The sequence below is a fragment of the Schistocerca nitens genome, chromosome 3, assembly GCF_023898315.1.
Source record: "Schistocerca nitens isolate TAMUIC-IGC-003100 chromosome 3, iqSchNite1.1, whole genome shotgun sequence".
NCBI classification, from domain to species: Eukaryota; Metazoa; Arthropoda; class Insecta; order Orthoptera; family Acrididae; genus Schistocerca; species Schistocerca nitens.
This window is the reverse complement of record NC_064616.1, coordinates 778,314,059-778,458,237: the sequence shown is the minus strand read 5'-3', so window position 1 is coordinate 778,458,237 and position 144,179 is coordinate 778,314,059. Positions and strand designations below refer to the sequence as shown.

The 144,179-nt window shown below is 41.0% G+C and overlaps 1 protein-coding gene across 3 annotated transcripts; it reads right to left on the bottom strand.

The window, feature by feature from the left end:
- Positions 1 to 68,876: 68,876 nt before the first annotated feature.
- On the bottom strand, positions 68,877 to 124,557 carry LOC126248785 (DAZ-associated protein 2-like). 3 transcript variants are annotated; one of them, XM_049950164.1, is made up of 6 exons: positions 124,399 to 124,557; positions 103,311 to 103,376; positions 100,889 to 101,016; positions 99,878 to 100,042; positions 75,438 to 75,639; positions 68,877 to 74,116 (listed from the first exon to the last, which is right to left on the bottom strand). In XM_049950164.1, exons 1-5 carry the CDS (start codon positions 124,412 to 124,414, stop codon positions 75,457 to 75,459), a joined length of 558 nt encoding a protein of 185 aa, XP_049806121.1. In that variant the 5' UTR covers positions 124,415 to 124,557; the 3' UTR covers positions 68,877 to 74,116; positions 75,438 to 75,456. The 3 variants fall into 3 exon arrangements, with proteins under 3 accessions (XP_049806121.1, XP_049806120.1, XP_049806119.1); XM_049950163.1 differs by having other exon boundaries at positions 68,877 to 70,013; XM_049950162.1 differs by having other exon boundaries at positions 68,877 to 75,639.
- Between the last annotated feature and the right edge of the window lie 19,622 nt (positions 124,558 to 144,179).

Here is a 144,179-nt window from a genome sequence, read left to right as displayed (position 1 = left end):
TACTTCGTGTAGCATTTCTACAGCTGATGTAATGCCCTTTGAAGGCAGTTTCTGATTCCCGACAGACTGTAGATTATCAGGCGTCGCACCTTTCGGTGGTTTCGCTGCCTTACTGTCGACCCCGTTAGATAAGGCTGCGTTTGAGCTTCTAAAAGAGGAGCGCCATCTCTTTTTCTATGTCTTCCATCCTTTTTAATTGACTAGGTACTGATTCCATCATCTTGTACGTGGTTTTCAAATGGTTCAAATGGCTCTGAGCACTATGCGACTTAACTTCTGAGGTCATCAGTCGCCTAGAACTTAGAACTAATTAAACCTAACTAACCTAAGGACATCACATACATCCATGCCCGAGGCAGGATTCGAACCTGCGACCGTAGCGGTCGCTCGGTTCCGGACTGTAGCGCCTAGAACCGCACGGCCACTCCGGCCGGCGGTGGTTTTCGCAGAAAAGAGTTTTTCCCTTAACAAGTTGTATCCCACACCTATAAATTACGCCTCGAGCTACCGGATCGTTAGAACTCTGCCTGAATTATCTATTTGCGGAATTGTCTCTTTTATATATCGGGGTTTTTGGTTTGCGTGGCATGTGGCTTCCACAACATATGTTCTGTTCATGATTGTTCGAGTTGAATAGTACAAGGGCAGTCCAACTGCACACGCATTAAAAATTCTATTGCTCGTTAACATAAATTTTTTTCCATCGAACGTCCATGCCTTCTTTAGTTCTCGTACAGGTATTCTTATTTTGATTTTCCTGACACAGTAATGCTAGCCGGCAATTTCGAAGGTGCGTTGAAGGAGATTTCTTCTTTTTGTGCCTGAATTATCTCTTCTTTGTTTCTGTGTAGTTTCTAGGATTGAACTTTGATATCCAAAACTATCTGCAAGAGTGTTACTGGCCATAGTCGGTGTTCGCGATTTCTCTTTGCAACAGCGTCTTGTACGTGGCACATTGACTTCCAGACCTCGAACACTTCTTACCTTTAATCGCGCAGGTTATGCACTTTGGTGGCACTGTAGTGATGGGTCAGTCTTTCTTTAAATGGTCAGCTTCACCACAACAAGCACAAACTTGCTTCTCTGCTTTGCAAAATTTGGTTAATTTTTCATAATCAAAGCATTTTTGACATTTTCGTATGGCTAAGTGGTCCTTGACTGACAGTGCTCTGTAACCAATGTACAACCTATTGATGGTTAACAAAGAGCTTCTCAAGTCGTGGGGTGACCTCCACTACTTGATGAAAATATACTACTGACCATTAAAGTTGCTACGCCAAGAAGATGACGTGCTACAGACGCGAAATTTAACAGACAGGAAGAAGATGCTGTGATATGCAAATGATTAGCTTTTCAGAGCATTCACACAAGGTTGGCGACACATACAACGTGCCGAAATGAGGAAAAACTTGGCTAACGAGTAGGTGGGCGAACCAATGGCACTTAGTATCGGTCTTAACGGAACATTTTCTTTATGAATTTCGGGCAATCCATAAAGCCTCGGTGGTAGCGCCCACCTACTCGTTAGCCAAGTTTTTGACTACGCTGTTAAAACCACATGTGGGCCGTTCGGACTCTTATATAAAGAATTCGACACATTTCATCAGCAAATTGAATGGCATAGTGGTCCAGCCGGAGGACATATTGGTCAGCTTCGATGTGGTATCGCTGTTTACCATGGTTCCACTTAATGATGTATTGGAACAGCTGGATAGAATTTTTCCTGCCGATATTTTAGAGCTGTTTAAGTGTTGTTTGACGACCACATACTTCAAGTGGAATGAACAGTTTTATGAGCAAACGGATGGCGTGGCTATGGGAAGCCCCCTAAGTCCCGTAATTGCAAACTTCTTTATGGAGAAATTCGAAGAACAGGCCTTAGGTACTGCCAGCAAGAAACCAAATGTATGGTTCCGATACGTGGATGACACGTTTGTGTTGTGGAGACATGGTAGGGAGGAACTAAGCCGGTTCCACGAACATCTGAACAGTATAAACTCAAGAATTCAGTTTACAATGGAGGAGGAGGTAGACGGCAAACTACATTTCCTCGATGTGCTTGTGTTTAGAAACGAAAATGGTAGTTTGGGCCACTCAGTGCACCGCAAACCCACGCACACGGACCGTTATTTGCACCGGGATTCGAACCACCACCCACAACAGAAGCGGGGTGTTATCAAGACGTTAGCGGACAGAGCTAGAAATATTTGTGAACCTGACTTGCTCGACGCTGAGATGGAACATCTCCACAATGCACTAACGAAGAACGGATATTCGTCCGCCGTAATAAAACGTGCGTTGAGGCAGCCACGCAGAAATCATACTGACGTACAGGCTACTGCAAAATCTAAGGTTTTCCTGCCGTTCGTTAAAAATGTAACGGAAAGAATAGGGAGGATCTTGACGAAGCGGAATATTACCGTAATTTACAAGCCCACCAGGAAGATACAGGAATACCTTAGGCCTGCCAAGGACGCTCGCAAACCATTGGAAAAATCTGGAGTGTATAGGATCCATGCAGCTGTGGTGATGTTTATGTGGGTACCACCAAAAGAACTGTTTCTAAACGTTTGGAAGAGCACAAGGGAAATTGTAGAAGAGGAGAAACGGAACGATCAGCTGTTGCGGAGCATGCTTTCCAGCCAGGGAACCACAATATTCGTTTCGAGGAGACGCAAGTACTAGCGGCCACGAGCGGATACTACGAAAGGCTCTACAGGGAGGCAATCGAAATCGCTAAACACCCAAATAATTTCAACCGAAAGGAGGAGGGCGTCAAATTAAACGGTATATGGATGCCGGTGTTAAAGAAGATGTGTACCACTCGTCCACTACTGGGTGATGGCAACGGCGATCGACGGCGACGGACAGCGGCCAATTGCACTGACGTTTTCAAAACACGTGACGTCACGCCGCGGCGCGGGGGCGCGCGGACACGGAATTTAGCGGCAGTCAGTAGCGAGCCAGTGTGTGTGTTGGACCTTCCATCAAGCTACGGACCCCCTTGAAGATGTCTCCCGCAGTCGGAGACGAAACGTTGGGAAACAATACGGAATTCATCAACCGACCACGGCATAACAGCCCGGATAATTATAATGGACCTGATATTTCCGGCCGTGAAAGTTTACATTTTAGTAATGTAATCACATGTCAGTTCTAGTATAATTTATTTGTCCAAAGAATACCCGTTTATCATCTGCATTTCTTCTTGGTATAGCAATTTTAATGACCAGTAGTGTACGTATTCCCCTTGGGGCCAGTCTTGCATTCTAACTTATTTTTACAAACTCCTGTCTTTGCATATGTACCTCAAGATTTTTCTCTTATTTTGACTCCAAAAGTTCTTTTCCCCATGCGTTGGGGAGTACTTCATATAATTATGGTCAGAATTGGGCCTCTCCTTTTCTGTGGTTCGAATGCTAGTAAAGAATTGTGGGCTTACGCCTACTCTTCCTGCAACCCACATTACATACGAGTTACACAGGCAGCCGCATTTCTTACGCCGACACTCGAGGGCTGCCACGCTACACAAGGCCATCAGATGACGACTGAAGCTCCAGCAGAGGTAGCTTGTCCCGCGGACCTTTTTCCTACGCCGGCCACGTGACAGGAAACAAGACTCACTCTATCCTAGCGCCGTACGTAGGCCGACGCATGGGCCCTGAACAGGAGTTCAGTCCTAGTGGACTTCCTAGGCCAGGAGCAGAATGCTTACGCAGTTCTTCAATAAGGAGCTCACTCTGGAGCCGTCGTTTTGTTGTCATCGCCAGCCGAGCCAGCCTTTTCACCAGAGATCCTGTAACATGGCCATCCAGCAGAAGACATGGCCACGACGTAGCGACGGACCAGCAGACTTGTAATAGTTCAAAGATTGTCTTTAGTTCGGTTTTGCCAGACTTAAACTTTTTTTCATTGTGAACTTTGACTCTTACTGGTCCCTTCCATACATTTGTTTCCACACTAAGTACGCCAAGAAGTTTTCATCGGAGTTTGTTACTACACGAGGTGTGCAAAGAATTTTCATTTTTGAACTTTGCTTAATCCATTACCAGGTCTTCTGTCTGAAGTACTGCTTTGTGTTTAAACCAGAAGCGTTGCTTCTTACCAGGCCTTGTAACTGAAGTACTATTTTGTATTCATACCAGAAGAGTTTATTTTGTTCATGACTGTTTCAAGACTCGTTTCTAGGAAGGAAATTTGTGTTCTCTTAATTCAAATAACCTTGGTGTCATCTTATACCTGTGACCTTACTTTTTGACTGCCTACGGCGTATACTTCTGTTAGCACCTTGACGTTTTTGGTTTTCTCAATTATTTCCCGACAGTCTGCACTACAATCTGCTTCTAATATTGTCATGTTGTTTGCAGTGTGAATGATTTTAGATTTCATGTGGTCTACACAGGGATTTAATATATCTGTGAGGTGTTTTTTCTTACACTGACACCAAGCTCATCTTCTGATTTGATAAAAAGTGTACTTGCAGACTTTGTGGTAGCAACTTCCATTTTAGTGGTAATTGTCACTCTTAGTTTGTCTGAGGGAGCTGCCAGAACCGCTGAAAATATGGGACTGGCAGCCTTTTTTCTTCCACGATTGTTTCCTGTCAGAGACGCCTGTTTTCTTTTTCCAGTTCGGCTGTCTTGTTCATTAGCTGTGACTGGAACAAAGGCGAGAGCGACAATTTCTGCTTGAGTTCATTAGAATTTGGAGTTTCAAGTTTTCTGTTGATACTTATTTTTTCATCTTTGTACTGCACTATATAATCATAGATGATACTAGTGCTCCTTTGCATTTGTCCCTCGGAGGCACTGCTTTTTCCTAAAATTTGGGAAGAAAAAGAAAACAACACAAGCACTTACAATTTTTGTCGTTGCAGTTCTGGATTGTGTCCTAGGTGATGTAGCTTCACGCAGAGTGTGCCTGCTTTCATCTGAAAATCTGAAAGCGTAGTACTTCATTACAATGCCAGCCGGGGAGTGGGAGTCTATGCACGCTGCTCTCGGGCGTCAAACAGCCTACAGCTCCACAGTGTGCTGTCCAGGTGTTGCTACGCTCATGCCGGATGACGTAGGCAGACAACTCGTGCACGTTTCAGCATGCCTCACACCCATATGGCCACTGAGTAGAGATGGGCAAACTGAAACATGTAACTGTTTCGAAACAAATGAAACAGTACAATGTAATGTTTCGACACACTGTTTCGAAACAGAGAAACAGTTTGTGTTTTGTAATCGAATAGACCTACACATTTTGTCATCTTGAATGTCTACTGTATAAGTATGTCCACATAAACACAAATGAGGTGCGAGAGCGCTAAACATATCGCAGTAAAGTATGAAACTTTCACTTAGGTATCTTGGCAGTTTCGTATTTCCTGCAGCAAATGCACTGCTTTCGTGTCGTGTGACTTCCACACTTTTCAATTGGCTGAGGATAGAGTTTGTATGTTTGACATATTAGATTTTGCCAGACTCGTTTCCCTGTATTCTAGCTCTTAATTTTGATAGGTTTCATGAGTGAAAATCCGTATGTGCTCTTGAAAAGGCATATCATGAGATGTAATTTATTGAGATAGCATTCTGGTAAGAGAGGCACTGAATTAACATTCATGAGTGTGCCACTCACACTTTTCTTAGTCAAATTTTCCGTTTTTTGTCACACAGAGCAGGCCCGCAAAGTGACTGATGCACGCAGATAAAAAAATTATCATAACAGACTGGAGCATATAACGCAATGGTCAAGTATGACAGTTTTTCATCAAATATTCACAAGTCAGCTGAATACAGCTCTTAATATGTACACTTGATAGAACCAGAAAAAATGTTAAAATATTTCAAGGTAACTGAAATGCAGAGAGCGGTATGTTTCCTTGAAGTATAAAATCCAGACTAAAATTTAAGTGCAATGCCCTTGTGATACTTAGATCATGGAAAATCTGGCTCTACACCACTTACAATTCTTGCTAAAGAAGTATGTCTGATGTACAGTCATTTGGAGATCACTCAAGTACTCACAGCAAGCAGATATATTTTCATTTTATTGTAAACTTCGCCAGGAAATCAGAGATGAAGTTAAGTTGCTGTTGGAATGCACTTTTTATCACAGTATCCGAAAGACTAAAACAAAAGTATCAAAGTACCATTGTTGAACTGCCTGAGAATTATTTATGATACACAAGTATTAAGACGCCTATATTGCGTAATAACCAAACATAGTGCATTTACAAAAATAAACACACAAACATATACAGACATAAATCAGATGATTATTCTCAAACACACAAATAAACGTACTGGTGAACAAAAACGTGTCTTCTGTGTACAACAAATTTGAGAAATATGTTCTTGTAAGGTAGGTTCAAATGGCTCTGAACACTATGGGATTTAACTTCTGAGGTCATCAGTCCCCTAGAACTTAGAACTACTTAAACCTAACTAACCTAAGGACATCACACACATCAATGCCTGAGGCAGGATTCGAACCTGCGACCGTAGTGGTCGCGCGGTTCCAGACTGTAGCGCCTAGAACCGCTCGGCCACCCTGACCGGCTTGTAAGGTAGGATTTAGTGGATTAGACAAAATGCCGTCGGATACAAATTCAGTGCACATTCTCAAATGAAGAACAAAATCAATTGAAATTTTACTGTTTCATTTCTGAGTAGATCTACTGTACCTATTCTAAGTTTTAGTTTAGTTTATTTTTGATACTTTTCCACTTGAAGGACGGGATCGTCTGTCATTGTTTGCTCTTGCTTTGAAAATATGCGCTCACATAGAACAGAGGTGACCATAATACAAAGACGTCGTTTCATTATTTCAAACAGCAGAGGAAACAACACATGGTTTTCTTTCCGCCACAGCAATGGATACTGTGATCTGGTATCTTCATATATTTATCAAGCTCGACTATACTTTCAGCACGTGGATTGTATACATTTTGGATCAACTGTCCTAAATTGGTCAAAATCTTGCCAAATGTTGCCAGTGCTAGAGTTGAATGTCCTCACCTCAAATGGTTTTGCTGGTGGTGGATTGTCTGTAGAACACCTTGTGAGTTTCTGTCGTATTAAACAGCACTTGTTAATTATGACATCTTTTGTTACTTTTAATTGATGCCAAGTTTTTATGAACCCATGCTCCGTGAAGCGAGGATCCAGTAATGTTGCTCCGCAAGCAATTGCTTTATCTGCAAACTTTTGAACGAGACAGGTACAGATTCCATCGTCAAGTTTAGCAGTTACTGTATTAATGCATTCATTGCTGTAATCTGAGTTTTTCAGTCTAAGACATTGACTTTGTAAATCTGTGCTTAGTAACACTTCTTTTGACACGGTTGCATTTATTTTGCTGCTAATTTGTGTTGTGACTTGCTCAAAGGGAGATCGTATTACACAAGATTTTTCAATAACTGATCAGTCTTCATTGGACAGTTATGTCTGTGAATCCAAACTGAGGATGGTGAGGGTGCAAAGGCTATATGATTTTCAAAAGACTGTCAACCATTTCATACATGGAATTCCATCTCGTAGGGCAATCTTGTTTCGCCGTTAAAATACGGAAGCCCATTTGCTTCTGAATATTGTGTAATTTCTCAAATACTTGAGGACTTCTTTTGAAAAATTCCACTATTGACTTCACTTTTGTCCTTGTCTGTGTAATTGGTTCAAGGCTTACTTTCACAATAAATTCAGTGCATATGCAAAGCAAGGTATATGCCACCATTTGCATCATCAGTGCCTTCACCATATTAGGTGTATTATCTGTAGTGCAAGCTATAATTTTATTGGTAATACCCCAAGAGGAAGTCACATTTTGTAATTCAATGGAAATGTTTTCAGCTGTATGCTTGTTATGGAATTTAAAACTAGATAACAAATATGACTTCAGATTGCAGTTTTCATCAATGAAGTGAGCAGCAACTGCAATATAATTCTCATTTTTCACAGATGTCTCTCAAGCAGTCGTAATGCAGATGGAGGATGCAGCTTGCACTGCATATCTTTCTCATATTAGTGTGTTGTCGAATACTTGAGAGATTAAGCTTTTGGAGACGGTTTTTCTACAGGGATGTACACAGTTTTCATTTAATAAATAAGTCATTTTTCTAAACTCTACGCTCCCAGTTACATTAAACGGAAGATATTCTTCAACAACAAGTCTTAAAATCTGTTCGTCTATGATGGCTCACTTGGATGAAGGCACTGATCTTGGTGCAAATCCAGTAATCTTTGTTTGTCTACCACACCTACCTAGAAGTGAACCGGCACATTCCTGAACAGTTGCTGTGGAAGTTGAACTGACTTTGTCACTGCCCAGATTCATAAAAACTGGTTTCGAACGAGTTTCACTTAAATTAACTGTTGGATGCTTATGTCGAAAATGTCTGTTTAAGCAAGACGTTGAACTACTTTTAAACGACAACACTGCCCAGCACAAGTTACACTTAATTTCCTCAGGATTCATCTTCATAAAATAATCCCACACCGTGCTTCGTAACGCCATAGCTGAAGAGAGAAGAACCACCACGAATGGAGGTGGGAGCAAACTGCAGAGACAACGGATACGCCACTGGGATTCCCACATTTCATTAGTATGGGTAAGATACCCATCCCGCTAATTTCCATGCACACAAAAGGAATCATTTTGGATAACAGGCACAGTAACTATAGACTCACAAATAACGCCAAGTAACTCGGATAAATAACAAAATATAACAGAAAATTTTTTGTCTTTCAACGTGTTTCGAACCATTACTATAAATTCACCATGCTTCCCAGACCTTCCCGTTCACCATTACACTATCAGTAATGCGTCAAACAGATTGCTTGCAGTCATACTGTAGGGAAGCAGCCTACTCACGCCGTAGTAAATTCACATCAGTCTTTCCATTGTGTGCCAGCCAGTCCGCTGTAACTAGCTCTGACGTCATAAATGTTGCGCAATACTTTGAAAATCAAGTGAATAACCTGAAACGGTTCTAGCATGTCAGGAGTAATACTAAATTAATATGTGTTGAATATCAGTTCGATAACTTAAACCATTTTCGAAATTTGGACGGTTTTCTGTAAAAATCATTGGCGCAACAGAAAAGAGCTAGAGAATTAAACATTTATATTTAGATTCCTTTTTCACAATAATTTGATAGAAACAGTACTTTGGATTTCACAAATTAAAATTTTAGTGGAAATTCATGATTTTCTGGTTTTTGTCTTAAAAATTAAGGAAGCAAGATAGATTAAGTAGGCTAATAAATAAGGCTAGGATGTTTATATTTAAGTAGAGTGGAGATCCGCTATAACCATAAAGATGTGAGAAGTTTCAATTGAATAACTATAAAACTATAGCGATAGCGTATCTCCAAAGGGCAAGTTCAGAGCTCGTCTACTGCATGTAGTGTAATTAAATTAATTCTCTCGCCCAAAATATTTAACTTAGCCACGTCAAACTTTTATTATGATTACTTACATGGGTGCTGAATGCACATTTAAATTGAGAGCTTCATCGGCCATCAGCAAAGGAAGCAGTGATTTATTCAATAACTTAATGTGGTGCATTACTAGCCCAGCGGCTAGTCGGGAGAGCCGATTTGATCAGGCGTTCCCTTAGCCGTCCGCACCGCGGCTTTATACACTCCTGGAAATGGAAAAAAGAACACATTGACACCGGTGTGTCAGACCCACCATACTTGCTCCGGACACTGCGAGAGGGCTGTACAAGCAATGATCACACGCACGACACAGCGGACACACCAGGAACCGCGGTGTTGGCCGTCGAATGGCGCTAGCTGCGCAGCATTTGTGCACCGCCGCCGTCAGTGTCAGCCAGTTTGCCGTGGCATACAGAGCTCCATCGCAGTCTTTAACACTGGTAGCATGCCGCGACAGCGTGGACGTGAACCGTATGTGCAGTTGACGGACTTTGAGCGAGGGCGTATAGTGGGCATGCGGGAGGCCGGGTGGACGTACCGCCGAATTGCTCAACACGTGGGCCCGTGAGGTCTCCACAGTACATCGATGTTGTCGCCAGTGGTCGGCGGAAGGTGCACGTGCCCGTCGACCTGGGACCGGACCGCAGCGACGCACGGATGCACGCCAAGACCGTAGGATCCTACGCAGTGCCGTAGGGGACCGCACCGCCACTTCCCAGCAAATTAGGGACACTGTTGCTCCTGGGGTATCGGCGAGGACCATTCGCAACCGTCTCCATGAAGCTGGGCTACGGTCCCGCACACCGTTAGGCCGTCTTCCGCTCACGCCCCAACATCGTGCAGCCCGCCTCCAGTGGTGTCGCGACAGGCGTGAATGGAGGGACGAATGGAGACGTGTCGTCTTCAGCGATGAGAGTCGCTTCTGCCTTGGTGCCAATGATGGTCGTATGCGTGTTTGGCGCCGTGCAGGTGAGCGCCACAATCAGGACTGCATACGACCGAGGCACACAGGGCCAACACCCGGCATCATAGTGTGGGGAGCGATCTCCTACACTGGCCGTACACCACTGGTGATCGTCGAGGGGACACTGAATAGTGCACGGTACATCCAAACCGTCATCGAACCCATCGTTCTACCATTCCTAGACCGGCAAGGGAACTTGCTGTTCCAACAGGACAATGCACGTCCGCATGTATCCCGTGCCACCCAACGTGCTCTAGAAGGTGTAAGTCAACTACCCTGGCCAGCAAGATCTCCGGATCTGTCCCCCATTGAGCATGTTTGGGACTGGATGAAGCGTCGTCTCACGCGGTCTGCACGTCCAGCACGAACGCTGGTCCAACTGAGGCGCCAGGTGGAAATGGCATGGCAAGCCGTTCCACAGGACTACATCCAGCATCTCTACGATCGTCTCCATGGGAGAATAGCAGCCTGCATTGCTGCGAAAGGTGGATATACACTGTACTAGTGCCGACATTGTGCATGCTCTGTTGCCTGTGTCTATGTGCCTGTGGTTCTGTCAGTGTGATCATGTGATGTATCTGACCCCAGGAATGTGTCAATAAAGTTTCCCCTTCCTGGGACAATGAATTCACGGTGTTCTTATTTCAATTTCCAGGAGTGTATATAAGAACGCTGCGAGGAAGCAAGGCCCCAGTTCTCTCCAGACGCTCAATAGCACACCATCTGTGTCGGGAGTCGCGTCGCGTCGGTATCATTGGTATAAACAGCCTCGGATGCCGTATTAAGTTATTCGGGATACGCGTAACCATGAAATCATTTTCGAGTGAAGTGTTAATTCTGGGATGACTTTAATAATCTATCTTCAGTTTGCGTATGTCGTATTTTCACGTGCCGCCGCGGGACAGACATTCTACCATTATTTAGCGTGGCGTTTGATGAGCATTATCATCAAATTATGACGAGCATTCATTTAAACATTTAATTTGGACAGTTATAGTTGCATCAGCGCATTAGACTCTGAACTGCTCTGTTAGTCAGATTGTGTGGATTCTTCTTTTTTTTCATCTGTGACTTTCAGAAAATAGAGAACCTTTTCTTTTCACGATCGTTTTTGATTATGAATCCCAGACAATTTCCTAATTCCTCAGAGCTATGAGCTGTAGCTATAAGTGTGTTTCTCAGATGAAGTGGGCACTAGGAATTCTAAATACAGGCTTCACGTTTTGCTAATCACTTTCTGGTTGTCAATATTGTAATTAGAGAGCCAGTGTTGAGAATGGCAAACAACAAAATAAATAATAGGAACATTTTAACAACAACATAATTTCCACTCGCCGCCCCACATATGGTAAAACGGCAGGGAATTGCATCTTTTCTACATTACATTCAACATTACAATAAATATCAACATTTAATTTCCACCGCCGCCCCACATATGGTGCATTGGCCGGGAAGTGTTTCTACATTCTACAAAATTTTATACCACCATAAAATTCCACCAGCCGCCCCACATATGGTGCATTGGCCGGGAAATGTTTCTACAAACCAAACATTATATAATAACAACGATAAAATTCCACCAGCCGCCCCACAAATGGTGCATTGGCCGGGAAAGAAACTGAGTAAAAGTGAAAGTGATTTTTAAATATTCGGATTCGCGAGTGAAATGCGACACGCAACTGAGTTATAGAACAGTGAAAGTGTTACGTGTGCATGTGGACGACGCAATTAGATTAACAACGCATCTGGATTGACGGAGCTGGCACTGAGTCTAGCGGCGCTGCCGGCATCGCGAGAAGCTAGTTTCGCCACATTACAGTCGTCCACCGGAGCAGCCGGAGCCGCGCCTGCAGTTGCGGGCCACGCAAACACACAACAGCCGTCGGAGTGCCGTCTGCAGTTCAAAGCACTGCATCGCATCAGTAATCCTGGTACGCCGCGCAGGCAACGCCATACGTCGTGCAGAAGGAACTAAGTTAAGTGAAAAGCTGTTAAAAATTTTACTAACCTGCACTAAAAGACTGTCGGAAATGGAACTGCCAGAAGAAACCGAGGTTAAACTTAAATCAGAACCTATGTCTGTTGAAGGAACTGTAAATCCAGACAACGGTTCAAGTGTAAATATGCATGAAAATAGTAATGTTAAAGTGAAATATGAAGTATTGTCTTCTGACAGTAGTGTGGGAAGGGGCAATGATTCAACAATAGAGACACGTGTAGTAAAGCAGAAATTGTTAATTTATTTGATGATAGTTTATCTAATGAGTTAAAAACGAAACAGTCATCAGAGGTGGTAGAGTTTAAACAGGAGAAGTTAGGTATGGCTGATCAATCAGAAGTTTCATTTAGTTTTGATGATTCTGGTGTTGGAGCTAGTTTTTCGTCACCTGAGTGTGATAAAAAGCCAGCTAGTGAGCAACCCAAAGATACTGGGGCTATTGATTTAAATGTTATATTACAAGCAATAGCTACTAGCAATGCTGAATTAAAATCTAATATAATTGAGGTAAATAACAGGACTGTGGCCTGTCAAACCAATTTCAATAAACGGTTTGAGGTAATGGACAATAAATTAGAAACCAATAATGCTGAATTAAAATCTGAGATTGTGGCCAGCCAAACTAATTTTAATAAACGATTGGAGGTAATGGACGATACCTTCAAGGCTGGTTGCAATAAGTTGAAAGAGGATCTGGACAGTTTAAATTATAAAATTGATTACAACCATGAGGATATTAAGAAAAAAGTTGCTCAACAATTTTCTGAAATGTATAAAACAGTAAAATCCGAAGTTGCTGAGGTTCGCAAAGACTTCCAAATGGAAGATGCGAAGCTGGAGCACAAGTTAACAGAAAAGATCGAGGCGGAATCTGAACTGTGCTCAGATAGGTTTAAAGACGTTAATATAAAAGTAAATATATGTCAAGCAGAAGTAGATGCAATCAAAACTGATACTACTCATATTGTGCAAAGAGTAGATAATGTTGAAATGAAAGTAGAAAATATTAGTACTAACATTGCTAACATTGAGAGTAAAGTAGCTTCGGTAACTTCTGGTAATGGTAGTATGCAACAAATTGTAGCTGCAAACGCCGCTTTTATCGGGTGTCGGCAGTTCTTGCGGTTCGATCCAGATAAAAATATCCACCCGCTAGATTTCTGGAACGATTTTGAAGATGTGATTCCACCAACTTGGTCTGAACGAGAGAAAATCTTATTTATTAGAAGCCATTTAGCAGGTGACGCCATGCGTTGGTCAGCTGATGTTATGTTGAAGTGTAAAACATTAGCGGAATTTAAAACAGCTTTCATTAATGAGTGTTGGTCTAGTAATAAGCAAAATGAAGTGTTGAGAGAATTTTGGAGTGGAAAACGCTTCAATGTAGGCATGAAATCTATTAAAGAATTTGCTAGGTCATGGATCTCACGTTTGTCACATTTGGCGGAAAAGGTGAAACCTGAAATGATAATACTAGGTCTTGAAGCCAAACTGCCATGGTATTGGCAAACTAGAATTATATCTGCCCCTAGAGACAATCTTGACCGTTTCATTGAATATTTGGAACGTGTAGAGCGTGTGGCTGCCAATGAGGAGCAAGCACGTAATAACAGAAATGCTAATAACACTAGTAGTAATTTTAAGAACGAGCAGAATGGCAATGTAAACATCAGAACACTAGGTGTTCGCCATCCTAAGAGAGGTAGGAATTGGAGAAATAATTATCAGAACCAACAATTGCATCCAAATGACACTAATTTTGTTCCAAACAAAATTATGCAGGTAAACAACAGTACGGAAAGCAATGCTGTGCCAGTTAACTATAATGGAAATAAAGGAAACAATAGTAGGCAGAGGCAGGAAAACTAGTTCCCGTCTATGAGGATACTGGCGCTCACCAGGCGGTTACTTTTCCTAAGCCAGTAGTTACGGTAATTGGTAAGACAGATCAGAATACTCAGACTGAACATGTGGATGAAGGGTCGGTAGCATCTAAGGATACAACAGAAATATTAGATCCTCACAGTATTTGATAGATACCGTGTTAAGGACGCTTTCTAAGTGGGAAGAGAAAGAGAAGGCGCAGCAGTGTAACGATAGGGAGGAGCTACAAAATACTGAATTGTCAGGTGAAGAAGCAGAAGAAATTCATGCTTATATTTACGATGAGGATGATGTGCTCTTATCTAAAGTGCCTGTGCAGGATGTTGATACTGTACTAATAGAATTAGGGCAGGAGGTAAGTGAGAATGTAGAGGGTAGCCTGTGGGGGGTCGATGAACCCAGTAGCTGTGACCAGTTGTCACTGAAGAAGGAACCCGACGAAAATAGTAAAAGTGGTTTAGCTGTAACTAGTGTTATGCCCGGTCTGGAGGCGCAGAATCGCTCAGACTACAGTAATTTGGGTCATGTTCCGCAAACTAAATGTAACGAAGTCGTGCGGTGTTTCGATTTGAAATTAATAGACCGACTGGAAAAGGCAGCTGAAAATGTAATTCAGGAAACCCCTACACACTTTGACCTAAATGTAATGAAAACATATGTCGATCACTTTAGTTGGAGACATATCAAAAAGGAACTATTGGACGAGTTTGAGGAACCACCTGTACAAACTAGAATAAGCCAATGAATGCTGTAGGGAGGAGGTAGTTCTGTAACCTCTACACAGTGTGGCAGCTGTGCAGTCCCAGCTGTATGAGATCTTCTTTCCTTTTCAGGTCTCACTCATTCTTCATCTTTCCTATCTACAAAAAATTTCTACCCTTCTTTCCAATATGAAAATTTTCTGAAACCAATGAATTCTGTAGGGAGGAGGTTGTTCTGTAACCTCTACACAGTGTGGCAGCTACGCAGTCCCAGCTGTGTGAGATCTTCTTTCACATTTCAGATCTCACTCAATCTTCATCTTTCCTATCTACCAAAGTTTCGACTCCTCCTTTGCAATACAAAAATTTTCCGTCATGGCTATCAAGCCATGAGTTCTGTAACCATTCTATCCACCGATTAGTGAAGAAAATACCTAATGTGACAAACCTAACACTGACGTAAACAACAGAGAAGTATGATGTTGAAAGGGTCCTGTAGCCACCTTTCATTGCCAACTCTCGTAGTGGTCAAGTCGGCAAAGAGGTTTCCGCTACTTGTGAGAAATCCACCTGCGGTAGGTTGGTGGCGGAGATGGCATCCTGGGGTTTTCCGGTCCACGCGGAGCGTGGAAGAGGCTGGAGAAGCGGGAGGCAGTCTGCCGCCGGTACGGGAAGCGTACACAGCTGTGCTCCAGTCGAAGAATGGTGAGTTGGACTGACCGCGTGGCGCGTTGTCACATAGAGAGGGGAGCTTTTAGCTTTTGGTCTCGAATTTCGTCTTATAAAGATTTATTTGCTGGGTTGCAGCAGGGAATGCAAGGCTTTTGTAGACTTTCAGTTTGATTCCCAATGCAGTCTTGACTTTGATCCGTGAGAGGAACGCAGCACAAAGAAGTTGCATATGTTGAAGTGCCCTCGGTTCAGTGTGAATGTTTATGTGCCTACAACTGTGTGTGTTTGCTTCTAATCTTTTCCGGATCTTGGTAATTTTTGTGTATTTGTGAATTTTCTTTGTCTCATGTGATTAAAATTTGACCACGGTCCATAGAAATTGTCTCCGCGGACCGAGTGGGCACGCGAGTCTGTCATGAAACGTGTAGTATTTCACAAGCAATTGTACATAGTTAGCATGCAACAGCAGTCTATAGATGCACTACATCAATGTTTTAAGGAATAAATAATTTTGCCTTCAATCTTATCTTGTGTACCGATGTTACGTCGCCGTTACCTTCGCCATTTACCTTGTAGTTTTCCTTGTTGGCCCACCTATAGCGTTTCCATGTGCACAGGTGTAGTGATTAGTGTCCCTTTTTTTATCTGAGACAAATGCTCTGGAATAGATCGTGTTTTCACGAATCTTGCTGCAGGCTGCACTTACGCATGGTGTTCACGCCCTCTTTACTTTACTCAATATTTGATTCACAGGAAGAATGCCTGGATCATATTAATAACTACATCCCATTCTTTATCAATGACTTTACAATGAATGTTCTTTTTTGAGTTTTTCTTATTAATAAATTAAGTAATTTTCCGACTCAGTGCTACCTCTTCTTTGTCGTGTGGCTAGAGTTGGTGGCGACCCAACTTTTATATTGATTTCAGTGTCAAATAGCATTTTCTTATTCAAAGTGCGCGTGGCTCTTTTAGCTATCAGGATACATTCAAAGGGCGCTTCATGCTTCTTGCATATAGCGTCCTTTTATTCACGCCACTTACACATGGCTTACCCTGCTCACGGATTTCGGTAAACCAGAGATCTTCTGATGCGCAGTGAGGATTAGTTATTTTCGGTTGGATGTGCTAATTGGTATATTGTCTTTCTGTGATACAGAATTTACGTGAATTTATGATATAGGTGTGCATTTTCTTACATGTTTTATCTTGTATATGTATTACTGTATAGATATTGTGATTTAGTATTCAATTGTGTTACAAGTGTGGGTTGACTCTTGTCCTGTGGCGTGTATCGGTGTCATATAGTAAATCTTGGGTGCTTTGTGGAGACTGTGAGTCCATTAGGAGACTTTGGCATTATTCTTGTTGTATTTTGGGAGCACGGAGTAACTATCCTTATGATGGAGACGCGTAGCTGTTCAGGGACCGCGATCGGAAAAACCTGCCAGACAATAACCCTGAACAAGGACGAGGTCAAAACGTCGAGTCCGACCAGGAACGAAACGCGGAAAACGCAAGTACAAGTGTTGTCCATCCTGAGCCCGCCGTAGTGATTTCGAATCATTCGATAGATGCAAATTCACTACAGGCTATGCTACGACAATTACTAGACAGTAATAGGAGACATATCGAGGAAGTGAATAAAAAACAAGCAGAAGAAAATAAGAGGCATATCGAGGAAGCAAATAAAAGATCGACTAGTGAAATAGTACAGGGTGTTGGGGAGAAACTGGCGATCATTGACCAACGCATCTCCGCCTTAGAAGAGGGGCACCAAGTCATTAGCAAGCAGGTGATGGAGCAAGAAGAAAGGTTCGCTGGGAATATACGTATACTAGCAGAACAATGCCAGAGTGAACAAGCGGCTCTTGAGTCCTGAGTAGGACGAAATTCCGCCAGGGATCTCCGCGCGTTAGCAGAACAATGCCAGAGTGACCACGCGGCTCTTGTGTCCCGAATAGAGGACACTGCGGCTAAGTGCCCGGTCCACCTTAGCGCGCAGGTAGAAACCCTCAGCCAGGCGATAATAGCTCTCGAGCGAGAGCAAGGGCTTATGCAAACAAAACAAGACACGGCCCACCGAGAGATGCGAGAAGAAATAGCCAGGATCTCAGACGCAGTGGCGCGTAAGTCTGACAATAATAGGGAAACGATTACCTCGTCATCAGCGGATGCAGACGAAATACGGTCGATAACGAAATGTCCGCGTGGACAGTGTGAAATAAAAATACAACAAAGAGGGGTTACCGAGGGAATATGTGAGCGCATGGCCCGTTTAGAACTTCACATAAAAGGGTTAAAGGCCCATGAAGTTGAAAGAAATGAACGAAAGGGCCATTATTCCGACGATGATTCCGGGAACGATGGCGAATTTGATCATCGTCATGATCACGGACCAGGTGGGAACGGCGCGGATCCCCTCAGGAACGTTCGCCAAGGGAAACTCACGAATTTGACTTTAAACATTTTCTGACCGTGAGGAAGTTTGAAGTCTTCCGTAACTCGGCTACGGGGATTCACCCGCGGGCCTGGTTACAGCAGTTCGAGTTCTCCCTCCCTCCTACGTGGCCCAGTGCGCACAAAATAGAGTATATGTGCGGCTACCTCGAAGGTGAGCCAGCGGCGCGGATGAGGTCAATTGCACGCAATTGCTTCACTGTTGGGGAGTTTCGTCAACACTTCCTGTCGATATATTGGTCAGTGGCAGCGCAAAGTCGTGTAAAACACGGACTCATTATGCTACCAGAGTTAAACAGGTCAAAATTCTCCAGCCCTGTGCAGATGTTCGAGCACATGCTACAGGCGAATGAACATCTTGACGATCCTTATGGACCTGCAGAAATTATTCGTATTTGCCTGGGAAAGTTTCCAATGCAGTTGCGGCACGTTATCCTTGCAGGACGATGTAAGGATGACGTAGAGGGGTTTCGCAATTTCCTTTTAGAGCTTGAGTGCGATGCGAATGGCACCACGCAGAATTACGGTCAGAGCGCCTACGAGCAGCGGCTGCGCGAGCGAAGCCGCAGCCGTAGAGACAGGTGGCACTCCAGACGTCACGGGTCGCCTCAGAGTTACAGGGCGCGCGAGCGTTGGCAGCGTCGCGATTCCTCACGGAACGCGGGCAGAACGAACGATGCCAATCGTCATCATTCGCCGAGAGTAAATCAAAGACACCCCCGGGAGTTTAGAAGATATGGTAATGAGCAGAGATGTTGGAGTAATTATAGCGGACCTAGGAACGGTAGTCGTGACCGACCACAGAATAATTATCGAACAAGCAACAACAGGGGTGCTGTAAACAGTACGGGTGGTCCGCCATTGGGTGTTGAAATTCGTCCCGCAAACCCGCGTCACAATCCGCCACATGACCCTAATCGAAGGGATCAATGACTAGCGGCTGACTCGGTTGGCGACAACTTAATGAGGACCAGTGATATTGATGTGCATTTGATAGAGGAAGACGATATTAGGGAAGATTTGTTGAGGGAGGACCACAGTATTGGTGTGCCCGCGGTAAACCCAGTCGTGTCTGTTTACATTCGGGGAGTCAGTCTTAGATGTGTACTCGATACAGGCAGCCCCTTTTCGCTGATTAGTGAGGCGGCGTTTCGGAAGTCTGAGGAAACGGGGAGTTGGCCAACTTTCCAGGTGAGAGGAACTACAGTCAGGGGCGCGATATATGGAAAAAGTGTTAAAATTAAAGTTCAGACTCGAGTAAACTTCGTCTGTCAAGGACATGAGTTTGAATTCAATTTTTTTGTGATGCCGCTGATGAGCGTGGCGATGATATTGGGGACTGACTTCATGAATGCCCACCGCGCCGTAATTGACGTGGCTGGCGGTGTTATGACTATCATTGCCGGGAGCAACCCTGTCAGTCTAATTTTCGAGGAATGTGTTTTGCGCAAGGAGTCTGAGGTGAGCTGTCTGAAATTTCACGTTAGGACTGAGTCGCGACCTGGGCAGGAGGTTTTGGTCAATCTGATTAGTGACCTAGATTCACAACCTAATGAGTATGGTAGGAACGATGTTTTCACGAGCGCGGTGAAAAGGTGTATTGCTGGTGCGGGAGCCTCGGAAGCGAATCGTATGGAACTGTGTCGCGTTCTGAGAAGCCATTCCCGAGTATTTTCGGATTCACCGGGGGCAATTGATGGATTTCTGTACCGCTTTACAGTGCGCGAGCATCTTCCTTTCTTTGTTAAGCCCTACCCCATCCCACTGGTGCACAAGAGCAGTGTGGAAGCCGAAATAAGTAGGATGCTGGAGCAGGGTATAATAGAGCGAGCTAGGAGTTCATACAACTCGCCATTACTCGTTGTGCCAAAGCGGGACAAGTCCGTGCGTTTGGTGTTGGACTCGCGGCAAATAAATACGGTAATCATGTCTGAGACAGATAGGCCAGAAGGATTGGAGGAACTGCTGCAAAGGTTTCATGGCGTGAAAGTTTTGTCATTCGTTGACCTCCGAAACAGCTATTGGCAAATTATGCTCGATTCGTCTTGCAGGCAATACACTGCCTTCCTCTGCTATGGGAGCTGCTACCAGTTTAAACGTCTCCCTTTCGGGTTGAATGTTTCTTCAGCCGCCTTCATAAGAGGCCTGAATAGCATACTACCTGACGACCTAAGAGCGCGCGTAACTGTGTATGTGGACGACATTCTAATTGCAGAGAAGTCATGGGAGGAACACAACCGGGTTCTAAATCGATTGCTCGAAGTATTCGAGAAAGCGGGGGTGACCGTGAATCTGGACAAATCCCAGTTCGGGCGTGAAAGCATAAAGTTTCTGGGTCATATTGTGTCGGCGGATGGAATTCATCCGGATCCCGAAAAAATTTCAGCAATTGCGGAGTGCGCAACGCCCACGTCAAAGCGTCAGCTCAGGGGTTATTTGGGACTTTGCAATTTCTACAAGAGATTTATAAATCTCAATGTTTTGTCCACCCCTCGTTTATGTGCACTGACGGGTAAGAACACCGTTTGGATGTGGGACGAACAAGCACAGAGCGAATTTGACGAATTAAAGAATGCACTCGTTAACGCTCCATTGCTCGCCCATCCGGATTTGAATCAGGAGTTTTGCCTGATGACAGATAGTTCACTGACGGGGCTGGGAGCGGTGTTGTTCCAGACGGATGGTAGAAAGGACCCGTCCACCTGGAAAACTATCTCGTTCGCCAGCCGTGTGCTCTCGCGGAGTGAACGGAACTACTCTGTCACGGAGCTTGAAGCCCTGGCGATTGTCTGGGCATTCAAGAAATTCCGTTACTATTTGTTCGGGCGCACGACCAGGGTGTACAGTGACCACCGAGCACTACAATTCCTAATGAGCGCCAAAATCAATCACGGTAGACTCGGACGGTGGACGGTGTTCCTCCAGGAATACCACTTCACGATAGAGTACATTCCGGGGCACAAGAACATCATTGCTGATGCTCTATCTCGGATGCCTATCGGGCTCACCCATGCTGAGGATAACGCTATTGATGAAAACAATTTCAGTGTGTTATACCTTCAAAATGTGGCATTCGAGAATTTTGTCACTACGTCACTAGGCAATATCGGGGCGGAACAAGACAAGGACGAAGTCTTGCGTGACATCAAAGAGAAATGGCATGATAAATCCCACGCGGCCATCAGGCAGTATTATATTATCCGGAATGGCATCCTATTTAAGAGGCGAGCTCTGGATGACTCCAGGTGGCTGTTAGCGATTCCGGAGGAACTGATGAACAAGCTCGTGTGGTACGTGCATTTGAGCTACGGTCACTTTGGTGCGAGGAAATGCTTGGAGAAGCTGCGGGAAACCTGTTACTTTAATAATATGCTTCGGCGTATACGTAAAGTAATTAGGGTATGCAAGCCCTGTCAGCAGGCCAAGCCGCCTACTGTGTCGTTTGCCGCACCAATACACCCGATCGTTCCCAATAAACTCAGGGATCTCGCAGCTGTAGATCTATTCGGTCCGCTAGTGCGTTCTAGGAACAGATTTGCGTACATTTTTGTGGCAGTAGAGCTGACGTCAAAATTCGTCTGCCTCACCCCGCTGCGTAGGGCCACCGGGAAGGCAGTAGCTGTCGCGTTCGCAAATCACTTCTTACGGGAGGTTGGCACTGTGAAGCGTGTGATTTCGGACAACGGGCCACAATTCAGGTCACGTCACTGGGAGCATATGCTTCGGAGAAAGCGAGTGAAACCGATCTTTATCTCCCTTTTCTGCCCTTCAGCAAATCCTTATGAAAGGTGGATGAAGGAGATTGGAAAATTGTGTAGGTTATACTGCCACCGTGACCACCGGACGTGGGACACGAAACTAGCCGATTTCCAGAACATACTAAATGAGTTGCCAAATTCCTCGACGACGTTGCCACCGCTTTCTGGTCCTGAAAAACTAGGAGCCTCCGAGTAAAATAAAAGAGGTGGTTCCCTGGCCAGTAGAACCCAGGTTACGAAGATCTGCAATTGTGGAGCATGCCCTGAAAAATATAAAGAGTGCCACCGAGGCTCGGATAAGAACCTACAAAAAGAAGGTGCGGAATATAACTTTTCACGTGGGCCCGAAAGTACTTGTACGCTCGCACAAGCTCTCTAATAAACGGGCTGGGTTGTCAAAGAAGTTCTTCTTCTTATTCAACGGGCCGTACAGAATCAAGCGGATTCCACATCCGAATGCGCTTGAAGTAGAAACACTCCGCTCTCGAAAGTCGAAGGGCCTGCACCACATCTCCAACGTAAAACCTTACATTGAATAAGAAGCAGAAGATCTTGCCCCTCGGAGGTCGGAATGACGTATTGCCCATATGCTTTTTCGCACTCATTCTTTTGTGAGTAAAATTACAGTGCATATTTTCCAATGTTTTGATTCACACTGGTGTGATTAAAATTAAAGTGTATATTTTCTGTGTATTGTAAAGGGTCCCCCAATATGTGTGTAGTTATTTCTTCTTGTCAGCAGAAAGGAGTAGTGTTGTGCAATTTCAAAACATCTGAATGTGAATGATTATGAGGCTTATATGAAGCGTTTCCTATTACAGTAAGATGGCTTTCGTTCTTTGATGACTAAAAAGGTATCGGGTGTGTTGGCGTGGCGAGTCAATGGTCGTAAGGTAATTCCTGATGATAAATTACAGTTTTAGTGTTCTTATTCCCCTCAGGTGAGCATGATTCAGTGAGAGTTTTCAAATGTACTGCGATGTTAATGAAGCAGCTTGGTGACTTGTAGGTGAAGGACTTGTGTATGAAGGGAGATTAATAGTGTTTGATTTTCAGAGTTGCCATCTTATAAGATATTTGGAAAGTGTAACTTGCCGTCACATACTACTAGGTACGGTTGAGGACACCAGGGTGTGAAACCCCAGAAGATGTATATGGAAACAACTTATAAACTCAAGCAGCTCGATATTTAATAGAGAATCAATGCGACTACCTCCAAGCTAAAATAACATGACGGTAGGTGAGGACCCCTGGGGACATGTGGTGAGTAAGTGTGTAATCATTATGAGTATCTTATGATAGCAGTAAGTTGGGTACTCATGGCCCCGGACAATGGATTTCTTTTGACAGTATTTTTTTATGTACTTATAGGACGAAGTGTTTATGTGTTTGCTAATAGGATAGGATGATTTTTATTTTCATTTTTACACCCACTGACCTTTTGCATTAGTCTGATGAATAGATGTTGAAACATTTACCATTCCAGATGTGACTTGAATAAACCTTCTGTGTCTCATTAATCATAACTTTTATTATGCAATGTCCATAGAAAAGAAGTCTCGGAAATTTTTCACAGATCAGCAAACATGTTCTGCAAACCTTGGAGGAGCAGTCAATGAACAACGATATGGGTATTGGTGTTGAAAGGAATATTTTGTTTATATGTGGGAATTGTAGTCGGGCTATATGGTGATGGTGACTAGTACGAGCTGTGTAGATTGTGTGTGAGAGCGTAGTTAGGAGCAGGTAGAGTTTTGTGTCTGTAGCTATCAGCGGCGCCAAATCCTATCCAAATCCTGACCAAACCTTGTACAAGATCTACCCTGAATGATTGACAGCAGATGTAATGCTGGAACTATATTTTATAAAAAGAATTTTTTGTTTGTTTGAATATTGGTTATTTAATTTTCTTCATTGTTTTTTTTATTAGTAATGTTAAGACGGCCCTTTTTGTCAAGTTAATTTTGGGCACTATTCCATGTATTGATCAGGAGTGAGAAACTCCGAAGATTTTGTGGTAATCTGTACACATGATATTTTGTAACGATCCCTGTGAGCGCAGTTCTTAAGTGGGTGCAAGGCCGCCTAGGGAGCCTCCGCATCAGAAAGCACAGGGCTTGGTCCACCGGCAGGCGTTGCCGAACCCTGGTATCAACGGCGAAGCAGTGATGCGGCGAGCGGTCACAGCTGTTTCCCCGTCAGAGGGGAGGGGATGCTGGTCTTCCCCCAGGCGCAGGCTCACACCGGAGCCCGCAGGCGTGTCACCACGGCAGCGCCAGCTGATGGCCAGCGTTCCACCCCATGCGCTAGTCATCTGACAAGCGAAAGGGAAAGTATGACGCACACCAGGCGAGGCCGCCGATCCCTGAGCGCCGCTAGTCCAGACGGCTGCTGCGGTGAGGTAACGCCCACTGCCCAGAGGGACGCGGGTCCCACCATTGACGCATCAGCTGAGACGGTGCAAAGAGGTGATAAGCGGGTCTCAAGCCCGACACCCGCACGAGTTTACGTCGACCTCGATGCGACGCAGAAGAGCGCGTGTCTCCCCATTGACACGACAGGAGACGGGGGCGTGTGTCGGTAAAACACATTCCTCCACAACACACGGACGACGACCGCCAAGTCGCCTTCTCGATGATGAGGCAGGGCCCACAAGTGGCGATGTCCTGCAAATCTGCAACGCCGAACCATCCCACAGTATGGACGCAGAGGGTGGAAACGGGCACGAGGCAACGTCGCGGGGTGCTGTCTAGGATGAACAACCTGGGTTACAACGGACGTTACAATCAACGCCGCTGCGAACTCCCCAGTTCAGTGTTGTGGTCCCCTAGTAGCTTATCCTCCAAGTCGCCTTTAGAAGAGACGCCCACCCCAGCACCTAAAGAGAATACCCAGTGAAACAACCATGTGGCGAAACTGAAAAATGACAGCGTGTCAACGAGTTGATTTCTGGATGTGTTTTTGTGCTCATGTCTTATTTTCCATAGGTGATTATTTACCAGCTGTCATACCATTGGGTTCATTAATGATTTTGTATCACTGTATTTGTTGTGAATATTGTATTTTGCACTTTCACTTGCATGTTTTTATATATGTCAGCACCAGATGATACTGCTTTGGTTCGTGATAATGATTTTGCATCATTGTATTTGTTTATATATTTATATATATATTATGTACCTGTTCACCTATGTCTCTATGTTAACTTTTGATAGTTGGTTACAGCAATTTTAAAATAATATCTCATGGTTGTGGTCGTAGTAGGTCAGATGACATGATGTTAGCGTAGTATATCACGCTTAATTTAATTTGTTCTGTTTGCTTTGCGGACCGCATGAGGTCACAATTATTGACTAAGGTCAGATAAAGCTAACTTGGATATAAGAGATTAATCAACTCCTTTGTGCTGCTGTTTACTGTTGCAATTGTTACTCGTTAGGGTATGTTTGTTTCGAAGACTGTTGGCGAATCTCCTAGCATGGCGAGAAAATTCGCGGCACAGTCTTCTCCGGGACGTTTGGGGTGATGAAAGGGTCCTGTAGCCACCTTTCATTGCCAACTCTCGTAGTGGTCAAGTCGGCAAAGAGGTTTCCGCTACTTGTGAGAAATCCACCTGCGGTAGGTTGGTGGCGGAGATGGCATCCTGGGGTTTTCCGGTCCACGCGGAGCGTGGAAGAGGCTGGAGAAGCGGGAGGCAGTCTGCCGCCGGTACGGGAAGCGTACACAGCTGTGCTCCAGTCGAAGAATGGTGAGTTGGACTGACCGCGTGGCGCGTTGTCACATAGAGAGGGGAGCTTTTAGCTTTTGGTCTCGAATTTCGTCTTATAAAGATTTATTTGCTGGGTTGCAGCAGGGAATGCAAGGCTTTTGTAGACTTTCAGTTTGATTCCCAATGCAGTCTTGACTTTGATCCCTGAGAGGAACGCAGCACAAAGGAGTTGCATATGTTGAAGTGCCCTCGGTTCAGTGTGAATGTTTATGTGCCTACAACTGTGTGTGTATGCTTCTAATCTTTTCCGGATCTTGGTAATTTTTGTGTATTTGTGAATTTTCTTTGTCTCATGTGATTAAAATTTGACCACGGTCCATAGAAATTGTCTCCGCGGACCGAGTGGGCACGCGAGTCTGTCATGAAACGTGTAGTATTTCACAAGCAATTGTACATAGTTAGCATGCAACAGCAGTCTATAGATGCACTACATCAATGTTTTAAGGAAGAAATAATTTTGCCTTCAATCTCATCTTGTGTACCGATGTTACGTCGCCGTTACCTTCGCCATTTACCTTGTAGTTTTCCTTGTTGGCCCACCTATAGCGTTTCCATGTGCACAGGTGTAGTGATTAGTGTCCCTTTTTTTATCTGAGACAAATGCTCTGGAATAGATCGTGTTTTCACGAATCTTGCTGCAGGCTGCACTTACGCATGGTGTTCACGCCCTCTTTACTTTACTCAATATTTGATTCACAGGAAGAATGCCTGGATCATATTAATAACTACATCCCATTCTTTATCAATGACTTTACAATGAATGTTCTTTTTTGAGTTTTTCTTATTAATAAATTAAGTAATTTTCCGACTCAGTGCTACCTCTTCTTTGTCGTGTGGCTAGAGTTGGTGGCGACCCAACTTTTATATTGATTTCAGTGTCAAATAGCATTTTCTTATTCAAAGTGCGCGTGGCTCTTTTAGCTATCAGGATACATTCAAAGGGCGCTTCATGCTTCTTGCATATAGCGTCCTTTTATTCACGCCACTTACAATGTAATTAAGATAAAATGTATTTGAGTAACAAATATGTATAGAACCCTGGTAATATTGTAAGTACAAAGATGTTGTTTTATTGGAAATGGTCCACCAACAGTAATTTAAAAAGATATACTAATTCGTGTACAAGCCGGATGTGAAGTGGCAATTACACCTAGTGTACGCATTAGAGCTAACTACTAAATAGTAAGAGAGAGTGCTTAGTGTTATGAAAAATATGCAGACAAGTTGTAAGAATAAACACACCTGGTGTAGCAAGGAATGGCAGTGTAATAGAATTGAACAGTGTTTGTGGTTGAGACGTGAAGGGCACGTCCCTTAAGTATTTATAAGGTTGGAGCTGGCCGTTATTTGGTGTAGTGTGTGACAGGACACACCTACATGTATTGAGGTTATGAGTTGGAGGCGTGAATGCAACCATAGGTACCCTTATGTGAAATGAAACAGAGCAGCTCATGGTGTCCTATAGGTTTAAGGAATTTAGCATTACGCTCGGCCATAATTACTTGATGCATTTTAGTGGTAGGTCAAGAGAGACTACCTGTGGTTTCAGCGTCCGATCGAGTGGAAATGGATTGCCACGTGAGCAAACTGATCAGCTGCAATACACTATAGATATGAAATAAATGTGCTATCCTATGCTTTAAATGTTAATAGAGTGAGTGTTAAATAAGTACATACACTAGCAACATAATTGAATAACATAATGACAGACGTGAAACATTATTTTTAGCTCAGCATAAATACACTTCGATGAAGTAAGTACACAATTGCAGATGTGGAACTGACACAGCAGCAGAGGAACAATAAGTGGATTTAGTAGTCAGCTAAACGTAGTGTGTTTGGAACACTCAGAACTGTACTATTACCAAAAGTTACTCACATGTACAAAGAAGCTGAGAAAACAACTACTAATCAAATATACTCATACTATCTCTAAGAATAAGGTAATCAAAGATGAGTCAGCTAAGTGAATAAAATACAAATGTATCAGGAATGTACCGAGCATTGGTTCAGTGTTCCGGCCCAGAAATAATAAATTGAAATTAAATAGGATTCATGATTGTATGCCTTGAGCATTAATTTTCTCTACTACGTGACTAACGGCGTTTTGAGCCATTTGTTTACCGATTTTATGACAATTAAGTAACCACGAGAGTAAAATTGAAAAAGTTCTGTTAACTTTGTTCCAGCAAAATATTGAAGGATAAAATGTATATATCCCCATTTCATTGTGACCCACCCTTAGATATTAAGTGAACAGAATCTGAGGCACTCTTTTTGTTTGTTCTACAGGACAAACCAGATAATGGCAGCCTGGTAGCTGCGTGAAAGCGTGGAGTGACTTGGACACAACTCACAGTGACCCCTCCCCTTTCCCCATGCAATTTAGAGTGAACGTGAAGGACGCACACCATAGCAACTTCCCCTCCTCTACCCTTGTGAATGGAAGTGTAGAACGTCAGCCAAAGCGGCTACAACCACGTGTGTAAAAATGAAATTGTCATGATTATAAAATTTTCTTTCAGGTTTAGAAAAGACTGCTAAGATATAATCATCTGTTTATGTATCTTGAATAACTGTGTTATTTTCTTTGAATTTGTGTATGTAAAAATTTATTTAATGGATTTAATATTTTCATAATTTTACATATTTTTATGTGTTTGTTTGTCTAAGGCAATATGTATGCCAAAGTGTTTCATTGATTTTGCTTAAATTTTGAGGGATAATATTGCTTAAGAGGCAGTGAACATGCCCACAATTTAATAATTAAAGTAGGTAATCAGTTTTCTTTTAATATTTCTATATGTTTACATTTCAATTTTAATTTTTCATAGGAAGTTAAGCTGTACTCTTGCTTCCCTTTTTTGTAATTAATTTTTTTTCGTTCATTAACATTCAAAAACAAAAAATTTAAGTCGAGGGTGATGTAGGGAAGCAGCCTACTCACACTGTAGTAAATTCACATCAGTCTTTCCATTGTGTGCCAGCCAGTCCACTGTAACTAGCTCTGACGTCATAAATGTTGCGCAATACTTTGAAAATCAAGTGAATAACCTGAAATGGTTCTAGCATGTCAGGAGTAATACTAAATTAATATGTGTTGAATATCAGTTCGATAACTTAAACCATTTTCGAAATTTGGACGGTTTTCTGTAAAAATCATTGGCGCAACAGAAAAGAGCTAGAGAATTAAACATTTATATTTAGATTCCTTTTTCACAATAATTTGATAGAAACAGTACTTTGGATTTCACAAATTAAAATTTTAGTGGAAATTCATGATTTTCTGGTTTTTGTCTTAAAAATTAAGGAAGCAAGATAGATTAAGTAGGCTAGTAAATAAGGCTAGGATGTTTATATTTAAGTAGAGTGGAGATCCGCTATAACCATAAAGATGTGAGAAGTTTCAATTGAATAACTATAAAACTATAGCGATAGCGTATCTCCAAAGGGCAAGTTCAGAGCTCGTCTACTGCGTGTAGTGTAATTAAATTAATTCTCTCGCCCAAAATATTTAACTTAGCCACGTCAAACTTTTATTATGATTACTTACCTGGGTGCTGAATGCACATTTAAACTGAGAGCTTCATCGGCCATCAGCAAAGGAAGCAATGATTTATTCAATAACTTAATGTGGTGCATTACTAGCCCAGCGGCTAGTCGGGAGAGCCGATTTGATCAGGCGTTCCCTTAGCCGTCCGCACCGCGGCTTTATATATAAGAACGCTGCGAGGAAGCAAGGCCCCAGTTCTCTCCAGACGCTCAATAGCACACCATCTGTGTCGGGAGTCGCGTCGCGTCGGTATCATTGGTATAAACAGCCTCGGATGCCGTATTAAGTTATTCGGGATACGCGTAACCATGAAATCATTTTCGAGTGAAGTGTTAATTCTGGGATGACTTTAATAATCTATCTTCAGTTTGCGTATGTCGTATTTTCACGTGCCGCCGCGGGACAGACATTCTACCATTATTTAGCGTGGCGTTTGATGAGCATTATCATCAAATTATGACGAGCATTCATTTAAACATTTAATTTGGACAGTTATAGTTGCATCAGCGCATTAGACTCTGAACTGCTATGTTAGTCAGATTGTGTGGATTCTTCTGTTTTTTCATCTGTGACTTTCAGAAAATAGAGAACCTTTTTTTTCACGATCGTTTTTGATTATGAATCCCAGACAATTTCCTAATTCCTCAGAGCTATAAGCTGCAGCTGTAAGTGTGTTTCTCAGATGAAGTGGGCACTAGGAATTCTAAATACAGGCTTCACGTTTTGCTAATCACTTTCTGGTTGTCAATATTGTAATTAGAGAGCCAGTGTTGAGAATGGCAAACAACAAAATAAATAATAGGAACATTTTAACAACAACATAATTTCCACTCGCCGCCCCACATATGGTAAAACGGCAGGGAATTGCATCTTTTCTACATTACATTCAACATTACAATAAATATCAACATTTAATTTCCACCGCCGCCCCACATATGGTGCATCGGCCGGGAAGTGTTTCTGCATTCTACAAAATTTTATACCACCATAAAATTCCACCAGCCGCCCCACAATACCTACATCAAATTTATGTATATGTCTAATAACTGTCACTCTACGCCTTTTTTATTCAAAATGAGGAAGGCTTACTTGCGTTTCTTAATATGATTACTGTACATGAACAAAGAAGCGTATGTTATAAAAAATTGTAATTTAACTGAATGATTTTTACACATTTATTATTTTGAGCCGGCCGAAGTGGCCGTGCGGTTAAAGGCGCTACAGTCTGGAACCGCAAGACCGCTACGGTCGCAGGTTCAAATCCTGCCTGGGGCATGGATGTTTGTGATGTCCTTAGGTTAGTTAGGTTTAACTGGTTCTAAGTTCTAGGGGACTAATGACCTCAGCAGTTGAGTCCCATAGTGCTCAGAGCCATTTGAACCATTTTTTTTATTATTTTGAATGTGTATAGTGTGCGTTATTTTATTGTTTGGTTAATGTTTATAAAGCAGATGTTACGCCATTTCGGAATAGCGCAATCAGCTAGAAATGAAGCTGTATTTTCGAAAATCTTAAGCTTCATGCTATTGCTTGTCAAAAAGATTTCGACAGTCTTGAAAGTGTTTCATGTAGTGGTATGTTAAATATGTTTCAGTACCTGTGCCGAGCCCGAATCTCGTCCGACACAGAGCGGTATGAAACATCACTGTTTCGATACAGTTAGCCCGTTCCAAGCACAGGTGGACTGAAACAGTCTTATTTGAAACAACGATACAGTTTCTGTGTCTGTCTCGAGATCGAATCTGGTTCGGTTATCTGAGACAGGGGCGGAATGAAACACCACTGTTTCGAAACAGTGAACCATAGCCGTTCCGAAACACTGGAGCAGTTCCACGTATCAATACACTGTATCGAAACATAGAAACAGTGGCCAAGTCTACCACTGAGTATATTACCACCAATGGTGTCACTTCTGTTGTTTCACCGTGCTGATCGACCAGAGATCACGTGGGAGCGTCAGTGTCAAACAGATGTCTTCTACCGTAGTGATATGGAGTATTTGCGGAACCAATATTGGTCAATGACCCACATCAGGAAGTGGCGCACCACACAACACACATTGTACAGGCTAAGAGGAACAGTGAACAGTTAATAGTCTTGTACTTAGATCCAGCGCAAATTCGTCACATCTAAGTATACCGGCACATTGCCTACACCTGTTGCTAAGATAATCACGTAATCTTTGCTCCCACCTTATTTCATGCACCAACATACACACATCAAAAAAGTTTTGCGTCACCTCGGTTCCGAGAGTTATGGAACCTGTGCAGGAAATTGGAATAGAGATCAGCATAAACATCATTTCTGTCCTTTTTATTGCTCATGAAAACCACACATTGCATGTTGTACCACCATACAGCGAGACCTTCAGAGGTGGTGGTCCAGATTGCTGTACACACCGGTACCTCTAATGCCCAGTAGCACGTCCCCTTTCATTGATCCACGCCTGTATTCGTGGTGGCATACTATCCACAAGTTCATCAAGACACTGTTGGCCTAGATTGTCCCACTCCTCAACGGCGATTCGGCATAGATCCCTCAGAGTGGTTGGTGGATCATGTCGTCCATAAATAGCCCTTTTCAATCTATCCCAGGCTTGTTCGATAGGGTCCATGTCTGGATAACATGCTGGCCACTCTAGGCGAACGATGTCGTTATCCTGAAGGAAGCCATTCACAAGATGTGCACGATGGGGGAGCGAATTGTCGTCCATGAAGACGAATGCCTCCCCAATATGCTGCCGATATGGTTGCACTATCGGTCGCAGGATGGCATTCATGTATCGTACAGCTGTTATGGCGCCTTCCATGACCACCAGCGGCGTACGTCGGTCCCAAATAATGCCACCCCAAAACAGCAGGGAACCTCCACCTTGCTGCACTCGCTGCACAGTGTGTCTAAGGCATTCAGCCTGACCAGGTTGCCTCCAAACACGTCTGGTTGAAGGCATATGCGACATTCATCGTTGAAGAAAACGTGATGCCAATCCTGAGTCGTCCATTCGGCATGTTGTTGGACCCATCTCTACCGCGGTGCATGGTGTCGTGGTTGCAAAGACGGACCTCGCCATGGACGTCAGGAATGAAGTTGCGCATCATGCAACCTATTGCGCACAGTTGGAGTCGTAACACGACGTCCTGTGGTTGCACGAAGAGCATTATTCAACATGGCGGCATTGCTGTCAGGGTTCCTCTGAGCCATAATCCGTAGGTAGCGGTCATGGAGTGCAGTAGTAGGCCTTGGGCGGCCTGAGCGACGCATGTAATCGACAGTTTCTGTCTTTATGTATCTCCTTCATGTCCGAAAAACATCGCTTTGGTTCACTCTGAGACGCCTGGACACTTCCCTTGTTGAGAGCTCTTCCTGGCACAAAGTAGCAATGCGGCTACGATAGACCCCTGGTATTGACCGTCTAGGCTTGGTCGAACTACAGACAACACGAGCCGTGTACCTCCTTCCTGATGGAATGACTGGAACTAATCGGCTCTCGGACCCCCTCCACCTAATAGGCGCTGCTCATGCATGGTTGTTTATATCTTTGGGCGAAGATAGTGACATCTCTGAACAGACAAAAGGGCTGTGCCTGTGATACAATATCCACAGTCAACGTGTCTTCAGGAGTTCTGGGACCGGGGTGACGCAAAACGTTTTTTGCTGTTTGTATGTTATCAGCTCTTGGCTGATACACGTCTACAGAGTGGCAAGTTAAGTTTTTGTCTGTTAATGTGTTTTCCCTGTCGTATATTTATTAAATTTCGTGTGAGTTTTTCTGTTTGAGGGGCTTAATCTCGCGTTTTTGTAAGTGTAAATTCATTCAGTCTGTAGCGCAGTAGTTGCTCATTTGTTTTGTTTTGAAAACAAGCATCCATTCGCTTAGTAAGTCAGTCAGCGAGGCTCCAACTCTCGGCTGATTCATATCTACAGAGCGGAAAGTTAAGTGTTTACCTTTTCCAGTCTTTTCCTCTTAGTATATTTAGAAATTTTCCGTTTATGAACGATAAGTTCGCATTTTGTAATTGTAAATTCGAGTAGTCTGTAGTGCAGTTTTCGTTTCTGTTGACCAGCCAGCTACATAGCTCACTGATGCATCAGCGCCCGTTGGTGACACATCAGGAGGGTAGCAACTTGCATATCTAGGATTCTGTCTGCTTTCATAGTTTACTTCTTCAGTTAGTCTTGCTAGGTTGGGTAGGATGTGTAAATGCTGTGTGCGGACGCAGGATGAACTGGCCGCAGATCGCAAAATGTGCTTTTGGCTATGGTCAGTCACCTTCAGGCTGCTGCCTCGGGGTGTAGCGTGGCGGAGAATCTGGCGCGTCGTATGGGACGCCTCAGGTGTTGCTTGTTTCTCCCATGGGCTGTGGTACTGGAGCACCTCCTAGTGTACCTACCATGGAGGATTTGCCCTATGCTAGAGTTAGTTTGCATCGCTCGAGGCGGTGTGCCAATGTGGAGACTGGTTGCCCTTAGGCAGATAGCGTTCAGGGCTGGAAAGAAAGCCAATGTGCACTCGGTATGTCTGCTGGGCAGCCTCATCCAAGATGTGAAGGCAGCCTTGCCTTCAGCTATCGAGCGTGCAGGGCGCAGTCGTCTGCAAGTTGTGGCTCATGCTGGCACCAACGATGTCCGTCGCGTGGGTTCTGAGGCCAGCCTCAGTTCACACAGGAGGCTGGCGGAAGTGATGAGGGGTGCTGGCCCTATGTGTGGGGTGCAAGCAGATCTTGCAATTTGTAGCACTGTTCCCAGAGTTCATTGGGTTCCTGTAGTTTGGAGCCGAGTAGAGGGTCTCAATCATAGGATTCATGGACTCTGTGACAGTCTTGGCTGCAGATTTCTAGACCTGTGTTATCGGTTGGGGAATTGTACGACTCCCCTTGATTGGGCAGGGAGCAATACACAAAGGAAGCGGCTACTCGGGTAGCAGATTCAAATGGTTCAAATGGCTCTGAGCACTATGGGACGTAACTGCTGTGGTCATCAGTCCCCTAGAACGTAGAACTACTTAAACCTAACTAACCTAAGGACATCACACACATCCATGCCCAAGGCAGGATTCGAACTTGCGACCGTAGCGGTCACGCGGTTCCAGACTGTAGCGCCTAGAACCGCACGGCCACTCCGGCCGGCTCGGGTAGCAGAGTGCCTGCTGAGTGCACATGAGGTTTTCTTAGGCTAGGCGGCAGTTTGAGGTAGTCTGATGAACAATCGCCAGTCGGTACACAGTAAGGGAAGTCAGACTGCATTCAGAGTAAAGACACATTGATTGACAAAATTTTATCAGTAAATTATCGAAGTATTTGTAACAAAGTTCCTGAATTTACTGTCTCCAGGGAAGTTCGGACTCAAATTATTAGCCGGCCGCTGTGGCCGAACGGTTCTAGGTGCTTCAGTCCGGAACCGCGCTGCTGCTACGGTCGCAAGTTCGAATCCTGCCTCGGGCATGGATGTGTGTGATGTCCTTAGGTTAGTTAGGTGTAAGTAGCTCTAGGTCTAGGGGCTGATGATCTCAGCAGTTAAGTCCCATAGTGCTTAGTGCCATTTGAACCATTTTTTTTTAACTCAAATTATTCTTGGGGCTGAGGGATGGCTGAAAACCGAAGTGAAAAGTCCTGAGATACTTAGCGAGTCATGGAACATAAATCGGAAAGACAAAGGAGAGGCCACAGGAAGGGGAGTGTTTATTGGAGTTGACAAAAATATTGTCTCCAGTGAGATCGAAGTTGAGTGTGACAATGAAGTTACCTGGTCACGTATAACAGATCTAGGTGAAACCAAGTTCATTATTGGATGTCTTTACCGTCCACGCGATTCTGTTGGAACAGTTCTAGAGTCATTCAAAGAATGTCTATGGCCAGCAGCGCGGAAATACCAAGATCATGTAATATCAGTTGGAGGGGACTTTAACCTATCGAGTAGAGACTGGGGTGTGTATGGATTCATTGACGGAGGTACAGACAGAAAGTCATGTGAAGTACTTTTGAACATCTTCGCTGAAAACTGTCTTGAACAATTAGTTTTGCAGCCCACACGCAATGGAAATATCTTAGACCTTATAGCTAAAGATAGGCTGGACTTTATCGATAACGTCAGTATAGAAATGGAGATTACCGATCACGATGTCATTATAGCAAGTACGGTTACGAAAGTTAATAAATTACTCAAGAAGGCTAGGAGAGTGTTTCTGCTAGAAACAGCAGATAAGAAATTGTTAGCATCTCACTTAGACAGAGAACTGACATCACTTAGTTCCAGTCAGATGGACGTAGAGGTATTACGGGCAATGTTAAAGCAGACTGTAAATAGTGGTCTGGGGAATTATGTGCTTAGTAAGTGGATTATGGACGGAGAAGACCCACCATGGTTTAATAACGAGATTCGGAAAATGCTGAGGAAGCAGAGGCTGTTGCACTCTCGATTCAAAAGAGATCGCGTAAATAATGACAAGGAAAGGTTAGTAGAGATTCTTGCGTCTGTGGAAAGGTCTATGCACGAAGTATACAATTACTACCACTATCATTCCTCAGCAAAACACCTGGCCAGGGACTCGAGAAAATTTTGTTCCTATGTAAAATCGCTACGTGGGTCCACAGATTCCATCCAGTCACTTGTTTAGCTTCTGGTGTGGCAGTTGAAGACAGCAAAACGAAAGCCGAAGTTTTAAATTTCACATTCAAGAAATCGTTCACGCAGGAGAGTTATACAAACATACCGTCGTTTGACCATTGAACAGACTCCAGTATGGACAACATAGTAATAAGCATCCCTGGCGTAGAGAAACAACTGAAGGAGTTGAAAACAAATCAGTCACCAGGTCCAGATGGAATCCCAATTCGGTTTTTCAGTGCGTACTCTACGGCATTGGTCCCTTACTTAGTTGGCATTTATTGTGAATCTCTCGCCCAGCACAAAGCTCCAAACCAACTGAAAAAAGTGCAAATGACTCCTGTGTGTAAGAAGGGCAAAAGAACGAACCCACAAAACTACAAACCAATATCCCTAACATCGGTTTGCTGTAGAATCCCGGAACATATTCTCAGTTCGAGCACAATACTTTTCTTGAGACTGAGAAGCTTTGTCCACGAATCAGCAAGGTTTTAGAAAGCATCACTAGTGCGAAACTCTGCTTGCCCTTTTCTGCAAGCTATGGAAGAAGGACAACAGACAGATTCCATATTTCTAGATTTCCAGAAAGCATTTTGCACGGTGCCCCACTGAGGGCTGTTAAGAAGGTACGAGCATGAGATGAAGTACTGTTCCGAGTGTTTGAGATACGTACCAGGTCGAATTAAAGGAAGACATCGAAGCAATTCAGAGGCGGGCTGCTAGATGTATTGCTGGTAGGTTGGAAGAACACGCAAATGTTACGGAGATGCTTCAGGAACTCAAATGGGAATCCCTGGAGGGAAGGCGACGGATGTTCTTTTTGAGGAACAGTACTGAGAAAATTTAGAGAACTTGCATTTGAAGTAGAATGCAGAACGATTCTGTTGCCTCCAACATACATTGCGCGTAAGGACCACGAAGATAAGAGAAATTACGGCTCATACGTAGGCATACAAACAGTCGTTTTTCCCTTGTTCTTTTTTGGAATGGAACAGGAAACGAAATGACTAGTAGGATGAGTTACCCTCCGCCACGCGCCGTGAGGTGGATTGCGGATTATTGATTTAGATGTAGAAGTAGATTCCATATTGTGGATCACACTGTATATATGGCGATCTTTCTTCAAGTTTCATACACTATTCACCACAAGTTTGCAGATTCATCAGAGCCTCTATTACTACTACTCTGTTCTGTCTACCATATTTCAAATGGAGTTCCGCTTCCACAACTGAGCTGCAAAAAACACTGCATTTCGTTCTCGGCAGGTTTCAGCCGCTGCGTATGTCATGGAGTCTAGAAACGCAGTGAGGAGCTAACACTCACACTAACAACCGATTATTTTATGAACTAAACTGATACATTTACATAAACAAGACACGCCATTTTCCAACTAATCTAAAGCAGAAACCTGAGGACAGCCAGTGGCATGCATACCATGCATGGAGCACGACATAAGTTTGTCTAAGGGATTATTGATTACCAGTTTAGATGTTCTAGACGAAGATGATCTAGGCAGGGCACATTCAGATTCTAGCCACGAGTAAGCTGCCACTATAATTTCATTACATGTGCAAGTGGAACGTTTGGAAGGAGAGTCACTATTTGAATTCAAGGATCTATTTAATCCTCTTGGCACACTGCCAACAACCTCGGTGACGCAACACAAGTTTCCAGCTGGGGATCAATCATCTGTGTATCCTAGGCCATATAGGGTGGTGCTCGATCACCTACAACTGGTAAGATGAAGCCATTAATTAGCAGTTACACGAATGCATCATGGAGGAAAGTAACATCCCATGGGGTGCACCTGCCATCACAATGCTGAAACAAATCTTCAGGTGGTATGAATACATATTCATTGTGATGCAGCTACAATCTAAGTTGTCGAACAATTCCATATCTAATACCGAATATCATAAAAACCATGGATAACCTGGGGCAATGTAGATATTTCTTCATGATAGATCTACGAAGTGCATATCAGAAACTGGAAGTAGAGAACAGACAAAAAACTGCATTTACAGTTCCTTGGCGCTATTACCAGTATTGGAGAAAGCAGTTTGGTTTGAAAAATGCAACAGTCATGTTACAGTGGTTGTTGGAAGTAGTTTTGAGGGGGTTAAAACCAAAACAGTGTAACGTACATCTTGATGTTATTGTGTTTGCGAAGGATATGATGGAACATATACAATGTTAGAGGAAAATTTTTAAAAGGTCTCTTTGAGCACACCTAATCCTTAGCATAAAGAAGTGTTATATTGCACAGAAGGATATGAATTATTTGGACACATAATTAGCCAGGTTAGGTACGAACAGGTCCAATATTAGTGAATGTTGTATGGAGCTTTCTAGCGTCTCAAATAAGTAAGGAATTACAATCGTTTTTAGGAAAGGCGAATTACTGTAAGAAATCTATAATGAGATTTGGAGATATAGCATGACCATTCACACACTTCTTAAAGAAAGCTATGAATTTCCAGTAGATGCCAGAGTGCGGAATAGCGTTTGAAAAATTAATCGAATTATTAGCAATTTATCCAGTATTGATATTTCCAGATTACAAAGAAGACTTTATTTTATCATGCTAGTAGCCATGTGGTAGGTTATATCTTAAGTCAGAAGTGCAGGGGAAGGAACATCCAATAGCTTACACACCATGACAGTTTAATAAAGCAGAAAAGAATTATTCTCCTGCTGAAAAAGAGATGTTAAGCTTATATATGATACGACAAACTTCCGCTGCTCTTTGTAAGGGGAAAAATTTAAGATCATGCAGTGTTGAATTGATTGTTGGGATTAAAAAATCCATAAAAGTAACTTCAAAAATAGGCATTAAAATTCAGTAAGTTTGATTTCAAAGTAGATCTCAAACCCAGTAAGAAACACAGTAATGCAGATGGACTTAGCAGAAAAACTGGTGTAGTGCAGACAGTAGGTTGTAGCATTGAGGAGTGGTAGAAAGCAGAAGCTGCTGACACAGACTGCAAACTGTTTACAATGCAACCACATTTCACCACTCACAATGGATTACTGTATAATACTTTGCATAGTGCTCCCTGTTATGCTGAAAGAATAAGTTCTGAAGGAAGCACATGATCATGTATTATCCAGTCATGGAAGATGTACAACCGCAGACAAAAGAGTAGCTGAGTGTTACTGGTGGAGGACGAGTATACAAGGCATAGAGCAATATGTTAAGAACTGTATACCAAACGCACAACATGCAAATTTAGGGTATCAACCCGTGCCTCTACAGAGCTTGCCAAAGGCCACTAAGCCTCTTGAGTTGAATGTAAAGAATATTTCAGGACTGTTGAGCTGGACACAAGCAGGAAACTACTAACAAGGGAACCTCCCCATCGCACCCCCCCTCAGATTTAGTTATAAGTTGGCACAGTGAATAGGCCTTGAAAAACTGAACACATATCAATCGAGAAAACAGGAAGAAGTTGTATGGAACTATGAAAAAAATAAGCAAAACATACAAACCGAGTAGTCCATGAGAAGATAGGCAACATCAAGGGCAATCTGAGCTCAGGAGCGCCGTGGTCCCGTGGTTAGCGTGAGCAGCTGCGCAATGAGAGGTCCTTGGTTCAAGTCTTCCCTCGAGTAAAAAGTTTAATTTTTTATTTGTGGACAATTATTATCTGTCCGTCCGTCCGTCCGATGCGATCACTTTTTTGGGAGTGATTATCACATCGACAAGAAAACCTAAATCGGGCAAGGTAGAAGAATCTTTTTACCCATTCGCCAAGTGTACAAGTTAGGTGGGTCGACAACATATTCCTGTCATGTGACGCACATGCCGTCACCAGTGTCGTATGGAATATATCAGACGTGTTTTCCTCTGAAGGAATCGGTTGACCTATGACCTTGCGATCAAATGTTTTCGGTTCCCATTGGAGAGGCACGTCCTTTCGTCTACTAATCGCACGGTTTTGCGGTGCGGTCGCAAAACAAAGACACTAAACTTATCACAGTGAACAGAGACGTCAATGAACGAACGGACAGATCATAACTTTGCGAAAATAAAGAAAGTAAAGTTTTCACTCCAGGGAAGACTTGAACCAAGGACCCCTCGTTCCGCAGTTGTTCACGCTAACCACGGTGCCACGGCACTCCAGAGCTAACAGACTCCTTTTATTGCTTATGTTGCACATGGACTACTCAGTTTGTGTATTTTGCTTTTTTTCATAGTTCCACACTACTTCTTCCTGTTTTCTCGATTGATTTGTGTTCAGTTTTTCAAGGCCTATCCACTGTGCCAACTTATAACTAAATCTGAGGGGGGTGCGATGGGGGGTTCCCTTGTTAAGTTCTGACCATTAGAGATCGTTTCCTTTGCTATACTGGAATAACTGATATTCCAAACCAGCAGATAGACATGGTAACACAAATTACGGTAAATAATTGTTACTAAAATTTGGCATTCTGAAGGTCATAATCACAGATCAGTGCACAAAGATTGCATTGGAACTGACGAGGCAGTGATGTCATTTTTTATGTATTCACAAGCTAAGAACAAAAGCATTACATCCACGGGCTAACAGAAGAATGGAGCACGTACATCAAACAATGGGTAAGATGATAACCTACTGTCAATAGACATCATAATGATTTGCGTACTTTCTTGCTACATATGATAGTAACGTATAATTCAAAAACCCCTGCGAGCACAGGCCTTTCGGCATATGAGGTGGTGTATGGTCAAAAAATGCTTTCGCCATTTGAGGTAATCAAACCGAAGGTAGCGAACAAAGTACGAAATTTCGTGAGAACATTGAAAGAAGTGTGGAAACCTGTACAAGAAACTAATACCAAGCCTTTGACCAACAAGAAAGAAAGGGACAACGCAATATTAGATTACCAGAGTATTATGTAGATCTGTGGGTAATGCTGACAAGCCCATACACCAGAAAGGGTAAAAACGAAAAAATTCATCACCTTGTACCAAGGTCAATATCAGGTTAGTGAGATGACCTCACCACTGAATGTCACATTGTATTTACTAAAGACCGTTGCTTATGATCATTGTACATGTTGTGGATATTTGTCCTTTTAGAGGTGCACCAATAGTAACAAGAAATGCCAGATATGGTTACAAGCGTTAATCGTAGATGATAGACTTAAATCGAGGGAAGGAGACTGATGAGGAGAATTCTTTGCTAAGGGTTTTGTTTACTTATCTTTTTATTTTTCGTATTTATGAATTTTGCTTGAAATGTTAATACATGGCATTCATTTTTTATGGTTGTGTTATAGGAGAGGCTGCATTATGTAAATCATTGCGGACAGTTATATTTTGTTTTGTGTATTTTTGCTTACAGTTCGCTAATTGGTCTTATTAGTGTAGGCAGTGGGAGACTTTGCTTAGTTTCATCTGGGAGAGTCCTTGAAATAATGTTTGCTTAGTTTTAAGTAACTGTGTGTAGGATTAGCATGGTCATATCACGATATGGAAGTAACAGCTAATGCCATCTCAAGTGATACACACTGCCACAAGAGCATGCAACCTACAATTATTCACAGGGGGAGCAGAAGCAAAAGGGCGCCCGCAGGTCTTGCTGGCACGGTAATCCTATTTTTAGAGACCAAGAATACACTGAAAATATTCAGTGTACAAAGCAGTAGTGGTTATTGTGCACTGCTATAGCCAGGGATGAGTTAAAGGTATGGAATTGTTGGAGCTGGAAAGTAGCGAAATATTAACATATGGTGCCCGCATCTCGTGGTCGTGCGGTAGCGTTCTCGCTTCCCACGCCCGGGTTCCCGGGTTCTATTCCCGGCGGGGTCAGGGATTTTCTCTGCCTCGTGATGGCTGGGTGTTGTGTGCTGTCCTTAGGTTAGTTAAGTCCCATAGTGCTCAGAGCCATTTGAACCATTAACATATGGTATGGCTTGTAATATCTTGGGTCCAACTTTTCATCTTCCAGCTACCATATCCTTTGTTGTACTGGCCTGACAAATCTCAACATATGCTACCAGTCCAAAAGCTGCCCTATCTAAACAATACATTGGAACCTGACCTCCTCGATTCCCTGGATAAGCTAATGGCAACACAGAAAGGACATATTCGTGAGGAGCAAATGCTTCAGCATGTGCGGTAATATCATAGCAATCACAACCGGTCATTGCAATAAGTGTTTCAACTTCTGGTACAATCTTGGTTTTGACTCTTGCCTGTGCGGCCTATATCCATTTCATGTGGAGAACTTCCTGCCCATCTCAACTCCCTGTACACCAAGTGCTGACTGAGTGAGGAACCTTAGCAAGTAGTTAGTTATTAAGCATACCAGTCACAGGGCACTGTAATTCAAGCTGGATTAGCATAAGGTAAACCTAAATGGAATTTACATAACTGTAAAAACGTAAGCTATGTTGTTAAGTAACTTTCAAAAATAATAGCAGTCTGCAATACAGTGGACCAGATTTTTCAAAGAGGGGAGGCATGTTGTACCACTGACCTTTTACTTGGCATTTGAAACCTGTGGCTGAGCTAACAGCAAGTTGTCACCATAGTCTAAGGTAAGAAACTACAGAGAGATCAAACTGACATGATCGAAGGCTATGTCGGCCCTGACACTAGAACAGTTTCAATATTCAGCCTCATTGCTTTCGCAAGGGATGGAATACTGCCAGCACAGCACAGTACATTAGCCACACCCTAGTAGCGGCAATCTGGATTGCCACACTGCCAAGCCTAGAACCATGGTGCTTTCATGGCCTGTATGGTGAAGAATGATGTCCTGTCTAAACAGGGATGCATCAGGCCACAATAAGTACGGCACATTTCAGCTATTCAGTCGTTACACACCTGCTGCCTCACTAACCAACTTGCAAAATCATCGCAACCTGCAGTGGGGGGAGTAATTACACCTGCCATTCTGATCCCTATTACAGTTTAAAAATCGACCCCTGAAGGCAGCCTTTAGGTGCTTTTTCATCACTTTTCAGTTCTGTGTGTGTCATTCCCACATGCACCCTTTCAACCGTAACAAAAACTGTAGTAGTGTATTATGGGAACCTAAGGTTTTTCAAAAGTGCCAGCTATGTCCATCATGTCATCAACTGCTTAAATCTGAGTGGGTTGTAAAAAATTCGGACTCATTACAGAAGATAAATGAAAGTATTACCTCCCCTGTACTGTGAGGTTGTGCTAACCTTCAACCACCTGGCAGCTGTCCTGTCCTAACTGTAACACAGGCATCAGCTTTCATGTCCTACAGACAGGCTTGATTAACTCCAGACTTTTTCTGAATTACAATGAACACAACTAAATCTGACAGAAAATAAGAATGACTGGGGACCCTACAACACATTTATACTCAATTAGAGAGATATACTGAAGTCTCCAATTACAAACACAAAGAAGCTCATTGTTTTAAAAATGTAATCCTGCTTAAATATATTCTAAATGAACAAAGAGTAAATCCAGTAATCATTGCTCTGTTAAGTGGATTGTACAAAGCACAAGATATAAAGAAAGACACTATACACTAAGGCAAACTAGAGAGAGCATTTGGCATTACCTGAATGGAGGCACAGATGACCTCGTGCCTTGATAGCAATCATACTTTGAGTAATCATTGTTAACTTACTGTAATAAATTAAGGGGTTCAAATGCAAATGGTCCCACATGGGCAACAAAAATGTAATAAAAATTCAGATTAATCGCAAAGCAAGAAAAGTTTACATTTTATTATTGTCATTCACAAATCAACAATACAATTACAAACTCCAGGCCAATCTGACTGGGCACAGACGTGACACATGTGAACATTCCCACGTGCAATCAAATGATTTTGTTGATGAGTAGAGGGGCAAAGTAATGAAATATGTATTTTTTGTTTTTGCCTGGTTTCACTTTTAAGAGGTAAAGCACATCCCAAAAGGTAATTTGGGATATAAGGTTTACAGGGAATATATCTGAAATATACAGAACTTGAGATGTAAGAATGTTCTTGAAAAGTATGTAATCAACTTTTGTAATACTTTGAAATTTTGCAAGGTAGCGCACCACCATTACTTAATTCTGAAAAATGAAAACTTTTGCACAACATAAATTAAAGAAGCTTTGAAGCCACATATATCCACGTGTAATAAAGCTGGTTGCAGAAACATAGTTTTTGGAGAATAAGCTGTACAGCGTGCTGTCAGACTATTTTCAGAATACCACCAAATATCTAGTTATTCATTACTGTTCTAACTACTTATTTTACTTATATTCCTTTTATGCTTTAAATTCTTATTTTATACACTCCTGGAAATTGAAATAAGAACACCGTGAATTCATTGTCCCAGGAAGGGGAAACTTTATTGACACATTCCTGGGGTCAGATACATCACATGATCACACTGACAGAACCACAGGCACATAGACACAGGGAACAGAGCATGCACAATGTCGGCACTAGTACAGTGTATATCCACCTTTCGCAGCAATGCAGGCTGCTATTCTCCCATGGAGACGATCGTAGAGATGCTGGATGTAGTCCTGTGGAACGGCTTGCCATGCCATTTCCACCTGGCGCCTCAGTTGGACCAGCGTTCGTGCTGGACGTGCAGATCGCGTGAGACGACGCTTCATCCAGTCCCAAACATGCTCAATGGGGGACAGATCCGGAGATCTTGCTGGCCAGGGTAGTTGACTTACACCTTCTAGAGCACGTTGGGTGGCACGGGATACATGCGGACGTGCATTGTCCTGTTGGAACAGCAAGTTCCCTTGCCGGTCTAGGAATGGTAGAACGATGGGTTCGATGACGGTTTGGATGTACCGTGCACTATTCAGTGTCCCCTCGACGACCACCAGTGGTGTACGGCCAGTGTAGGAGATCGCTCCCCACACCATGATGCCGGTTCAAAAAATGGTTCAAATGGCTCTGAGCACTATGGGACTCAACTGCTGAGGTCATTAGTCCCCTAGAACTTAGAACTAGTTAAACCTAACTAACCTAAGGACATCACAAACACCCATTCCCGAGGCAGGATTCGAACCTGCGACCGTAGCGGTCTTGCGGTTCCAGACTGCAGCGCCTTTAACCGCACGGCCACTTCGGCATGATGCCGGGTGTTGGCCCTGTGTGCCTCGGTCGTATGCAGCCCTGATTGTGGCGCTCACCTGCACGGCGCCAAACACGCATACGACCATCATTGGCACCAAGGCAGAAGCGACTCTCATCGCTGAAGACGACACGTCTCCATTCGTCCCTCCATTCACGCCTGTCGCGACACCACTGGAGGCGGGCTGCACGATGTTGGGGCGTGAGCGGAAGACGGCCTAACGGTGTGCGGGACCGTAGCCCAGCTTCATGGAGACGGTTGCGAATGGTCCTCGCCGATACCCCAGGAGCAACAGTGTCCCTAATTTGCTGGGAAGTGGCGGTGCGGTCCCCTACGGCACTGCGTAGGATCCTACGGTCTTGGCGTGCATCCGTGCGTCGCTGCGGTCCGGTCCCAGGTCGACGGGCACGTGCACCTTCCGCCGACCACTGGCGACAACATCGATGTACTGTGGAGACCTCACGCCCCACGTGTTGAGCAATTCGGCGGTACGTCCACCCGGCCTCCCGCATGCCCACTATACGCCCTCGCTCAAAGTCCGTCAACTGCACATACGGTTCACGTCCACGCTGTCGCGGCATGCTACCAGTGTTAAAGACTGCGATGGAGCTCCGTATGCCACGGCAAACTGGCTGACACTGACGGCGGCGGTGCACAAATGCTGCGCAGCTAGCGCCATTCGACGGCCAACACCGCGGTTCCTGGTGTGTCCGCTGTGCCGTGCGTGTGATCATTGCTTGTACAGCCCTCTCGCAGTGTCCGGAGCAAGTATGGTGGGTCTGACACACCGGTGTCAATGTGTTCTTTTTTCCATTTCCAGGAGTGTATTTTACATTCATGTCTTTTTATTTTTTGGTTTACCATTTCAAATTCATATATTTTGTTAATTGAAAATAATAAGTAACTCATTTTTATGATACAAAATCATTAAAATAATGATAATCTATAAACAAATGCTTAAAACCTAATGCTCTTTTACAACGTGCACATAAAATGAAGGAAAAATCTACGCATAAAATGTGCAACAGAGATAACAATATAAAATAGAATTCAGCATGACTTCAAATTGTCACAGGCGATTCTCTAAATATCCTGATTTTTATCGGGCATATTTCAGTTCACTGGCAAGCCTTGGTAAAACTAATTAGTTATGTACTAGTGACTGCAGCTTGATCATCTTTATTCAGCAGTACTAGATCTGAAAATCCTCTCACAAAGTTCTTCAAACATTGTGATATTTCCAGGACTACCCATGACAATTTGAAATCCTGATGGATTTTACTTTTTATAGTGTTCTATGCTGTGTATATTATGTGGAAAAATTTCATTCATTTTATGTGCATCGTGTAAAAGAGTGTTAATCAATTTAATATATAATCAGTTGTGATATTTCCAGGACTACCCACGACAATTTGAAATTCTGATGGATTTTACTTTTTATCGTGTTCTATGCTGTGTATATTATGTGGAGAAATTTCCTTCATTTTACATGCTTGGTGTAAAAGAGTGTTATGTTTTAAGCATTTTTCACAGATTATCATTATTGTAATGATTCTGTATCATAATAATGAGTTACTTATTATTTTCAACTAACAAAATATGCACATATAAAATGCTAAACTAGAAAATAAGAAAACATGGGTGTAAAATGCAATATAGCAATTGAAAATATGAAACAAATATAAGTAAAAAAATAATTAGAATAATAATGAATGTTTAGATGTTTTAATTAGGTATGTTGAAAATATTCCAACTGCGCATTATGTACAGCTTATTTTCCAAAAACAGTACTTCAGAAAGCAGCTTTATATACGTGTCTTGAAAGCTCTTTTAATTTGTGTTGTACAAACTTTTTCAGAATTAATTAATGGTGATGGTGTATTTTGCAAATTTTCAAATTGTTACAAAAGTCGATTATACAATTTTCAAAAATGTTAATTATATGTCAAGTTTTATAAGAAAAACATTTTTATAGATCATTGTTTCAAATATATTATCTTTAAACCTAATATGCCAGACTATCTTTAGGGGTGTGTTTTGCCCCTTAAATATTAAATGAGACAAACAAAAAAGGAAAAAAATTACATATTGCTTTACTTTGCCCTCTTTTCACGCCTGTCAAATTTCATTAAGATCGCTCCATTAAGTTTGGGGAATGCAGCCGCATGTATTCTGCTTCTTCTTCTAATATTTCGGCTGTATACCTTTCAGCCATCTTCAGAGAGAGCCGTACGACTGACGCTCCAGCGCTCGCTCCATCCTTTTAAACTCGCGGACCGCGCCACTGCGCATGCGGCCACAGATAAACAAGGCGCAAGTGATGTTGATTGGCGGCAAAGACGTACAATATGCATGAGTTACGTCTGTGACTGCGCATTCGATCCATGCTGGGAGGTCGATATATTACTGGGAGCTGAACTGTAGCGACGTCTTTGTAAGTTCAATATTGAAAGTGCCGGATTCCATGATTTATCTAATGTGAAACCGCTGTCTCTATTAATTAAATTCTTTGTCAAGCGGATTTCAATGGCCTCTTTTACTACGGAGTCCCAGAAAGATGAAACAGAAGCCAGAATTTCGACATTTTCATATACCATAGAGTGACCAGAATCAATACAATGCTCTGCCACAGCCGATTTACTGGGTTGTAAGAGCCGAGTGTACCTGCGATGTTCCGTACACCTCTCTTGGACTGTACGATTCGTTTGTCCGATGTATGAAAGGCCACATTCACATGGTATCTTGTAAACTCCAGGCTTGCGGAGTAGTAAGTCATCTTTAACGGAACCCAGGAGTGCAGCCGTCTTCGCCGGTGGACGAAAAATCACTTTTACTTTATGTTTAGTGAGGATCCGTCCTATTTTGGATGAAAGGCTTCCCACATACGGCAGGAAAGCCATGGATTTAAATGTTTCCTCATCTTCTGCATTCCTTATGGACACCTTAGGTTTTATTTGTAGTGCCTTACGTATCTGTTGTGGAGAATACCCGTTGTCCTCAAAAACTCTCTTCAGATGTAAAAGTTCGTCTTTTAAACTACTTTCATCAGATATGACGTGTGCTCGGTGTACCAAAGTTCTTAGAACACTACTCGTCTGCGAAGGATGGTGACAGCTATTTGCATGTAAATATAAGTCCGTATGGGTCGGTTTCCGATATACTGCATGACCCAAAGTGCCATCTTCTTTGCGCCGAACCAAGACATCCAAAAATGGAAGACATCCCTCCTTTTCCACTTCCATTGTGAACTGAATTTGTCCATGGATAGAATTCAGATGGTTTAAGAAGTCCTGCAATTTGTCCTCGCCATGGGGCCACACTACAAAGGTATCGTCAACGTACCTCCAAAAAACTGTAGGCTTCAAACTAGCAGACTCCAGGGCCTTCTCCTCGAAGTCCTCCATAAATAAATTGGCCGCCAAGGGTGACAAAGGACTACCCATGGCAACACCGTCAGTCTGTTCAAAAAAGTCGTTATTAAATAAAAAGTATGTGGAGGTCATCACATGGTGAAACAAAGCTAAAATCTCCTTATCAAAACTTTTTCCAATGAGATCTAAAGATTCAGAAAGAGGTACCTTAGTAAATAGCGACACTACATCAAAGCTGACTAATAGATCAGAGGTGTTCAGTTTCAAAGATTTTAATTTGCCAATGAAATCTGCAGAGTTCCTTATATGATGATCACATTTTCCCACAAGCGGCCTCAATAGTGACGCCAGGTGCTTGGCACAATCATAGTTGGGAGAACCAATATTGCTCACGATAGGACGTAGAGGAACGTCTTTCTTATGGATCTTTGGGAGTCCATAAAGCCTTGGAGGCACTGCACCACTTGGTTTCAGTCTTCGTATGACTTCCGGTGGAAATGGGGAGGCATTCAAAAGCGACGCCGTCTTCCTTACCACCTTGTTGGTGGGGTCCTTACTGATTTTCCGGTACATACTATCATTCAATAAGCTGTATATCTTATCATGATAGTCGTCACGTGACATTAAGACAGTGGCATTACCTTTATCAGCAGGCAGAACCACCGTTTCGGTATCTTGGCGGAGCATACGTAGTGCAGTCCTCTCTGCCACAGATATATTGCTTCTTTGTGGGCGAGCCTTCATAACAGCTCGACACGTTTCGCGTCTTATTTCATCTGCAGAATCCGTAGAAAGTGGTCGGACAGCTTCTTCAACGGCACTGATGAATGCAGGTATAGGCAAAACCTTTGGCGTGGGTGCAAAATTCAGTCCTTTGCTTAAGACCATCATCGTAGCATCGTCCAAATCTCTATCCGTCATATTAATGACGGAGCGTCGAATGATACTTTCTTGCTGTGGAGATGGCTCAAGTCGGCTGAACTTTGCGGTCTGTCTTGATGTCGCTACCTCACGAACCCAGTCTGATTTGGCCCATGTTGTACCATCTATCCAGTTCCAAGAGTTGCTGGGTAACTCCACAGACATCTTCAGGTGCAGACGATAAAGTTCTTGAGAAACAAGATCCAGCTTCCTTCGTGTAAATCGGATCCTCTCCTTAACGATAGCAGAGCCAGCTTTAATTAAAATCTTATTCATGGAAGTCGATTTTATAAAATGTACTAACCTGGCAAACTTCGGAATAATGCCATGGTCACGGCACCTCAGTAAAAAACTTAAAGAGCTCAATAATCTCGCTCTCAAATGTCGTAGCTTGTCCAATCGTCGAACACATAAAACCATCTCCTCCCCGAAGAGGTACTTGATGTGAGTCTTCAGGTTTTCGCGGCGCAATGACTGCCCCATTAAGTTTCGGGAATGCAGCCGCATGTATTCTGCTTCTTCTTCTAATATTTCGGCTGTATACCTTTCAGCCATCTTCAGAGAGAGCCGTACGACTGACGCTCCAGCGCTCGCTCCATCCTTTTAAACTCGCGGACCGCGCCACTGCGCATGCGGCCACAGATAAACAAGGCGCCAGTGATGTTGATCACTGGCGCCTTGTTTATCTGTGGCCGCATGCGCAGTGGCGCGGTCCGCGAGTTTAAAAGGATGGAGCGAGCGCTGGAGCGTCAGTCGTACGGCTCTCTCTGAAGATGGCTGAAAGGTATACAGCCGAAATATTAGAAGAAGAAGCAGAATACATGCGGCTGCATTCCCGAAACTTAATGGAGCAGTCATTGCGCCGCGAAAACCTGAAGACTTCATTAAGATCATTTATTTACACTTGGGAATGTTCCCTCGTCATTAATGTACTGGTGGAAGCAGGATGGGGGAGGAATTAACCACGTTACCTCACCACTTGACAGAGTGAATAGTTTATTTATCTAATTCCTCCAGCTCACTGATCGATCCATCTGAGTCAACTGATATTCACTGAATGCTACTCATTCCTCACTGCTCTCCACCTGATTGCTTACATGTGTGGGTGGGTGATGTGATACTGTATCACTGTGACATGTCAATCTTCTGCTAGATCTCTTATGGTATTGTGTGGCTGATGGTTGACAACCAGCAGTCTTCATCTCAATGTTCCACAGCTTTCAGATGGTGCTCTAGGCAGCTTAACTCCTTCCTTCCATGCTCCCAACCTAACCCCTTTCCAGGTGGAAACTGCCCTGTGGCCAATGTGTTGTTATCGGCCTTCCTCATGGAGTCTATTGTCTTTAGTAATTAGCTCACAGTTCCCTCATATGACACAGAGGTCATATGAGGGAAACAGATACTTAAAGATTCAAGCATCAAACTGTAAGGAAGGCCATCCAACATGGAATGGAAAATGAAGATGTTACAAAGTGACAAGAGATATGGGAATTAATGCATGGATCTGATTCAAAGTCTGAAAACTGCGGAAAAAGTAGGCTGACACATCTCCAGAGGGCTAAGTCAGAATGCTTTATGCTAAACATGCTGCATATCACATAGCATGACACATGTGAATGTCTTGAAAAGATCTCCGTGACACTCGAGTTACCTCAGTATGGATTTCTAACCATCTTTGAATCAGAGTCCTGTAGTGTGAATTCCCAAAGACTTCCAAATCCTCTAAATAGGTGATTTATCTAATTCCGCCAGATCACTGATTGATCCCTCTTAGTCAATTGATATTCACTGAATGCTACTCATTCCTCACTGCGCTCCATCTGATTGCTTGTTGATTCACTGTGTGATCCCTAGGCTGCCCCTGTCTGGAATATTTGTTATTTTTCTGAAACTCTGTTCTTCATCGCACTGAATTTACTGCCGCTTCATCTTTGTCATTGGCAGGCTCAATTAATAATCTCATCTAATGAACGACTGGGTCTGGGTAACTGCCTATCCTAGTCTTCATACAGGGTGATGAAGTTTCCAGTTCTGCCGTGGAAAATTCTTAAGTGTCAGATCGTGTGTACCATAGAAACTCATGTCATTCTCATGCTGGCCTCTGTTGTAGCGCTTCCCACCATTAGCTGCTGATTAAATAGTGGCTTAAAAGCCAGATTTTCTTGTGAAAACAGCTGAGCATTCCTTCAAGTGCCTCTCTCCATTCCTGAGCTGCCGAGAAGACTGCAGCCAAAAACAAGCCCACTTATTTATAACAGTAATGCCTGTAAGCTTTCTCTCAAGTGTCTGAGGTGCTCAGGGCTTGACAGCGTCTCCCCACTGTCAGTCAGCTTTTAAAGAGGACAACCGTTTCAGATCTAAGAAAACACTTCCTGTCTGTCGTCTGTGGCTTTTGGAAAAGTCTCACTATCTCCAGGTGCAGCCCTTTTGTCCTAAGCATCTGGCAGCAAAGTATTACATTAACTAAATGAGTTATTGTGATAATATGATTGCTCATTGTAAACTGATAGACTTCTCTAAACATCTGTATGCTCAACACTCAGATGAAATTCAACAGACATGGAGACTAAACTGCTGGTCCACGTGGTCTGGTGGCTGATTAAACAGAGGTCATTTTGCTATCACACGTTCACTGCACGTACAAAATCAATGGAGGTTTTGATACTCAGACAGAAGTTTGCATGGCCAGGCTCAAATACCTTTTGGCAGTTGACTGCTTAAAAACCTACCCCTTGATTTAAAAGACAGTCGACCTGCAAAGATGGAGGTTTGTGCCAGTTGAATACTGAACAAGGTGGTTTATGTAAGTTTGGGAAATGAGAGCGCACCTCCCGACACACACAAGAACGTCTCCGTGCATTTCTCTGAAGCATGCCTCATAGAGACTCTTGGGAACATAAAGATACATTCCAGATGTGGAATAGGCCAACAGGCTGGATCATGAACAGAGGTGTGACTTCTTCACAGTAAATAGCACATGTGCAATCTGGTAGACCTACAACGCCAAACAACACACGAGAAATATTCGGTCCTTCCATTTGAGCTGTGTCACTCGTTTGGCGTGAATAGGAGAGAGGTGTGCTCAATTCTGTACTTGCAGTGTGTATTGGTGGCAGTGAAGAGGAAATCATGGTTCTGAGAATATTTCACGAGTTCCACAATATAAAGATCAATGTATTTATTCTCAGCCAATATAAAAGGGGCAACACTCGCCATTTGGAGAACCACGAAATATGTCAAGTCAGTAAGGTAACAACAAGTAGCTCTTATTTGTAGACTTCCAGTGCAGTTATAACTAAAAAACGAGAATACGTTATTAATTTTCTGGGGTGAAAGTTTGTTCTTGTATGTTCGTTAGGAGTGAAACTTTTTTGATTCTTTTGTCTATAAACGCGAAACCTGTGCATTACATCGTTTTTCTTTGTAGAAGTTATGTGTGTTACATCCTTACTTACCTTCCTCTGCTCCATCATCAGTTACGCTAAATGTAAAATGTATTCCGATTCCAGGATATTTCAGCTTTGCAACATGTTTAGGAGACTAATCACAGTGTAAACAAGAATATGCGTCCCAGTATATGCTGTATTATTTATCTTACACTACCGAACCTGGAAATCCTTCGCAATTGCTCAATATATATGAGAATTTGATATACATTCTAAACTCCTTCCCTCTTGTCTCTGTCCATCTTCCATCTCCTCCTCCCTTCCCCCCCCTCCCCCCCCATTCCTCTCTTCCTCTTTGTTCATACCTCTTCACCCCTATAGCCGTCTGTCTCCTTCCTCCCCTTCTCTCTCTCTTTCTCTGTCCATCTCCTCCTTCACCTTTCTGTGCCCGTTTCCTCACCATCCCTCTGTCCATCTCCTCTTTTCCCTCGTCTCTCACTTTGAATCTTGCATATTCTTATTGGAAACGAAATCATGACTGGGAACTGAAATCGCTTAAACTAAACGGGTGACTTGATACGGAGTATGAGAGAGACCTCTCCGGACTGCTGTATCTGTGAGGATAGTAGCTTTAATGCAAGTATTTCGCATAGTTTAAATCCGCGAATGGGCAGAATTACAATGTTTCAGACGATTCAGAACCCGTAGTAGTATTCTAATCATTAGCCGATAAGCCATAAATACAACTTTGTTGCTTCACTAAAACCGACGGCGACGAAGATAACAAAACGTTGTGTATACAATTTTTGTTTAAAATTGATATCAGGGGAAAGAATATATATGGGACAAACAATTTCTCTAATGGTTCGCAACATTCCCTGCTGTACTAGTTAAAATTGACTGCGAGAAGGAAAACGAAACCGCCCATTTTCACAACACAGCTCAGCACAGACTTTTCTTTCTCACAGGCTGTTTTAAGAGCAAACCTGTACATTGTCGTTCTAAAAAATATATAGCCTATCTCCGTCTGATAGAGCATGATGGAAAAATATGAAATGAATCTGTCAAGAGCTTTTCGAGATTTCTGCTAACATGTCTCGATTATTTATTAAATATATTTATACACCACATATATATAAAAATATATAGAAGGAGATTTCCACTCTGCAGCGGAGTGTGCGCTGATATGAAACTTCCTGGCAGGTCAAAACTGTGTGCCAGGCCGAGACTCGAACTCGGGACCTTTGCCTTTCGCGGGCAAGTGCTCCACCAATCGAGCCACCCCAGCACGACTCACGCCCCTCCTCACAGCTTTACTTCTGCCCCGTCCTCACAGCTTTACTTCTGCCAGTACAAGTACTTCTGCCAGTACAAGTACTGACGGAAGTAAAGCTCTGAGGACGGGGCGTGAGTCGTGCTTGGGTGGCTCGGTTGGTGGAGCACTTGCCCGCGAAAGGCAAAGGTCCCGAGTTCGAGTCTCGGCCTGGCACACAGTTTTGATCTAAAAATATATAGCCTGCATTTCAGTACATATCATGTAAAAAATTTAAGTAAATTGGTCGAGAACTTTTGAAGGATAATCTTGCTAAGAATATATCTGTCCGAATGTTTATTAGAGCATCGTGTAAAAATATGAAATAAATCGATCAAGTACTTTTCGAGAATATTAGTAACAATATTAAAAACGACTTGTTTTTATTCTGGGTGCTCAGAAACAGTCTGAAAAGCTTGTGAGGGTATTGCACGAAAGGTTGTGCTTGAAATAATCGTAAAAGAAAAAAAATCGATACGTTGCGCCGTTTCACAGTAATTTGCATTGAAATTAACCACTCATGTCGATCCGCGAGGAAATTCAAGCGGCTCGCCAGATACAATTAGTGTCAGCTGTTCTCATACCGTAGATAATGACGCACGAGACTGCTCAGACTTTGGCTCGGGCTTGATCCTTACTACCATCCCATGCCCAGTTTTTGTACTGCTCTCTTGTTCGGTTTTAGGAAACCAAACAAAGGAAACGTTTGGTGGCACCTCTGCCGGGCCGACTGAATTTTCAAACGCAACGGCCTGATTGGCTATCTTCAATGCTAATTAAGCCGGAAACGGCACAACGGTTGGAATTTTTTCTTCATAATTATTTCTCAGCAAAGCCTACCATGCATCCAGGGGGGCCTGTGGGCTGAGGACGACACGGTGGCCGGTCAGTACAGTTGAGCCTACTTGGCCTGTTCGGACGGAGTTTTTTTGAGCATACCATACAACACCCTTACATGCTTTCCAGACTGTGTCTGACCACACTATATAGTAGTAGAAATATGAAAACGGTATATTGTGACAAGTGAAATAAAACTTAAAGCAAGCGCCTGTTTTAAAAGAGCAAGTATTCGGACACCCACCGTTTTCTTTCTTTAAATACTTTCCTGTAGTGAAATTCTCGTGCGAATATCGATTTACTGCCACATTGTCAACATGCAGAGAAAGTTGAAAAACCGAAATTTTCTTATATATACGCAACGAAAACTTAAAAAAAAGACATTGTGTCATATCAAGATCCAGCATAAGTAGAGGTATTTTTTTCTGTGTATCAAGTTTCGATATATCCACTGCTGATATTTTGCCACAAGCTTCTAGAAATGTCTTAACCAATCGCTTTTATTTGTAATATGATTGCTTTTAATGTAGGATCCCAAGATATTCTATCCGGACACCCCCAAAAACATACATTTTTCACTTTAGGTGCATTGTGCTGCCACCCACTGCCAGGTACTCCATATAAACGTCTCAGTGCTCATTAGACAACATGAGAGAGCAGAATGGGGCGCTCCGTGGAACTCACGGGCTTCGAACGCGGTCAAGTGATTGGGTGTCACTTGTGTCATACGTCTGTATGCGAGATTTCCACACTCCTAAACATCCCTAGGTCCACTGTTTCCGATGTGATAGTAAAGTGCAAACGTGATGGGGCACGTACAGCACAAAAGCGTACATGCCGACCTCGTCTGTTGACTGACAGAGACCGCCGACAGTTGAAGAGGGTCGTAATGTGTAATAGGCAGACATCTATCCAGACCACCACACAGAATTCCAAACTGCATCAGGATCCACTGAAAGTACTATGACAGTTAGGCGGGTGGTGAGAATACTTGGATTTCATGGTGGAGCGGCTGCTCATAGGCCACACATCACGACAGTAAATGTCAAACGATGCCTCGCTAGGTGTAAGGAGCGTAAATAATGGACGATTGAACACTGGAAAAACGTTGTGTGGAATGACGAATCACGGTACACAATGTGGCCATCCGATGGCAGGGTGTGGGTATGGCCACTGCCCGGTGAACCTCAGCTGCCAGCGTGTTTAGTGCCAACAGTAAAATTCGGAGGCGCTGGTGTTACGATGTGGTCGTGTTTTTCATGGAGGGGGGCTTACACCCTTGTTGTTTTGCGTTGCGCGATCACAGCACAGGCCTACACTAATGTTTTAAGCACCTTTTTACTTCTCACTGTTGAAGAGCAATTCGGTGATGGCGATAGCACCTTTCAACACAATCGAACACCTGTGGCGGAGTGGTTACACGACAATAACATCCCTGTAATGGACTGGCCTGCAAGAGTCCTGGCCTCAGTCCTATAGAATACCTCTGAGATGTTTTGGAACGCCGACTTCGTGCCATGCCTCACCGACCGACATCGATACCTCACCTCAGTGCAGCACTCTGTGAAGAATGGGCTGCCATCCCCCAAGAAACTTTCCAGCACATGATTGAACGTATGCCTGCGAGAGTGGAAGCTGTCATCAAGGCTAAGGGTGGGCCAATACCATATTGAAATGCAGCATTATCGATGGAGGGCGCCACGGACTTGTAAGTCATTTTCAGCCAGGTGTCTGGTTACTTTTGATCACATAGTGTATGTAGATCAGGAGGCAAGTGTTGCACACAAACTACAACGTAGAGAGTGTGCCACTACTCTGACAGAAGATAAAATTGTTTTCATCTACATCTGTACTCAGCAAGCCACCATACAGCGTCTCTCGGTAGTTACTTCATGTGTCACTGTTCCCTGTTCAAACCCAATATTTTCGCACTCCTGTACGTCTGCCTTCAGTATACCAATACGTCGTGTTTCCCATTATTCTGTCAATGAAAAGCAAACCTCAAATCTCTGCCCAAATTATTCTGCACCCTCCAGCATCCACCGACTCATATTCGTATTTTATGGCTGGAATGTACATGTTTCGGCTGCAGCTCTGTGTGTGCACGGTCAAAAAATACGGGAAATCAGCGAACTAAATAACATCTTCTGTACAGAAAATAATGGTTTTATTGAAAGCTGAAGAAACTCTGTTCTCATACGATTTCGTACACCTTCATTTAATGGGAAACAATAAAATGAGTTTGTTACTGACCAACATCGACATTAGGTTCGGTTCTATGTCATTTCTTGTTGTAAATAAAGTATTATGTCTATATTAACTTAAAACAGATGGTCCGGTAGATCAGCCAAAAGGCACCCATTTAAAAATGCGTATCGATACGCCGGGAGACAGTTCATAGCTAAACATACCCACACTCCTGCGGATTAGTTCTTACAACAGTACATTGATTTTCATTTCTGGTCAAGAGAGAACAGCACAAGTCAATACTTCTCAGAATGCTTTACAAGATTCTCGAGAATTTCACTAATTTTTCTCGAGACTTGAGTAAGACAATTCCTGATGTCTAGACCTATGTTATCTGTGCATGTCTCTGTGGCATAGGAATAACAGATTTATATAAAAAGATATTATAAATGACTTGTATCCACACGTAATCTCGATCATAAACACGTTGTCACTTTGAGTGCGATCCAACCACGATTTAGGACGATAATAGCAACCATGATATCGGGATGAGATGTTACAATTTTGGCATCACATGGTGTCCACGTCAGTCGGACCATAGGACTCCTGTAGGCACGCTGCATCCTCTCCATGTATCTCATTTACTTGTCCACACACTGCTATCACCATTATGCTCCTCACAGCATTCAACTGAAAGCGTTGCACGTTAGGAGAGACTAATAAACACACAGCAATCAGAAAAAAGTTGGGAGTGGATGAGTTCTGTCACGAGCCCTTACGGAGTCCACACAGATCTTGTGATCAAGATCTTTAAGATAAAAAAATCACGTAGCTCCTGGCTGTAGCAGCAGTCTGGTGGTTTGTCCTGTTGTTGGAAAACAGACCTCCGTTTAACTGGACTACTCCAGTTGTACTGTCTGGAAATTGTCCTTGTCCATTAATATCAGGTTGGTGCATAAGTTCGTAGCGTTTTGCTTTTGCATGGTTCGTAACGTTTTAGTTTTGCAAGTTGGTATTCCGTTTGCTATGGGTATATTTATCGATTGTCATTTTTTATTTGTACTTCGCTATTGCTATTTCAGTTTACATACTGTCATTTGGAGACTGTGAGTGAAACTGTGGATGCATGAAAATTGAGTGCCACGTGGAGAAATCGGAACATTTCTTAATCAATTCTTCTGTTTGAGTTCGGTAGAGGGGTGATACCTGTGGAGGCAGCCAGAAACATTTGCGCTGTGTATGGGGATAATGCTATAGAACAGAGCATGGTAATAAAATGGTTTTCTCGTTTTAAGGAGGATCTTTCTGACATTAGTGACTTTCCATGTTCAGGAAGAACTTCAGGGTTTGAAGAAGATCGTTTAAGAGCATTAATCCACAATGACCGACGTCAGTCTACTCGAAAACTGGCAAATGTGATCATTCCACCTTCATGTGACATTTGCGTGCATTGGGAAACGTTCAAAAATCGGGTGTATGGGTACCACATATTCTGAGCCGAAATCACTGGGTACATCTCTGCTTGCTCGTCATCAGTTGACTCATGAATAACACTGTTCCTATCCTGTGTCCTTGCTGGTGACGAGAAATGGTGTATTTTATGCTAATATAAGGAAAAGAAAGAAATGGTTAAGCCTAGACAAAGCAGCATCCCCAAAAGATAAAGAACAACGACCAAGAGGACTGCGTGTAGTGATGCTACTCCACGTTAACGTCCGCCCGCGTTCTGCTAGTGACAAAAAACACTATACAGGAGCTGGGCTGGGAAGTCATTCCGCACCCACCTTTTTCACATATTCTTGCGCCCTCAGGTTTTCACCTACTCCGCTCTCTTCAGACAACCTTCAAGAGGCTTACTTTCCGAATGAAAATGCTCTCCGACCATGGCTTGACGAGTTCTTCGCTTCAAAACCTTTTATTTTCTACAGTCGCGGAAGCGAAAAGTAACCCCTGCGTTGGCAGATCATTGTAAATAGTGAAGGACAATATGTTATTGATTACTAAAGCCTCTGTTATGTGTGTATTATCTATTCCTTTCATACTAATGACCTGCCTAGTGTTTGCTTGCAGTTGCTCTGCTTACAATATGAAACCAGAGCTTATGCTACTGCTTAAATGGTTCAAATGGCTCTGAGCACTATGGGACTCAACTGCTGAGGTCATTAGTCCCCTAGAACTTAGAACTAGTTAAACCTAACTAACCTAAGGACATCACAAACATCCATGCCCGAGGCAGGATTCGAACCTGCGACCGTAGCGGTCTTGCGGTTCCAGACTGCAGCGCCTTTAACCGCACGGCCACTTCGGCCGGCTGCTACTGCTTACACATGAGTTAGTGTACTACTAATAGGGTGACAATTATTGAACTGTACGAAAAAAAAGTAAAATAATTAATCTACAGCATGCACACACTTTATTAAACATGTAAACGTCACTACATATATGCGCTTCGATATGCCTGCCATCATTGGCGATGATATTGCGCAGACGAATAGTGAAATTCTGTATGAATTGCTGAAGTGTCGGAACATCGATACTGCCAATGACTTCCTGAATGGCTGTTTTCAGCTCAGCAATAGTTTAGGGTTATTGCTGTACACCTTGTCTTTAATATAGCCCCACAAAAAGACGGCCATTCGAGGCCTGTGCCAGTGGCCTCTGCGTACCCCAGAGCTAGAATGCGGTCCCCACAGTGCTCCTCCAGGACATCACTCTCCTGCTTCGATGGGGTCGAGCTCTGTCTTGCATGAACCACATCTTGTCGAAATCAGGGTCACTTTCGATAACGGGGATGAAATCATCTTCGAAAACCTTCACATACCGTTCAGTAGTCACCATGCCATCAAGGAATATCACACCGATTATTCAGTGACTGGATGCTGCACACCACACAGTCACCCATTGAGGATGAAGAGACTTCTCGATCAAAAAATGCGGATTCTCAGTCCCCCAAATGCGCCAGTTTTGCTTATTGAGGAACTCATCCAAATGAAAATGGGCTTCATCGCTAAACCAAACCATACAGTGCATACTAATTTCCATCACGCACTGCAGCTAACCATGCATGTTGAACATCCTAACACAAACCATTCACAAGTTATAACGATTTTATTTCATATAGTTCAATAATTGTCACCCTGTATATTAACCTAGCTCAGATCTGTTGGACCTCGTTCACTTTTACTTTGTTTGCCAACATTGTATTGTAATGAATTGTAGATGTTTGTGAACTGGATACCGATGGGAGAGAGTTAAAATATTTTCACTGATCTTCACGTTTTCCTCCTTTTCATTCTGTCTAGTTGCTGAAATCAACAAGTTGACACTCTGGTTTCTCAACATTAAGAGGGTGCATCCAAAAGTAAAGCCTCCTGTGCAATAAATTTTTTTTTGTAGTGAACATATAATACCGGATTTCGTACAAAACATTGCCTGAACTGTCGTCTATACAACACTAGCGTTCAACATAGTCACTATGCATTTGTAAACACCTGCGCCATCGTTGAACCAGTTTGGAAAAATACATGATTTTTCTTCTTGACACATGATTTTTAAAAACCACGTTTTGCTGTTGATTGCAACCTCTTAAAGCGTCATGTTCTCGATTGGCATCTATAATAGATGACAGCTAGCGCAGTGTGATTTATTTGCAGTGTAGGTTTCTCCGTTGCAAACTTCTTCAACCATCGCCGCACATTGCTGATGTCTATTACAGCATACCCATACACTTTTTTTCGTGGATGAGGGCAAAAAGGCTTTAAAATCAAGGGGCTAGAAGCGAAAACCTGTGTTTTTCCAAACTGGTTTTGATGCCTGGGTTCAAAGATGGCGCAAATGTGTACAAATGCATGGTGACTATGTTGAACGGTAGTGTTGAGTGGAGGACAGTTCAAGCTCTGATCATTTCGCTGTTTAATGATACAGGACGCACTACTTTTAAGTCCACTCTCATAAAATTAGCTGGGTCTTGAAAATGGCCCAGCATTATAGCACGAGCTTGTGAGTCGCCCAGCAATGTACTCAATGACTCCCTGTTACCACATTATATGGAGGCCGACCGAGGCTATGTAAACTGATGTGACGAAAGTGATTGGATACCTCCTAACATCGTGTCGGACCTCTAGCCCGGCGCAGAGCTGCAGCTCGGTTTGGCATGGACTCAACATGTCACTGGAAGTCCCTTGAAGAAATAGCGAGCTATTCTGCCTCTATAGCCGTCCACAATTGCGGACGTGTTGCCAGTGCAAGCTTTTGTGAACGAACTGACTTCTCGATTATATCCCATAAATGTTTGAAGGAACTCATGTCGGGCGATCTGGGCGGCCATATCATTCGCTTGAATTGTCCAGAATTTCGCTTCACTAACGGATACGTTCGTCGTATGTCCCACATTGATTTCTGCAGTTATTTCAGGCAATGTTGCTTGTCTGTTAGCACTAACAACGCAACCACCTCTGCTCTTGGTCGTCACGTGAAAGCTGTCGGCCACTGCGTTCTCCGTGGTAATGCCTGAAATTTGGTATTCTCGCCACACCCTTGACACTGTGTATCTCGGAATATTGAATTCCCTCAAGATTTCAGACATGATGGAATGTCCCATACGCGTAACTCCAACTACCATTCTGTGTCCAAAGTCCGGTAATCCCCGCCGTGCGGTCATAATCACGTCGGAAGCCTTTTCACATGAATCTTCAAATGACAGCCCCGCCAGTGCACTGCCCTTATATACCTCGTGTACACGATACTGCCGTCATGTGTTATGAGCATATAGCTATCCCATGACTTGTCACCTCACTGCATTCGCTGTGCACGTCCTCCGATGAGGGACCTGACAAGTACTGCCGTCGCTGGCTACTTACAGCATGGCACTACCCACTGCTTTCCATTGACTGCATTTTCTCGTCAGTCAATCAAAACAATGAAACCACCAGATTTAATACAAACAACAGGTGCTACCAGCTGTCCCTGTAGCAGTGTCACTTTGCTCCTAGTTCTGTTCGATGAAACTTCACAACTTGTTTTAAACTGTCGTATATCCGTTCTGTTACTTCAAGCCGCAATGTTCAAAAAATAGCACTGTAGCCGACTGGTGAAGTTTTGTTTGTACACTTGTGATCCCATGTTTTCGAAAATCTCAACATGAATTTTCTAGAAATGTAACTGTCTGATTAAAATATTTCATTAACTACAATGTTCTAGTGACACAGTACTCGCCCCACGCCCCTCCCTGCCCATCGCTTCACGTTGGCCGATTATCACGTTCACTGCCGTCAGCGCAGCAGTTACGTTGCGATTAAATACCCGTGTACTATTTTAAATCTCTGGTGCTGGCTTATTCAAGTGAGTAAAATAAAATTCCCTGGGATATGACGAAATTAAGCCCTGGGTGTTCTGCTAGCTCTCAGTTATTAGTTTCAGTTGGATACATCCATAATCAAATTCCACCTGAGCAATTTTCCAGCCCAACAGTTGAGGTTTGTAAAGCAATCATCCCTCTTTGACATAAATCTCTTACAAGTTTCATGAATAGCAGCCAATTTTTTTAGACAGGTTAAACCTTTCATTTTCCTCACTACATTTCACACAATACAGTAACAATACACATATGTTTGTCTGTACAGATATCAACATATGTATCACAACTGCTACATAATATTCCTTATTTGAAGGCTCACTTCTGTTGAGGGATAAGGGTTTGCTCATCACATAAGTCCAATATTAAAAAGATTGATGACTTTGTTCAGTTTCCTCTGCACTAAGAACACCAGGCAGGTTTAGTTTTTATTTTCCAACAATTTGGTATAAAATGTGCCCAGTACCTGATAAATTGTGTGTAGACAGTCTATCCAGCCCTTTAGTTCATATTTTGTAGTTTTTTTAATGCTAATTCTTTTTTTTTTTCACCCAGCAGTTATGCAATCATCTCTTGATTCAGTATCCATAATGACCAAATTAGCTGTGATCCCAACAGATGAAATCTGTAACTGATTCTTGTAAAGCAGTCTAGAGTTTCATGGACAGTTCAGGTAACTCACTTATTGGTTGTCTTTATATAGAGGATTGCAAGCTGCTGAATTTTGGCAGTTTTTTTTCCAGGCTTGGGAGCTTTTGGTAATCATAACTTGCATAATACATTGACATGCCTTTGTAAGTGTAGTGCTCTCTGGTTCAAATCAGTCTGCACATGGAAAAAAACAGATTCTGCTAATTCTAATTATAGCCTTGACATGCTTATGCTTAATTTGTCTCCCCCCCCCCCCCCCCCCCGTCACATATCAAAGTATTTCTATTTCCTGTACTGGAACTACTTTGTGAGAAATTACTCGTTTTGCATTCTACAGTAAGCTCATTTACATCAGCCACGAAATTCTCTCTCTATGGCATTTGGGATTGTTGGTCACTGCACTGGAGGATGTGTGTCTACACCTAGTTGTGCCATCCAAACAAAACTTACCTGTTTGATAGAATTTCACTCAACTGGCCACACAACTGCTTGTACTGCATCCAGTGAAGAAGCCTGATGACATGCTGTTTCTATGGGCCACAACTGTAAACTTTACTCTGTGCTGCCCACAAAATGCTGGTGGCCCCCCCTTACAAAACACTTCCACAACAGGAAAGCTGGTAGCGATACTCAGAATGGCAGGATTAATTCAGAGTTACAAAAATATATGTATGGTGTCTTGTGTCACATGTCCATGACGTGGAAATATTTATAATTTGTCATCAAACAGGTGCATGACACAAACCTAGACAAAATACACATTTCCCTTCCTCCTTTCGGGCTGACACTGGCTCTGTTAGAAGTGTGCATTTCTGTCAAGTGTTTTAACTCAAATTATTACATATTACAAAATACTGAATTCATCTGACATTCAGAAAACAAGTGCATTTTTAACATTTTTCGGAGAAAGAACAAAAACTGATTTTTTCCATGTTTGTGGTGGATAGTAGTCATACTTTCTGCATTATTTATGGTACTCAGTTTTATATGTCATTACATTATTGTAAAATTTACTGTACCTACAATTTTATTACATTATCATTCAACGATCTAGGAACAAAAAACATGATTGTTTTAATGAAGGTATGTGTATTTACTAGAAACACATGAGCAGAAAATGAAATGAAAGAAATATTTACTGGCTAGGTTAAATTTTTCATTTTTATAGCTCTACTGATGACACCAAATTTCGTGTTGATTCCCTAGATGGGACTCACTGATAAATCTGCAGTATGATATGCCCTGTAGAGGGCATGTTCTCGGGGATCCATAATATCTTTAGTATTGCTGTTAAAATTTTAACACTAGTTGATTCACTGTACTTGTTGCCTAGATCATTAACTGCATGCACGAGGACTCTGGTGTAGGTGCCCACAAAAACCATTATTCTTCCAGAATGAGATTTTCACTCTGCAGCAGAGTGTGTGCTGATATGAAACTTCCTGGCAGATTAAAACTGTGTGCCGGACAGACTCGAACTCGGGACCTTTGCCTTTCGCGGGCAAGTGCTCTACCACTTGCTTGTGAAAGGCAAAGGTCCTGAGTTCAAGTCTCAGTCTGGCACACAGTTTTAATCTGCTAGGAAGTTTCACCACTATTCTTATTTCATCAAAAAATTCATGTCTTATTCACCAACCTACAGAAGTAACCACTGTCTACAACTATATGCAGTCAGCACAGCAGAACAAGAGTGCTCAACCAACATGTCTGCACCGCTATCGACATAGTGACTACTTAGAGGCAAAATTTAGTGTTTTGGGATGAGTTCCACTTCAGCCTGTCCTATATGCTCTGGCGGAGGCTACAAATTGACAAGCTATATTGTTTCACAGCACAGGGACAGATGCAGTGAGGCGATTTGAGATTCTGACTAACATAATAAAAGCAATATGAACAGTAACTACTCAGTGATGTGGTAGAGTCAAAATACAGACTCCTTTAAACATATCCTCATGCCATAGTTAAAAAAACATGCCTGACAACGTTAAATAAATGCTCAAGCTTTCTTCAAATGAAGTTAGGTGCCACACCCCCAAATCCACATATTCACCTGATACGTTGCCATTAACCATGTCTACAAAATTATCAGTTATCTTGTCAATGGCCCATAACAACTGCTGACTCGTTTGTGGATTCACATAGAAACTTTGAAAATTCCCACCGTAGCATACCTATGCTGTAACATTTCAGTATCTATGATTGAAAATTTTGTCAGAACAGTTACACGTCCATAATCTCAATAATTTGTGTATTGATGTGTATTATACGATGTGAAGTTTATATTAGTCACATGTGTCCTTTGTGAAAATTTTCACAAATGTTAGTGTTTACATACTATGAATACTCTAATGCAATGTTTAAAATTACAGAATTTAAACAGCTTGTTATTCTCTATTTTTAATGTACTAAATACAAAAAGATGTTCAACAAACAGGCTATTCTTTCTAAAAAAAAAAAACTATCACTGCTTTTTCTAAAATGCATGTATGAATTCTAATTTTCAAAATAGTCACTATAGAAATTAAAAATACAGATGGGGTTTCTGGATAAACAAAGTGCTTGATACAGCATACTATTTTATGCAAGACTAACTTCCCTCTTTATAAACACTTGCAGAAAGGATCAGTCTGTCAAACCTCACTACTAATTTGAGACATTTTGGATATCCGTATTTGTGTGGGAAACAGAACTGCCAAACACCACTGTTGGCCTTTTCCTGTGCAGTTAAGCATTGTTTATTTGGTTACTACATTTGACCAATATCTGTCATGGGCTACTTCCATTCTATGACCCAGATACAATCATCTTATACTTTTAATTTCTAGGCGCGCGCGCGCGCCCACACACACACACACACACACACACACACACACAAACTGCTGAAAAATTTACTACTCTGACTTTCATGGCTTTTACTTTCTAAATCAGAAACCTCTCTACACACACACACACTTGGCAACACCAAGTCACTATATGCAACCACTTGTCTAATATACTTGCATTCTCAGTTTAGGTCAGCAAAGCATTGCGTTTGTGTGATCACAAACTAGACAATATGGCTAGTGTACACTGATCAATACATCAACACACCTCTAACAGTAATTTAAGAACTAGATCATGCACGCATCGTCACTTTAGAAGTAGGGTTGTCTGCACTGCAAGATACCCACTGTTTTGGCATACTCCACAATGATGGCATTAAAACATTCAGTCACTATAACAAGACAAAAAATTTAAGATTTCTTTCAATGCCAAGACCAAGTGATGACTACTCAGGTTGTATCTTGTTGATACCATAAAGATAATGCAACAAATGTGTCCACCCATACAGTATGCAACTATCTCCCATAATCGATTTGACCTCTAGGCATACATTATAAACAATACTAAAACACCCAGCACCATGGTGTGCTGAAGTAGGGAAACACCTGGAATGGGCTCAATGTAGTCTAGTGTCCTTCACTGACAGGTGGATGATTTGTCTGAACCTGATCATTGAAGCTACTAATACATGCAGTTCCACCAAATGAGTGAGTTGGGTCAAACCTGTTTTGGGCTACTATCCACAATTGAATGAATGAATGAAGCCTGTCATCACTATTGAGGATAATGTAATGACTAGTGTGACACCCCTCCCTGCACTACATGATCAAAACAGTTCTGCCATTCAATATTAGTACCAGCTTTAGCAGCAATACTTGCATCACCTTGTGGACACCATGCTCAAGATGACTAACACATAATGTCCAGGACAAAATAGTACTGACTGCTATCCACCAGCAAATTTTTATGCTACAAATGTGCACTTATGGACAGATTGCCATTTTTAGTTTTATTTTTCAGCAAAGTTATCTTGTTTCATAAGGCTTGCTTTCCATCCCTGTGCGGCCATGAATCTAAACACCCACACATTCAGATGTGCAAGACAAAACTTTTACTGCTTACATGCTACCAGAGTACATTTACACATTCTATGCTGCCAGAGTAATGAAAATTACACAACACAGATCTCACAAATTTATTTATTTTAGTAGAGATCATCAACTTTACAAACTTCCAATGTATTTTAAGTATTATTTCAATTCAAGTGACACTAAAATTTCATAAGGTTATAGTGTCTCAGTTCATTATGTAAAATTTGTTATATGTCCTTTCATAAATAGATTTGTCATTGGGGCATCAAATAGTCAATTGTGCAATTATGAAACTGGATGATTATTATTAATCAGTTCGGCTGACAACATTAACAGTACCAACATAGATTTAATGACCACAAAATATGATTAAATCTTAACACTTTTGGACTGTGTACATGTTTCCATAGTCACAAACAAATATTGCTGTATTGTACCAAGCTACATGACGAGAAGGAAAGGCCAGTTATCAGAGACTCATTTAACATGTTGACTGCCACAAGGCCACTGTCAGACAGCGGAGGTTTATGCCTGACACCGTGTGACCCCAGCCTCCACTGTTTAGTATAGTATATCTTTCGACGGTGTGTAAAATGCCCAAAAAATCAATGTTGGACAAGATGCTGTACCCCATTCCCTGCAGACCTGCATCAACTCAAGAAATACAAGTAAGTATCTCCTGTGATCATTGCCAGCCGCATGGCTTGTTGACACGTTAATTGTCAGAATTTGAGGGCTGGGGACACCACCTCATTTGCAATTAAATATTTTTCATCACCATTAAAGAGGATGTATTGTTTTAGCAAAAATAAATGGGGCTTCATATATTAGTTTTTTTATGTGGAAGTATACAAGCCAGGGATTTAATTTTCAAGACAAAGTCCTGACACTCAGACAATAGCTTTTAAGCTCCTATGTGGCATTAACAGTACTGATACAAAGCAAACCTCCAACAGATCAACTGCCACTTAAAGACACAAATTTGAAAGAGCAAACTGCTTAAGTTTACTATATCACTCAAAAGTAGTACTTGTTAATTTTCAACAATACCGTAAAAATTAAGCAAAATACCTCCCTGTATGCAATAATTGATCTCACCATATCTTATACCATAGTGCAGGCTGTTTCTACACTGCACAATGGGGTACAGAAGACCATAGCCCACAGGTAGACACATGCAGGAGGAAGGCTGTCTCCCCCTTTCCTACCTTCCTTCCAGGGGGTTTTACTTCGAAGTTCAAGCTTTGTTCCTTGGTCCATCACATGCACACATTTTCATTCACTAATATTACAAGAAATTTAAATGTAAAGCATCTGAAAGATTATAACTCTTCTAGCATGAAAAGTATAAGTAGCATGGAAAGTCCCACCACTGAAATCCAACACTGACAAATGTCAATCTTGGTAACAGCCGCGCGGGATTAGCCGAGTGGTCTAAGGCGCTGCAGTCATGGACTGTGCGGCTGGTCCTGGCAGAGGTTCGAGTCGTCCTTCGGGCGTGTGTGTAATTTAGGTTAAGTAGTGTGTTCACTTAGGGACTGATGCCCTTAGCAGCTAAGTCCCATAAGATTTCACATACATTTGAACATGTTTTGGCAACACCAAAATAATTCATTGAACTGAATTTTTCTGTTAAACATTCAGTACAATCTTAATTCCGCAGTCACTAGCTGGTATTTCATGTGCAGTGTCAACTGCTCAAGCACCAGGCATTTGCCCACCTAACAGCAGACACCCAGCTGCCTGAATGCCCACTTGATTAGACTGCTGACCCCTGCTTATGCACACTCATCTGTCTATCTGCTGGCACAATGTGGTAAGCCATGGTGCAATGTGTGGAATTTGAGATACTTCAGAATATGACTGAAGGGTCAGACTCAACTGAAATATTTAAGGCAGTCTTAATACAGATCACGTCTTTACACAATAATATTCTAAGATTACTCTCCAGCAGTCTCCCACAAGAGGAACTACACATAGTTAGGGCACCCACACAATAATTATCTTAGAAACATTTCACTGAAGTTAAAACACTACTTTTTGAATGGGAAGAAAATACAAGACAACTGTTAACATGAAGAAACATGCCAGTTAAATACTCAAAGAATAAAAATGTTTTATCTTTATTAACTGTTGTAATATCCATTTAATGCCGTTACATTTTTGGCTTTAGAGTTTACCATTCCATTCTTTACAGCTTTGTTGCATTGCCAATTGTTTGTACATCACTAACTACTTAAATTAAACAGTGTAACAAAACTAGTAACAAGATAATATAAAAATAAAAATGAAAACAGGAATAATTTAGTTGGTAAGTTTACAAAATGCAGTTGACACTTGCTCACGAATTGTCTACAAATTTTAACACTGACAAAGTCATTACATTACAATACCCCTATAATTTATTAAAGCTACATTTCCAATATGATTCATAGTTTCATTTAGAATCTCTCTTTGCTGTCACAGATCATCAATGGTGCAGGGGTGAAAGGTGGACACACACACACACACACACACACACACACACACACACACACACAAGAGAGAGAGAGAGAGAGAGAGAGAGAGAGAGAGAGAGAGAGAGAGAGAGAGAGAGAAATATTTGTGTGTCAGCACAGTGTATGCATTCAGTTACAGTGGAGAACCAACTTATTGGCAGAACACCCCACAATAATGATACACACTTCTGTGACAACATATTAACATGCTTAAAGTAATGAAAAACTGTCCAGACCACCATAGGCTGGCTCTTCTCTCTAGGCACTTGTTTCTCCAACTTCAAAATCAAAGTAACTTCTTATATTCAGTGGTGCTTACAGCATTTTACAATAAGTGTCCTTTCATTTTCATATAACTGTTGTTTTAAGAGGGTAAAGAAATTGAACCGGTAAGCACATCTGTACCTAATTTACACTGTAACAAATGGAGATGCCAAACAGTAACATGGCTCCACTGAGAAATAAGCTGTGGTGAACAACACTTCCAGAGGTTACAATTTTTTTCACTGTATGCCAGCATGCTGGTCTCAAAAGAAAATTTACTAATAGTACACTAACTACATTACAGATCTGCAAGTCCAACTGTTTTCCTTCATCACTGACTTACTTACCTTTATCTACATGCTACTCTTGTTTGAAGATAATACACAATCGCAGAGTTATTACTGGAAGTCTTTCTGATTAAATTATACAATCCTTTGCTGTAAGACAGCTTTATGTAATGATGATCCTGTGAAATAAGTATAGATGAAACTGTGGTATCCCAAATTCAACCCATTATTAAAACAACTATGTAACAAGTGGAGGCTGGCTGGCTTGTGTTTTGATAAAGATACACCCACCCTTCTAATTCAATAGATTTTTACTGAAACTACTAGTGTCCATTTATTTATGGATTTTAAAAAATGAATAGATAGCCTCTGTTTATCTACAAAAGGAATTCTAGCTCTTGAGCAAAAGGTGACCAAACTTTTAAGCAACCTTTGGTATAAAATTTCATTTTATCACTTTAAATACCATCTCTTTCTTTTTAAAATGAGTTCATCCACACTTAATGAGTATATCAGAGCAGTAACAAAGATACTAATACATATTATACCCATGCTGAAATAAGAATTATTAACTTTCTCAAAATTTGTTATATAGAAATTTATTGCTGAACTGGAAATTATTCCTCTTCATTTACAGCCAGTGCAGGTCAGTTCGAGGTAGGAATATCTCGTAAATACATGAGTAACCACATGTATATTCCAAAATTACTTAGCAAAATGTCTTAATTATTAGATATTTAAAATGTGTGCGCAAAAGGAGATGGCGCACACACAGGTATGCTCCAAAGAGTGTGATAAGCCAGATTATTAAGAATAAATGACTCCTGAACTATGTGTACAACACTGGCTTGTAACTTCACACATTACTTTTGTAGAAATCCAGGTACTTTTATTTCAGTAGTAATGTAACAGTGTCAGTTTGGCACTGAAGTTCAATAACGCCAATAAATTTGTACATTAACAGCATACTTTCCATCCGATCACCTTTTAAATTACTTAAGAACAAAAATCCACCTTTTCTGTGCAAGTAAAATATACATGGCCATTTTAAAACTTTGCAACACTTGGAAAAATTTTGGAGGTTAATAGGCTGAGTTAAAAACTTCAATGGGCTGACTGCATGATTTCAAAATAAATAAGCTTTAAAAGCTTAAATGAAATGTAATACTGAAATACTGAAGATATTTTTAATATGGATTTATTTACAAACAATGTCATATGAAGTAATATCAATGGTAACAGTAATGGCAACAAACTGGACCTGACATTTGAGTCGTTTGCTTTGGAATGTGGTAGACAAGAATGTTACAAGGAGACAAAGATAATCCAGCAAGACATGTCACATCCAGGACTCGTGCATATACAGCAACTGATCTTCTGCCAAACTCACATTTATAACGAAACAAACATCTTTCAGATTTTGCAATTTCCTTACGAGTTATTTTTCCTGCACGATAAAGGATGACAGCCATAAACAGTTGCAGGATCCTGCAACTGTTTATGGCTGTCATCCTTTATCGTGAAGAATTTCAACAGTTGCTGTTGCAGCCATGTTTAAAATCTTGTTTGTTTCCTGCATCAGCCACATTTAGAAATGCCAAACAAATATATTTTATTTGTTCCGCACTACTCAACATTAAAACTGAAAAGATTCTTGCAAAGTTCAATAAAATAGAATTTAAGACTGAAGTAGTTAAAGCTGATGATACTCTCATTAAGATATTAAGATATCAGTCTTAAGATACAAAATTTTTAACTGACAATTTTTTTGATTTATATAACATCCAGTCAAAGGATAACAAGAATTTAACACCAGCTCATCAATACCTATTAATATATTAAATGTATTTTCAGAACTGCAAATCTGTGCATCAAAGTTACTCATATTCCATTTCAGAATCTTATTAAAGTCACAAGACTTATTTTGAAGCAGACAAAGCCCTTTGTGAGGATAAGCAGTTAACTTGTGAATACGAAAAAACAGTGAATGACTTATTTTCCATAGCATGAATAACTTCCAAACCAGTTTTCATTTTTCATAATAAAGAATAAGTCCTTGAATTACAGTAGTTTGTTTCATTTCTATCAGCACATCACTATAAAAAGATCACAGTTGATAGTCTTACCTGAAAGTGTGTGTGTGTGTGTGTGTGTGTGTGTGTGTGTGTGTGTGTGTGTGTGTGTGTGTGTGTGCGCACGCGCGCTTTGTTACACCAATTAAGTTCTTATATAAACTGCTGATTCATAGCTTTGAATAAACTACTAAAGTCTAAAATTTTGTTGAATAACTTTATCCAGATTGAAAATAACACTAGTGTTAAAAACAAGTGTCTACAAAAATTTCAAAATATCACAGCACTAACATTGAATTTAGATGTATTAGCTGCCTTGATTGTTTCACAAACTTCATAACACGTGGGCAGCCCAATTATACTCCAGAAGGTGGAATGAAACACAAAACACAGTATGTAAAGAGCCACATTTCTCCCATTCCTTTGAAACACTCCAGTCACCACAAGTGATCATACCACTTATTTTTTCACACAATACCCACTTAGTTTGTGAAAAACCAGAAAAATTTTCATTCTGAAATAAAATCTCTTGTTCTGATCTAATACTGTCTCTACCAATAGATTCAAAATTTTTGAGCTCACTGAATGCAAGTATTAATATTTTAGTCAAACCTGCTATTAAAGTCTATTAAATTTTGTACCCCATGAAGCTGCAAGTAGCAATTACAAACACACATTTGTATTTTCCACTGCAATATTCAGGAATCAGTATATCATAGTAAATAAAGTCATAAGCATAAACAATGTACAAAAAGTAAATACTTGTACTAACTGTGTTAATTGCTGCATATTCCAGATTTAATAAATCTGCATGTACAATGGAATGCTTCACAATATTCAAGCATTGTTCTACAAAATAATTTTGTTATACTGTATGAATCACTCACTAAACAATTATTCTATCATCGACAAAAACTGCAAATGTTTCCAAAGAAAGAAGTTACACTTTTCAACAAAAATTAGTTCATACAGTAATTTGGACTTTTCCTTTAAAACACAAGAAACTTACTTTCAACAGTCAACATATTACTAAAGCCTCGTAAACAAAACTTTAGCTCTTTCCACAATGCAAATTTTTATCAGTTTGATACAAATGTTCATAACTGCACATTCATGCTGTTGCTATGCCCCAAATTATGACCAATTATTTAACAGTAACAGGTTTTTAAAGCCAAAAATTGTAATATCACAGTTTCTCATTTTTAGCACACAGTGAGGACTTTAACAATCAGAACAGTTCAGGTAGTTCTCAACAATAAACAAGTGCTTTAAAGCCTGCAATTATGCACACTACGATCACCCAACATGAAATTTTCAACAACAAATTTAAGAAGTAAAATTTCCACATTTTAAAAAAATATTGCAGAATATATGTTTTACACAGTTTCAAGTACTAAACCCATATTTGAGAGTACCTATGAGGATCAGTTGAGTCTGTTACACATGCAAATTCTGAGCACAGTATGTGTGATTAATTTCTGTTTGAACTTTAACACAAAATGAAGAATTACACAAATTTGGAAGCAAAAAGCAATTTTCTTACATTTGTCACAGGTGATTAACTTTTTCTAGATAAAATTAATACTTTATGATAACCAACAAAATTTTGAACATAACTGTTTTCAAAAATTTACAAAATGTGAATTACTCAGTACCAAATATACCGCAATTAACAGTGCCATTTTAAAAATTACTGTTTATACTCTTATCAATGCTTCAATGCTTTTGTAATGAACACATCAGGTCACGAAACGGGAACTAAGTGAACTGTAGAAACTAGAAATTTACAATTCATATGAAACCTTAAGGTACATTTAACTTTTGTGGAAAGATGAGAATGATGGCAACTACTGTTCTGTATACAAGGATCAAATTGTGTTGAACCCAAGTCTTAACACTGGCAAATAAGTTATCCTTCAAGATATACTGAACTATAAAACTGTGGTCATTCAATAAAAGAATTTATTGTAGTGGTTTTGTCAGTAGCCCACTTCAATTCCACCCATAGTAGTTACAAATGAAACTGGTCCTGGGCACATCACTTTCTGCTACAAACATCAGGTTACAATGTAAGAGCAATCCTCATCACACCACCTACTACAGAAACCTGATTCTGTGAGTGTCCATGGGGTTAAACACTTGCAATAATGGGCTGAAGCATCATCTAACAGCAACACTCATTTTTTCCTGAGGGGGGAGTCCAAAAACTTCTGTAACAATCATTAAAGCTGCATGGGTACAAAACTTGACATAATGGATACATAAATGTTAAAAGGATAACATTTCAATACTTAAATTCATTTATGTGACTTCCTTCCATGAATGCCTCCCAGCAAATTCAATTTTACACACAAAGGATTACTTAGCACCAAACATTAAAACACTTTGGACAAAGTTGCAAATGCTGTTTGGGTGACCATATCCAATGAAGACACTAATATAAACCAAACAGCATAAAAATGAAAATAAAAATTTGGTGCTGAATTCTAGTATAGACTACAATTAAGATGTAGTATATACTAAATAGCATAGCAACATTCTGGCTAAATACAACAATTCTTTTACATATACAAAGCACATTAATTTGGGGCTTAGTCTTGTGCACTGTAATGCACATTTATAAACAACCTGTTTAATTAAGCAAAGAAGTTTTACAGTCTTAACTGAACACTGTGTTAACTTGCAGAAATAAAATCCCCCCCCCCCCCCCACTCACTCACTCACTCACTCACTCTCTCTCTCTCTCTCTCTCTCTCTCTCTCTCTCCTACCTACACACACACACACACACACACACACACACACACACACACACACACACACACATTCCGAATATGAAATTTGTTGACTTAGCTAAATGTTTGTAACTGACACACTGTAGGCCTCAATGTATCTTAGTATACATCACGAAAAATGTACACTAATGAACAATATCACTCCTTATCAGTCACCTTTTTATGTTCCTACTGTGGGCTTACATCTTTTTGTTCACTTTATTAATGTGATTTATACCAAGAGAAATGACCTACAAACTTACATATCACCACAACTAACAATCCACACTGTCAAATTCCTTTTTGCAAGTATGTGCCAGGCCAACCTCCAATTTGCAAAAATTAGATTGCATAAACTACAAATGAACTTAAAACATTTCAAAAATTGTATGAATGATTATTAAATCTAAGAATTTCAATCATCCATTTGTCAGAATTTCTTTTTGTCCTCTGGCTTAGGTACATACATGGAAAACCTTTTCATTTTTTACATTATTTCCAGTAATCAAACACACTATCACCCATATCTCATTCAGCAACTTTTATCAGACAGAAATCAGAAGTCAGCAAATATTTAAATAAAAATTTATCATAGACTTCATTTGACAGGCAAAACTACTGTGCAACTGAAATGAAAGTTTTGACAACAAAATGTTTACTAATTAATGCTGGTGTGAAACAAAGGTTCTCCACCTGCACATTTTGAAATGTTTACTTTTTCATTCCCTCCCTCCATTTCTTTTTTTGTTTTTGCCTACCTGCTCTGTGTTGCTAGTCCTACCAAAAAGTATAACCTCCTTCACTTCCACCAGCTAGAAATGAGCCTTTCTTTTGAGAAAGAGCAACATTGTGACCAGCCATGGCAGCAAGTTGAGCAGCATTAGCAGGCACACCAGGTGGTGCTGGAGGTAGTACAGGCTGAGCTATGCCATCAAAACGAGCACCAGCATCAAATCCATTCTGAGAAAGAACAATAAAACACACATATCAATTAGTGTACTATACAAAATAGTTTTCATTTACAGTAGATGGCAATGACAACTTTTCCATTTCATGTTCATCTGTGGGTAACTTATTCCATTGGATTCTCTCTCCAACTGGTGCTAATCCAATATAATTCAGTCCAAACCACAGGCTCAGTAATAAAGTGAAGTAATTCAATCTAATCTGTTACACAAGCACTGACAACTGACTGGTCAAACCCATACTGAAACATGAAATCAAAACTACAAGACGAACTGTATCTCCACAAGCTTATTTTCAATCAACCTGCAGTGCTCATCACAACTAAATCATAATATTTACATCTGCTAAAAAATACTACAACCATAAGAAGTCTATGAGTGTAGGAAGGAGTCATTCCATTATTATAAATTGAAGGTTTCTTCTCTAATGTGTCTGGTCTTTACAAAAACACACAGTCAATGGAGTTTGATACTTTCAACCATTTTAACAGACCCAGAGAAATGGGTGTGGATGTTTTTCATGCTAAATTAACTTCTGCTGGTCCTGAAAAGTGTGAAACTGAACAGAACTGAGCATGCTCTCACAGTGTCAGACCCTGAACAGTCAATGCACTACACAAAGGAAGCAGCTACTCTGATAGGAGAGTACTTGTGGTGCACACATGGGTTTTTTTTAGGCTAGGCAGTAGTGTGAGGTGTCCTGATGAACACTCACCAGTCAACGTGCAGGCAGGGAAATCAGAAAGTGCTCAGTGTAAAGACACTTCAGCTATCAAAGTATTAGAAGTAAATTTTCAGAGTGTTCGGAATAAAGTTCCTGAATTTACTGCCCTCCAGGAAGCATGTGGCGCGCAAATTATTCTCGGAACTGAGACCTGGATGAACCCTGAGATAGGAAGTTCTGAAATATTTAGTGAGGGTTGGAACGTGTATCAGAAAGACAGATTAGACACCGTATGAGATGGTGTCTTCATTGCAATTGACAAAAATATTGTGTCTACTGAGGTCGGAGTAGAGTGGGGTTGTGAAGTTATCTGGACACATTTAACAGGGCTAGGAGAAATAAAGTTAATTGTTGGGTGTTATTACCGGCCACCAGGTTCCACTGCAACAGTTCTAGAATCACTGAAAGGGAGTCTACACTGTATCGCAGAAGTACCCGGATCATGCTATATTAGTCTGAGGCGACTTCAACCTACCTAGTATAGACTGGGATGTCTATGGATTCATTGTAAGTGGTACAGACAAGCCGTTGCGTGAATTACTTTTGAACACATTATCCGAAAACTGTCTTGAGCAGCTAAATCGACAACCAACACGTAATGGAAATGTTTTAGATCTGGTAGCCACGAACAGACCAGACCTCATCGACGGCGTCAGTGTTGAGACAGGGATTAGTGATCATGATGTTGACATTATGACTATGGTTACGAAAGTTAAAGTCGGTCAAGAAGGCGAGGAGAGTATTCTTACTAGAAAGAGCAGATAAGCAGTTGTTAGCATCCCACTAAGTAAATGAATAGACTTCATTTACTTTTGGTACGATGGACGTGGAAGAATTATGGGCAAAGTTTAAACACATTGTAAATCACGCATTGGACAAGTATGTGCCGAAAAAGTGGGTTACGGACAGAAAAGACCAACCGTGGTTGAACAGCACAATTCTGAGAATGCTCAGGAAGCAAAGACAGTTGCACTCGCGATACAAGAAAGATCGGGAGAATGAGGACAGGCAGAAGAGATTCATGCTGCTGTAAAAAGGGCGATGCACGAAGCATTCAACCACTACCACCGGCTACCTTAGCAAAAGTTCTTGCTGAAAACCCAAGGAAATTCTGGTCTTACGTAAAATCGGTAAGCGGGTTGAAGGCTTCCATCCAGTCACTCACTGGCCTGGCAAGGGAAGACAGCAAAATGAAAGCTGAAATTTTAAATTTAGCATTTGAGAAATCTTTCACACAGGAGGATCATACAAACATACCGCTGTTTGAGTCTCTTACAGATTCCCGTATGGAAGACAGACATCCCTGGGTTTGTGCAGCAGCTGAATGGGTTGAAAATAAATCGTCAGGTCCTGATGGGATTCAAATTCGGTTTTACAGAGAGTGCTCTACTGCATTGGCTCCTTACTTAGCTTGCATTTATCATGAATCTCTTGCCCAACGTAAAGTCCTGAGCGACTGGAAAAGTGCAGATGACGCCTGTATATAAGAAGGGTAGGACAGATCCTCAAAATTACAGACCAATATTCTTAACATCTGTTTGTTTCCAGATTCTTGAACATATTCTCAGTCCAAATATAATGAATTTCCTTGAGACAGGGAAGTTGCTGTCCATGTATCAGCACGGCTTTAGAAAGCATCCCTCCTGTGAAACGCAACTCGCCCTTTTTTCACATGATATCTTGCGAACCATGGATGAAGGGTATCAGACAGATGCCATACTCCTTGACTTCCGGAAAGCGTTTGACTCAGTGCCCCACTGCAGACTCCTAACTAAGGTACAAGCATATGGGATTGGTTCCCAAATATGTGAGTGGCTCGAAGACTTCTTAAGTAATAGAACCCAGTAGGTTGTCCTCGATGGTGAGTTCATCGGAGGTGAGGGTATCATCTGGAGTGCCCCAGGGAAGTGTGGTAGGTCCGCTGTTTTCTATCTACATAAAATATCTTTTGGATAGGATTGATAGCAATGTGCAGCTGTTTGCTGATGATGCTGTGGTGTACAGGAAGCTGTCGTCGTTGAGTGACTGTAGGAGGATACAAGATGACTTGGACTGGATTTGTGATTGGTGTAAAGAATGGCAGCTAACTCTAAATATAGATAAATGTAAATTAATTCACATGAATAGGAAAAAGAATCCTGTAATGTTTGAATACTCCATTAGTAGTGTAGTGCTTGACAAAGTCAGGTCGATTAAATACTTGGGCGTAACATTGCAGAGCGATATGAAATGGGACAAGCATGTAATGGCAGTTGTGGGGAAGGCGGATAGTCTTCTTCGGTTCATTGGTAGAATTTTGGGAAGGTGTGGTTCATCTGTAAAGGAGACCGCTTATGAAACACTAATACGACCTATTCTTGAGTACTGCTCAAGCGTTTGGGATCCCTATCAAGTCAGATTGAGGGAGGACATAGAAGCGATTCAGAGGTGGACTGCTAGATTTGTGACTGGTATGTTTGATCATCATGCGAGTGTTACAGAGATGCTTCAGGAACTCAGGTGGGAGTCTCTAGAGGAAAGGAGGCGTTCTTTTCATGAATCGCTACTGAGGAAATTTAGAGAACCAGCATTTGAGGCTGACTGCAGTACAACTTTACTGCCGCCAACTTATATTTCACAGAAAGACCACAAAGATAAGAGAGATTAGGGCTCGTACAGAGGCATATAGGCAGTCATTTTTCCCTCGTGTTTGGGAGTGGAACAGGGAGAGAAGATGCTAGTTGTTGTACAAGGTACCCTCCGCCACACACTGTATGGTGGATTGCGGAGTATGTATGTCAATGTAGAATGGCAAGATGACCTACACTGAATTACAGACCACTGGGAAGAACTGAAGGAAGACACTGAAGCAATTCAAAAGTGGGCTCCTACATCTGCTACCAGTAGGTTCGAACAACACTAAGATAATACAGGATGCTTCCGGAACGCATATGGGAATACCTGCAGGCAAGGCAATGTTCTTTCAGAGTGATATCACTGAGAAAATTTAGAGAAGCAGCATCTGAAGCTGACGGCAAAACAATTCAATTGTCAACATAGGTTTGCATAAGGACCACAAGTATATGAGAAATTAGTTCTCATGTGGAGGCATATAGATAGTCCTTTTTCCATTGTTCTCTTTGCAAGTGGAACAGGATACCCTCAGGTACCCTCCATTAAGCACCTTACAGTGGCTTGTGGAGTAGGTAAGTACTTTCAAAACCAATGCAGGTGCTTACAGTAAGATTTCCGCATAAAATGTTGGATGGCAGAAATTTATCAGTGTTTCCATTCAATAAATGTATGAGTAAGTTATCTGTCCAATAAAATTGGAACACTGGCTTATTCCTATTCAAAACTTAACATTCATGAAAATTTTGTTCTGAACTGTACACCTTTCCATCATATATGAGCATCATACAGCACTGCAAGCAGTGTGGCAATGTTATTTTCTTTTAGTATGGTTCCCCAGATTCTACAATTTTTTTTAAAAGGACTCCATCTTACTTTCAGCTGTTAGAATTTTGTTTTGAAATTGCAGTTGCAGTTTTGGCATCAAACCATTGTCAAGCATCTACAAAACTTAATAAAATGTAAAGGAATCAATTTACAGAGGAATGAACAGCTGGCACAACCAGTTTGTAGATTGAGCTTCATGTATTGTACTTTCAAGATTTTGGCTTAAGTAGAGAATGTAATATGTACAATTGTACAAAGAGCAACTAGTCAGCAATACTAGTCAATATTCCATTTTATGCACTGCAATTCTGAGTGGATTGTATATAACACACAACTACAAGTGTGTACTTCCAATACATTAGAGTAAAATTTCAAAAACAGTCACGAAAATTTTTGTTTCTGTGGTCTATTTGTTCAGTGAGTAAGAATTGTGGTTCTTTGAAAGTGCTTAAATTTCAATTTCTTCTAGAGCATCCATTAATCTGCCTTTCTCTACCTTGTGTAGTACCTTTAAAGATTTCTCAATGCTGCTGGTTTATTGTTTCATAGATGGGCATTAAATGAAGATTTACAGTTTTCACTATGTTCTTGCATGCTCAATCTGTCCCACACACAAATTTTCCAATTCACCACATTTGATTTTACAGATCCCTGATCATGTAAGTGGTTTTTTGTGGGTTGTGTGTGATTATTCTCACTACTTTGTTCATGTGGAGCCAGATTCATACATTAGCTCTACAAAAATTATTGGCTATTCTGTCTGTTATAACAGCTGGCCTGGTGACTATTGGTTTGGAGCATACATAACAGGACTTCCTTTATACATTAAGTACATATGTGATAATTGAAAAAGGCTTTACACAATAAAACTTGTTTAATTTAACACAGGCAAGAAATAATATAATACACACTGCGAATCACATGCTCGTTCGACTGAAGTCGAAGTTAGGGCCTTTTTAGCTTCCTGCAGAAAGTCTTGAGAAAGTTTTGTCATAACAGTAATCAGAACTCATGGTCTTCAAAATAGACTCCATTGATTCATTGGACATGGATGATCTGAACACACTTCTATTTTCCTTCACAAGGTTGAAAACACATTCTGAGGTATGGTGAGAACAGACAGCATTACTCAACAAGTTCAGTTATATATATACCCTGAAGAGCTGTGAACTGCCTCTGAAGCTCACCACCACATTTGTTTCATTCTCTTCCTTGCACAACATGATAGGAAACTTTGCAAACAACCTAATGGAAGAAAACTGTGCATCTTCAATTTTGTCTAACCTAGCAATTTGAGTACACTGTAACATCCTTGAGTGGAAACTTAATAATGATGTACTGACAAACAGTGCAAAAGTAGTTTCTCACTGATGAAAAGAAAAGGAATTTATCTGTATCCTGGAGATCATCCATTATGTTCGAAGTCTGAATGCTAATATAACCAACTTATCACTTCTTTGATTTTGAATCAAGTTTTACTCAACTACAAGCAATGATGAGCTTTGTACAATTTTTGGCTTAAACTTGGTGAAGAACTGTTTTTGCAAATCCACTAGAAGTTCTAATAAAAAGTGACTTCAAAATTAATTGTATAAGTGATTGTGCAAGGAAGAGGATGCTGGTAGACCTTAATTCATATAATCTTATGCAAACCGTATTGTTTCCAATGAGAGTGCAAGGGAACAGTAGAACAACCATATACAACATTTTTGTTCATTCCTCATTACTAGAAGGGCATTCTGTTAGTAAAAAGGTGAATGGCCTTTCAGATCATGATGCACAAATTTTAACTCTAAAAGATTTTTGTGCTGCAACACATGTTAAATATAGGTATCAACTTCTTAGGAAAGCTGATCCAGTTGCTGTAGAGACCTTTGTAAACCTTATCAAGGAACAAGAGTGGCAAGATGTTTATAGCGCTAATACAGTAGACCTAAATATAATGCTTTTCTCAAGACTTTTCTTATGCTCTTTGAGAGTTGCTTTCCGTCAGAACGTTGAAAACAGGGTACTAGCACAAACAGGCAGCCTGAGTGGCTGACTAGAGGGATAAGAATATCTTATAGAACAAAGTGGCAATTATATCAAAACATTAGAAACAGTCAAAATCTAAATGTAGCAGCCCATTACAAACAGTATTGTACGGCGCTTAAAAATGTTATTAGGAAGGCAAAAAGTATGTGGTATGCAGATAGAATAGCTAAGTCTCAGGATAAAATTAAAACCATATGGTCAGTCGTAAAGGAAGTGGCTGGTCTGCAGAGACAGGTTGAGGATATAGAATCAGTGCGTAGTGGGAATGTCCGTGTTACTTATAAGTCGCATATATGTACAGTATTTAATGACCACTTTCTGTATATAGCAGGTGAACTAAATAGAAACCTAGTCCCAACAGGGAATCATATAGCGCTCTTAGAAAAAAGTGTTCCAAGACTGTTACCTGAAATGCTCAATGATACTGACAAGAGGGAGATTGAGTTAATAATTAAATCACTAAAGACCAAGAACTCATGGATATGACGGGGTATCTAGCAGAATACTGAAGTATTGTTCTATGTATGTTAGCCCAGTACTTAGCCATATCTGTAACTTTTCCTTTAGGAGAGGTCGGTTTCCTGACCGATTAAAGTACTCGGTAGTGAAGCCACTTTATAAAAAGGGAGACAGGGATAATGTTGACAATTATAGACCTATTTCTATGCCATCGGTGTTTGCTAAAGTTATCAAGAAGGTTGTATATACAAGGTTACTGGAGCATTTAAATTCACATAATTTGCTGTCAAATGTTCAGTTTGGTTTTAGAAATGGTTTAACAACTGAAAATGCTATATTCTCTTTTCTCTGTGAGGTTTTGGACGGATTAAATAAAAGGTTGCGAACGGTAGGTGTTTTCTTTGATTTAACGAAGGATTTTGACTGTGTTGACCACAAAATATTACTGCAGAAGTTGGACCATTATGGAGGAAGGGGAGTAGCTTACAATTGGTTCGCCTCTTACTTTAAGAACAAAGCAGAAGGTAATTCTCCGCAACATTGAGAGTGGTAGTAATGTTCAGTTCCAATGGGTCACTGTTAAATGCGGCGTTCCCAAGGGTTGGTGCTGGGGCCACTGCTGTTTCTTATTTATATAAATGATATGCCTTCTAGTGTTACAGGTAATTCAAAAATATTTCTGTTTGCTGATGACACCAGCTTGATAGTGAAGGATCTAGTGTGTAATATTGAAACAGTATCAAATAATGTAGTTCATGAAATAAGTTCGTGGCTTGTGGAAAATAATTTGATGCTAAATCACAGTAAGACTCAGTTTTTACAGTTTCTAACTCACAATTCAACAAGAACCGATATTTTGATCAGACAGAATGGGCATATTATAAGCGAGACTTAACAGTTCAAGTTCCTAGGCGTTCGGATAGATAGTAAGCTGTTTTGGAAAGCCCATGTCCAGGATCTTATTCAGAAACTAAATGCTGCTCTATTTACCATTAGAACAGTATCTGAAATAAGTGACACTTCAACACGAAAAGTAGTCTACTTAGCATATTTTCATACACTTATGTCGTATGGTGGTATTTTTTCGGGGTAATTCTTCCGATTCAAAAAGGGTATTTTTGGCTCAAAAACGGGCTGTTCGAGCTATATGTGGTGTAAGTTGGAGAACCTCTTGTCGGCCCCTATTCAATAGTCTGGGAATTCTGACATTGCCCTCACAGTATATATTTTCTTTCATGTAATTTGTTGTTAGCAATATTAGCCTATTCCCAAGAGTTAGCAGCTTTCACTCAGTTAATACTAGGCAGAAATCCAATCTGCATGTGGAATGCACTTCCTTGACTCTTGTGCAGAAAGGAGTGCAGTATTCTGCTGCATCCATTTTCAATAAGCTACCACAAGAACTCAAAAATCTTAGCAGTAGCCCAAACTCTTAAGTCTGAACTGAAGAGTTTCCTCATGACTCACTCCTCCTATTCTGTCGAGGAGCTCCTAGAAGAGCTAAAAAGCTAAGCAAATTCCAGTTTTTTTTTGTTTTAGGGCGCAAAACAGCTATGGTCATTAGCGCCCGGCCCATGACTTAGGAAACAGTAAAAAACCGAAAATGGAAACCACTCTGTCCATATTGAAATTGGAACACTTCCAGCTTGGCAAAACTTCGGCCGAGCACCATCCGTCAGCGTAACAATCGTCAGCCCCTGCCCAAACCCTCAGAAAAGAGCTCTGGGAATTCTTTTAGCAAGCAATGGGAACGAAAGTCATAAAATTGGAGAAACTAAAAGCAGAAGGAAGGCTTAAAAATCCACTACAGAAAGGGGTTGGTTGTCCCCAAAAAAAGCTTCATATGACTGACGTCATTTCACTGGCACTAATAAACTCGAGTACGGGATCGGCTGAGCGCGTGTCATCTGCTAAAATCGACGATATATCAGGCAATAGCTGTAGATGGGAGCGTAACGGATTAAAATAGGGGCACTCAAAAGGTGTCTTACCGTCCACAGCTGAGAGCAGTGGGGACAGAGTGGGGGAGGATCGCCGCTTAAAAGATGTCGATAAAAAGACAGTGCCCTATCCGGAGTCTAGTTAAAATTACCTCTTCCCGACGACACGTTCGGGAGGAAGAGGTCCAAGCACAAGGAAGAGCTTTCACATCCCGCAATTTATTATGGGGAAGTGTCGACCAATGCGGGTGCCATAAATGAACAACACGATGACATAAAAAGCTCCGTAGATCGGCGAACGGAATCGATTGGATACCTGGCTGAAGAAGAGAGACTGCAGCCTTGGCTGCAATATCGGCCGCCTCATTTCCACAGATACCAACGTGTCCCGGGAGCCAGAGGAACACCACAGAGACGCCCCCCAGGTGGAGCAAGCGCAGACAGTCCTGAATCTGGTGGACCAGAGGGTGCACAGGGTAAAGAGCTTGGAGACTGAGGAAAGAGCTGAGAGAATCGGAGCAGATTACGTACTGTATCCGCTGATGGCGGCGGATGTAGTGGACAGCCTGGAGAACAGCGTAAAGCTCCGCAGTATAAACCGAACACTGGTCGGGAAGCCGAAAGGGATTTTGGGTGTCGCCAACAATATAGGCACTCCCTACACCTAACAATGTTTTCGAGCCGTCCGTGTAAATAAATGTGGCGTCCGTCATTTGTGCACATAGAGCAGCAAATGCCCGACGATAAACAAGTGAAGGGGTACCATCCTTGGGAAATCGACAAAGGTCACGGAGCAGGCAGATCCGGGGACGGAGCCAAGGCGGTGCTGTACCCCAAGTTGTCAAGAAGGCTTTAGGAAAGCGGAAGGAAAGAGAATGGAGCAGTTGACGGAAGCGGACTCCCGGTGGTTGTAGGGAGGAGGGGCGGCCTGCATACCCTACATCAAAGGAGGCGTCGAAAAAAAGGTCATGGGCTGGATTAGCAGGCATGGAAGACAGATGGCTAGCATAACGACTTAGAACGACTGCTCGGCGATTGGACAGCGGAGGTTCAGCTGTCTCAGCATAAAGGCTTTCCACAGGGCTGGTGTAAAAAGCTCCAGACACTAAACGTAATCCACGGTGGTGGAAAGAGTCGAGACGCCGAAGAATAGACGGCCGAGCAGAGGAGTAGACTATGCTTCCATAGTCCAACTTCGAGCGCACTAAGGCGCGATAGAGGCGGAGAAGGACCACTCCGTCTGCTCCCCAGGAGGTACCATTCAGGACACGAAGGGTGTTGAGGGATCGCAGACAGCGAGCTGAAAGATAGGAAACGTGGGAGGACCAGCACAGTTTTCTGTCAAACATAAGACCCAAGAATTTAGCGACGTCTGAAAACGGAAGGTTGACAGGACCTAGATGTAAGGAGGGCGGAAGAAACTCCTTACGTCGCCAAAAATTAACACAAACGGTCTTACTGGGAGAAAAATGGAAGCCGGTTTCAATGCTCCAAGACTGGAGGCGATCAAGACATCCTTGAAGACGACGTTCAAGAAGGCTGGTCCGTTGAGAGCTGTAGTAGATCGCAAAATCGTCCACAAAGAGGGAGCCCGAGACATCAGGAAGGAGACAATCCATAATTGGATTTATATCGATTGCAAACAGTACAACACTCAGCACGGAGCCCTGGGGTACCCCGTTTTCTTGGGAGAAAGTGCGGGAGAGAGTAGTGTTCACCCGCACCCTAAATGTGCGCTCTGCCATAAATTCGCGAAGAAAAAGGGGCACCCGGCCTCGAAAGCCCCAAGAGAACAGTGTGCAGAGGATGCCTGTCCTCCAACAGGTATCGTATGCTCTCTCCAGATCAAAAAATATTGCTACCGTTTGGCGTTTCCGGAGAAAGTTGTTCATGATATAAGTGGAGAGAGCAACAAGATGGTCAACTGCAGAACGATGCTTTCGGAATCCGCATTGGGCAGGTGTTAAAAGACTGCGGGACTCCAGCCACCAAGCTAAACGGCAATTCACCATACGCTCCAAAACCTTACATACACTACTCGTGAGAGAAATGGGGCGATAGCTAGAGGGGAGATGTTTGTCCTTTCCAGGTTTCGGAACAGGAACGACGATAGCTTCCCGCCATCGTCTGGGAAAAGTACTGTCTGTCCAAATTCGATTATAAAGGCGAAGGAGGTAACGCAGACTATGGGTTGATAAATGCAGCAACATTTGGACGTGGATACCATCCGGTCCTGGGGCGGAGGAGCGAGAAGAAGAGAGTGCATGTTGGAGTTCCCGCAAGGAGAAAACAGTATTGTAGCTTTCGCGATTTTGAGAGGAGAAAGCAAGAGGTCGCACTTCCGCTGCACGTTTCTTCGGGAGAAACGCTGGCGGGTAATTTGAAGAGCTTGAAATCTCAGCAAAGTGCTGACCCAACGAGTTAGAAATTGCGACGGGGTCCACTAATGTGTCATGCGCGACAGTGAGCCCAGAGACCGCGGAGAAACTAGGCGCGCCTGAGAACCGTCGAAGCCAACTCCAAACTTCCGAGGAGGAAGTGAAGGAGTTAAATGAGCTAATAAAGAATTTCCAGCTTGCCTTCTTGCTATCGCGGATGACACGACGGCATCGCGCTCGGAGCTGCTTATAGCGGATACAGTTGGCCAAAGTAGGATGGTGGCGGAAAACGCGGAAAGCACGTCGCCGCTCACGTAGTGCATCACGGCATGCCTCGTTCCACCAAGGAACTGGGGGGCGCCGGGGCAATTCGGAGGTGCGTGGTATTGAATGTTCCGCTGCTGTAAGAATAACGTCGGTAATATGTGTGACCTCATCGTCGACGCTGGGAAAGTGACGGTCATCGAATGTCGCTAGAGACGAAAAAAGTGTCCAATCGGCTTGGGCAAACTTCCAGCGTCGTGGGCGCATGTAGGGCAGTTGAGGCTGCAGTCTAAGGACACATGGAAAGTGGTCACTCGAGTGTGTATCATCAAGGGCGAACCATTCGAAGCGCCGAGCTAGCGGAACAGTACCGACTGCAAGGTCCAAATGAGAGAAATTTGTCGTGGAGGCAGACAAAAATGTAGGGACCCCAGTGTTGAGGCAAACTAGATCTGCATGGTGGAAGACGTCTAGCAATAGTGAGCCACGTGGACAAGGATGTGGAGATCCCCAAAGCGGGTGGTGGGCATTGAAGTCCCCAACCAGCAAATATGGCGGTGGAAGCTGACCAAGAAGATGAAGGAGATCAGCTCGTGCCATTGGTGTGGACGATGGAATGTATACAGTACAAAGAGAGAACGTGTATCCGGAAAGGGAAAGAGGGACGGCGACAACTTGGAAGGTGGTGTTTAAATGGATTGGGTGATAATGGAGAGTTTCATGGAGAAGAATCATGAGTCCTCCATGTGCTGGAGTGCCTTCAACAGAGGGGAGATCATATCGGACGGACTGAAAATGAGGGAGAACAAAGTGGTCATGGGGACGCAGCTTTGTTTCCTGAAGACAGAAGATGACCGGCGAGTATGATTGTAAGAGGATCGACAATTCATCCCGATTGGCTCTAACACCGCGGATATTCCAGTGGATAATGGACATAGGGTGAACAGAAAATGGAGGAATGTGACCAAGGTCGCTGTCAACTCAACGACTGCTCTGAGCTTGCGACCGACAGCATGGAATGGCATTCAGCCGAAGGCAGAAGATCCTGATCGATAGGTTGGTCAGGAGCAGCTCCTGCCACCAGCAACCGGCCGGTTGATCGGCCGCCAGCAGTGCGCCTCGGTGACACAGAAGACGGCCGAGGGCGATTTCCGCCAGGTGGTGCTGTAGATGGGACACACCTTGGCGGAGAAGGAGAGGAACTGGGTTTCTTTGTAGCCTTCTTGGAAGTATGATGTTTAGAGGAAGGAGGAACCGATGGTTGGGAAGTTGCCGTACGTAAAAACTCTTCACGAGTATGCTCTTTTTTCGAAGTCTTGGTGTCTGACTTTTGGGCTCGAGATTTAGCAGAACTCTACGAAGGGTGAGCCAGAGAGTGGGCAGGCGAAAGTGGTGAGGTTGAACGGGCGATCTTTGCGCTGGCCGATCGGACGACCGTGGCACTAAAGGTGAGGTCGCGAGTCTGCGTGGCCGCCTCCTTTGTTGGCTGAAGAGAAGCAAGGACAGTGCTGTATTTTCCTGTCTAAGGCACGGTGGGCTGTCGACTGGCAAATAATTTTCGAGCAGCAAAGGTTAACACCTTTTCCTTCACTCTGATTTCCTGGATGTGCTTTTCGTCCTTAAAAACGGGGCAATCTCTAGAGGAAGCAGCGTGGTCACCCATACAGTTGATGCAGCGAGGGGATGGAGGTGGACAAGCACCCTCACAGGCATCCTTGCCACAAGTAACACATTTGGCCGGATTGGAACAGGACTGGCTGGTGTGATTGAACCGCTGACACCGATAGCAACGCGTAGGGTTTGGGACGTAAGGGCGAACGGAAATTCTCATAGCCTGCTTTGATTTTCGATGGGAGTTGCACTTTGTCAAATGTCAAGAAGACAGTGCGGGTTGGAATGATGTTCGTGTCAACCCTTTTCATAACTCTATGAACAGCCTGGTCAGACAGGTAGTGCTGAATTTCTTCGTCAGACAATCCATCGAGGGATCGTGTATAAATGACTCCACGCGAGGAATTTAAAGTACGGTGCGGTTCCACCCGGACAGGGAAGGTGTGTAGTAGTGAGGTACGCAGCAATTTTTGTGCCTGGAGGGTACTGACTGTTTCTAACAGGGTGCCATTCCGTAATCTGGAACAAGACTTTACAGGACCTGCAACTGCGTCAACAACTTTCTGAATAATGAAAGGGTTGACCGTGGAGAAGTCGTGACCTTCGTCAGACCGAGAAACAGCAAGGAACTGTGGCAACGATGGAAGAACTGACTGTGGCTGAGACTCCGTGAACTTACACTTATGAGCAGACATAGTGGAAGGTGAGGAAACCATTGCGGAAGAATCCCCCATGATTACCGGCGTCTCCGATGGCGCGCTCCTCCCTTGTGGGGGCCCTCTCTGAGGGCACTCCCGCCTTAGGTGATTGTTCACACCTCAGGTCACACCTCCCGACAAACGGACGGAGGGACCAATCGGCACTTTCGGAAGGTATCAGCTCGAGTAATCATCCCTCCCTGGGCCTGGCCGTTACCAGGGGGTACGTACGTGTCCTACCTGTCTACCCGGGGCGGGGAATTGCGCGTTACCCCGTCACCGGCTACGCATGGAAGTGCGTGGGTCGGCCTTCAGACATGCACAGGGAGGAAAAAAGAGAAAGGGAAAGGAAAGAAGAGGGGTCTCAAACGCCGCAGCGGAGAAAAGGGCAAAGAGAAGAGGGAAGGAAAAGAGAAGGACAGAGGAAGGACGAAGACTTGCAAGTGTAGAAAGCAAGGAATTTGTAACAGTTTCGAGCGTCCGTCTCCGGACGTAGGCACAAACCATACTCCCAGAGGGGGAGAAAGGGAAGGAAAGAGCCAGAGGGGGAGAAAGGGAAGGAAAGAGCCAGAGGGGGAGAAAGGGAAGGAAAGAGCCAGAGGTAAGGGGGGGGGGAGAAGATGGGGGACGGGGAAGGATGCGGACAGGGAGGGTGTGCAGCCCAGAAAGGAAGGAGGGCCACATTAGCTCGGGGTCCCGTGCTCGCTACGCACGTATCCACAAAAGAGTTGTGGACCCCCGGGGGGGGGGGGGGGGGGCAAATTCCAGTGTTACATTGTTTATTTTCTTTATTTAAACTTACGACTTGTCACCTGAGTATGTTTTTTTTATATTTCATTTTATCTGTTTCTAATATCGTGTTATAATTTTATGTATTGACTCGTTCCATGACCATGGAGACTTCTCCTTAATTTGATCCCACGGAAGAATAAATAAATAAATAAAATGAACTTGTGGCAAAGTAGTCTTAAGAGCAACATTCAATTTTTCAAATACAGCAAGTCACATGAAGGAAAGTGCAAAAGGCCTTGTTCAAGTTTGAGGACAGGAACAAACAATTTCCCCTCACATGCAGCAGAAGTCTTACTTTTCAGGGTCAGTTTGTTATATTTGGAAGCACATGGTCTCTCTCTCTCAGGGAAACGTGTAGTAGCAAATCAAGAATTCTCTTCTCTTACTCTGGATCCATTCTGTTCAACTCTAGGTATTCTTTTTTGAGTATATAATAATACTTAATTGAAAAAAGGAAAGAAGTAGACCCCACTGGTTAAGAATTCTATCCAAACATCTGCCTGAAGATAAGCACCTAATACATACATGCTTCAGAATTTTATGTTTCTTTATTGTGCAAGTTCTGAGGTTTCCAACATTAGTGGTTTCTTCTGACACACTGCTCAAAGAAATAAAATGTATCAAGCATCTCATCCACTCTACGTGTTAATATTTCAGCAACTTTTTCAGCTCTTAGATTAATCAGATGGCACAGGCAACCTATGTTGCACCCAACTGGGATGAAGCATGGACCCAAATACTTGCATTTTGAAGTTATTTGTTTCACAGCCCCAAGGGTATCGACTTCTAAATTACTCATGATGGCAACTGTTCTCTGTTCAAAATCTTTCTTATTTACAGCAACATCTTTCATGAAAGTAGTTTGGAAAACCAGATTTATGAACTCTGCTTTAGTGACACTCTTTTTGGTAACATTACAATTTCTACCATACAGTGAAGGTATTTACTGAGTTTTGCCACTGTACTTTATTAAGGACCAGAAAATCTGGATTTTCTGACAGACTTCCACACAGCATTTCTTTGTGAAAACTATTAAAAGCATTTTTGCATCTAAGTCCATGAGAAGTTTTGAGCTTCTGTAAAGCACTGCAAATCTGAGATAATGCGTTCTTTCAATTGGCATACTACTTTCACTACCCCTGCAACAGAATCCTGACCTGTTGTGTGTACTCAATTTCCTTGGTATGAATATCAATTACCATTGACAAATCTTTGAACTGAAGCTACATCTAGTTGTTGCTTATGTGGTCTGGATGTAAAGGTGATTGTCTCTGGTTGAGATCATCAGAATTTTAATCTGCTGTTTTAAACACATATCTGGCATTTATTTTGGTGATTCTGACCTTACAATATGCAATGTCACTAGACCACACTTGGGGTCACTAATCCCTCTATCCATCACAACACTTCCTATTTGCTCATAACTGTCAGTATGAGATCTAGTGTTACCCCCATTTATACTTCATATGAGCTCCTAAATTAATTGCTCAAAATAATTTTCGGAGAAAGCATTTAGTATAGCTTCAGCTGATGTTTGATGCCTGCACTGACTTTAAACATGTATTTTACCAACATATCAAAGGTGAATTTAAGTGGCCATCAACTGCAATTTTACGAGTCACCTTCCTATTTGAAATGATGCCTTCCCCATCCTCCATCCAGAACACTAAGCGTTGTGTCAATTTTGATCATAAGAATAAACTTTGTGTAAACAAACAAATGGGATGATTGGTCAGCAGCTGTAGCACACGTACACTGGTGTTATGCTCTTGGCCATAGGTCCTACTTACATATTAGGTATCTTGTAACTACGTTACAAGAAATGAAACCAAAATAAAAATGGCTCAAATGGCTCTGAGCACTATGGGACTTAACTTCTGATGTCATCAGTCCCCTAGAACTTAGAACTACTCAAACCTAACTAACCTAAGGACATCACACACATCCATGCCCGGGCAGGATTCGAACCTGCGACCGTAGCGGTCGCAGAGTTCCAGACTGTAGCGCCTAGAACCGCTCAGTCACTTCAGCCGGCTGAAACCAAAATAGTCTAATGTTTAAACAGTCACCATTTTTCCATTATCATACTTTGCCTCTGTAGTTTATTTCGGAATTTGTGTAGTCACATTTCTGTACTGTTTTGCTATTACTGTCATGCTGTTTAATACACACATCAAAAAAAAAGTTTGGCATCACCTCAGTTCCGAGAGTTCCAAAACCTGGACAGAAAATTGGAAGAGAGATCAACATGAACATCATTTTCACCCTTTTATTGCTCATGAAAACCATACATTGCATGTTGTACAACCATACAGTGAGACCTTCAGAGGTGGTGGTCCAGATTGCTGTACACACCGGTACCTGTAACACCCAGTAGCACATCCTCTTGCACTGATGCATGCCTGTATTAGTCGTGGCGTACTATCTACAATTTCATCAAAGCACTTTTGGTCCAGATTGTCCTACTCATCAACGGCGATTCAGTGTAGGTCCCTCAGAGTGGTTGGTGGGTCACATTGTCCATACACAGCCCTTTTCCATCTATCCCAGGTATGTTCGATAGGGTTCATGTCTGGAGAACATGCTGGCCAGTAGTCGAGCGATGTCATTCTGAAGGAAGTCATCCACAAGATGCGCACGAATTGTCATCCATGAAGACTAATGCCTCGCAATATGCCTGGCAATATGGTTGCACTATCAGTAGGAGGCTGGAATTCACATATCTTACAGCTGTCACGGCACCTTCCATGACCAACAGTGATATACGTCGGCCCCACATAATGTTGCCCAAAAAACAGCATGGAAACGCCACCTTGCTGCACTCAATGGACAGTGTGTGTAAAGCATTCAACCTGACCAGGTTGCCTCCAAACATGTCTCCGACAATTGTCTGGTTGAAGTCATATGCGATACTCATTGGTGGAAAGAATGTGATGCTAATCCTGAGCAGTCCATACAGCACGTTGTTGGACCCATCTGTACCATGCTGCATGGTGGTGTTGCAAAGACAGACCTCACCATGGACGTCAGGAGTGAAGTTAAGCATCATGCAGCCTACTGCGCACAGTTTGAGTCCTAACACGACATCCTGTAGCTGCACGATAAGTATTATTCAATATGGTGGCACTGCTGTCAGGGTTCCCCAAGCCATAATCTGTAGGTAAAAGTCACCCTCATCAGTAGTGGCCCTTGGGCAACCTGAGCAAGGCATGTCATCGACAGTTCCTGTCTGTGTATCTCCTCCATGTCCAAACATCACTTTGCTTCCCTCTGAGACACCTGGACACTTCCCTTGTTGAGAGCCATTCCTGGCACTAAGTAACAATGCGGATGCTATCAAACTGCAGTACTGACCGTCTAGGCATGGTTGAACTACAGACAGCACGAGCCGTGTACCTCCTTCCTGCTGGAATGACAAAGCGATGGGCTGTTTGAGCACCAATGTCCAATAGGTGCTGCTCATGCATTGTTTACATCTTTGCATAGGTTTAGTGTCATCTCTGAACAGAGAAAGGGACTGACTGTGATACAATATCCACAGTCAACCACTATCTTTAGGAGTTCTGGGTGATGCAAAACTGTTTTTGATGTGTGTATGTAGTGTGAAAAATGGCCAATGCTGCTTCCTGCTCCCTACTGAAAAAACATGAGTGAATGCAGTTAAAAAGTGGCTTCAATATTTTACTGTATGTCAATATCTCAAATATGCTTTTACATCACACACAGCTAAGGCAGAAAAATTAACCTGTATTTAAGTCAGGAATTATAATCAGTCTTTTTAAATTACGATACTATGACAGCTAAGAACGAGAGCATATTATGCTTAAAACCTGGTCCCTTAAGACACTTGCAGTATTGCTAGAGCTTTGCCGAATTCTGTTAAATGTCGTTTCTCTGCTCTTCTCTTTCTATATCTTAACTGCAACTATTCACATGATTGCAGTTTAGTTGGACCAGCTGGCTGGCATGTGCTGTCCAAATTAAATATGCTGGTAAAGCTGTCCCATATCACTCTCAACGTGCACAAAATGCACAGCAGAGAACATCTCTATTCTTGTACTTACACAGCTTGGCTTCAGCTTTATGTGAAGCAAATTTCAATGAGATTCCAGCAAACCCACAAGAATATGTGGTGTAATGTTTACATGTTTATTCTTGTGATGAACACAATATACAATCACAGCTTCCTGTCTGACAGCAGTCTTCAACTCCACACAAGAATATAAAGTTTCACTTTTAATACGATGTTCTGTCATCCCCTTGTTTTCTGCCCTAAATGAGCCTGCCTTTGTACTAGACTGAAACTTTCAGTAGTTCTCTACTGATTTTACAATCATCTTTTCTGTTTTCCTGTCATTCCAGTCAGTTCCTTTAATTCACGTCTAACTGAATTTAATCTGTCCTTTCTCAACACAGTTAGATCCTTACATCTACATCTACATCCATACTCCGCAAGCCACCCAACGGTGTGTGGCGGAGGGCACTTTACTTGCCACTGTCATTACCTCCCTTTCCTGTTCCAGTCGCGTATGGTTCGCGGGAAGAACGACTGTCTGAAAGCCTCCGTGCGCGCTCTAATCTCTCTAATTTTACATTAGTGATCTCCACGGGAGGTATAAGTAGGGGGAAGCAATATATTCGATACCTCATCCAGAAACGCACCCTCTCGAAACCTGGCGAGCAAGCTACACCGCGATGCAGAGCGCCTCTCTTGCAGAGTCTGCCACTTGAGTTTATTAAACATCTCCGTAACGCTATCACGGTTACCAAATAACCCTGTGACGAAACGCGCCGCTCTTCTTTGGATCTTCTCTATCTCCTCCGTCAACCCGATCTGGTACGGATCCCACACTGCTGAGCAATACTCAAGTATAGGTCGAACGAGTGTTTTGTAAGCCACCTCCTTTGTTGCTGGACTACATTTTCTAAGCACTCTCCCAATGAATCTCAACCTGGTACCCGCCTTACCAACAATTAATTTTATATGATCATTCCACTTCAAATCGTTCCGCACGCATACTCCCAGATATTTTACAGAAGTAACTGCTACCAGTGTTTGTTCCGCTATCATATAATCATACAATAAAGGATCCTTCTTTCTATGTATTCGCAATACATTACATTTGTCTATGTTAAGGGACAGTTGCCACTCCCTGCACCAAGTGCCTATCCGCTGCAGATCTTCCTGCATTTCGCTACAATTTTCTAATGCTGCAACTTCTCTGTATACTACAGCATCATCCGCGAAAAGCCGCATGGAACTTCCGACACTATCTACTAGGTCATTTATATATATTGTGAAAAGCAATGGTCCCATAACACTCCCCTGTGGCACGCCAGAGGTTACCTTAACGTCTGTAGACGTCTCTCCATTGATAACAACATGCTGTTTTCTGTCTGCTAAAAACTCTTCAATCCAGCCACACAGCTGGTCTGATATTCCGTAGGCTCTTACTTTGTTTATCAGGCGACCGTGCGGAACTGTATCGAACGCCTTCCGGAAGTCAAGAAAAATAGCATCTACCTGGGAGCCTGTATCTAATATTTTCTGGGTCTCATGAACAAATAACGCGAGTTGGGTCTCACACGATCGCTGTTTCCGGAATCCATGTTGATTCCTACATAGTAGATTCTGGGTTTCCAAAAACGACATTATACTCGAGCAAAAAACATGTTCTAAAATTCTACAACAGATCGACGTCAGAGATATAGGTCTATAGTTTTGCGCATCTGCTCGACGACCCTTCTTGAAGACTGGGACTACCTGTGCTCTTTTCCGATCATTTGGAACCCTCCGTTCCTCTAGAGACTTGCGGTACACGGCTGTTAGAAGGGGGGCAAGTTCTTTCGCGTACTCTGTGTAGAATCAAATTGGTATCCCGTCAGGTCCAGTGGACTTTCCTCTGTTGAGTGATTCCAGTTGCTTTTCTATTCCTTGGACACTTATTTCAATGTCAGCCATTTTTTCGTTTGTGCGAGGATTTAGAGAAGGAACTGCAGTGCGGTCTTCCTCTGTGAAACAGCTTTGGAAAAAGGTGTTTAGTATTTCAGCTTTACGCGTGTCATCCTCTGTTTCAATGCCATCATCATCCCGGAGTGTCTGGATATGCTGTTTCGAGCCACTTACTGATTTAACATAAGACGAGAACTTCCTAGGATTTTCTGTCAAGTCTGTACATAGAATTTTACTTTCGAATTCACTGAACGCTTCTCGCATAGCCCTCCTTACGCTAACTTTGACATCGCATAGCTTCTGTTTGTCTGAGAGGTTTTGGCTGCGTTTAAACTTGGAGTGAAGCTCTCTTTGCTTTCGCAGTAGTTTCCTAACTTTGTTGTTGTACCACGGTGGGTTTTTCCCGTCCCTCACAGTTTTACTCGGCACGTACCTGTCTGAAACGCATTTTACGATTGCCTTGAACTTTTTCCATAAACACTCAACATTGTCAGTGTCGGAACGGAAATTTTCGTTTTGATCTGTTAGGTGGTCTGAAATCTGCCTTCTATTACTCTTGCTAAACAGATAAACCTTCCTCCCTTTTTTTATATTCCTATTAACTTCCATATTCAGGGATGCTACACCGGCCTTATGATCACTGATTCCCTGTTCTGCACTTACAGAATCGAAAAGTTCGGGTCTGTTTGTTATCAGTAGGTCCAAGATGTTATCTCCACGAGTCGGTTCTCTGTTTAATTGCTCGAGGTAATTTTCGGATAGTGCACTCAGTATAATGTCACTCGATGCTCTGTCCCTACCACCCGTCCTAATCATCTGAGTGTCCCAGTCTATATCTGGTAAATTGAAATCTCCACCTAAGACTATAACATGCTGAGGAAATTTATGCAAAATGTATTCCAAATTTTCTCTCAGTTGTTCTGCCACTAACGCTGCTGAGTCGGGAGGTCGGTAAAAGGAGCCAATTATTAACCCAGCTCGGTTGTTGAGTGTAACCTCCACCCATAATAATTCACAGGAACTATCCACTTCTACTTCACTACAGGATAAACTACTACTAACAGCGACAAACACTCCACCACCGGTTGCATGCAATCTATCCTTCCTAAACACCGTCTGTACCTCTGTAAAAATTTCGGCAGAATTTATCTCTGGCTTAAGCCAGCTCTCTGTACCTATAACGATTTCAGCTTCGGTGCTTTCTATCAGCGCTTGAAGTTCCGGTACTTTACCAACGCAGCTTCGACAGTTTACAATTACAATACCGATTGCTGCTTGGTCCCCTTAGTAAAAACTTCAGCCACACTGACTTAAGACAGCATTCAGTACCTGTAACTTTCTGTTCCAGTGTTTTCTACAAGCACTTAGTGATCAGTTTCTTTCTGAACATACGTATCAGAATTTAGAATTATAATGCCAATAATTCCTACATCTACCCTTAACCTATGCTTGACCTACATCCCTAGAGGCTGAGATTTGTAGTTTTCTTAGATCATCTAGCTTCTAAAACCATCCAGTACACGCCACACAACCCTTATTACCTGTATAGCCACCTGTGTGCAATGGATCCCCAATCGAAAGTAGACCCTGATACGTTAACCACAAAACTGAGCTTTTGAGTTAATTCAGCTCTATGCTGAAGGTCCATTATCAGTCCTGTCTATGCTGAGCTCTGCCTTTATCTTGCAAGCAAGACTGGATAGCAGCAGGAATCTAGAGAATCTGTTCTGATCCAAAGCGACCCATATTGTTCACACTTATATAAGCCATCACCTACAAGTTGGCTACAGCCTGAGTGAGCTCTTCATGGTACCCAGAAGAAACCATTCCACATCTGGACTCCCAAATATGCACACAAGTATACACAATTTACTTCCTTCCCTCCATGGAACACATTTCTATGGGGCTCCTTCATGAGTTAAACACTAGAACTCCCAACCACCAATAATTCCACTGTCTGAATGTCTGGACCCTTGAAGGGTCCTCTTAAACAAAAAGAACTGCAGCTGGCTCAGAACCTCAGCCACAGACAACACACAAGACCTGAGTCAGACAACCAAGGGAGGCATTTAGATCAACCCCACGAAGTATTTCACTGTCTGCCATACCTCGAAACAACCTCCTGTGATAGGGGTCAGCCTCCAACACAGACAGTAATCAGGCCAACAGTAGCAACAGATCAAGGGGGGTCGGGGGGGGGGGGGGGGGGTGTCACATGGAACACGCAGGATATCCCTCCGATTCTAAGTCTGGCTCTCTAATGATGTCCACTGACAACAGCCTCCAGCTGTGTGATCAAAACCAGTACATGTGGAGCTGTGTGCTAATGAATTCCCATCTCTCCTCGTATCTTAACACATTCACAATCTCAATCCATGGGAAGTATACTACACAAACACAATATTTCAGATTAAACTACAAAAAGCAAACAGACAAAGCTAAATAAGCAATATGCATCTATTCAGAAGCTTTGAATATAATGCAGAAAGAATGTATGCTTCTGGTGCTGCTTGAATGCTGCCTTCAGTTGTTTGTTCACTTCAAACTGAAGTGCAGCACAAATTTGAACCTGCGTCCAAAAAATATTGGGAAATTTGCAGTCCTAGAATTTTGTAAAAGACCTCTCCCCTCATTTATTTGACCTTGTTTCGGTGCCCAAACAGATAAATATATCTTCTGTGAAATGCAAACAGCAACTGATTTGACAGATTTCTTTTATCTCTAAAAAAGACAATACCATAGCCCTGAATTACAAAAGAACAACGTACATAAAAATTTAAGTTTATTCAATTTCACACACTTCTGTTGGAGGTAAGGAAGACTGGGTTTAACAACCTCTTGACACCGAAGTCAGAGAATAGAGGGAAGGAAAATTGGCCATGTCGTTTCAAGAGAACCATCCCGGCATTTGCCAGGAGCGGTTTTAGGGAGGTCACGAAGAACCTAAATCCAGGTGGCCAGACATGGATTTGAACTGTCATCCTGACAAATGCGAGTCCAGTACGCTAACCACTGCACCACCTCTCCTGGTACTTTTGTTAGAGAACTGAAGTATCAGTTCTTCCTCAGCAACAGCCGAGGCTGTACTAAAGAAAAAAAAAAAACAAACAGTACAGAGCAGCAGATTGTTAATGCAGTGACTTGCAAATTTTTCTTGTAGGGCACTGTGTGGAATGCAGAAAAAAGTTCTATGGCCATACACAAAAATTTGGATGAATGTATCTTCGGTAACTATGGGCATATCTGGAAAATATGCAAAGCAAAATGACTGTATCCAGAATGAATTTTAACTCTGGAGCGGAGTGTGCACCGATTTGATACGTCTTGGCAGATAACTCTGACAGACTGGGTCTATAACCTGGGACCTTGGCTTTAGCTGGATGAAGTATTCTATGGACAGTTATACGAGCAGAGCTCACAATCTGACCCCACTGCTTTACATCCATCAGTACTTCATCTCCTGCCTTTCAAACTTCACAGCAGTTCTGCATACCTTGTGGGACTAGAACCCTTAGAAGAAAGACTACTGCAGAAAGATAACTTTCCCACAGCCTGGAGAACTGTTTCCAGAATGAATTCACTTTACCCTTATCTCTTACAAAATACATACATATTGAGCAATAACAGTTGGAGGCTTTAGTTATATTAACCTGACAAATGTCGCCATAAAGTATAGTTGATGTAATAAACATTTATAGTCCTTGCTTTTATATGAACACATTCACACTGTATTTAAACTTTAAAATTACTGCCAATCACATATCAGTATGTCACGTTAACTTCATGTTTGTATCCACAACACTAAGCACAGTTTTAGGAACATCACTATGAAACCCTTTCACCTGTATCACCACAAACACTGAACTGCTCTCACCTGTTCTTAGACAGGACCACAAATTGCAACATTTTTATTCTAACGCACCTTACATTTATTAGACTTACCGGCACCATTATTGTTGGCCTTAACTGAGCTGGCTGCATTCCTGGATATGAATATGCAGCAAGAGATGGGTAGTATGCCTGCATGGGACTATATGCCGGATACCCTAAGTAGCCAGGATACCCTTGAGCATACATCTGTGCAGCTGCAGCACTCTGTGCATACATCTGTAATTATTAAAATAGTGCTTCAGCAACAATGAACAGGAAATGGGCTTAAAATATTTACAGTGAGCTTGTATGCAAGAAAAATGCTGTATAAAATGATCATGAAGATCTGACATCCATATACACTTGCAAGAATTCAACATTATCCTTAGTTGCCTTTGTTAGGAAAATAACTTCATGGAGCCAAAACTAACGTAAATGATGTTCTGTATTCCAGGATAGTAAATTACCATTAAGTAAATGCAAGTATTTCATTTTGGGGAGAAGTCAGTATGACGACTAGTCAATATCTGTCACTGGAGAGTGCTTCAGTCACAGATTGAATATGCAAGCATGTACCTTGTGATCATTTCTGAACAGCCACCAACCACACTAAACGATACCCACTTCATTAAATAACACATCTCATGTGATGGCAACATAGGGCCAACAGAATTATCACATTAATTGTGCAGGAAAGAATTTAATTTACTTTTGCAAGTTCATTTACATAAAGGCTTGCAACTTTATGTTACAAGACTTTTATGGAATCATTCTATGTCCAATAAGCAGTTTGTGTAGCCCTTACCAACCATCACAGTATACAACACTGTTTCCTATGATACACATCAGTCATTTTGAAAGATGAGTCCAGACTTTCCTGAAGAAAATTTTGTTCATACAGCAAATTTGACATGAAACACTACAAACCCACCAATAATTTAGAGCAAATGTATTAGTTGTTTCAATATGTTACTTTATGATATACTACTTTATAAACTACAATTGGACATGGCACCCATAAAATGCTAACAAACGGCTTATTACAAATCCATAAACATTAACAGAGATTAACAGCAATGTTACCTGCTGATTAACTGCTGCAGGGTGTGCCAAAGACTGGTCATATGTGGGTGGTGGCCCTTGTGCAGCTGCTGCAGCAGCATACAAATGGGCTTGTGATGGAAAAACACCATAGGGAGCTGCTCCAGGCACTTCAACAGAAATATAATAAAATGATTAGTCTCATTCAATAACAAGGTAACAATTAACTTTCATTGGACTTCAATAATACCTTCTGACTATGTTCACTGAGCATCATTACAATGGGATGCAATCACGATCAATGATCTACAGATAATATAAATGATAAATCACATGATAGTAACTGAAGTACTTAGTACTGTCATTTGGTTCTTTCTACAAATTTAGTGAACAAATCACCCTGTAAACCACATTTAGATTAACAATGCCATGAAGAATGATAATTAGGTGAAGATGATACATGAAGGCAAACAAGTTGACCCCTGATCTCCAAATTACAGAACTAGTGTTTACCATTTAAACATCCTTCCCCGATATTACTCTATTTTAAGTCACTTTTCTGGCAAATTATATAGAAGAAAGCCCCTCCATTTTCTCAATGTCATCAACAAGTTTTTACTGACCACTTATTTGAATAAGTTAACTGGTAAGGTTAACTAGCTTAATAAATTCTGGATCAAAATAAGACACCAACTGTTAAGTTTCATAAAATCCAGTTCTGTAGACAATCACTTTGCTTAAGTTAATGAAATACTTTGCAATAAAGTTGTTAGCTGCACAAATTTGAAAGCAAATCAGACAAGCCATTCACAGTGGTCTCAGAACTCACAAAGTTATGTTTCTGCATACACTATGTAATTTTTCACAGACAATGATGAAACGTTAACAGTAAGGATTAACGTGCAATGAACCCTGAAATTGCCAAATTTTATAATAAGCAAACATCTTACAAGTGCACTTCTATGACATACTATCAGTCTGACAGTTCTCTCAAGACAGAACATAATACTAACACTTTCACTGCTACATACATGCTCTCAGCATTCCTTGCCAATAGAAAGCATTCCAGCCAATATCGAATACTTATAATCCGATTTTTCAGAAAAAATTAGGTGAAAAAACAATTTTATTTTTGCTCATCTTACAGCTCAATATCTTCACTCAAAGAACTATTTCTTTTATTATTTGTCATACTTAATTGCATCGAAATGAAACATTACACAAAATTTTGAAGAGCCTACAGAGAGAAAAATGCATTCCGTCAACTTTGCGTATGGTTGACATGAGATTTATTTAAAATTGAGTGTACAATGAAACCTCATTTCATTCTACATTTTATATACGACAGACACACATGACACTTATTCATGCCCTCGCGCATCATGAATCATGTGGTCATAATTGTCATCTCAAACTATTCAAGAGTTGAAATGAGGTTTTTGCAAACATTAATACAAAGTGAGGTGCATATGTTGTATGATAAATACTCTCAACTTCATCATTCATCGCAATACGGAAGTAACTCGTCTGGAGCAATTCGAGGTTGGTGGCTTAATCCATAAGAACTGTAGGGTAACACAAGCAGCACACCTACCGAAGTCCACAGCAACTGGGGAAATGCGCAGCAGGACGTGAACACACATCCACAGCAGTGAAAGGTTAATTAAACTAGTATCATAAGACTACTGTCTGCTTGACCAGACATTTGTTGCACTGATATAAATCTGAATGTTTATCACTTAATATTAAAATTTTGATTCCAAATTTTCCATATTATGAATGGGCAATAAAGAAACCTGAAAGATGTCATCTTTCTGTGTACTGCACAACTTCACCAATGTTTACAATAACTTCTTATCATGCAACAGTTATCTCACTGTCTTAAGTAACGACAACCCCCATAGAACACCAGTAACTACCAATAATCATTTCTATTACAGGCACTGAATTTTTAACAGGTAGCTGCTGAAGTTCAGTATAATAAATAAAGGAAGGATACAGTTTTTAATATCTCAACTGAAACAACTAAGCATAAGTCCAGAGTAACATGCTGAAGCAAGTCGGCTACAGCCTTTCGGAACTAACACAGGATTTGCCTTCAGTGATTTAGGGAAAAATCAAATGATTGTACACAGGTGGGTATTTTAATTCCATTCCTCAAATAAGTGTTCAGTTTTAACTATGGTCTTCTCTCAAATTCAAGAGAATTTATTTTGGTAACTGCACTCTACTGTTTGAATAGTAGTTTTACCACACAACAATTACCGTTTTAGTTTTTGAACATCAGCACTCTTACACAGCAGATATACAGTATGGTAAATTATTTTGATGTGTGTGGATAAAGGACTGCTATATGGAATCCCTAAGTTCCATAAACTAGACCAGATATCTCCAAATATGTAATATGCATCCCCCCTCCTCCTCCCCCCCTTCCCCCCAAGCACCACATGTTAGCTTTTCTTACCTCCATAAGTACCAGGTGGAGGTGCTGGTACATAACCTGCTGGTGGCTGTCCTGCAACAGGGTAAGCTGCAACACAAACCAGTCCTTATTGAAACACACATTTATAGTATGTAAGTAGCTGACCAAAGCAATAATAATGCTTTGTTACACAACTACTTCCAGTTTTGTCAGACATGGTGAGGGAAAGTAATTATGGACACCTAACACTATCACTTTGCAAAATTTTGAAAGTTTCAAATTTAAGTCGTCTTATACAAGTAATGCTTTACCTAAATTTTGGAAACAATGTCCTGGTAATTTTAAACAAAAGCTGATAATTTCTCACCAATTTAACTGACACTAATTTCTGGCAGTATTTTATCTTTAAGAAGTATTCCTATTGTCACCTTAGTAAGTAGTAACAGGAGAAGAGAAACAGGCCCTCACCAGAAAAACAGTTTCAACAAGGCTGTCAATCTGTTCAGAAGTAGCTCCGTGTGTTTTCACATCAACTTGCAAAACAAAGTGGCATGGAAAACAAGCAGCTCACTATTCTCAAAAATTACACATCTATACCTAACCAAATTTGCAAAGGCAGTCATAATATTACACAATTTGTCAGCCTTGTCAATCTACTGTAAATAGTGGCCTACTTCTCTTTTCCAAAGAAGTTTTGAGTTAGTGACTCCTGGTTACAATCTGACAGGGAAAATTACATAGAACATTCTACCACAAAGTTCTTTCCAGCATTGTACTAACATTATATGACAAAAAAAGGAAATTAAAACATTAAGCTTAATTCTGCTGCCAGAATATTCAAGAATCTTACCAGGACATTTCAAGAGTTCAAAATTGTTCTTCACAATGCTAATATGGAAAATTATGTTGAACACTGAAAACTGATGAAAAGGGGATATCAAAGATAAAATAAAATCTTAAAATTACATAAACATATTCAAAACAGAAATAGTATACATGAAACATCTAGGTGCAGAATACAACTCACATTGCTTTGTTCAATTACACAAAAATTAATCAACTTTAAAAAATTAAAGGTCAATTTCTACAGCCCACACCAAAATTAAAAATGTACACAAACTAGATGGACCACACACAAAAAAACAAAGCTCATCCCAAAAAGCATGCTTTTTAAACTTCCACAACTTTAAGTCTTAAAATTCAAAATAAAATGCTTGTCATGCAACTAAACTAACATGCTATGCACTGCAAGAGTACACCTAACAAATAGCAACACAGAAACACATTGATGCAAAGCAAGTTTTGAACATGCATGTTATATCTATATTTGTATATGAACACTGGGATACATGCTCGCTCTCTGTCTCTCTCTCTGTGTGTGTGTGTGTGTGTGTGTGTGTGTGTGTGTGTGTACCTGCGCATTTACACATGCAAGTGCATGCATACTTGCATTAACTTATAGACTATAAAATATTTACAAAGAAAACAAATATTCCAATTATATAATACAATTGCAAACCAAATGTCTGAAAAGTTTCAAATTCCAAGCATTACATGAAATATTAAGGTGCATTTATTATGTCTAGTAACAGATTTAGAAAATTCCAGAGGTCTCTTTACAAGTCAGAATTTTGAAGCTGTATCAATAATGTGGGTTTTAATTACTGTCAACTAGTGTCTGTAAACATGACACAGTGAACTAGTTGAAATCATCTTTCATCAATAGTGCACAGCAGTATTAGCTTCTTAATGGAAACTGAAGACAGGAGAGAGAGAGAGAGAGAGAGAGAGAGAGAGAGAGAGAACAAAACATTTTTATACATATGACAAACATTCTCACTTGATAAAATCACCCAAATGTAAATATGTATGTGTTCAACATGGTGTTTTACATACTCTAATACCAACATCAGACAGAACTGCAGGAGTGCTATTGCTATTACTTCCCACACAGTTTCATGACAACTCACAAACCTAAGCAGTCTTATTCAAAGTATGCCAAAGGAGTGCAACGCATTCACATGGAATGTATTACATATAAAATAAATCCTGCAGTTAAGTTCATAATAAACATGCACCATTTAAAATACTTTTAATCCAGAATAGTTTCATACAGCACCATTTTTAACAATTGCCTTATTTCTTTGCAGAAACTTTTGCTCACACTGTTCTCAGAGTTCCTTGAAACTAACCACTGCATATAATGGCAAAGATACCATTGAAACATGCAATACTTGTCACTCCGGTATGGCTTCAACTTTATTAACTATAACCCAAAATGACTACTGAAGCAGATAGACTTTTGTGCTAGTTTACAGCAGTGTTGTCAAAATTTAAGACAAACATCCATGTTTCTCTTCACAAAAACAGTTTCAACTGTAAACCATTTTGTCCCAATATTCAGAAAGACCAGAACCATTTCAAAATACCAGGGGAATTCAACAAAGTCTAAAGTTATCACTGAAAAACCTGCTTTTGTCTTCCACAATGGCAGTAATTTTAACTATTCCTGCTTTCATAGCACTGACAACTCTTCAGATACCACCATGAAAGACAGCAATCTACAACCTAACCCATGTTGCCCAACAATATATTTCTATTATTCTTTCAACACACTGCAACTCATTTGGGCATTGCAGTAATACTGGAGAATATGGACTTTAGAATTCAGGAAGTTAACAGTCATCCTTATAGGTTTAAGGAACCTAATGCAGAAATGGACAACAGACATATAAGAAAACAATGAACATGATAGTAATCTGACAAAGAAATTTTTGGATGAGCAAGTGATAAGCAATGTGGAAATCTTCAAAACTATGAGAAAGGCAATAGAGAAATTTCTATTTGGTCAAGAACATTGAATGCATAGAAATGGAAATGCCGTGTGGCTAGGGCCTCCCGTCGGGTAGACCGTTCGCCTGGTGCTAGTCTTTCGAGTTGACGCCACTTCGGCGACTTGCGTGTCGATGGGGATGAAATGATGAAAGAGACAACACCCCGTCATCACGAGGCAGAGAAAATCCCTGGCCCCGCCGGGAATCGAACCCAGGACCCCGTGCGCGGGAAGCGAGAACGCTACCGCAAGACCACGAAAATTCTACACATATCACTTAGAAATTAAATCACGAAGGTAGAGACTTATAGCAGTACAGGTGTAGCAGCCAGGAGAAAGACAAGGGTAGCATAGGGAAAAATATTTTGGCAGAACATCTTGCTATCACATGCTCTAGTGAAAAGAAAACTAAAGGTAAGTAGAATGAATGATATACACAGAAAGGAAAAATAAGAAAAAAAAATGAAGTGTTATACTACTGCTGTCCCAGTACACTGAGAATTTATGTAAAAACTGAGGTAACAGAACCAAAATACCAGCCAAGATGGTGAAAGCAAAGATGTAAGGGCAATGTAACACACTGCCTGTAATAGACAGTGTCAACTTCCCAATAAAGTATATATTGTTCCACTTACACCAAGGTCAAGACAACTTAAAGGAACAAAGTTAACACCTTGAAAGGTTGCCTCAAGTGATACACAAAATGCACAGGACAAAATCAACGAAGGGGGGGGGGAGGGAATGGAGTGGGGGGGGGGGGAAGAGAGAGAGAGAGAGAGAGAGAGAGAGAGAGAGAGAGAGAGAGAGAGAGAGAGAGAGAGAGAGAGAGAGGGGGGGGGGGGGGGGGGAGCGCGCAGGGGGGCAGGAAGGAGAAGTATCAGTTTACAGAAAACCTGAACACACAGTGTAGACAATGATGTGTAACACTGCACATATTACACCAACAGCATCTGCAGTAACTGAGAAACAAGTATGGGTCAACTTGCTGAGTTCCCACACAGTCAAAGCGTTCAGGAGTAACGCGTACAGTAAATTTAATTTCTGATCTCATTACCTAATTTCACATTGACATGAAAATTAATGAAATGTTGACATCCACAACTTACTACATTAAGTGCACTGATTACTAAAAGACTGTCAAAAAGTGACTTAAGTTAATTTGATAAAAGTAATCTTCTAGGCCTTCAACAAATAATGGAACATTAGCACCCATTTGTAATGCAATGACTGTACAGCAAGTGTTTACTGTATTGATGGCCTGGATGCTGTCCATAAGCCATCTGCTACACTTGCAAGTGTCAATTTCCGCTTAATACAGACTGCACATTCCATGCCAAGTGGTCTTTTTGATACTTTCACAAGAGTACTAAACAATTATAGATTATAATGAAATATGTCAGATGTAATTCAAGTACCAGTGGGATACAGGCCCATTTTCAATGCACCTCCACCTTGTTATGGGTTTGGGCATTAGATGTTTCTACTACAAAACCAAATAGTTTTAGGCGATTTAGAACATGGTCTTTCTGATGAAAATGGTTTTAGAAAGTTTGCAGAAGATTTTTTGTAAATGGGGGCCAAAAGTCCTTTTCAGCATTTTTTTAAAAAATTGTCATTTTCCTGCCCTCACATTGTACACTACTGGAAAGCAGTTGGAAAATTAAAATTTATATTCTAAGATCTTGTATTGGTAAGCTATCTCATGCAAAGTACCCCACAATTACTTCCAGAGATATAAAAAACTTCACATTTTTCTAATCATCTATTCTTTTCGGCATAGCATAAATAGTTCTCAGTTTACTTGCCGTGTTAAATTTGGATAAAATCCCGAGCTTTCGATGACTACCTGTATCATGTTTGTCATGGGTAAAACTGACTGTCGTGGACCGGTGAGGCTTCCACTTTTTTGGTACAACCTCCTTGTCGCGAAAGACTTCGTAGTCATACTTTTCAGCATACTTTGCTTTAGATTATCCATATGCAAATCTCTCAGGAAATTTTTTATTATTCACTTAAGGGTGCAAAAAATTTAATAAGATGGCCTAATTTTATTTCTCTCAAGAAAATTTGCCAGCGATGTCTGACATTTGCCGAAAACTCATGGCTGCACTGCTGGTAACGGTGCTATGAGGTCAAACAAATGACTATCTCTGCAAGTATTAAATTGGCAAAAGTAGAACTTAAGCAATGTTTATTGGGTACATGTGCAAATGTTCACACAAAATTTCATTAAAATCTGTGATGATCCTGCAGGAACTTTTCCTAAATTTAACCATTTTGGCATGGTATAGCCGAAGAGTAGGTTTATAAGACTGTATAGTGAATAAAGTATAATAAGCTGATTTGTACCAACAATGGAATCTGCTGAGAGTTCATATGGTCCTATCCTTGTTTGGAAGTTTATTCTTTACATGGCAATGAATGACAAATTTTATGAATAATGCAACACTTAGTACCTACATCGACAGTGCAGCACTTTAAAAAGAACAGCACAATTATAAAGGGGATAGCACATTTTTACAGGAAATCTAGTACAATAATTTGATGATAGATCACACAGACACCTAGCCTAAATCTAACACCTTACATCACTAAAAGCTCCAATAAAACACCTGAAATTTTAAACTTGAGAGATACTGTTTTATAGTTTCCATTAATTATAATTTACACCTGGAGGTAATTAAAGAAATAGGAAATTAAACTCACCCTGTGGTTGGTTGATGTGTGGCCGTATACTTTTATCAGTGTAGAACCCCCCCCCCCCCCCCCCCCACACACACACACACAATAAATTCTCTGTACTGATTTGTGTGTACCACCATGTATGAATCAATTACAGATGAGCTAATGCCTTCTCTATTGTGTTTACTTGTTGCAGTACATCAAAGAAGCTTTTAGAGATTTTGTCCTGACTGAAGGTCTGCACAAACAAACACTTTGAGTTCCAAATAAGTTATCTGGATTATACTCAATTTGCTAATGTAATACTGATATTAGTTATGGCTTATGGAAGCTGTTAGGAATATAAATTTTTCACATTTATAAATACTAAATGTTCAGCAGAAAACACACACACACACACACACACACACACACACACACACACACACACACACACACACACACACACAGATTCTGACAATCTAGTGAGAATGCTGCAGTCTATTTACAGCTAGGTAGTAATGGTTTCTGCTTTTATCAATTAGGATGTCCTTAACTACACCACCTATTCTAGCATTGTTTCAAACTGGAGCACTTTAACAGCTACAGATGACCTTACCAACAGAAAGTATTCAAAGACCAAGGCAAGATCATCCACTAAGACAATGTGCACTCAAGGCAGCAAATGCACAATATTTGATGGCAGTGCCAATGTACTGCTTTCTCTTCCATACTACACTCTTCATATGTTCTCACTGGCAACTGAATCAGACATTCTTTCAAAAAACTTGTTCAAATTAAATCACTGTTATATAGTTACTAGCACAATACTTTGTCTTTTCCTTTGCATCAGTCAAACACTGCAATGGCCAAATAGCTATAACCTTATACACCAATAAAAAAATCAGTGTTGAATGTTCAACCCACTACCTGAAGCACATTTTAGACAGGTACAGTAAAATGATATTTGTTGGTTTGTCACATGGTAGGCTAGTATTTGCTACTGGGCACTATCCCACCATGCACCTTATGCATACTTCAACACTTATGTTCTGTCTACAGTTATATTCTTATCACAGCACATCATAATTGACAGTAGGAACTGAACCTGCTGTGGGCCTAGCAAACTCAACAGGACACTTAACCCTTTGTATCACCACAATGCAGTTCTGCAACATACCATTTAATAACCATACATAATTTTTTCTCATCTTATACCATAACATTTGCAGTGTTCCAACATTCTCAGAGACCACATCAAATATATCTGCTGCAAGTATTTGTAAACTGTTTTCCATGGATACAAGTTATCTGGTGTCTTTTTTTTCCCTACATGCAAAATATCTGAAAGAAGTGTTGTGCAAGACTTAACTGACACTATAACTAGTGTCCTATTTTATACATTTTGATAGATACATCTGGAAAATGATACTTTATGTATATAAGTGAAGTTATTTTTATGTTGTAGAAATGCACCACTGTGCAAATAAGATCTTCAAAACTCAGCTATTTCATGCATGATACTCAATGTGAGAGACCTGCTTCCTTAAATGATAAAGCAATTTGCTTCATGCTACAGACTGATGTGGGGTTGTTCAGACTAAGCCTGTAGCAAACTCAACGAAGCATTTAGTAACGTGGATCTTGACAAGTATCTGACTTTTTAACAAGAACAAATGCTTTTCTCAAAATCTTGACAGCAAAAAACATTACATGCTACACAAACAACTGCACAAGTGGTGTTATAAAAGGAGCTTTAAGCTCAGCAGTGCATTTGGGTTTGCTTACAAGTTTGAAGTTAAACAGGCAAAGAGAATTTCAGAGAGAACCAAATATGGTAGCTTCAATTATAGTTTAAAGGAACATATATATTTGGTTAAGTGTCCAGCCAACATCCACAATCTGTGGAGTAAATGTTTCTATGGTTGGTTGGAGGGTTAGTAAGATAGCAAAAGTCTAGCATCAATATTTGCAGAGGAAACACCTATATCACAAGTGCAATGCTATGACAAACTACGAAAAATATTTCTACTGACAGGCCATAGATTGTTGGTGAATATAATTGACACAGGTGGGGTGTATCTGATCAACAGTATCATGGGAAGATATCCCTAAGAGCAAAAGATGGCATGTACATATGTTCCACTACTTCCCTTACATGACTAGGAAATTTCTGTTTACTATACAAATGTGCATAGAAGGAGATTGAGTTTTCAGAGGAAACAATGAATTCAGAAGAATTCCCACTTTATCTGGCAGAAGTATTGTGCAATACAAACATAACACCACCTGGATGCTGAAAATCAAGGGGATTCAGAGGATGTTCAAGTAAAGAAACAAACATGCTTACAGCATTTGCCACCAAAAACCTGTACACCAGGACCAAGTTGGTCATCATCCAATATGGATTAAAAAGTGGATTAGTTACAAATTCCTTTGATGTACAGGTTATGCACACACCATGTGTGAGAATTTGACTCACTGTTTCAACAACCCCAACAACTGCTTCAAGAGGTTTCATATCTAGCAGCACACATGAAATGCTATACTTCATATGTAAAAATTATGCCTTGGTATCAATGTCTGAGGATTGCAACACTTTTTTCAATAAAAACTGTTCTTTGAAAGAAATTTATTATTTTCCTCCTCATGCCATGCTTACTGAAGAACAATTTTAGCTATTACTCAAATTTAAGTTACTCAGATACAACAGGTTAAGTTAACACTGACCACAATCTGCAATAAAAAGACTGCAGAAGTGCAAGTTTTGCGCCCATCAAGTTTATTGTACAAAAGCAGCATGTAAAGGAATAACATATGGGACATCAAACTGAGCAGTTTCTCTCCCCCTCTGCCTTCTTTTTGGCATCACAAATTACACTTGGGATGATGTTTCAAGATTAAAGTATGTCAACATACATACCCTCCAGTTTAATTCTACTCAATGAAAAAGTTTTGGCTTTGAGTATTTTAAAAAGAAAATGTTTCCCCATTTCATTTCAAAACCTGGAAACTGCTCTTCTTATGAAATGATATAGCCCTCAAAAATTCCGTCATGAACATTACACAGCTGGAAAATAGTATTAACTGTGCAATGAGACCACATACCATCCTAAAGAAAAATATTTACAGCAGCTAGATGCATCAAAATTCATCTCAGAAACTGGCCAATATATAATACTAACTATTCAACTGACTCTTCAAATGATGATCTGCCTACAGAATTACAAAAGTTTTGGCCCTAAAAAATAGCTTTATCATCTGTACAGAAATCCGTACCACAACATGGGGGTACTAGCTATCACCATAGCAGGTAAGATGTGTATATTATGTTCAGATATGTCTTATCATATTTGGCTCCATGTAGTAGCATTAGCAACAATAAAATAAACAATTCTCACATTTTAAGGCAATTTATGCACAAAGAAACTTACTGCCTGTGACACTTTGAATTTATCACAAATGTGATTTGGGAATACATTATTTCCAATGCTTCCTGTGTGTGAGGCACCATACAGACTTAAGTCACGACATTGTTCAAGAAAAAGTTATAAGAAAAAGTTCTTGAGGAGACCAACTGGAAATTTGTCTAATAAATTTAAAACTTTAAATATTTCATGTAAATCTTACATGACTAAAAGTTACATGACTAAAAGTTACATTCCATACTGATAAAATGAAAGCCAATCCAAGTGTATTATGCACTGTCCACCACTATTAATCAAATGAGATATTTTAACAAGCATTATAGCATGCAAATTACAGTTAATACATCATTACAAACCAGTCCTTCACAGCAGATTAAAGAAAATTTCTTCCACAGCTACCCTGTTTTCACTAACATTCAGTTCAAAATCAGGTACCCCATTTTCACTAACATTCTGTTCAAGAAATACACTGACAATTTCAATCTTTAATCTGTGTAGGTACTGGTTATTACGTAAAACTGCTAAGCTGAACAGTGCTGCAATGTGGAATCTTCACTCAAACAGCCTGCTATACATCTTAAATTTTTAACTTTTTTATATGAGATAAGCAGCTATAGTTTATCAAAGACGAAGATTCCAAACTGTCAGGACTCATTCCTCTTGCTACAAGTTAGCTATATCTTTCACAGCATTAAAAACAAGTGCAAAAAAGCACTATAACACACTGAGACAACATGCGTCAACTAACTTATAACACAAAAACTGGAGATCATCTCTGACATTAGTACCGTGAACTGGCCAAATAGACAAACAATATTAGTTCACAGAAACAGCAATTATGCAAACTGCCTAGCAATTAAATAAAATCATTTATTGTGATATTGGCAGAAAGAACAGAAAATTGATATGACATCTTGAAATTACAGCTTAAGGTATTAATTGTTCCTGGAAGATCTCAACAGCTTGCGATAGTTGGAAAGGACAGAAAGGATCAAAGGTTCATGAAAATTAACTGTATCGGCATTAATGACAGATTACATATGCAGTTTCACAATTCACCGAATGAATATGGACGAGATTACCACTACACCATAACGTAGAAATTAGAAACTAACAAAATTAGATCAGACATTTAGTGAATTGGGCCAGTAAAACCACAACAAAATTAACAAATGTGTGGCTACAGAATATGTAAGAGATTATTCAACCTATTTAATTTGGCACAATATCCCTAACACAAGCTTATCTGATAATCGAAAATTTCTTGGCAGGAAGGGGAGTTTGAGAATGGGGTATACTAGGATTAGCAAAGTAAATACACTATGCAGTTCAAGTGAACATTTGTATAGTTTTGATTAGATGTACCTGACACACACACACACACACACACACACACACACACACACACACACACACACACACACACTCTAATGGCCAAATAACTATTTGCTAGAAGTAAAAATTTGTGACATCTAATCAATTTTAATACAAATGGCAAGTCTAAATAATCAGCTGTGAAACACTGCTTGTGCACCACCAAATTAATGCCCACATAGAAGGTATGGAATTTACTTCTGATAGCATTCAAGACAAACCATTTTTAAGAATTAAATTACACATTCATTACTGCCTGACTTCTAACCCTTTTCTCCAATATACATATTAGTTTAAATGCAGCATGCCTCTTAATATGCTCTTATGAACAACTTGATAAGCAAGTATATTGATATTGCAGTTACAGACAGTGCACGACTTAACTACCATGAAACTATGCCACCAGCAACCAAACAGCTATTCAAATTTACATCACACCACAACCAGTGAAGTCACAATACTATCCACACAAAAATCCAGGAATAATGGAAATTTATATGCTTAAAACACCAAGCGGAAAACTTCTTCGGCCATCACTCACCTAGGTAGTCAACTGTGATCTCACATAGGTAAAGGTAACACTGAGCAACATATTTGATGACAAAGCTGCAGATGTGAGGTAGTACAACTGTTCAGATTTATATTTAAGTAAAAAAGGATGCAATTCTAATGTCCAAAGAAAAACAAGTGAGTTCAAATTAAAGCTTCAAAAAGTGAGAAATCTAAAAAGCTTTCACTTTTGCTCATGTAATTGTGTTGTCTATTACTCTTGGCACCCAATTACATATTAGGACAAGATACTTACAAGGGACTGGAGATACACTGGTGTGCAAAACTTGTATGTAACTTTCACACAATGCATTACTGTCACATAACAAATCTATGGAACTTGGACCGTAGGTAGAAAGAACTGCAATATGGCACAGAAAACAATGAATACACAATGAGATGAACAGCAGTAACTTTTATTCAAAGACAGCAATTATACAGAAGTCCCCACAATTTATGATGGTTCCCTAGACACTACAGAAGGTGGGACATTGTTTTAAGGGGGTTGCATGATCACAAAAGATGGCACTGGATGCTCAGCAATGTGCTCCCATGCTTGCAATGAGGTTGGTGAGGAGTTTTTGTGGAACAGAGTACCATTTCTCTACCAACACAGTTGGTCATTGGCGAATGTGGATATGTTGCAGTACACCTCCCCATCACATCCCACACATGCTTGACAGGATCTGATTCAGGGGAACAGACAGGCCAGTCCATTTGTTTACTATGTTCTTGCTTCAAGAGCTGTTACACCTGCACTGTTCATTTTCATCCATAAAAACAAAGTCTGGGTCAAATATGCCCCTGAAAAGATGCACATTGTGAAAGAGTGTCACAATAACATTGACAGGTGAGTGTACCATGTTCAGAGATTTGGACATTAGTATTTCCAGGCAACACTATGCCTCCACACAGTGACACCTGGACCACCAAAAACATGTTCAACAAGGTTCCTGGGTGCATTACATGTTCCCACCTCTCACCATATGAGAGAATCCATTACTGTCAAACATGATCATTTTCATCATCCACGTGTTATGTGAGACAATAGTACAATCACCAGTCAATGTTACTGTGACACTGTACTCTTTTCACATGCACACACTAAGCAATACAATCAGCCTGACTTCATTTTTATGAATGACACTGCAAGGCCACATCAAACAGCACAGGTGGAGCAGCTCTTTTCATGAGAGTACATTTGGCAAATGCTTTTACCAGCCTGTTCCAACTTTGTCTGGGTGAGGGGGTTATGGGACTAAACAGTGCAGTCTTCAACCCCCGTTCAAAATTTAGTGACTTTGACCATGTATTTGATGTGTTGGGGAGACATTCCATAACTTCCACATGCAGCATTACCAACAATTAACTGCACTGGTTGAGAACATCCTATTGTAAGAACCCCTTACTAATCTTGTCTTGTGGCCAGCATGGAAGAAAGTTGCAGAGCACACACTGCCATTCATGGTGATCACAAATCATACATCCTATTAAGAACCATGCTCTACCTTTTGTAATGTTCAAGAGACCATCATGAATTTTAGCCACTTCAGTGTAATTAGTCTGAATAAAGGTCATTTTTGTTTATCTGATTGTGTATTCCCTCTCTCCTGTGCTACACTGTAGCAGTTCTTTCTACATATGGGCCAAGTTTCATCACTGTGTTACTTGGCAGTGACATGTGAAAGTAACTTTCAGTCTTACTTTTTTTTTACACCCTTTTAAACAGGGCCTTCATAACAAAAACAATGACGTAGCTAAAAATTAGAGGGACCCACTTCCATAAGGGGAATGAAACTTGACACTAACATCAGCTTCAACTGATAATAAAATGTGAGTTAACTCAACTATAGGCTATGCACTTTATAGATGTAAAATTTAAGTAACATTGGGCACACTTTTAGAATGTAGTAATTTTTTTTCACTACAGGTATTTTGGGGATAAGGGCCCCTTTTCCCACTGTGTGGAACCAACCTATCACAATTCAGATTGTTGAACCATGCACCAGCTCATCACAAAGCTGATCTCAGATACAATTGGATGCAGTTTATATGAACAATGAAACTTGCAAAATGCAGAAAAAATACAATCTGCTAATACCATCCAGCTTCTTTGGCCCATGACATCAAACTTGCACACACAATCATTGCCATCCAGTTGGCATAAAGTGTGCCAAAACTATTACAGTTATACTGTGTCTCATTCATTAGCTTCAACAGCAACTGAATTATCACCTTTCAACCTAACCTAGATATTAGTAATCATGGTCATGCCATACAGAGGCAAAAAAGTTGTTTTATCTCTGTTAGCATGCATATGATCAACAAAATTACATCACTACAAATCAAAACTGACATCTAGTACCATCATGTTAAATTGACCGAAAGGGCCTGTCCTCAAATATGCAGAAAGTTTCTTGTAATTAGTGCTAATTTAATCTATTTTGGCAAAAATGATAGTTTTTCAATTATTCATATGATGCTTTCATTACTGCGAATTACAATTACACTTTGATGGCAACCACTTGACCACACAACAGTATGCGCATTACTAACTTCACAGGTATGTGTTCATACAGAAGTGAGTTAATATTAAGGCCTCAATGGTTGGGTTATTTGTTTTACACTAGCTGAAACAAAACCATTTTTCCAATATGCTCATAAAAAGTATAAGAGAACAAGCTAGAAATTGGCTTAATAGTGTAATGTGTGTAATTTCCAGGAACAGATCCATAAATAAACCAACACTTTAGTAGTTACAGGTCTTTCAACACCCTCATCCTCCCCACAAAAAATTGGGCTTAGTTTCCTGTGAAGAATCTTTGGCAAAAAATGAGAAACCAAAAATATTAAAACTGCTTTGCGAAAGGAAAAGTTCAGTGCTAAAACAGAAGATTGCCTAAAGGACACAGGCCACTTCACCCCAGTAAGGAGTGCTGTAACTGCCATCAAGTAAGTTTGTTATGGTAAAATGACTTGCTACCTATTTCATATAGCTGCCAAACTAATTACCTAAAGCAATATTAATGCACAACAGTGAAATTATTTCACACAAAAATCTGTTAGCTGCTAATGCAAATTATATTTTAAAATGTTTCATTTCTGCCATGCAGATCACCAAGAGTTGTTTTCACATGTAAAACATCAGATCTGCACAATAAAGAAATTAAAGAACTATAATCACCAGAAAATTGCTGGAAATTTCCATCAACTGTTAAGATATTTTGTAAAATATATTTACAAGCTAGTTACCACCAACAGTAAGTGCCCAAGCATCCCTGGATTTTCTGTTCCATATTAAAAAAGTCAAACAATGTTATCAAGCACTGCATGCATGTAATGTGAATGCAATAATTTATCACAAACTTGTATGCTGTGGGACATTTTCATGACAAGTGCAGCAGTTCAACAGTAAGTAGCGTACGGAACTTTTTTACTGTTGTTCCCTTGAAACTCATACCAAATCTAACAACTACTATGCAGGTTTGTTAGATCATGTATTTGCTCAAATATTCTTAACAAAGATGGTCACCTCTTGGTGCAAGGACTACTGAGATTTATATGACCTCAACTGCTTATGACAGATAATCCACCATTTACCGAACTGCAAAAATAAGGAACAATAAAGTTAAAAAAAATAAATGCAAAATGTTTTCATGAGTCTCTGAAAAGGAATCTGAGAAACAATGAATATAGGTAGTCTTGAAGGAAGATTTGAAATGTTAAGGATATGGGAATTTTGTTTCTCAAGGATTTCGCAAGCATAGCATGAACATTTTTATCAGTTCTGAAGTTTCTGCCAATGGATGTACCCTTAATTTAAGTGCCAAAGAACACCACTGTGACACTTCCTTTATTAACCCATAAAACTACTATACAGCAAAATCCATTGCAGAATGCAGGAATGACAGTGCTACAAATGAAATCCTACATTCTACCAATATGTGATGAGTGATGGCAAAAAAGCCAATACCCAAAAACCCAGTGTTTATAAATATTGCAGTTTTGAGGTCAAGTAAACTGCAGCAAGATGCATGGCACATATTTTCTTATACAACACCTGCACAGACAGCCAAACCCAGGGAATAAGACGAGTCATAACATGCCTTTCTTATTTCCCCAACTACAATTTTTCACATCCTGAAATTCCCGGAAGCAATATAGCATCAACATTAGCCATGCTTATCAGGATTACTCATGTGATTGATCTTTTAAAGGTTTTTTTCCACAATATCTATACAAGTAACACTGACAATGTCTTTAGTATAGTGCAAGCAAACACCCCCCTGCCCAATTAATCCTCACTAAAATGTATACAACTTTAGGATGTTCAGCCACTGCTAACAGTTGTGTGCATTGCAGAATACAAATTTCAAATTTTCAGTCTTCGTTTCAGGGACTGTGAATGAAACAAAACCCATTAACAGCACCATTTTTGTTCCAACAATGGACCACCTGAGAACAAAGATTTGGCATATTCTTTTAATAAGTATCAATAAGAATAGCATTATTGATACTCTGCCACTTCATGTACAAATCACAATGATTAAACCTGCGATGACTTTGCAAATGCGTAACTATTTCTTTTAAAATTAACCAACTGTTATATATTACTATTTTTCCATGATTTCCAAACTAGATCGTTCTCAGACAGCATCCCATAGTTCATAACCTGATAATTTTAACACTGATGGGAGATGTGCAGACAATCAAATCCTACATAGTATTTTTGAGCATACCAAACTTATCAAATTGCCTAAATTTACATCTCATCTTCTAGAACAATCTCTCAAAAAGACTAGCAATTTGAAGTGAATATATAATCACAATAGCTGTTAAGTTAAGGTCACAACCGTCAAACTTTTTTTCAGAAAAAAATTTATGGCAATGGCATGCTATTTCCTACGTGAGCAACAAGAAATATTTTAAGGACACTGGTACAAATCTAAATTGCTGCACCACAGTACTACAGAACTCCACAAGAGCCAAAGAAAAATTACACAGCCAACTGATAAAGTGGAGTATCAAGCAGTAATTAGTTGTTGGCAACCATGTCAGGCCAATCCAGACAGTTGATGGAGTTAACTGGATTGTTCCACTGCCACCACAAATTACTTTGCAATACTCCACTTTATCAATAGGCTGCACTATTTTATTTTGTCTACTCTAGTGTCGTGTTACCATACTGTGACAGGATTTCAAAGTGAACAAAACAGCAGACTTATCTGTAAACAAAAAGTAGCAAAGGTTCTTTCCAAAACAAAAAAAATTATTTTCTGAGGTGCAGTATAAATCTTTACGACTACTCATTTATGGTCACTACTTGCTTTATCACATTTTGAAAATTACAAATGAACTGTTAAAAACTGAATTATGTTTTAAGCATTTTCCACACTATTATTCTAAACCAAACAGCACAGTTTTTTGACCACATATAAAAGGTTCCACATTCTTTGTTTTTCTTTCTTTGTGATGTAACCAGAAGTGCCAAATTACGTATTTCTTCAAAGTGGCTTCTTCCATGTTATGTAGCTATATATAACTGCCCCAATAAGTGAGCTCTTGACTAAGTAAAGCTGAGATATACTATCTCTAGTAATTTTTAACTTTAAAATTATATCTACACTGAAGTAGTGAAATCCTAAATTAGGATGTTGAGAGAGGGAAAATAATGTGAACACACCTTTAAAAGAATTTTTTAAAACTTTTTGTTCCACCTCAACTATGCCAAGGTTGAGAACAGGCTTAAAATTTCTACTCTCGCCCAGTGGCAACTGTTTCTCCTCATTCTTAAACTATTTAATCAGTCATATCTCAATAATCTGACAACCAAATCAGTAGGGCACAGAGTAATAAAGCAGAGTCCTGCTTGGACCAACAAAAACTGAATTTGTGGCCACACATTGTGTGGAAATGGAAACTAGAGCAAGACATTTTTCGCACTTATTACTTAGCACTAAAAAATCAATTTGTGATGGTTCCCATTTTAAAGATAATTCATTAGCAAGAGTGAAAGAATACAAATGGTCAGGATGACCAGTGACAGTGCAACTCTGCTTTGTCCAGAGTCGCACTTAACAATGCAACTCTGTCAGCACTATGTAACTACTTGGCTGATTACACCAAACAATTTAGAGTTTAACTATGAAGGTATGCATGTGATACATATGAGGCACCTGTACAACATTAACAGTAAGTCCTCACACTCTTCCCTCCAGCACACAAAAGTTACTTCTACATCTGACAACATTCTAGAACACACTATTTTCCCTAAAAAGAAAGCCTCAATCTATTAAATTTTGTTTGCTGCTTCCATATATATGACATGAAATTTGGACAGGGACATTTTGTCATTAACTAATATCAAACCAAAATGAGGAAATAGAGGTTATCAAAAGGAACAACTACAGAATGCAGAATCTGGGAAAGAAGATTGTCATTACAAATTCAGTGGCTCCACTAACAAACTATGATCAGCCAACCTTATCCAGACAAATTACATTACAGATCAGTGCCAACATAACTGATTTCAAAAATGAATATCAATAGATATCACAGCCTAAGTCCCAATTCCCTAATTGGTCCAAGCAGAAAGGCAGTACTACAGCATTTACTATACCCACAATAACTTCTACATTTACTGTCTCAAACTAATATTTTATGTTTAAAATTACATATGACTTACTATTGTAAAAAAAATCAGCCCACAAAAGTAAATTTTTTGACCCAGAGGGATAAATGTGAAATTAAGTTCAATGATAAAGGTGGAAAAATTTCAAAAGCCTTTATGGATGGATCCACAGCTACTGTAAATTTCTTCAAGTAGGTCTTTCCCACAGAGATGTCTTTTGAATTTAAACACTATCTTCGTCCAGCAATTGGATAATTCAACCGCCTTGCATATTAAACTACATAATAGAAATTATACAAACAGCTTGATCTATTCCAGACAAGTGTGGTGAAAAGCACATGTGATGGTGGGATCCATAAGAAGTTTCACACAACCATAGTAGGCACAGACATGTATTACAGATTAGTCCATGTACAAGATTTAAGAAGAGCAATCATCACATGGGTTGTCACTGTGCCAGTATATACCATAAAATCCATAAGCATAACAAACACACACGGCATATTTTAAAGTCGTGTATGCTGTTACAGTAACAAAATCCACACAAGGATTGCACACTCATTTTACAAATGGGAATCACATCTGCAAAGGTTGTGATCATACCCACTGTGGTTATGCAAGACTTAAGGCGGCAGCAGCAACCACCAGATTTGTTGCTGCTCCACCCCCCCCCCCCCACACACACACCAGAAAGAAAAGCATTGAGTTTAAACAGTATTTTTTAATTAATATCATTGAACAATACGTCCACAAAAAAATAATGGAATTTACTGCCAACTATACTTAAAGTTTAAAAGAATATTTCAATATAACTTTCACAGAAGTAATTCTTGATATCAAGCTTTCTAAAGTATTACATTGTTCAGTTGTGCCACTGTTCTTGCTAGAGTGCAATATGTGGAACATATTATGCTGTAAGTGCAACAGTACTTATGTAGCTTGATAGTGCTCAAGGGGCCAAAATTAGCAAACTGCTAAATAATGACAGTTATTTGGGAAATACTCCCTTTAAGAAAACTAATTTTACTTTCCCTGATTTGATGTGCTAATCATGTGAGCAATAATCTATGCTAACAGTTAAAGAGCCTACCATTCTGCCTCTTAGAAATAGTGATGCTTTAAATCATTAAGAATGTAACAAACATATCTATTATTTGCCCTGCTACCCCTATCCTTCCCCACTTCAGAACCTGATAAAACCTTGACCATGCCAACTATGTGCTTCAGACTCTTGTCTGCAATTGGGACTTCCCTCACTTCCTCTTTACATGCAACTTATTTAACAATTTCAATTTATCTATTTGCACAGGTCTAGTTCCTGCAGTGACAATTCAAAAGACAAAAGCCTACTGTACAACTTTCCTCCAATTTTAAGCAAAATTGAATTTAAATTTCCCATCTCTTTTCCTTACGCAAAATGTGCACTGCAAATTATTACATCATTTGCGAAAGATGAGATGGGTAAATCACTTTTTATCATTTCATTTTCTCCCATATACCTCACAGGTTTCACATATTTGAATAGTTTTCAAGAAATGGTTGAGCACTTCATGAGTAACATATTTAAAATCCCATTTTACCACTAACAATATATCAGTATTTTCTGGATCCATATTTTACCTTATACACTGTTCCAGGCTGCTACAACAACTGCACTGATTAGAACTAGAGTTATCACAAGAGCGAAACAAAATACTCCTGGTGCACGAGTAAGAAATTTAGAAAATTTATATGATGAAGTGTCAACATATAGTTGGAGAGAAACCTGTACATAATTTCATTATTCCTAACCAAATCAAAGTGTAGTGGGCTGAGAGATGTGCCTTAATTTTAGTAAGCCTGAAGCAACAGGATTGAAACAGTAATTCAAGTGGCTGCACAATCCAAAATTAAATGTATGAAATCTGTAAGACAACGAATAAGCTATGAAAGGAAAATGGGTATCTTACTACTTATAAAGCACTAATGATAGTTGTCACTGTACTGTGATCATATGAACCACATCAGCATACCCATGAAAAGATGTGGCAGTATAGAAAGGGAAGCGGGGGTGGAAAAATTACAGACGTGGCTTCGTTGGTAAGAGACAACCAACTGTCTTACCAGCATTAATAAAGACTGTTGGTGGCAACAAAAAGAACTTAGATTAATTGCTCTGTAATAATGTACAGTATCTCACATAGAAATGTGACTTATCTGTGAAAAGTTACATTATCTGGCTCCATGGATTAATGTGGAGGTAAAATTGCATCTAAAAAACTTGCAACAAAATAAAGAGTTTTACTGTTCAAGCTTAAAAGATCAACAGGAATGTAAAATGACTACCAACACTTAAGATGAACTTATCTTACAGATAAGTTTGTTCAGTACAATTACAGTGGTATTGTCTTATCAAGTACTATAAAGATTGCCAAAATTTTCCACTAATATTAATATTTTGCCTTCAAACGTTTTTGAACTTTTACCAGAATTGTGTGCTCTTTGCTATCCAATACCTAATATATTAGGCACTGATAACAGAAATAGCCAAGGTTCAGCAATGCTCAATAAATTACTGCTACTTATATTTAAATATTTCTTCAACGCAAAAAACTGCAGCATGAGTTGCAGTTGCCATACTGTTCACCACAACCTTCATTATGGAAGCCATGGAAAAATAGTGTATAGATTAACGGAAGTCTTGCTGCAGTTTACGACTTCAAATGCTGACATTAGTCTATTCCTGCATTCCACCCATGCAAAAATGTCTCACATATTGACAAGAAAAATAAATATAACAGACGTTTGCACTCCAATTTGCTACACTAAGGAGATCTAGTGAAGGAGAATGATAAAGACAAGCAGCCAGCCAGTTCGGAATAACACGTAGAAGAAGAATACGTTTTGTGTTTAAATACGCTGCCACTTTTCTAGAACAGGCCAACGAGATTATCCCCGCCAAGAAACATCCACAACAGGAAAGCTGCAAGGAATAATTATACAATGTTTACCCTGGACAAAGTTTTGTTTTTAAAATGCATAATTATCTCTTTCTTTGTTCAAGTTGATAGCCCACGGGGATCATGTTCAAATTTGCCATGTAGGCTATTTGATGAACTGCACTTATACGCCTAGTGCACGAGAGTAGCTCTCTGAAATAAAAAGACAACAAAAAGCAGCACTAACAGAAATAATATGGTAAAGTTGAGCTTAAGAAAAAGAAACACTAAAAGCCACTTTCAAATAGGCTTTGTTAATTTCATTAGAAGAGTTAAGATTTCTCTTAGAAAGACTTTTTACAAATTACATAATTAGTACATATGATAACTCTCACTGAAAAGTATAAAAAGACTCAATAATTAATGGAGTGAACACACAATTACTCAATCTTTTGACAGGATAACCCTAGGGGCCATTTTGTTTATCCCAAAGTATTGATTATCTCATACAGTGAAACACGCAATTCTTATTTCATTACAATAATCAAACTTACAGCATATACATCGATTACCGTATGAATCGCTTACAATGAGTATTGATCTGAACTAATAACATTATAATCGTAAGACGTAAGAAGTAACACTCCCTAATAATGAAATCTACTATTTCCTCAATAAAGTTATATAACGGAATTATCTCTAATTCTCATTGATATATTCAGTTTCCTTTGCTTACCTTTCTTGTCAGACATTATTTCGGTATCACAAAGTAACGCGTCTAATGTGCAGAACTCAGTTGCCTCTAAAATGGCTTAATGGCAGCACAAAAAGTCGAAACATGCATAGATGCAAACAAATTGTCGACTCCTACACCCCAATGGAACCTCTGAAAAACAACCAGCGCCTTACGTGGCGGTTATCAGAAACAAAAGAAAAGGCGGCGTCATCAGCACTTGCGTAGTTTGCGTTGTAAGTGAAACTGATAACCATTGTTTCTATTTGATTCAGTATAAATAGAACGAAATGAGTACTAAATAATTTTTTTAATTTCACGAGGTAAAAATAAAATTTGTCTCATTCATCCTGTTGTTTAGGTTAGCTTTTTGTCTCTTTTTACTTTCAAATATACAAATCGCTTCATTGTTGTCACGATTTCTACAATAAAATTTTAGCATGTAGTAAAAGATATGTGAATTAATTTGTTTGTTGATTTTGTTTGCTATTCTATTCTGTATGCAACTATTGCAATGGCCCATAAGGATTGGCTTTTTTTAACGTTTTTAACAAAAATAAACAGGAAACGGACAGCTAAATAATCAATAATATATTCTCAGTCGTTGTTTACAACTTCGTCCCAACGTTCAATAAGTTTTTCAGTGCGTCGACGGTAGAAATCTCCTGATTTTCACTCGAAGAAATGCTCCAGCCAAGCCTTGAGTCTACGTCATTATTAAGCGAAACACCACGTAATGAATTCGAGAGGGATCGGAACAGTTGGAAATCCCAAGGCTCCAAGTCGGGAGATTACGGAGGATGTGACAAGTCTCAGCCAAGCGTCTGAATGGCTTCCTTGGTGATATGAAGGCACTGTCGTGTTGCAGAAGAAAGCCATGCCAAGGGAAAGTTCGTTTTTGTTGGACAGCGTTGTTGAGTCTTTGCATTTGGTGGACATAAAGTTTCGCATTCACTGCTTGGATTCGATGGTTTTACATGTCTTTGAGGTATGAATTACCGTCTTTGAATTGAGTAAACGAATTTTGAGCTGTCATAAGAGGCATCGCTTGTTCGCCATACTGTTTACAAATGTCTCAAGCAACTTCTATGCCTTTGGCACCCCGATTAAAAGCAAACTGCAGAAGGTGACCAAAATGCTCTTTTGTGTCGACTTGACACTCCTATTAATGACCTGAATACAACAGAAAGTATATCTGCATAGAAAACTAAACACATTATTTTAGAGAGCATATAATTATCCATAGAATAATATAAAATGATTTGCCAAAACATTTTATTTCTCACGCAAAATTTTCATTAAACGAACGCCAGGACTTGTGGGCTAACCTAATAAAAAATGGTTCAAATGGCTCTGAGCACTATGGGACTCAACTGCTGAGGTCATTAGTCCCCTAGAACTTAGAACTAGTTAAACCTAACTAACCTAAGGACATCACAAACATCCATACCCGAGGCAGGATTCGAACCTGCGACCGTAGCGGTCTCGCGGTTCCAGACTGCAGCGCCTTTAACCGCACGGCCACTTCGGCCGGCGGCTAACCTAATACATAGACAGTCTGGGATATCAGTCACGTGTAGGTATTCGGTACCGTTCTAACGTAAAAATTAAATAAAATACTCATGTAGAGTCTCGCCTCATGTGTTTCATTCCAAATATCGCACTAACTGACTGAGGATTACTTTATCTTCGTCATTATTTGTATTTCATATGACATTCAACTTGCAAATTCTTGGCCTCCCAGACATCCCCTTCCGCAAATTTACTGATGCTGTCAACATCAGTTTCAGGACGCTATGAAGAAATTTCAGTAACACAGGAAATGTACTGTGCAAAGATCTCCAGAGGATGGACAATTACTAAATAAAATGGACCATGCAACCTAGTAAACTAAGATAGAAATAATTACAATCCATCTCCATAAAAAAAAGGAAGATTAGGCTGTAGAGTTCTCTCGATGATTAGGTCATTAGAGATGGAGTACTCGCTCGTATTGGAGAAGATGGAGAAGGAAATCGGCCATGCCCTTTCAGAGGCCATCCCAGCATTTGCATTAGGTGATCCACGAAACTCACGGAAAACCTAGATTTGAATGACTCGACGGGGATATGAACTCATTTTCCCGAATATGAGTCCACCACTGCACCACCTTGCTACGTCCTATCCCAATAGTAGGAAGGCAAATTACAGACAATATTCAGTTTGAGAAGTCACACATTATAGTAACAGATTTTTAACCTACCAGTGCTATCTTCAGAAATTAGCTAATTAACTTAAAGCCATACGAACATCATGGGATGTAGATGCAATGAGAGTATGAAGAACTGATTTAGCACCGTGAAAAAGATCTGCTGCATATCTGAATAACGTGCACACTCCACTAGTTGACATGCATCTGCCCCATATATTGAGAATTATATCTGGTGCAACACTTTCCACTCTTGTCTTACGTCTATTCACACTGAGCAACGTTGGGCCTCTTCGCATCTGGTGGCGAAAGGACCTCATCAGATACTGGTCCTGGGAACTGAACCACATCTCTTTTCCAATCCATCAGGAAACAGAAGACAGTGCCTGGAAGATGTTTCAAGAATCAGCTGTCACGTCCTTCATATCAGGCGAAGTGTGGAAACAAAAATTGACTGACTCACATCCTTACAACGTCAGTGACAAGCACTGGACATATATTTATCTAGACGCGTTCATGATGGGAGAGACTGTTCACATGGTACACAGTCTTTGCGAATAAACTTCTAAGGACAGAGTGACTACTGCACAACAGGTGCAAAACAAAGCAAGTTGGTAGAGCACTGCTAAATGAAACGTGTTTGGCTGTCAAGAGAGCAACGAGTGAAGCCTTCGACGACTACCATAGAAGAATGTTATCGAAAAACCTTTCACAACTGCCAAAGAAATTCTTGTCACATCATAAGGCTGTCAGTGGCACTACAGTTAGTATCCAAACACTTGCGGATGACACAGTAACCGAAATTGAGGGTAGCAAAGCAAAAAACAGCAATGATGATCTGCGTTTTCAAATATTCATTTACAAAGAAACATCCGGAATTGCTGTCCCAGTTTAAATCTAGCAATGATGAGTGATATAGATGTTAGTATCAGTAGCGTTGAGAAATGGCTGAAATCATTAAAATTTTTCAAGGCTCCAGGACTGAATGGAATCCCTACCAGATTTTGTACAGGTTCTGTGACTAAATTAGCCCAACTCTTAACCATAATATACCACAAATCACTCAAAAACAAAAAAAATGTGTTGAGTGGTTGGAAGTAAGCACAGATTCACACCCTGTCTTCAAGATTGGCAGCAGATGTGATCCACAAAAACTATCGTCCAATACTTGCTATAGATTTTTGAACATATGCTAAGCTCAAACATAATGAGGCATCTCATACAGAATGACCTCTTCTATTTCAACTGGACTGGCTTCTTGAAACGTTAGTCATGGGAAAGCCTTTCTTCTCATACGACATCCTGATAGTCATGGATCAAAGCACACAGGTGGATGTATCATTTCTTGACTTCCAAAAAACATTTGATTCATTACCACAACGACGCTTGTCAACGAATGATCACATGAGGTATTAAACGACATTTGTGACTGGACTGAGGATTTATTAGCAGTGAGGACAGAACATGTTCTTGTGGATGGAGAGTCAAGAACAAATGTAGACGTATGGTAACTGGAGGTGTATCTGAAGGCAGAGTGTTTGGACCCTTATTGTTCATGTTTTTGTGTGTATGCTGCCTCAGACCTGCGCCCAGAAACTTTTCCTTGGAAACGGCACATCCGATCTTTTTCGGTTGAAATGCGTCCTAGGCGTTTCGATAAGGTTGAATAGAATGGTGAAATTTATATTACCTGGAAGCTGCTGGAGAGGGAGGAAACAATCTTCACTTCAGAATTCCAAATGGTACATTGGTAAAAAGCTAGAGCAGTTGAAAAAAGCTTTCAGAACTGAACATTTTTAACTAAAATATTTTTTTGTATTTTTCGTCTCTTCGATTATATTAAAAAATCTCTTCCTGGCAACACGCCACGTCAAGCTATTCAATCATAGTGAACCTAAACTTATGACGCTAGGAAGAGTAACTTGCATGTAGCCTACTCGTTGCTTGGATCATTACTCGCATCTAACAAGAGTAGTTTTGGTTATTCATTGGTAAAGGTTACTCTGCTAATCTTCAGTTTGTTTATGTTATTCGTTCAGTAATGGATTATTCCAATTAAGAGATGCTGGATATACTTATTGTACTCAGGGAATGTCGCCAGAATTATATACGAGCAGAGTGTATTTATACATAGTGAAACCAAGACTGTTCACGCCAGTAACGATACGTTTTCGCCGACTCGAGGCACGGATTCGAAATAGTGGCAAAGTGCAACCCAGCCAACATTATAAAAAACAAATCGGAAGACGTATTAGAGGCTTTATAAGTGCAGATATTCTCCTGTAATAACTCCTGGTCCACATCTTTCTCTACAGCGAATAGTACAAGATTCTGTGGTGAACAGAAGTACTGCCTTGAAAATGCTACATGATAATTGTTATCTATCTTGAAGCAACAACGAGTTCTAGTTTTTCTGCATTTCGGTGAGACTTCTCCATGAATAAAAAGCTGTGGCCGCATGTGCTGCCTTTCTGTCTATACATTCAATATCTCCCATTAGTCCTATTTGGCATTAGTTAGTCCTGCCTGATTAATGTCACACAGAGTTTTTTAAGCAACCTTCTTTGTAGACTAGTTGCATTTCCCTAGTATCCTACAACTGAACCACAAAATACTACCTACTTTACCTACAACTGAGCATATGTGATCATTCCAGTATTCTCACAAATTGGAGCACCTAGGTATTTTTATTAGTCGACTGATTTCTATTGTGACTCATTGATATCATAGTTGTATGGTACTATGTATCTGCATTTTGTGAAGTACACAATTTTACATTTATAAACATTTAAAACAAATTACCAATATTTGTTCCACTTTGAAATCTTGTCAAGATCTGACTGGATATTTTTGTATTTTTCCGTAATATATTTCATTATAGATAGCTGCATCATCTCCAAAAAGTTAAAGTTACTATTAATATTGTCTATCAGGTCATTATATAAAACACAAACAACCAGTGTTTAAACACTCTTCTCTGGGAAATCCCTCAAGTTAGTACTACATATGTCAGTGACTCTTTTTCCAAGATGTGGCTCAGTGTTCTCCTTTTCAAGAAATCCTAATGCAAGCCACAAATTTTATTTCATCCCCCATATGATAGTATTTTTGTTAACAAATGTTGTTGTGTTACTGAGTCAAAAGGTTTGAAAAAGTTAAGAAATACTGCAACCACCTGATTGTATTGATCCGTAGCTTTCAAGATGTCATTTAAGAAAAGTCTGAGTTGGCTATCACATGGCTAATGTTTACAGAATGCAAGCTGGATGACATGAGTGAGATCCGCCTCTTCAAGATCCAACTTATCGTCAACGCCATAATGATTACCTACAAAATAATCATAGTTACATTTAAATCGTTTGTTTTTGGTTACATCACGTATGAGTTTTTCATCTGTTTATATTTTAACAAATTGTTTAGCTGAAGACGAATTACATGTTGCTGCCAGCCCCTTTTGTTGGATGAAATAGCATAAAGACAAAATGGGAGCATGTGCACAGTCATTCTTCCCACACTCCATAAACGAATTGAATGGAAAGAGACCATAATAAGCACACTGGACCAAACATTAGTCATCCCAAGGAGATCTCAATCTAGTACTGCGCAACATCGCCTCTGGCCTCAACAGTGGCCTTCGGCGAGTATAAGAGTCCACATGTTTCCTCAGGTACACCATATCCACTTGAAAACAAACTGATGATTAGATCCTGCAGAGTGATTTAAAAGCCGGCCAGTGTGGCCGAGTGGTTCTAGGCGCTTCAGTCTGGAACCGCGCGACTGCTACGGTCGCAGGTTCGAATTCTGCCTCGGGCGTGGCTGTGTGTGATGTTCTTAGGTTAGTTAGGTTTAAGTAGTTCTAAGTTCTAGGGGACTGATAACCTCAGATGTTACATCCCATAGTGCTCAGAGCAATTTGAACCATTTTTGAGCCATCAAAGTATGGAGTTGTCCATAGCTACATTTCACCCTCTGTTCCAAATAGTCCCAGAAATTTTCTGTGGGATTAAGATTATGCGATTAACCGGGCCAGTCGAAGTGCAATAGAGTCTCTGAGTGTTCACAAACAAGGAATGTATGTGTGTAGCTCTGTGAATATGGTCCAGCCGGAGTGGCCGTGCGGTTCTAGGTGCTACAGTCTGGAGCCGAGCGACCGCTACGGTCGCAGGTTCGAATCCTGCCTCGGGCATGGATGTGTGTGATATCCTTAGGTTAGTTAGGTTTAATTAGTTCTACGTTCTAGGCGACTGATGATTTCAGAAGTTAAGTTGCATAGTGCTCAGAGCCATTTGAACCATTTTTGTGAATATGGCTGTTGTTGTCTTAGTGGAAGGGAGTGTCCACAGTGAATCACATCATGAAGAAATATGGTAGAGGAAAGCGCAACACTAGGTCACTGAGAATATTGAAGTAAACATCTTGGTTCATTTTCAATGTAACCTGAAATAGTAAGCCCAAGTCATAATATGAAAAACACTCCAAAACATCACAGAACCACATCCAACTGAATTACACTCTCCACACACTGTGGATATAGCGCCTAATAGGGCTTATTGGAATGGCAAAATTATGACTCGTCGGACCATCACTCGCTTCCTGTTAGCTGGTGTCCTGTTTCTGTTTTTTGGTTAACTGAAGGCTTGCAGCTTTAATTGCTCCTGTGGGAAATGGACTTTCCCTAGGTATCCACAGAAATATCCATCAGATGCAGTTGCTTCAAAATTTCGCTTTGAAAGTGATTAGTATGGACTTGCATTCTTTGGAAACAACAATTCCTGTCCGGTTTGAAGTCGATTGTCATTGACAAGGCATGACACTCGTCTCCTGTCCCTGTCAGTCAGGATCTTTTTACGACCTCCGTTCCTACGCCGTTTTACATGGCTGCGAGTTGTATACCATTCCCTGCAGACACTTTGGACAATCCACATTGACAAACCAACAAATTGGACATCTTCATTCACCGCATGGTCATGGGCAAATCTCAACACAATAACTCATTTCTACCATCCTGTCACATCTCAAAGTCGACCCATCCTACTGAGCAGATTCTTTAAACTGGCTGATACATACACATCACTTCACTCCCATTCCATGTGTCAGTGGTCGATGGTCAGAGGGCAGCATGGTACCAGTTCTATACCATCTACAGCGTTCCAAAGTGACCAATATATTATTTTTTTGTCTGACAAGCTTTTGTAATACAATTAGAAGTATTCTTTTCCATAACTGAACAAAACTAAGCAAGATGTGCTGTGGTGTGTGAAGAAACGCTTCTACTCTATGTCAGTTGGGCTAGCTGAATTCTGTTTGTGATTGTGGCACTGATATAGACTCCACGATGTACGTCGAAAGCGACGTTCATCGCAAGCATTCATTTAATAGAAGAGCTAAATCAAGTACCTCCTGAGCCACTAATTTACCTGCAAGAATTGGATATTCACCTGTGAATGACTGATGGAGAATTTGAAACCTATGATTTTGGCTTTATTTAATTTTCTGTATTTTATGTAGATTTGTACACATAACGTTTGTTCTGATCGTTTGCTATTCTTGCATTGTGTACAAAATAATAATTCCTTGCAATTTATAACATGTGAGTGGTTATCTGCAAATGAAAATTAAATGTGTAACCAAAGTTGTGAAACTGGTAAATAATATTATTAAATAAGTAGTATGTTATTAAATTCATTGTTAATTCTGATGAAAAGGGATAGAAAAGCTGAATATGCTGAAAGACGCTTAAGGGGGGGTAGGATGTCAAAATTTTTTAAAAAATTAAAAATTCGACTTTTCAAAAATATGCCTATTTTTTAGTGCACATCTTCCTGAACAGTCTGATTATAAAACATATACATTTGAGAGGTTATAATGCATGTTATTCAGTCTCAAGTGTACCAAGATGCAGCGCCACACTCCTTTGCACAGCATTCTTCTGTCATACATAAATATATTTCTGCTATTGATGGAAACCATCAGACCGATATTCAGGGACCTTGCAAATGAAAACTTATTGAAGAAATGTCTTCATGGCAGTACTCAAAACCCAAATGAAAGTTTTAACCAATGTGTATGAGAAAGATTGCCAAAAACCATTGTTGTGGGAAGAAATAAACTTGCTATTGATGTTTATGATGCATTTTCATGTTTTAATGATGGTGTGCAAAGCAGGAAATATATTTTAGAGAAAATGGGAATTGAACCTGGACTGAACTGCAGCAAAGCTTTGTATGCGACAGACAGAAGGCGTGTAGTGAAAGCAGATAAATTATTTTTGGAGGTGATATAATCAAGAAGAGTGCATCATAGGAATGTGAAAAGGAAGAAAACTGATTTATGGTGCTGGACAGTTGTAAAAGAATGACAAATACCAGCAGAAATTTCAATGGCCATTTTCCACAAAACACCAATTTCTATACTTAGGTACATGTAACATCCAAAATAAATTTCCTATTACTTTCAAACTTGGTATGCTTATTAACCACAAACTCCTTAATGCAAAACTCTAGAATTTTCCAAATCTATGAAAAACTGTGGTAAAAATTGAGATAATTAACTATAAAATTTGAGTTTTTTCTAAACATGAAGTTTAAAATGTAACAACTCATTCGTTTTCTCATAAATTAAATAAATTATAGAGTGTCTTACACTTGTAAGTGAGGTTTGTATGCTATGCAAAATTCATCAAGGAATCTTTCTTACTCCTGAAGCAACAAATGCAGCCAATAGTAAGTGAAAAAATGATGAAATTTCACATGTAAAAAATTATTTCGTTGTGTTTTTGAACTTCCACTGCTATAAGTGTGAATCCTGAATCCTTCCTGGTCATGGTAAAAGTATATTTATTGTAATTTATTTGTAAAAGTATAGACAGTGGAAATTAAAATGTCCTGTGGTGCCTTTCCTGGTCCAAGTCAACCCGTTTGACGTCCTACCCCCCTTAAATCCTTTGCCATGAACAGAAACACAGTTCTTGAGGATAGTGTAGAAGTGTGAGTGTGAACAGCTGTTCTCTTGTGCAGGATGGTGAGCTGGGATAAGTCCCAAGTAGCTCAGTGTCAGTAGTAACCTTTATTTACACCCCAACAGTATTTACAGGAAGCTCATGCCCACAACCCGTGGGTGCTGGAGCAGCAGGCATCGTGATCTCTGTAGCTGATGCACAAGAAGTAATGATGACACAGCCTGGCTGTTGCTACGTCTGACTCAGCACAGCAGAATGGAGACTTAGAGATGTCTGCATACTCAAGCTGTTGGCCATCCTGGCTCAGTTGTGATGCACAGTGGAATTTTCAGGCTCTGGCCTCAGTGAAGCTAGCAGGTTGGCAGAGTGTGACACTGGCAGATGCTCACTGGCTCTGTGGCTGGAATGGTCTTGGTTCGACCCTCAGCCCATCAGTGTTGTGGTAGGAGCCCTTGGCAGGCAGTCCTCTCAGGATGATGGTAGAGTGCTAATGGCTTCATGGCAGAAGACTGCACTATAGAAAACGCCAACTCAATGACTCGTCAATTCGATCCAATGACTGACCAGGCCAGGCTGCCAGTATTTAAATTTGTCAAAGCAAGTTTCTTGTGGTGTGGCTGCCACAAATCTCATGCATGCCATGAGGTGAAATGTTCCTGATTTTGGTAATCAGTTGGTCACTGACCGATAGGTGGACTGCCATGCTTAGTGCCACTACAGCCCATTGCAGCAAGTGGCTGCCTGTGGCAACAAAACCTCTTACACTAGGCTTGTGACATTACACTCTTTCCCCCTCAAAAAATTCTGCACATCCGAATTCCCTCTGCTGCTCTACCTGGAACTAGATAACTTTCAACAGTTCATTTTGGACATTTTTGGCCCATTTGTCAATGATAATGAAATTCTCCAACAGCTGTGTAGCTAAGATCTTATTTTGTATTATTTTATTTTGATGACAACCAGTTTCGGTATTCCACTATGCCATCTTCAGGCCCCAGACAACTTGACGCAAAACCCAACTGCCGACGACATATTAAGAGAAACACAGCATACAAAGTGCACGCTAAGAACATTCACAAATACATTGTGGGCCTAGGTTATACAGCAAAGCGAAATAAAAAGCTATTATTTGGTATCCTTTATATTATTTAAGAGGTCGGTGTCTAGTTCTGATCATTTTAATGTTTTTACGTGTTCTCTTATAAATCCGTGGTGTTAAATAGTTTTATGAGTAACATATATGTACACAACTTTTAGACTATTGTGCTGGATGTACACAAGGATTTGGTTTAACTCCACTACTTTCATTTTGTTCCTTTAAGCGCTTTCATGATTATCTCGTCACTTTCTGTAAGCTTGCTTTCTACACCCTGATATACACTACATGTATATTATTATGCAGGGGCCTGAAGACGATGTAGAGGAATGCCGAAACTGGTTGTCGTCAAAATAAAATAAAATGAGGTCTTAGCTGCACGGCTGTTGAAAAATTTCATTAATACTGACAATTACTTAACCAGATGATGTCCTTGGTCCATGATGGATCAACAGAGATTGATATTTTGGCTCATGTCATTTTTGGAAGCTCGTTTCTGGAGCTTCCAGTGTCTAAAACAGATACTCAGAGATACTTAAAATTTTTCCAGATTTGTATATTTGCAATCACTCTCTGGCCCTGAGAGCTAGCACTAGTACTAGTAGTCTTCACGATAACTGCTGGATGCTCTGAAAGACTCTCGTGAGCCCTCGCTGGCAGAGTAGAAATTTATCCTCACTACCTTCCATTATTGTAATTATTATTGCGAAAATGGTGAGTAGTATGATAGTTAGCAGACTGAGCGACACCTGATGCTTACATTGATGGCTTTCATGCTAGCAGGCACCTGCAAAAGGCGGATTACTAAAATATGTATAGTATTCCTTGACAGATGCATCTGATACACGTGTAGTGTTGCCAATACTGTTCGTGGCAGTTTGGGTCTCAAGGCAAAGGTAAATTGTTCTTCTCTTCGAACAGCCAATGTGGCAGTCACATAATGGTCCAATGCGCACGTACACTGAAATATAATCCTTTACGTAAGAATACGGCAGAAGTGTTGTAACATAGCAGCGCCTATGCACAGTCATGGGCAGGCACTGTCCTGTCTAAAATCACGTGCTACTGATATCGATACTCATTTCCTATTGGTTGGAATAAACATAGGAGTGTGGTTTTCGGCTATAAATATGGGTCGTTTCTGTACAAGAAGTCATTCGAGTCAGACTTGCTAGCAGCAACATCAACATTACCAAGAGGATCAAAGACTAAACTAAACTCCCCCCGAACACGCCATAGGGCCCACTTGTACTGACTGCCTGCCTTGTCATACTCAGTCCACAGACATCATTGGATGCGGATATATTGGGATCATGTGGTCAGCACACTGCTCTCCCGGCCAGTTTACAAGACAGGAACAACTCTATTCAATCAAGTAGTTCCTCAGTTTGCCTCACAAGGGCTGAGAGCTCCACAATTGCCAACAGCGTTCGGCAGACTAGATGGTCACCCAACCAAGTGCTAGCCCAGCCCAACAGTGCTTATCTTCGGTGATCTGCAGCAAGGAATTAGCAGACATGAAACGCTATTATGGAAATGATGGTTCATAAGAGTCTAATAAATGACTCTGATTTGACTCCAGTGATTCTACAGTTATGTATTTAGGATTTTTTTGTTATTTCCATATTTTTGTATGTGCTCATAAAGTTACATTAGTCTCTTCTTCCTCTTCTTCTTCTTCTGTTGCAGATGTAATGGACATGTGTGGATCCAGATGTGCTGGCAACAACTACTCCATGCCCTGACAAGATGATGATCCATTCATCGCCCCAGACCATTTCGCCTAACCTGTATTTGTGACACCTGGTAACACCACCATCACAGCCTAGTCTGTCATCATAACCACGGTACAGGCTGACGACACCAGCTTGTTTGCTGATGCATCCATGCATTGGACCATCTCGTAATTTCCATGGACCTACATTGCATCGGACATCACTTTGTCAACACTCTGTGCCTAGCAGCAGCAGCAGTACCCTGGTCTACTCTGCTACTGATCACCAAGCCTTGAAGCCAAATTTGACTTCTCTGTGGTTGCTGGCGCTTTTTTTTGGGGGGGGGGGGCAGTATCTTACAAACCCATATTGACAACACAAATGCAGGCTACTGAGTTCCTGTAACTTTTCTCAATGCCTGTCAAGATGTTTTGGAATGGGTGTTCTCTGAAACTGTCAATGATCCGCGGTATCCTGTTATTAAATGCAACACAGTTCTGTACTATGAGCTAATGCACCCTTAAAAGAGGGCTGTAAGGTGGTGAGGACAAGAGCAACGTCCAAATATGGAGAACTGGCATGATATAGCGTGGATATTCAACCGCTGAGTGGCCTATAACTTTCGGCAAGAGCGTCATAGTCGGTATTTTTCCGAAATGCAGGAAAGAGGGTTGGGTAAGGTACTTAGACTTTTACTCCATCTCGATACATATTCACATATCTTTGATTCACTTAATGGGAGTCCAGTTTCATCCCTCTTCTGAAAGATATTGGTGCTAAAAAGTATACATCGATGTCCACAATATAGATGAGAAGGATGGATAAACCTTTGCCCGGTAACTTCTGGATAGTGATAGAAACTACCCTACAAATGCAGTGTTTCTGATTACTTACAGTGCCTCTAATGTCCGTAGGCATTACAATTTCAAAGGCATCTCATTTTCTGTAAAACGGCCTACCAAAATTCGACAAGCAGAACACAGATTATTCAGCTCACATATACACTGTGGCTGTTGATGATGTTAGTGAGCCAGAGGATGACTGTAAGTTCATTGTGTAGAACAAAGAAGTCAAGCATAAGATAGTTGGACTCCTCTACTTTTCAAAATTAGCTGGTCAGAGCCCCAAACATATAGGTTTGTTGGTATTCCCCAAGGATGATGAGCAACACTACTCGTTGATCAAAAACATGTCCCACCTACTTTCCTCCTAGGTGAGTAAAAAGCACTGTAGAAGACATTTTTACCATAGATGTTTCAACACTTTTATCAAGAGAGAGTTTCTAGAAAGGCATGAGCCAGGAATCGGTTAGTGTGGATATGCCTACAGAGGATAAAGAATTCTTACATTTTATGATCGTCCAGCAGCAGGAGCAATGTCCCTTTGGCGTAAACACCAACTTTGGTACCTCATAGTTCCTCTGGCGCTTTGTGAAGACGACCCCAGTGACTCCTATACGACCTTCACAGAACGGCACGCACCATATGCACCAACACATCAGCTTCTATGCTCTTATCGCTCCAGTCGCAACAAATTCGAAACGTACGTCACAGATAATCCTGCAAGATGGTTGATTGTTGAGCTCCATGAGCTCCAAAAACAAGGGTGTGAAGTCTATGGAATTTATTGAAACAATGTTCCCATGACGAACTCGCAGAAGAATGTTGTCTTACACAAGCAGACAGTTGGGCTGCCATTGAATAGAGAAGTGGAAACTCAGTGTAGAGACCAATCTCATCTAACAGGTAAGTTCTACAGCAAAAGTCACAATGCATGCAAGTTGAACTAACAACTTTCATGGCACATACCTGTCTGGTGTGACAATTTGAGCATCGTTCAGCACTTGGGTGATCTCAACTTGAAGGATAAGGTCAGTGTCATTCCTAATACCGTTGAAAAGTACATGTCTTTGTCCAAGAGAATCAAACCAAAAATATCGTTCTGCTTCCTGGATTGGCTTCACTTCATGTACACGTATCTTCAGAAACTTGCTGAGGCAATACATCACGAGGATATGCTTATCACCAGAGCTGCACACCCCAATGACGCAAAGTTTCAGATTTTGACAAAGAAGGGAGTCTTTAATACAAATACCTTGATTCAGAGAAGAGAATGCATGAAACCACACTGACCGACATAACTTCATTCTCTACTAAACTACATCTACATTTATACTCCGCAAGCCACCCAACGGTGTGTGGTGGAGGGCACTTTACGCGCCACTGTCATTACCTCCCTTTCCTGTTCCAGTCGCGTATGGTTCGCCGGAAGAACGACTGCCGGAAAGCCTCCGTGCGCTCTCGAATCTGTCTAATTTTACATTCGTGATCTCCTTGGGATGTATAAGTAGGGGGAAGCAATATATTCGATACCTCATCCAGAAACGCACCCTCTCGAAACCTGGGCAGCAAGCTACACCGCGATGCAGAGCACCTCTCTTGAAGAGTCTGCCATTTGAATTTGCTAAACATCTCCGTAACGCTATCACGCTTACCAAATAACTCTGTGACGAAACGCGCCGCTCTTCTTTGGATCTTCTCTATCTCCTCTGTCAACACAACCTGGTACGGATCCCACACTGATGAGCAATACTCAAGTATGGGCCGAACGAGTGTTTTGTAAGCCACCTTCTTTGTTGATGGACTACATTTTCTAAGGACTCTCCCAATGAATATCAATCTGGCTCCCGCCTTACCAACAATTAATTTTATATGATCATTCCACTTCAAATCGTTCCGTATGCATACTCCCAGATATTTTACAGAAGCAACTGCTACCAGTGTTTGTTCCGCTATCATATAATCATACAATAAAGGATCCTTCTTTCTATGTATTCGCAATACATTACATTTGTCTATGTTAAGTGTCAGTTGCTACTCCCTGCACCAAGTACCTATCCGCTGCAGATCATCCTGCATTTCGCTGCAATTTTCTAATGCTGCAACTTCTCTGTATACTACAGCATCATCCGCGAAAAGCCGCATGGAACTTCCGACACTGTCTACTAGGTCATTTATATATATTGTGAAAAGCAATGGTCCCATAACACTCCCCTGCGGCACGCCAGAGGTTACTTTAACGTCTGTAGACGTCTCTCCATTGAGAACAACATGCTGTGTTCTATTTGCTAAAAACTCTTCAATCCAGCCACACAGCTAGTCTGATATTCCGTAGGCTCTTACTTTGTTTATCAGGCGACAGTGCGGAACTGTATCGAACGCCTTCCGGGAGTCAAGGAAAATGGCATCTACCTGGGAGCCTGTATCTAATATTTTCTGGGTGTCATGAACAAATAAAGCGAGTTGGGTCTCACACAATCGCTGTTTCTGGAATCCATGTTGATTCCTACAGAGTAGATTCTGGGTTTCCAGAAATGACATGACATGCGAGCAAAAAACATTTTCTAAAATTCTACAACGTAACTACGAGTACTGCCATAACGGATGAGAAGTATGCACACATGATGAATGTTTGGCAGAAGTTCGGCAGCCCTGATATAAAAAAGAATATGCTTGATTACACATTAACACTTATGTACACCTGGCCACTGACATTTTCGAGAAATTCTGGTGTGTATGCCTGGGCACATACTATCTGGGTCCTGCCTTCTGTTACACTGTGCCAGGGCTTTTGTGGGATGCAATGTTAGGAAGCACACATGTCAGCATCTAACTGGTGACTGATGTTGACATGCTGCTCTCCTTCAAATGTAAGATTTGTGGGGGACTTTGCCAGTGCATGCACAGATATGCCAAGAAAATGTGAATGAATGAGGAGGAGCTCTGGTCATGTGAAGATTTAGGTTACATCCATTACCTGGATGTAAACGACCTCCACTTGTATGCAACGAAGTTTACCATGTGGAGTCAATGACTACCTGAATGACAAATCACCAGATTAAAGAAAAAGAGGCACGGTGTGGTTGAGGATGCCGGTGAGGGATATGTCCTAGAGGGGTGGGACTAGAATACCCCACCCATCACTATGGAGTGAACAGCAACTTACCATTGCGTCTGGAGCGCATAATCCCACAAAATGCTTCCATCCTGAAGCTGCTCTCAACACTGGGAAGCAAACAGCGTTATATTCTACACTACAGAAACCTCCAGTAATGTCTCAGGCTGCGGTGGAACTTGTTATTATCACCCATGGCATCTTCTTCAAGTAGCGTTGCCGGTTGAGAGAGTACATTGATGTAAACACCGGAAAGTGTTTGCAGCAACGTGATTTTGAAAAAGATTTATACAAGTTAATGAACATTTTAGTTTTCAGTAAAACCATGGAAAATGTTAGAGAATACAGCAAAATTCATTTAGTTTACTAGTGGGTGGGCATTGTGGCGCAAGAGACTACATCGCCAGAGCATATTTGAAATGGGTCACCATCTTCAATAGAGGGCTAGTCCCTATAGAGAGGAATTCATAAATTAATCATGTTTGCACCTGAATGCGTGCTTGCCCCTGAATATAATCTACCTGCAAAGTGAGGCGACACCCTCCTCGTTCCACTGCTTTTGTGCATTTATTATTTTGCTCTCTGTCTTGACATCCACCAACTCCTTGTAGTCGACTTTTGGAAGAACCAAACATCTGGCAATGTGGGAAAATTACATTTAGTTGTTACTTCGTTCTACTTCTCTTTTTACAAATAACTGCCGACGACATTTCTGGTGTGTCTTTCTTATGTGAACATGAGTCATGCTTGCCCGCTCAAATACTCTGCTGTTACCGTGTTTTTTTTTTTTTTTTTGCGCTTTTCAGGGGGTGATGTTCCTAGTAGTTCCAAGTGATGCTTTGTTGCAGCATATTTTAGTGGTTGCACTACAGTTCGTTCTTAAAGTCCATTTTTTGCGTGTTTGGAAATGGCTAGTCCCCCACACAAATTGTCAATTTGAGGTACAGTAGTTGCAGCAGATCGTGGAAATGGTGACCAGATTTTTGACTGCTGAAGAAGCACAATGGCTCCATCCACACCACCGCCACAGCAAACTGCTCCTGTTTCTGCACCATCATTCCATGCATTTGATCCACAACAAGAAGAATGGTTCAAGTACTCGATTCACACGTCATGACACATCACACTGAGAACAGGGACAGACAACTTTATTTTTTTGCAAGAGTCGGAATGTCCATAAATAGTACGACAAAGTATGTGCATTCCATTGTTGCCAAATTTATTCAAGATGGCGGCGATGACGTCATCCAACATGGCGGCCTGTAGACTTGGCAACAGCACATGACGTCATCCACGATGGCGGATTTTGGCGGGAAGTTTGAATTTTGACGGGAAGATAGGTCAATTGGGCTACCTCCACTAACCTAACCCTCCAGAAAAAAGTTGACGGGAAATTCAAATTCCAGCAGGATATTGTGTCACACCACGAAAATGGCAGGAAAATAGACCAATTGGGCTACGTCTACTAACCTAACCCCCAACCCCTTGAAAATGGCGCCAAGTTCAAATTCCAGCACGACAATGGTGGGAAAATGGGACTTGTCTTTATTATTATTTAAACAATATCATGCAGGTGTGTTCACCACGAGATCCGGACTCCAGCTGGCTTAGTTCATATTCTCGTCAACACAGGGTGCCACCCTTATGTCAGATCATCATGCAACTACCATTATTCAAGATGGCTGCACCCAGTCTGTGTTCTCCACTGGGTCTGGACTCCAACTGACTTAGTTCATTTCGCTGCCACCAGAGAGCGCCACCTTCGTGTCAGAACATCACGCAAGTACAGTTACTCAAGATGGCTTCACCCATTGTGTCCACCACCACAAGATCCAGAGTCTACTTCATATCACTGACACCAGAGAGCACCACCTTCACGTCAGAACATGATCCTGCTGGAATTTGAATTTCCTGCCAATTTTTTTCTGGTCGGTTAAGTTAGTGGAGGTAGCCCAATTGACCTATCTTCCCGCCAAAATTCAAACTTCCTGCCCAAATCCGCCATCTTGGATGATGTCATGTGCTGTTGCCAAGTCTACGTCATCGCCGCCATCTTCAATAAATTTGTCAACAGTGGAATGTGGGGCCACATATACTTTGTACTACTACTTCCATATACCAGTTAGCTGGCAAACTTTTCTCCGCTGCATTACCAGATAGTGTTCCTTATGAAGACATAACTGCTGCACTAGACAAACATTTTGATGAACATATTAATGTGGCTGCTCTGCGTTAAAAATTCTTCTGCTTGCATAGGCAACTTAATTAGACATGTAAGGTGTGTGTGGCAGACTAACAAGGGCTTAAACGCCATTGCAAATTTAAGTGTGAGTGTGGACCTTATTACAGTGATGTGATGACCAGGGACGCCATTACTCAAAATGTGTCAGACCTCTAATCCGTGGACAGATTCTTATATATCCTGATACTAGCTTGAAATAGGTTTTGGAATTAATGGAGCGTCATGATTTGTATGAGAGTGCAGCGGTTGACTTCTATTCTGCTCCTATTTGTGCCATACAGAGTAGTATAAGCAGGTTGTGCCCATAGCTTGGGTACCGCTGCAAACAACAGGTTATAGAATTAGTAGAGTGTCAGGTTTATACGACAGTGAAGTGGTTGACTTTAATTCCGCTCCTATTTGTGCCATATAGAGTAATCGTAAGCAGTTTGTACCCATAGCTCGTGCGCCATGGCATGCAGTCTCAGCAAGGGCAGTGTCATAAACGAAAGCTGTGTACCATATGGCAAGCTTTTGGAGTGAATATATGTGGATGGCATCTGGTCTTTCGGACGTGTCCGAAAGAACAGATACCATCTTCATATAGTTAAGGCTAACCGGCCATTCACCTTCTTCTTCTGTGCTGGATGCACACGCACTGCCCGAACTCTTATGGGACTCGGTAAGAGTGTCTGTCGCGAGTAATGCGTGTAATGCGCAGTAGCACTACGAATGTAGTGTGTGGACATAGTTCTAGGCGCTACAGTCTGGAACCGCGTGACCGCTATGGTCGCAGGTTCGAATCCTGCCTCGGGCATGGACGTGTGTGATGTCCTTAGGTTAGTTAGGTTTAAGTAGTTCTAAGTTCTAGGGGACTGATGACCTCAGAAGTTAAGTCCCATAGTGCTTAGAGCCATTTGAACCATTTGTGTGGACATTAAGTTGGGAATGTGGGTCTCACGGGGAGCGTGCAAGGGATAAATCCCTGCAGTCGCACTATCCTCTGTGCCCTCGGTGGCTCAGATGGATAGAGCGGCGGCCATGTAAACAGGAGATCCCGGTTCGAGTCCCGGTCGGCGCACACATTTTCAAGTATCTCCATTGACCAGCCGGTATGGTAGCTCAGCGTGTTCGGTCAGAGGGCTGCGTGTTCTCTTTAATAAAAAAAATTGAGTCAAGGAATCAACGATCAACTTGAACGGATGTCTTGTGACGTCCACCCAGACCAAACGCAACGAACTATATCGAACAAAATGAAAAAAGGAAGAAAATAGACGGATAGAGCGTCTGCCATGTAAGCAGGTGATACCGGGTTCGAGTCCCGATCGGGGCACACATTTTCAACTGTCCCCGTTGATGTATATCAACACCTTCGACAGCTTAGGGTCTTCATTTAATTATCATTTCATTGTGGGGTGAAATCCCGCCTTTGGTGTTTCATGGCACAGCTGCGCATGCGTGCCCCTTCCTTCGCGCAATTATGGCAATCAAGATCACGATAAATCTGCCTGTTTGCAGAACTGTAAGTCCAACAAGCACACTGCACATTTTCCAAGGTATCGCTCAATTAATGTAAATGCGATTTTTTGAAAGGCACATAGTGTCTCTAGTGTTGTCCAGTGCAAGTCAACGCAACAGCGAAGGTGTCACAC

Excerpts from the sequence above, each read along its gene's own strand:
- LOC126248785 (XM_049950162.1), bottom strand. Across the intron at positions 101,017-103,310 it reads TCCACCTGGTACTTATGGAG|TGCCTGGAGCAGCTCCCTAT; the intron begins GTAAGAAAAGCT and ends TTTCTGTTGAAG. Across the intron at positions 75,640-99,877 it reads GGCCAACAATAATGGTGCCG|AATGGATTTGATGCTGGTGC; the intron begins GTAAGTCTAATA and ends GTTCTTTCTCAG.